Below are 139,449 nucleotides of genomic sequence, written 5' to 3'. Positions count from 1 at the left end.
AGCACCAAGTCCCAGCTCCTCTTTCCCAGATGTCTCTAGAGTCGTCCCTCCTTTTACATTCCCATCGCCCTGGTCAGTCTTCTGTCTGGCACATGCTTCCTGGGCACGGTCTCCCAGGGAGGGTGTTAGCCGCTGGGGCTTCATCAAGACAAACCCAATCTCTGCCTTCAGGGAGCTAACATCCCGAGCCTGAAGGCAGCCACGGAGGACGGGGGCGTGATGTCGTTACAGGACCATACGTGGTGCCTCGGGGCAGAGGACGACGCACCCCCAGCCTGAGGGCACCTCTAACTAGGGGTATAGACGCTGCCACCTAAGTCACAGGAGCGGTGAACCGTGGTGGTGGTGGGGGGGGGGGCAGTCCCGGCAGAGGCACCCCGGCACCGTGTTCAAGGGAGAGGAGGGAGCCCGGGCCCGGAGCCCCCGCAGGTGGAGTAACTCAGAAGGTCCAAGTGTGAGCCTGTGGGCACTGGTGGGGGCGAGGACGGAGAGGGTATTCTGCAGCCAAGAAGGACGCGCCTGCCATCCCGGGGGCAGAGGGGGCTGCCGAGGGCCTTGAGGACTGCCACCATCCAACACTAGCCCCTCAAGGCCGCTGGGCTTTGGCTCCACTGGATGTATCCAGTCTCAGGTTCCCAGTAGTAACCCTTAGCCCACACCTTCCGCACCAGGTGGGTGAGGTGCTTCCTGTGCCCTGTATGTGCAACCAAGGATCACGTACCAAATGCCTGCTATGTGCCAGACACTAGCGCTGGCTCAGAGGGTCCCCAGCGAGTCGGACAAAGACCCCTCCCCCCAGTGGGCACTGCGGGGGACAAGAGCGCCAACGGAGGAGGGAGCAAGAAACATGCAAGGAGCAACGGAGGGCAGATGACGGGCTCCCCAACCCTGCCCTTGAGGAGCCCGTCACAAGAGGGGCCATTTGAGATGCTCCTCAAAAGATGGAGAGGACTCCCCAACAGGGCACTCTGGGCAGGAGAGCGAGTGTAAGGAGAGCGAGGCATGCAAAATAGGCTCAGTAAGAACCCTCCGGAAGGTCAGTGTGTCGGGGAGCATGAAGAGAGCGGCCAGAGCTGGAGAGGGAGGTGGGGGGTTGTGGGGAAATAGGTTTTACTCACATAAATGGGTTCGAAAAAAGCTTCGGGCAGAACGCCACCCCTGCGGGGCCAAAGCGCCTGACGTTAGCTGGCGGGATATTGTACTGGGACTGTGAGAAACGTTATTTCACCTGCAGGAAATTACTTTCCTTCTGGAGCCAATATACTATTGTACTTTGATCACAAAATCCACTCACCCCCCCCCAGACCATTTGCTTCTTACACACACAAGTTAATGATTACTGTCTGATTGTTCTCTCCACGTTCATGTGTGTAAGATCTTCTTTTCTTCACACTCACCCTGCGTGTAAGATCTTGAAAGCCCAATAAATACGGAGAGGAAGCCCCTGTTCGGGGCTCTTGTCTCCTCCCGGACATTAGCCTCTCGTATTCAACTCCGCATCTGTTCTCTTGCTGGACAAACAAGAACTCCAGAGTCAAAGTCTGCGACAGGGGGTCTGGATCACAGCTGGTGGGCAGTGAGCGCCATTACGTATTCTAAGTCTTAGTATTACCCTCGGACCTCCTTCCACCTGCCTGTCCCAGTCTCCAGCTGCCGTTTCTAAATCCAGAGGACGACCGGTGACTCCGCAAAGCCCCGTCTTTACCAGCCCACGCTGGCTGTCACCTTTGAACTAGCAGGTGATAGCACAGGACTTCACACTTAACTGCTCTCGTTTCCCAGATGCTGGTTTTGTCTTTCCACCTGAACCTGGGAGCCTCTGAGGGGCAGGGACAATGCCTCACATGAGCAGGTCCCACAGAGCAGAGCTCACAGGGGTTGGGATGCAAAGCCAGCACTGGGAATCACCCTAACAGGAGGCCGTATGGAAGTCTGGATCTGCGGGCTGTCCACAAAACTAAGAGTGAAACACACATCCGGACCCAGTCACTGCACATCCCGGGGTTTTGTGCTGAGTCTGTGGGCAAGCAGAAGCACCCCAACAGGCCTATTCTGATTTCAACAGTCAGCAAACTGGAAGGCAAACCGACAAAGGAGGTCTCTGTGAGGCTGGACACAACTTCCCGAGAAGTCTTCCGAGAAGACAAAGCCAAAAACGAGCAGGGTCAGTTTTGCATTCAGAACATGCAATCAGTTTCTGCTTCTCTCAGTGCTGAGCCGCCAAGTGGGTGACCCAGTGACACCACTTAGGGTGGAAGGACCACTGAGGGTGACGTCCCCAGGGCACTGTGAAACAAGCGAGTGACCCTGTGACACCACCCGACCTCCACACAGGGCGTCCTATGGATTATTGCGTCCTTGCCCAGGAACAGTGTCTAGGGTGCCGTTCACGGGTCACCTGGCGCGGGGCAGATGCGCTCAGAGCTGACCCACGGGAAGGAGCAAGCCCCTCGCCATGGTCCCGGCAGCCTGGCTTCCTGCGGCCGCGCACCCCTCACCCCGAGATGAGCCACACCGCCCTGCGAGGCTGTGCCGGCGGCGGTTTTCCAGGCGCCCTGCCTCTGCGTCCGCGTCTTCACACGCGGATTGTTTACGACGTGAAGGCCGGCGGTGTAAACCGTGCCGCCTCCGCCGGGCCGCCTCGCCTTTTCCAGGGCCGGGAGGCCACCTGCCCTCTCCCAGGTGGGGACGAAAGGGAAAGTGAGAAAGCGACAGCTCTCCAAAGGTGGGGGCGCCCCGGCTTCCCCGTGTCCCGCCCCCAGGGCACCAGCCGGCCACGCGCCCAGTCCCCGTCCAGGGAGCAGAGCCGGAAGCCGCCCGGGACACCCCCAGGGGGTGGGCGCCTGACCGCGCCAGCAGCCCGGGGTGGGACTGGGGTCCTCGTCAGCGGCGGGGCGCTTACCTCCGGGAAGGGCTCCCCAAGCCGCCCGCAGCTCCGCGCGCTTCTCCGCCCGCTCCTCCGCCCGGGTCCCGCCCCTCCCAGTGCCCCGCCCACATGCCCCCGCCCCGCGATGCCCCCGCCCGCATGCTCCGCCCTCCACCCTCCCCGCCTGGCCCCTCCCGGGCCCCTCCCACCTGCCAGATCAAGCCCCGCCCACGTGTCCCGGGCAGGCCCCGCCCCACTCACACGCCCCGCCCTCCACCCACGCACCGCCCACCTGCCCAGCCGCTCTCCGTCCGGGCCCCGCCCACCTGCCTGACGCTGCCCCCGCCGGTCCTCCTTCACAGAACAGGCCCCGCCCACCTTCTAGCCCCGCCCCCCGACAGGCCCCGCCCCGAGGCTCGGGTCATCTCTTTAAGCTCTGTGACCAGTGGTACGACCTCCTGTTCCAACCTCGGGGGGGGGGGCCCCCCACACATCCCCCAAGACCCTGCGGCTGCAGGGATGAGGAAACATGTAGGGACACCTGTGCACTTCGGGGCGGGTGGCTGGGACGCGGTTGCTCAGTGCTTGGGGCGCCCTGGACTGGATCCGAGGGGAAGGGGCCGCCCCCGACTGTCCTTGGGGTCATCCAGGCCAGCGCGGCCCCTCCTCCCCACGCCGTGCAGAGGAGACCTTGGAGTAACTGTCCAGAGGCACAGCCGAGCCAGCAAAGAGGGGCCTGCGCCCCTGGACCCCCACCCCCCCCCGTGCAGGGTTCCTTACCCCCAGACCCTCACCTCGGACCCCCACCCCCACACCCCCAGGCAGGGCTCCTTGCTCCCCGGACCGCCACCCCCGGATCCCCCAACCCCACCCCCCATGCAGGGCTCCTTGCCCCCGCAAGCCCACGCCTCAGGTCATGATTTCATGTTTCAGGGCCCACATGGGGGTCTGCACTGAGCCTGCTTGGGATCCTCTCTCTCTCTCTGTCTCTCTCTGTCTCTGCCCCTCCTCCATTCATGCTCCCTCTCTCTCAAAATGAATAATGTTCTTAAAAACCCTCACCCTCCATTCAGCAGCTGTAATAAGCTTCCACTACAGACCCAGTGCTTCCTCCAGGAATACAAATCCTGAGCTGACTTCCAGGGACAACTCAGAGCCCAGCGGGGAAGGTGCACGTGGACACAGATGGGTATAAATTTGATGAAGTGCAAGTCCCTGCATCCAGGGTCTGACGTCCTTGCCGCAACTAAGAAAATAGAGGCAACCTTGTCAGCTGGGCAGAGTGGCTGTGGGGAGGGCAGCGGTGGGGAGGAGGAGGGCAGAGTGGGCAGGGCAGCACCAGGGCAGGGGAGGGCGTTCCATTCAGGCAAGACAGCAGAGGGGAGGCCGCTGGCTCTGGGCTGGGGAACGGCAGAGGTACTGGGGACAGAAGGGAGGTGGCTCATTTGGAAAACTGCCTGGTTGTGTGAATGGAATGCACTTTGTGTGTGGTGGGGGCAGGAATCAGGGCGCAGGAGCCCACGCCCGCAGGAGTGTGGATGGTGCTCTGTCGGCCAGTGGGCACTGGAGACCCCCCAGATGGGGCAGGTGATGAGGGACAGCCCACCCCAGTCTGCACGTCACATTTACCCCTGACAGCAACGTGTGGAGTCAATGGGTGAGGGACAGGTGCTCAGTCAGGAGGCTCCTGCGATGGTCCAAGCAAAGATAACGATTGCAAATTAGAGCAGTGACATTCATTCATTTTAGCTAATGAGTGTCACTGTGCTTTCATGCGGCAAGCACCAGGCAGGTGGCAGGACCCTAACCACGCCGACCTTTATCAGCGCTCACCAGGTGTTCTGCTCTGTTCCCAGCACCAGGCCCGCGCGGGGACTGATCTAATCCTCACACGGCCTGTGAGTCAGCACCGTCGTCATCCCCTTCTACAAACGAGGAAACTCAAGGAGAGGAGGTTACGTTACTCCCAGGCGCTTACACAGCTGGTCAGTGACAAAGCCAGGTTGGAACTCGGTAATTGGGCTCGAGGATCCTTAACCGTGACCCTGTACTGGGTATCACGGTAACAAGGTCGCCACCTCGTAGAACTCACACTCTGGTGCCAGAAGACAGACGGGGGCAAGGCTCAGGTTGTAGGATCAGAAAAACACGGTCCTCGCCGAGGAAAGAGCTGTCAACGCAATTCCACCCGGGCTCTGTGATGGGCGGTGTGCCAGCCGCGGAATGAGGAAACGCGGGGTCCCAGCAGAGGGCGGACTTGGAGGGGAGGCTGAGGTCAGTTTGGGGTACACTGGTGTGTGCGGCCTGTGGGACGTGCAGGGGGTGTCACCCAGCAGGCAGCCGAACCCATGCATCCACATACAAGACACCTGCCTGGAGACCGGTCGGGAGGCGTCAGGACAGAGGCGACAGCTGGGGACAGGGGTGAAGCACGGAGTCTGGACACCGACAGGGGAGGCCAAGGCCCAGGAAAGGATAGGAGTTTGTAACGGAAAAGACTTAAATTTAGTTATGATCAAATACCTCTGCTCATCCAAAGAGACCATTTAAGGAGCGAAAAGGCAAGAAAGAAAAACTGGGGAAGACGTTTGCGATTTGGAGCAAGAATCCAGATCGTACGAAGAAGTCACACGATCGGTAAGAAAAGAGGAAGACAGAGGAAAGACTCAGGCGGTTGCTCAAAGAGAGGAAGTCGAAGACAACCAATAAACAAATGAGCGAAAAGGTGCCAAACGTCCTTAGTGTTCTGAGAAACGCCAATCAGAACCCTGACACATCACATACTCCACATGCACGGAGCCACAATAAAGACTCTGACAATAACAAGTGTCAGTGGTACTGCGCAGTGACCCAAATCTGCCCATGTCGCCAGCGGAAATGCGAACGGCCGGGGGCGCTTGGGGAAGTGGGGCATGATCTTGGACGGCTGAAGAGCCACACGCCCTGAGACCCCGGCCTCCACGCCTGATCCTCGCGCGCCCCGGAGGCACACGTGGAGGTGACTACGAAAGCACTGTTGGACTATCCCTGGGACAGACGATGCCTGCAGTGGCTCCCAGGGACTCCCACCTCCCGCACTCCCGCCTCCTCGTTACCCCTCCTCTGGATGTGCACCGGACCCAGTGACTTGCTTCTAGGTTACAAAATAACGTGATTTCCATCTGTCCACACCTGCTCTCTGGCCCTGTCGCCTCCTCTCCCAGGAAGCCGACTGCAGTGCACCCGCTGCCCCGTGACCAGGCCCACGTGGCAGGGGTGCAGGAGGCCTCTTGCCACCAGCCAGAGAGGATCCGAAGTCCTAGTCCAACAGCCTGTGAGAAAGGAGTTTTGCCAACAACCCCTGAGTAAACGTGGAGGTGGATTTGGTCCAGTCGAACCTGGAGACGAGACCACAGCCCCGGTCAGCGTCTGGCCTGCAGCCTGTGAGCAGCCGGAGCCAGGGGACCCGGGCGGGCCATGCCCAGAGTCCGTGACACAATACGTGTTGTTGTTTCGAGACGCTACATTTGGGGATAAGTTGTTACACAGAATAAATAACCAGTACAGTCACCAAATTGGAAATAACCCTAACGTCCATCAACAGTAGAATGGACAAGTAAACTGGACATCGATGATGTCACGAAACGGAGCGTCCAACGTCGTCAAACAGGAATGGACTGGAATTATATCCCACAACATGGCTAAAACGCAAAAACATACGTGAGCGGAAATAACATATAATGTAGACAGATCACGACCCAAGAGAGGAGATCGATGTTATTCCTTTTATATACAATTCAGAATTGGCGAGGCCACCTTGTGCTGTTTAGGTGGACATAGACAGGTGACAGGTAACCTACTTCGTAAGGTCAGACAGCATCTCTGTGGCAATTGGTGGCCCCGCTGGGGAGGAACGCCCCGGTCTTGTGGGCGGTGGGGGGAGGCGCTCTGCCCTCATCTGGGCCTGGGTGCTGGTCACAGAGGGTTCGTGGGCGATTGGTGGTTACAACCCGCTGTTTCATGCGTGTGTCCTACACCTCACATAAGGGCATGTAAAGGGGAAGAATCAAAGAGACCGGACAGAAAATAGGAAAACCAAGCCTTGGCCTGGATCTCAGAAGGTGGAGGGGCTCTGGGAGTGAACGCCACGGCGAGTAACGTCTTCCGAGTGGATGCGTGTGGCGGACATGCTAGTGGGCGTCCGGCGAGGCCTGTATGGGGTCCACGCCTGGCGCACCGCCCCCTGCAGTGGGGGGACCCGTGACGACCTCGGGGTTCTCTCCCTCGGCCCGGTCATGTTCCCCACGCTTTGTCTTTGCGGACGGTGCAGGGCCTCACCTGCTGACCCCAAAGGGGCGAACACCGTCCTCCCGCGCCCCCCCGCCCCCCACACAGAGGCTGTCCTGTGTCCTCTGGGGCATCGTCCCTGCTGCCAGTCCCAGTCTCTGGCCCATCAGCGCTGCCGGGGCCTAGGCCCCCCTCTCCTCCGTCACCCGTGAACAGGCGGTCATGAATCTCTGCTTGGCAGTGACGTGGTCTCCAGAGCCGGCCGGCCCCACGGGCAAAGCCCAGCTCTGGGACCTGGGATGAATTGCTGTCTTTCTAAACCTCGGTTGCTGGTCTGTAAATGGGGAGAATAGGAGCCACCTTACCGGGAACAAAATAGCAGGTGGCCTGAAACCGCCCAGCCTGGCAGGTGGTAGCCCCCCACCCCCGTTGCCGTGGCGACAAGCCAGCGGCTCCACCAAAGACTCCTAGGGCACGTGGGGACACAGCTGGACGGGTTCTTGAGAAGTCAGGCCGTCACCGTCACCTCCCTCCGTCATAGTCACCTCCGGCAGCAGCTGACCCCTCCCCACTCCACTCAGGTCACGCTCCAGGGTCTTTCCACTACTGAGGTCTTCCCATGGCTTCTCCCTGTACCTGGAACACAGTGAAAACCCCTTTGTGAGACCAACAAACTCCTGTCCCCTGCCCTTCCCACTGCCTTCTTGCCCTTCCCCCCCAGCCCTTGTCCTCAGGGCACCCCCTCCTGGACCGCCTTCCCCTTCAGACCAGCCTCTGCTCGGCTCAGAGGCCCCCCCACCGCCTCTCCCAGGCCTCCCGGTCAGACGTTACTCCCTCACTCACCCCGTCCCGTCTGAAGTCAGCTGTGTGTTCCCCGTGGGCTTGTTTAGTGCTCGAGCTCCCGGCTCACTCTAACCCCAGCCCACGGGTCGGTCGGCCGTGGCTGGTGTGAACATACCAGTAAGGGGAGGGGTCTCTCTGCGGCCTGACCCTCCCGACCTCCGCCCTGGCCTCTTGCCTCCAGCCCCGGTCAGACCCCAACCTGCTGTCTCCACGCCCCTCCTCTCCAATAGCGGCCCATGGCTCGTTGCACCTAAAATTATTCTTGATTTCATTTAAAACGATCTTTTCCATTTCAAAAGTGATTGTGGTTCGTCATCCGTCTAGTTATAATCGCTGCTAACACTCAGATGAGTTTCTTTCCAAGCTATTTGCTATGCAGTCATCACACGGCAACTACAGAATTGTATGAATTTATTTTTAAGAAATAGTCTTTTTTCCTGATTGTAAAAGTGTAAGCATTCACTGTAGAATATTACCAAAAATGAGCATGTAAAGACGAAAAATTACCCGGATTCTTGGACATTCTTACATTCTCTCTGGGCACACGCATGTATGTGCACACATAAGCACGCACATGCACGCATGCACACACATGCACACGTGCTCATGCACGTGCACGCACACACAAGCACGTGCACACAAACACACCCATGCCATACGTGCCATTTCATTGTAACCACAAGACAACTTCACCAGGAGAACTATTTTATGAAACACTTAGTTGGAAGATGGGAAGGAGAAGGCCACTGTTAGAAACGTGTCCACATTCCCATCCGCGGCCTCTCTGCCCGGCCCAGGACGTGGCATCCGGAGGGGACAGCAGTGACAGCTATGGGGACAGACCCTGATGCCGGCCCTGCCTGGATTGAGCCCCACGTTCTGCGGCTTCCTGGGTGCAGAGCCTTGGATGAGTTATTTAACGTCTCTGTGCCTCACTCTTCCTCATCTGTAAAGTGGGGATAATAATAGAACGGCACACAGGTGTTAGCTAATACCAGACTCATAGAGCCCCCCGCCCCCAATTCTTTCTGTGTTTTGCAACAATTCAGTTACCACCTCCTTTTGCATTCCCCACTCAGCAAAACAAAAGCCACATGGGTGGGAAATTTACAACTACCACCTGTGTGCACGTGTGTGGTGTGTGTGCACGTGTGTGGTGTGTGTGCACTTGGTGTGCCTGTGTGCGAGCATGTAGAAAGCAAACTTTCCACACAAGCAAATATCCCCCTGGAGGGGATCTCTGCTGCCCAGGAAATAAAGTTCATCTTTGTCTCATCTCCTCACTCTAGTCTCCTGAGCTCTCTTTATGTGTGTGCATATGTGTGTGCGTGTGTGCGTGTGTACACAACATAATCAGGGCCACACTGCTTATAATCTTTTAAGGAATCATTGACATAAAAGAATATTCTCAGATGGAAGATGATATGAACAGAGGTGAGTAACATAACCTCTGCTTCCTGGTATTATTTTTAAAAACAAAAACAAAAATACTGTAGCACTCCAGATGTGGAAAAACCACTCTGAAAGTTCCTGGTATCGCGCAGCTGTATCTGCAAAGCGAAAAGATTCTCAAAGATTCTCAGTCGGGTAATTCTCCCCGCGAGCCCTGCAGGGTGTTCATCACTCACTGCTGTGGGCAGCCAGCCGCCAGAGCAGAACAGCAACATTGTTCTTTCAGGGCTGGTGAGCGTGGGAGAGGCACCGTAGCAAGCAGGGGTGATGTGGGGCGGGCGGCACTGGGAACCATGCAGACGCAGGGGAGGAGAGGGTGCGGGGACTCAGCGTGGGCACGCTTTGCTCTGGGAAGCTATAATCCGACCGCGTTACTAAAATTGGGATCCGGATCCACCAAGAGAGGACCCACAAATACACTTGTGTGATTTCATCCGTCTCCTGCTCCCAATTTAGCTCTGGGTTGAATGGAACATATGCTTATGTAATTTTTTCCCATAAAAGTTATATTTTGCATGCCCATACATAAGAATATTTTTATACAGCTTCTTCATATCACAAGTGATTCGGCTGGGAATAACATTCTTGCATTCTTACTTTCTTCACTCAAAGTGCTCTGGATGTAACTTAAGAAAAACAAAAACAAAAACAGTTAACATTGCCAAGAAGTCTGTAACTTCAAATCCATTCCTTTGCTGAAAATGCAAATTAAAAATTTCCCTTTTCTGGGAAGGGTGAGAGTTCTTTCTTGCACTTCCTTACAGTTGAAAACCACTTCCAGAAGATTCCTAGAAATGGGTCGAGTCATTGCTTTTGCCTGGAATCCAGACCGTGCTTTTATACTTCCCACCCGGGCTGTGTTCTGTAACGATGGCCTCGATGTTTTCTTCTGTTTGCTGTTTTCTTCTGTTTTCTTCTCTGGGAACGGCCCCCTCCCCATGCTGGGGTTCCGTTCTCTTTTGTACCTGCTCCTCGGGAAGGGAGACTCCGGACTGTCCCGTCAGGCTCTGCCTCCTTCTCCTGGCTTTTGCGTCTTCGCTCCTTGCTTCTGCTTCCTGGGAGAGCTTCTCGCAGGGTCCTCATGCTGCTCAGTAGATCACAGTTACTTCTGTTCTTTTTTTATGAATTTTATGAAAATTCCCCATTACCAAGTGGGAGAGCTGCAGGTATCATCACTTAGATTCGATAGCTGTCAGTATTTTATTTGTCTGTAATATATACATAATTAAAATGCTGACCCGTCAGAAAATAAATTGTGAATATTATAACACGCCGCTTGAGGGACTTCGGGGACTCAGCGTGCATCTCGTAAAAGCAAGACTTCTTCCTTCTGATCTCAATACTGGATCACACCTGAAAAACCCAACAATAGTTCCCTAATATCTAAGAGGCAGTCCGTGTTCAGACTTCCTCGATGTCCCCCAAAGGCTTTTCCCCCCGGTTCAGCATATGATCAGAGCAGCAACCTACCCCCCCACACTTCCTGGATGTTTCCGTGTTCGCTCTGTGCATTCAGGATCTGTCTGATTGTTTCCTCTTGGTGTATTTAGTTTCTTCCCTTGTCCCGAATTTGCTGCAAAGTGGAGCCAGGTTCGCAGGTGAACGTCTGTTGTCCACGATGCCAAGTGTGATCACCGTGTCAGGGCAGGAAGAATGGGGCCCTGTGTCGTGAGAATGAACCTCCCCCCTGCGATTAGCAGGTGATCGTGGGGTGACGCTTGACACCAATTTTTCTCACCGTGCCTACAAGACCTGTTGTAGACCCTTCTCCCTCTGGGAGGGCCGCATCCTTCTGTATCCTTTATAGAATGCCAGGTACCGTTTCTCAGCTTTGCTTTAGGCTTCGCAGAAAACCGCCTGCAGAGATGGGGACCTTGTGCAAGTCCTTGGGGTGATGGCTGTCTCCCTGACCCTCCTGGAGGCGGCGGGGATCCACACAGATGCGTGTGTGTCCACAGAGGGGCGTACGGCTCGTCAGGCCCCTCCCACTGTTCACTTACCTACCTGTCAAATTCCCTCCCCAGATTCTTCTCTGGGCACCAGATCCTGGGAGGAGCTCCGGCCCGATTCCCGCGTCTACCGGCTGTATACCTCTGTTCCCCTGGATGATGCGCGTCTTCTCCAGCCTGTTCTCTGATGTACAAAATACGGTGCTCGGAGCCACCGCTCCCAGGCGCTTCCTGACCTGTGTGCCTCCTTTCCCCCACCTCTCATGCCTGCCCCGTCGGCTTTGGAAGCAGAGTCTGTGAACAGGTGCATGAAGAGAGGGCTGGTGAGGGGTGGAGGGCTGGCCAGAGGGGCCGCGGCTCCTTCCTGCTTCTAGTGCAGCTTCCGGGGGTCTGACCGCCCGGTTTTCCAGCTGATGCAGGTTTTGTGCTTTGGAATCCAAGCCCAGCAGTGGGGGGAGCGACGGGGCCCCTGTATCTGTGTCGAGACGGACAGTCTGTACCTGCCTCTGGACTCCTCAGTCCAGGCTTATAAACCTTGTGGTTAGTAAGGGCGACAGATTGACTATTAGACCTAATTTTTAGTGAGGGCTCACCCCCATCTCCGTCGCTATTTTAGTGGGAAGAGGGGAGAGTTATGTTAGTGGCTGACGTCCAGGCTACCCCGTCCGGCTGGCTGCAAGGGCCTTTGGAGTTAAGGCCCCTCCTGTTCCCATTGGGACAAATCTGGCTCATTCCTGCCTTCATCTAGAACTCCCTCTCCCAGAACCCCTTCCTCCATCACTCTAACCCTTCAGGTGTCCTTAACTCCTCCGTACGTGCTTTCTTGACGGTTCAGTCCCCCACACGTCCCTTTTCCTGGGTCCCTGTAGCACGTGGTGTCTGAGCCCTCATTCCACTCGACGTCCACACTGGCTTTTGCTTCGTGTCCGCCAGCTTAGTCTGCGGAGCAGCCCGAAGCCCTGATTTCTTCCCGTCTCAAAACATTAAGATGCGCCGATTCCAGCAGGAATCCCGACTGGAGGGCGGGGAATTCTCCTTCGGAAGAGGCTCCCCGACACGAGGACGCTGACGCACACTCGTCTCCTGCTTTGCTCCTGCCCCGCGGTGACGGAGGCCGTGCCCTACTTGGCCGTCAGCGCCCAGTCGCTGCAAAGAGGGACGAGCAGCCTCGTCAGAGCCCGAGACACCTGCCGGGCCGTGCCTGCCGCGGGGGGCTGTGGGAGCCGCCACGGCTGGGTCGCCCGGGGCGAGAGGAGGGTTCAGTACCCGGTGCTGAGCGTTTGCCCCTCGGACTTGTGTGTCAGTGGCCCGGGAGGGGAAACGGCAAACGATGAGCCACCTTAAAAATGGGGTGGGGTGGGGCTCCTGCCACTAGTGGTGTTCCTCCTGTGACCCGCACGCTGTGTCCCCGCAGCTGCCACGGAAACCATGTCCCCATCCGCCCCCGCACAGCCTCCCCAGGCACGCAGCTGGGAGACCTGGCAAGTCTCCGTTTCTGGAAGCATTGATTTAATTATCCGGAAAGTACAAAGAATAATGCCTTCCTGCCAAGATTGATGTGTTAGTCAGGGGGCGTGTGCAGAAGTGAGTGGGATCTGCTCCGGGAACACCCTGGGCCCTGGATCTGTGGGATTCACACTGGGGACGCCCCAGGCGCTGGGATATGTGGGATTTGCTCCAGGGAGCTAGTCCGCTGGGTCAGGAAAACCATAGAGGGAAAACTCCGGTCCTGGCGGTGCAAGTCTGGTGGTGGGGGGGGGGTGTTCCCCTTGTGTGGAGACACGGCCCGGGACATGCTGGACCTCACCATAGGCACTTGGGGAGCGCGCAGAAGTGAGGATTTGGAGGAAACAGCCCCCAGACGGAAGCTCAGCTCCATATTCCGGGACACAGCTCATCAGCTCTTCATTCACAAAGCCTCCCAGGACCCCTCGGCCTCCTCTTGCCTGGATGGACACAGGGTCCCCTCCCCAGACCTCAAAGGGACAAGCCAGTTCCCAGCGTGGGTGGGACAGACTCCTTCAGCAGAGAAGGGCATCCTGGGCAAGACTCAGCGTTGCCTCCACACGTCCAGACCCCTGTGGTCCCCGGCGGTCCCCACCGTACAGCGTGTGGACCTCAGGCTTTCTGTCTCCGGTCGCCCCGGCCGACCTGGCCCGTCGGCCGCTGTGGCCTGAGGCGCTGACCCTCAGGCCTCGCCCGGCGGGGAGGCTGGCTGGGCTCTCCGTCTCTCCTCCACACTGACCTTCACTTGGCGGGTCTCAGCGCTTCTGCTCGGAGCACCTCAGCCATACACACCCCAGACTCCGGCTGAAAGAGCCCATAAAGGGAAGCTAAGGATTTCTTAACTGAGGTATCAAACCCATGCATCTTTAAGAGAAGAACAGATAAGGGATTTGACCCCACACAGACAAAAATCTTCAGTTTTCATGTACTCCCACGTCGTCGTAGGTAAGTGACCCCACAAGGAACGGCCGCGGTGATGCGCTAACGGTGCGCGCTCCTGGGCAAAAGCCTGGTGTTCAGAACACGTAAGCAATGCCCACAGACCCGTAGATAGAGACAGATGGCACCTTAGAGAAACGGGCAGATTCCCAGGACGGGAAGCTTCGACGGCCAGTACACTGATGCAAACGAACCCAGCCCCGGCAGCGATCGGGGGTCCCGCTAAAGCCATTGCGTCCTGGCTGGAAGAAAAGTCTCTTTCCCACCCTGACGTTTTCTTCAAGAAGGAAGAGTCCCCCCGATATTTAATATTTAATATCCGCAGCCCCTCGTGCTGCCCGGCTTCCTCTCTGTGGAAGCGGCCTGAGTGACCTGGTTGGCCCTTTGGCTCTGGTTTCTCCCCTGGGTGGAAGTCACGTACACAGGCCCCTGAGTACAAGGGGTCCACCCGGACCACACGATCCAGCCCCCCAGGCAGGTGTGGTTACGCCGGAGAGCGGGCCGTTCCGAGGCCAAGCACGCTCTTTCTGGCTCCCACACTATCGCGACTGCACTGCTGGTGACGGCAATGTTGGCCGTCCATCTGCTGAACGTTCTGTCCTATTTCCCGACTTGCTCACACCGGGCAAGCCGCGTAGTCCTACGGCCTACCCACCAACTGGCAAAAATGAAAACCAAAAAGCCCCCAAACCCAGCAGTTCCAGTGCAATGAGACCTCCAGGTTGGCCGATGGCCTGGGAGCCCAGTGGTTAGTCACTTGAGGGGGTGCAGGGCACAAACCCCCGACCTGGACCAGCACGCGGTGCAGGAATGGGGCCTCGCCGCTTTGCGCCCGAGTCTGCGTGACAGCACGGGACGTTTACGTTCTTAAAGGGCCCAGATGCCGACTGACCCAAGACCCGCTCCCTCAGACCCTCCCGTGAGCGTGTAAATTCTTAGTCTTTTCTGACAAATTTCACACTAGTTTGGGTTAGTGCTTCAAATCGACCACAGCATTTCCGTGTGGATGGGTCCCCTGCAGCCTTACAATTCTCGAAGGATGGGAGGAGGTGAGCCACAGAACAAAGGGATGTTGGTTAGGTTAATTACGGCACGTGGACAGCCTGGGGTGCATGTGGACTTCAAGGATGCTCGCGGAGAATATTCGAGTTCCCGAGATACAGATCTACGTCTGTACGTGGAGGAAAATAAATTAGTGTACTAAATATGTATAATTAGGATCAAACAATCAGTATTTCTACCCTTTAGAGCTGTCCTTGAGAAAACAGAACTACTCAGAAGCGGAAATGAATGTGCTCGACAGAGGGCGTTTTCTGTGGGTGGTTGACTTCCATCAGCATCAGTATGAGGACGGTACAGCCGTCCCCGTGAGGGGACCTCGTGTGGGTACGGCCCCGACTCCCGCGTCCACAGCAAGCGGCAAGTCACCGATGGCTTGGAAAACCTTCAACCCCGAGGCGCCTGGGGGGCTCAGGCGTGTGAGCGTCCAACTCTCAATTTCGGCTCAAGCCACGATCTCGAGGTCATGGGATCGAGCCCCACGTCGGGCTCCAGGCTCAGCTTGAGATTCTCTCTCTCTCTGTCCCTCTCCCCTGCTTTCACTCTCTCTCCTTCTACCTCTCTAAAATAAAAAAGAAAAATGACAAAAAAAGAAAACCTTAAACCTCATCTCCCTCCCTGCTCTGAAATTTCAATGAACCAATGACTCAAGGAGTTGAGATGTTAACTTATGAAACATTATTAAATGGAAAAAACACTCGTGTTACAGCGTGTATATTAAGATCCCAATTTTACAAAACTAACAACACAGAACACCGCACCCTGCGCGTGAAGACACTGGATGTGGGAAGCCCGGAGAGGCTCACCCCGCCGTGCCCGCCGCTTCTGTCCTCGGGGCCGAGAGACACTGTGGGGTGGGAGACACCGAACCAGAGGCCAGCGGAGCAGAGCACGGGTGCTGTGAGCGTGAAAGAGGCCTCGCTTCGAACTCAGATGGTGTCGGTTCCCAGCGGGACCCAGGGCTCTCTCGGAGCCACCGGTAACAGTAACATCTAGCAGTGACATCTGAGCATAAGAGTGTTCACGCCGGAAAGAGCTTAGCAAAATGGCGGGCCCGGAGCAAGGGCTTGGTGCGTGGGGTGTTTCATCTACTCTAGTTAGTTATTTGAATAATTTCTTGTCAGGCTGGCTGACCTACAGGTGGTCTCAGCTTCAGGAGTGGAACCCAGTGACTCATCTCTTACCTACAGCACCCAGTGCTCGTCCCAGCAAGCGCCCTCCTCATGCCCATCCCTCACTTTCCCAACCCCCCCACCACCACACCACACCAAACCCCAGTTTGGTCTCTGTATTTAAGAATCTCCTGTGGTTTGCCTCCCTCTCCCTCTCCCGGTTTGCAGCTTATTTTTCCTTCCCTTCCCCTGTGTCCATCTAAGTTTCTCAAATTCCACCTATGAGTGAAATCACACGATATCTGTCTTTCTCTGAGTGACTTCACTGAACATAATGCCCTCCAGTCCCGTCCACGTTGTGGCAAACGGCAGGACGTCGAATAGTCCAGGGCACGCAAACCACATCTCTTTTTCTGTTCGTCAGTCGACGGGCACTCGGGCTCTTTTGGTACTTTGGATATCGCCCACAGTGCCGCCTAAACATTGGGGTGCGCGGGCCCCTCCGAATCAGCATGTTCGCGCCTCTGGATGAACCCTAGCAGTGCGGTTGCTGGGCCGTGGGTACTTCTTTTCTGACTGTCCTCAGGAACCTCCAGCCCGTTCTCAAGAGCGGCTGCGCCGGTGTGTATTCGGGGCGGGGTGTTTCAAACTCGGCCTTATCGAGGCGTCATCCCCCCACAGGAAGGCGCGCCGGGCCTCCCCTCCACCACCGTAGATGAGACGCGCCTTTTCTGTAGCTCCCTGTGCGCGGAATCCCGAGTACGCGCCTCTTTTGCTCGGCCCCGCGCTTCCGGAGGCACCTGGGTCGTGGCCGCATCACGGCTCGGTTCCTAAAGCCCGAGACCCACGGCACCCCGAGTGTCCCTTGGTGGGCGGGTGGCGAAGAGAAGAGCCGTCCTGCCGCATAGGACTGCTTTCGTCTGCCCGGGGGCTTGGCCGCCCCGGAGCCACAGTGCGATCGGCGGTGGATGTCTGGGGCCCCCAGCATCCGCTCCAGCCTCGGGGAGGGGGCGCAGGCCGAAGGTCAGCCACGCGGACTGTCTGCGGTCAAGGCCCGGGAAGAAGTCCGGACACGGAAGCTTGCGTGAGCCTCCGGGGAGGGCGATGTGGGGGCTCCGGGAAACTGAGTCTACAGGTTTGCAGGGATGAAGCCGTTGATGAGACCGCCTTTGCCTTGTAATTTACTGAGATGGGTAAACGGAGGGAGAGTCGCGTCTTCTGTCGTGTCCCCAGTCCTCGGGCAGCCGGAGGGCCCGAGGAACGGCACACACACCCTTCCTGGGTGCGGGGGGTGGGGTGCTAGCCTGCGCTGGGCCCTCGGCTGCGTTTCGCTCCCTCATCGGCAGTGCTCTGTGCATTTGCTGCACACTGATGCCAGAGGGTAGCACATCCCCGAGGACGCCGAGACCTCGCGTCCGAACGCCCCGAGGCCCTCCGGCGCCGTGGGTGGAACCTTACGCTGGCTCTAATCTGGCCTCACACAGATGGAGTTCTGAGTGCGGGCGTTCCTCGCTTCTGTGGGCTATGCCAGCGGACCGCTGAGCCTGAGGACGGTCGCGGGGACCCCGAGATCCGCAGCCAGACTGTCCGAGGCGTGGGCGGCCCTGGGGGCCCCCAGGCGCGGTGGGGGCGGGCTCCTGGGGAGTGTTCCCCCCGACTTGGCGGTTTGGCAAACTGGTTGCGAAAGGGGCACACGTTGTGGTGCAAAGGGTGTTCAGTGACGAAAGCAGGAACCAGCTGCCCAAGGGTGGTCACAGCACTGAGCTCAGGACTGCGGTTTTTAAATGCAGCCATTCGGCAAATGCCCGGGGGCACGTGACCAGGCCAGGGGCTCCTGCACAGGAAACGCTGTGCTGAGACGGCAGGGAGGGAAGGAAGCCCGGCCTGGAGGGGAGAGGCGCGCGCAGGGGAGGGGCCGGAGGACTGCACTGGTGGGTAGAGCCAGCGGGAACTTGGACTCGGCCGTGAGTCCAGAGGCCGAAGAGTTTTCAGAGCTGGAGGGAGGTGGCCGCAGATCTGGAAGGATTTACTGTCGCTCCAGAACGGGCCGGTTCCCAACAGAGAATAAGTAGGGTGGTTGGGAAAGTGTGTCTGCTCTTACAGAGCGGTCAGCGGTCAGTATAGACTGCAGGATGCAATGAAGTGGTTTTCTTTTCTTTTTTTATTTTTTTTATTTTTTTTTAAACGTTTATTTATTTTTGAAACAGAGAGAGACACGGCATGAATGGGGGAGGGGCAGAGAGAGAGGGAGACACAGAATCGGAAACAGGCTCCAGGCTCTGAGCCATCAGCCCAGAGCCTGACGCGGGGCTCGAACTCACGGACCGCGAGATCGTGACCTGGCTGAAGTCGGACGCTTAACCGACTGAGCCACCCAGGCGCCCCATGAAGTGGTTTTCAAACCTCCGTGACGGTGACCCGTCTAAACACACCGCTCGCACCCACGCTTGTAAGCACACAGATGACACAGCTCCTCCTCTTACTATGTGCAAACTTTCTATTCGATTCTGCTGTGTTCCGTTCTTCCTTTACTAAAAATTATGGGTCATTAAGCAGTAAATGTATTCCCTGGCTCAAGGCCGTGTCCTCTGACCCCGTGTCCTCTGACCCCTGTGTCCTCTGATCCCCGTGCATCGCTGTGAGGTGGCCGAGCTGGGGGGGACACAAGAGCAAGGAGGGGCCTCTCAGGACGTGGCCTCAGGCAATCCCGTTACCTCCCGCCCCTGTTCACATGGGCTGACCCCTCTCACCTCCTCGAGGCCTTCCAGGGTGAGGTCAAGATCGCGAAAGTCCCCGGAGCTGCCATGGGCTATTGGGGGAACAAGACCTCATCCCTGCTTTTGCCCCTCTCCCCTCACCCCTTCCCACAGAGGATTATCACTGACGGAGCGTGTGGGGGTCACGGTAGAGATAAAGCACTGAGCGCCCCGCCCCCCCCCCGCCCCAGGCCTGGCAGGTGCTGCACATCTTAGATGTGTGGCCTCGAAACCTTACCAAATTGTCCTTAGCTGGAAATCATCATCCCCATCTTACGGCTGAGGAAACAGAGGTCCAAAGTGGGCAGAAACTTGCCCATGGCCACGGGATGGGACGAGGGTCAAAGCCCAGATTGACTGCTCACTGGCCAGCTCCCCCTGCCCCTCCTACCCCTCCTGCCCCCACAGTGGGTCCTCCAGTTCCCAGGACCTTAGCCACAGATGTCCCTGTGGTGACGTTCTGGGCCCTTCGTGTCGCACAAGGCTGTAGGGGTCAATGCCTGCCATCCAAACCTTGTTTTCCAAAATTGTAATCATGGTAATTGCCAGCGCCCGGGCACCGGCTAAGCTTTGCACGTTCACCTTCCTTTGCAGGTGCTGACCTTACACCTCCTAACGAGGAGGGAAGTGAAAATCATGAGGCGGGGACAGAAAGGAGCCTGTCCGAGGTCACACAGCCCACATCCCCAGAGCTAAACCTTAAGCTGCTGAACACCGTGTGTTCAGGATTTGAGAAACAAGAAATTGGAAAGTGGAAGAGACCAGTGTTCACACCCAAGGGCATCCCAGATGCTCTCGAGGAAGCCCCAAGACCAGGGGAGAAGCGTGGACAGAGTGGGGCATCAGCGAAGCCGAGGGGGCACCAGGACCAAGGCCCCAGTCCCCAGATAGGTACATTGTTCTCAAAATGGCCAGCGTAGGGACGGCCTCACCGGCAGGAAGACGGGAAGGTGGGGGGCTCTCGCTCAGGCAGGTGGGTTTTCCACAAGGACTTTGTCTTAATGCAGAGAAGCGTGTGGGGGGCTCTGGCAGCTCGGTGGGCCGGCAGTGCATCTCGGGGCCACGGAGACCAGGGCTGAGCTGGACGGATGGGAGATGCTTGGTGACTAGCTCCGTCCTCCACATGATGAAGCCCTCACCTCCAGCGCGATGGTGCACGGACACGGGCCTGGGGAGGTGTCTAGGAGTAGATGAGGTCGCGGAGGTAGGTCCTCGTGAGGGATTTGTGGCTTTGTAAGAAGAGGAAGAGACGCAGAGAGCTCCCTGCCCGCCGGGGGGGGGGGGGGCACGGGGAGGGGCGGCCGTCTGAAAGCCAGGAAGTGGCTCTGCCTGAGACCGGGCGATCTGGGGCGTCCAGCCTCCAGAACTGGGGGACACCAAGCGGACTAGACCAGGCTGTAGGTGACTCTCAGGCCGCCCCAGCTCATGCAGCCGGGTCCCAGAGGACGCCAGACGCCTGAGACGCTGCAGCACAAGACTCGCCGTGAGGCAAAGAGAGACACGTAGGTACGAAGGTCCCTGAGTGGGAACAAGTCTGCACACACATTCGGCTCGAGGGCGCCCGTCCCCAGCACGCAGGCTCCCCCCACGTACACACCCCTCTTCCTCAAGAAGAGGGGCCACATCGGGATGGAGTAGAAGGAGTCTGCAGCCCGGGCAGGCTTCTCCAAGAGAGAAGTGACTGTGCCAAGTGGCATCATGTGAGTTGAGCTCCCAAATGAATCGTCTTGCCCCCTGGCCACGGCAGCCACGTGGGTAAGACACACCCAGCGCCGGGTCCCTTCTATCACTTGGACTCCCGCTGAGTGCAGCTTCTTACTCTGGATGGTTCTGAAGCCACGCTTGGTTGGTGTCATCTGACCCAGCGCCTTCTCTCGCTTGTGCAAATATTTACCTTACATTCTCCCCCGCTGGCCGGGGGAAAGGTTTTACTAACGTGCGTGTTCCCCACGGCCCCTCTGCAGATGCACGTTTCCTCCGAAGCCCTGGGATTCCTGTACAGACACAGACACGGTGACCAGCCCAGCTCTCCCTCACACCAGGAGCCCGTCGTTAAAGGAGCACAGCTTTTCCAGAGAACGTGCTTCCCACCCCTCGACACCTGCCTGAGCTGCCCAGATCCAGCCAGAGCCCTTTCATATAACGTGAAGTGAGAGTTCCCCCCACACGGAGAACTTTAACATCCCCCGATGTACAGCCTTGCGAGGAGACGGTGCAAATTGCGACTTAGAGTCGGTCCTGTTTCTGCACGGTGCATGCCGATGTAGATTACCCTTCGGCGAGGGCAGCGTAGCGATTCTTTCCTGCAGATTAATGCCCTGCGTGAATGTGTTTCCCGGGAATGTTAGACAAATAGAGACCATTAGCTACGTGGTTTCCCTTTCAGAGACCCAGCAGGCAAGACGTGGTCAGATGCCAGGTATCCAAGCACCAGCATGTCTGTGGGTCCCTGACAGCTGGTAGCCCGGCCTGACCCCACATATATGCGTCTGGGAGGTGAGAACGCGAGATGTGTGGCAGAGTTTGGTGGGGTTTAAATAGGTGCCTAAAGGTTCTGCTAAAGGACTGAATGAATGCTGTGTGTGCGCAAGCGTGAACGTGTGTGTGCATGCGCATGAGTGTATGTGTGTGAGCTGTGTGTGCATGAGCATGTGTGCATGTGAGCGCGTGAGCGTGTGTATGCATGTGTGTGAATGTGTGTACGCAAGAGCGTGTGAGTGAGCGTGTGTGCATGTGTGAGCGTGTGTGTGCGTGTCTGCACCAGCATGTGCGTCAGCATGTATGTGCATGTGTGCATGTGAACACGTGTGTGTGAGTGTGTGTGCGCATAAGCGTGTGCGTGAGTGTGTGCTTCTGTTTCTGGGGAGACGGAACAGATATACCCTTTGCTTCTTCTCCTTCCAAGGACAACAAGAAACTCTGGACAGTTTATATGAACACGCAAGAGAAGGTTCTGGAAGGTGTGGGGCCTGGGCACGTGGTGGGGAGGCTCCTGGGACTCTGATTCGCATCTGTCCAGTATCCCAGGCCTGGATCGACAGAAAAGCAACAGGTGCACAGAGCAAACCCCCAGGAGAGCCTCCCTCTGGGCAAAGGATGGGGGAAGATGCAGCCCAGCAGGACAGAGCCCTTGGACAAGAATCCTTCTCCTCCGAACACTCAGAAAAGGCCGTGGGTCCACCTCAACCCAGCAAAGGGGTCGTGGGGAGCATATGAGGCAGAGGCCCCACCAGCCCTGCCGCAATGGTGTCAGACCGAGACTTTCATCACTGCAGCCCCTTCCCTCGGGGTCGGGGGGCCTTGACTCCTACGTCCCCTGGCAGGACCACCTTCCCTCTGCCCCTCCAGCTAAAACACAGGGTTTTAAGATTCAGGGTCTAACAATTAAAAAACGTTCAGGTTTCCATCAAGAATCACTTGTCATGCCAAGAACCCAGAAGATCTCGGAATGAATGAAACAAGATTGTTAGAGCAATGGGCAGGGAGGGGGTTGGGGCAGTCCCAGCTCCAGCGTGGTGCAGGCCCCCGACCACAGTCAGAGACCACCCCCGCTCTGTCCAAGGACCACACCGGGTCCCCGATCACAGTCGGAGACCACCCTCGCTCTGTCCTGAGACCCAGGCAAGCAGGGAAGGAAAACAGCCCCTGCCCCAGTGCCATGGCACCTTTGGGCCCCTGGCTCTCCTGCCTGGAGAGCCTACGCTGGCTTCGGTAAGGTGACTTCACCATGTTCTTTTTCGGCTGCTGGGTCCTGTGGGCTGGAGACCACAGGTGCGGAGGTCCCCTGGGAGGCAGTGGGAGTGGGGTTTCCAAAACACGGTTTTCTGTTGTTTTAAATTTCCTAACCACAAAAAATGTATGAGTTTCATACTGTTGCAGAGAAAATGGAGATATGATTTACGCTCACAACTTATGGACCCAGTTTCATAGATATTTGGTGCTTCTATCATGAACTTGACAGGTTCGTATTGTTTTCTCCCCTAAGAAGTTGTTGAGCGTGGATAGAAACTACTTAAACATGATAAAGACTCATTGCTAAAACCCCAGATCAAACATTTTACTAAATGGAAAAATGCTGGAGTCATTTCTATTATTTCGGGAACAGGACCCAGGGCCTGCCACGGATCGACGCGGGGCCGGAGGCATTAACGGATCCTGTGAGACAGGAAAGTGAGCCCAGGGCAGTAACTGTGGAAAAGAAGAGAAAAATCTCTTTATGCACAGACGACTGTGAGCGTGCCTACACAGTGTATTAGATTTTAGTAAAATCGTAGAATTTAGCCAGGTAGGGGGGCACACACGCGGTTCCCATTCGCAACACAACAAAACCACACGGGGTCTCTGGCCACATTTGACAAGAAAGATGTGCTGCACGGGCTCCTGCGGGTCCCACGGCAGCTCCCGGCCTACTCACTACTACTCACCTAGCGGGTGGGTTCTGCTCGCACAGCCCCCTGAGGTCGCAGCCGGCGGCCGGGAGAGGGGGGAGGCCACCATGTGACTGCGAAAACCGTCCAGCTGAGCCCGGCCGACCCCCAGCACTGCCAGAGGGGACAGTGAAGATACTGTCAGTGTTCGGAGCCGCGGAGCTCAGGGCTGATCCTAGTTGGGGCCTCGGCTCCGGCCGCTGAGCGCTCCGGCCAAGCCCCGAAATTCTGTCCGCGTCATCTCCCGGGGCAGGGGGGGCCCACAACCACCTCTGTGCCCAGCTCGGGGGTGGGGGGCCCGGCTGGGGGTGGCCCCCATCCTCCTTCCTGACAAGGCAGAGGGGCTCTGGTCCCGATGGTTCCCTCAACTCTGGGGACGCCTGGAAGAGGACGCTTGGGGACAAGGTCTGATGAACAGACTCCGATAAAGTGGCGACAGAGCTGAGGTGGCGAGGGCGGGTGGGGGGGCGGCGAGGAGAGGGCTGCTCTCCAGGGGCCCCACCAGGACGGGGGTTTGAACACTGTGAGCGTCAGCACATCCCCGCGATTCAACACCCAGTCAGTAACTAGAGGTGAGGGGGGGTTTTGCAGATTTTTCTTTTGAGGTAAATGTACTTACAATGAAATCGAGTTTTGCAAAAGGAAAACAGCGGTGTAAGCCAAACCCCGTGAAGCGGGAGGACGTTGCCACCAGCCCGGAACGTTCCTGCTGCCCGTCCTCGGTCGAACCTACCACCCCCACCCCCGGAGGAACCCCTGTCCGGCTTCTCCACCGAAGGTTAGTTTTGTCCGTCCCGGAACTTCTAAGCGGAGTCGTGCATTTAAGGCTCCTTCCCCCGAGCACGTTTTCAAGATTCGTGCATGTGGAATGAATGATGGTGTAGGAGTAGTTCCTTCCTTTTCAGGGCTGAGGAGCCCCCACTATGTGGACGTCCTGTCTTCCTCTTGACAGCGGCCGGACCGCTTCCCAAATGTGTGTATGTGGCCCGCGGAAGGTCACACTGTGGTGAGGGCAGGGCCACGACCTGAACTCAGCGTGTCGGTCTGATGCCAGAGCCCAGATGTCTTGGCCTACCTGGCCGGGGGCTTCTGTGGCGCGTGCTCTGTGTGCTCTGAGCGGGTGTGCATCGGGGGTGGGGGGGTCTGCACTGGGGCTCTGAGCCCTGCTTGCTGTAGACCAGCGGGGTGACCTTGGGCACACAGCTGACCCTGCGTCAGCCTCCACTCCTGGGATCCGCCTGCTCCTCCGGCCGCTGCTGAGGCCGGTACCGTCGGCACCTGCCTCGCCGCGTCGTCCCCCGTCTCCGGTAGGAACTGCCAGGTGCTCACACGACCTCCAAGAGCGAGGGCATCAGCCCTGGGGCCACGCTGGACCCGCGGCGACAGAGGCCAACACGGGGGTGGGGGGGTGGGGGTGGGGACTCCCAGGCAGTGGGACTGAGCTCCCGGCGCTCCAGCGGTGACATCTCCAGAACAAACCCACGTGTCACCTCTGCTCAGTCTCTCTTCTGCTTCGTTCTTCCCAAGCCGCCATTCCCGCGTCCTGGCGTCACCTGCCCGCACCGACCGCTGGCAAACAAGCCTTGTTTTGGGCCAAGGAGGCACGTGCTGTGCACAGGCTGGCAGGGACGGCAAACGGAGAGCCAGTGCCGGGCTGGCACTCGCGAGCTGGCATCTGTGAGCCCGGGTCAGTCGCTGTGCGGCCAGAAAGCACCAGACACAACAGGGGGCAGATGACGGGCCGGCATGACCCATGAGGCTTCAGGGCATTCGTGGCCCTTCGGGCGTCCCCTCGGGGGCACTGCCCACACCCTGCCCAGTCCCGCCTCGGGGGCGATGCCCGCACCCCCACCACCCAGTCCACCTCGGGCGTCCCCTCGGGGGTGATGCCTGCCCCCCCCACCGCCCCCACAGCAGCACCTGTCACAGCAGCCGCATCCGTTGACGGATAAACACAGTGTGGTGCAAACAGGCGACAGGGGATTACGTGGCTTACAGAGGGATTTCTGCCACTCGCTGCCACGCGGACGAACGCGAAGGATGCCACGGGCAGCGTCAGAGGACTTCCCGGGAGAGAGCACGTCTTCCATCTCTGCCTGGGGTCTACCAGGCCCTGGGAGCGGGAACGCCACCCTTCGAGCTCCTGAGAAAGCCGGTGAGGAGGGGGCCTGCCAGGTGCCCCCGACCCGACACCCGCTGTCTGTCAGGGGACGACCGGAGACGCTCAGCTGTTTGGGTCCGAGTCACGCGGGCGCTGCGGTCCTTGGATCACAGCGTGCAGGCTTCCCACTCCGGGGTGGGGACACGGCCCCTTCTGGGGGGGACAGGCTGACCTTGGGCATGTCTGACTTGCTGACAGAAACCAGAGTCGGTCCCCAAACACTGTCTGCGGCGGTGCAGACGGACGCGGGCCACAAGCAGCAGTTCCCAGAAGCAGGTGCTCAGACAGCGTCCACCGTTGCCAGGTGGGAGACCCAGGGCTGGCACCAGGGCACAGCTGGGACGGACGCAGAACTGCCAGTCCAGGGTCCGGAGCGCGGGGCCGGGAGGGCGCGGAGCTGGGAGAGGTCTCTGCAGGGGAGGGGGCTCAGCCACAGAGGACAGGAAGACCTCTGGTGACGTTTAAAGATGGGAGTCATGGGGCGCCTGGGTGGCGCAGTCGGTTAAGCATCCGACTTCAGCCAGGTCACGATCTCGCGGTCCGTGAGTTCAAGCCCCGAGTCAGGCTCTGGGCTGATGGCTCAGAGCCTGGAGCCTGTTTCCGATTCTGTGTCTCCCTCTCTCTCTGCCCCTCCCCCGTTCATGCTCTGTCTCTCTCTGTCCCAAAAATAAATAAACGTTGAAAAAAATAAAAAATAAAAATATAGACGGGAGTCAGCCCGGTGGAGGGGGAGGGGCACGAGCGATGCCCTCGGGCCCAGGAGGGGGTTCAAGGGCCCAAGACACGAGGGTCTGGGAGCTGCTGGGTGAGGGGAGGGGCCAGAGCTGGGTCTGGCGGGGAGGGCCCCGTTGGAGTGTGGAGGAGACGGGCCATGTCCCGATCCACGGGTGCCCGAGCCCCGGAGGGTGTGAGGCTGGGAACCGGAGGCGGGGGTTGGGGGGGGAGGGGTGGGGGGGTGGGGGGGGAGGGATGTGGGGAGGCGTTCCTGCCACCGGCCAGGAGCTTCCGCTCCTTGGAGGACGCCAACACTTGTCTGACCCGGACGCCTGGGGGTGTCTCTGCTGGGCACCCGTCCGGCCCCACTGGCTTCCAGCGCTGGCTCCCCCCACCCCCCTCCCCCACCCTGCCGGCCCGGGGGGCGGAGCCTGTTGGACTGTGTTCCGGGGCCTCCCCGGGGCCCAGAGCCAGACGGAGGCTCAGCCCCTGTAATGCGGATTCTGGGGGGGGGGGGGGGTTCCGACCGGCCCGCACCTGACGAGCAGCCCTGCCTGGGGCAGCGTCCCTGTGACCCCACGTCTTCCTGGGCTTTGGGCTCGGACTGAGGGCTGGCGGGGTCAGGACGTCAGCTCACTGTGCCGGCCCCTCCTCCCCCTGCGGGCAGCAAATGGCTCTTTTATAGGAACTGCGGAGAACGCGTTTTTATTATACACGTGGAAGGCTGCACGAAGCCCTAAACATCTGGAGACGGCCGTCCACATGCCATTTAAAATCGTCTGTGTCCCCAACAGGCAGGTGCTCCCCACCGGGGGATTTGGCTTGGATCTGGGGCATCGGGGGGAGCCCGGGGGGCACGAGAGCCCACAGCCGGGAGGCTGGGCCCCGGGTCCCCCTCGTGCAGCAGGACGGGCGCTGGCCTGAAGATGGGGACGTCCGTGAGGGGGGCTAAGAGGACGGGGTCAGCCAAGGGGCAGGAGGGGCTGGTCCAGGAAGGGTTCTGGGGTGCAAGGCTCCCGATGCCTCCCAACCAGAGGACATGGGGTGCTGCGCTGAGGGCATTCCTTCCTGAGGCAGGAGCCCAGGGGTCCGTGTCATCGAGGGGCTGGCAAGGACCCACGAGTCCCCAGAGGATGGCCTTTGTCCCGGGAGATGGGACTTCTTGCGGGGGGGGGGAGGGGGTTGTTTTGTTTGCATCTTAGAAGGAGCTCCCGACAGGGTTGGAAGTAGGACAAAGGGACGCTGGGCAAGAGGCAGTCCTTCTGATCTGGACCCACCCGAGGACCCAGAGGGGAGCAGCTGGGTGCAGGCCTCCTGGGGGTAAGTGGCCGAGGAGGGACAGAACCTGGGTGTCCTCATTCCCACCCAGATGGCGGGGCTCGGCCTCGGCGCCCCACACGCGGGGACGCCCCCGGCGCTGCATCTGTGGCCTTGGCCCGGCAGCGCCAGCCCCCCAACTCTCTGAGTGCACCCCCCCCCGCCCCCCGCCGCCCGGCGCCGGGATATAAGTTCAGGTTTTCTTGTTTCAAACCCCCTGCTTTCTTCACTTGACCACAGGGCTTCTCTGGGGCTCACAAGACCCCCTGGGATCCTCTCCGGATCTCGAGCTCACACCTGTCTCGGGCTTTAATCCCAGTCGGAGGGCAGCATCGTGGGCTCCGCCCCATTCTTTCTAACCTCTCACCGAATCTGGTGCCTCCCCACTCACCGCCTGGGCCTCGAGCCACGTTATAGCCGAGCCTGTGGCCGTGTCACCGAAGAAATACAGAGATTCTCACATCATGTTACAGCGTTTACAGAAATCTCAGAATATTGTTCACGCAGCCCTCCGCCGCTTCGCGTTATGGTCGCGAAGACACCTGCCCTTATGCCTCGTTATTTAACTGCTGACCCAGAGAAACACGCAGCTGTTATACGTTAGTTCTAAAAATGTTTCGATGATTGTGCTCCCACACAATTCACCGGCTTAGTTTACGTTATGCATTTAAATATTCCCAGGGAGGCTCCCCGATCCTCAGATGAGGGCAGGCGTCCGGGCGCGGATGGCCCCGATGCCCAGAGCAGGAGTGGCGAGTCGGAGCTCGCCTGGGTCAGCTTGGTGGGCCCCGTGGCGTCACGGAACGTATCCAAACCAGGGTTTCTCGCCTGGGCACTGCTGGTATTTGGGGCGACTCTGTGCGAGGGCCCCGTCCTGTGCATGTAGGGTGTCGGCTGCATCCCTGGCCTCCCCCTGCCCTGGATGCGAGTGGTGCCCCACCCCGGGGACACCCCAGGAGGTCTCCGGACGCTGCCAAACATCCCTGGGGTGCAAGACTCCCGGCTGAGGCCACCTGCTAGGTGCCCCGTGTGACCCCCGAGGGCTCCTTGAGGGCTCCCCGCAGTGACGCCTCTGCTCCGAGCTCTCAAGCAGTGAGACTGTTTGCAAAATCCTGTCTTCCTGTTAGTAAGTTCAGGGTTGAGAGGGGCTGGCGGCCTTCACCGTGGTAGGTGCAGGTGCAGGTGCAGAACAGGCAGGGGCCAGGACCGAGGGGAACCCGAAAGGTCAGGATGCTGGACCCCGCAGGGCAGGTGCTGTGGCTTCACCGACCTCAGAGGATCTCTAGTTTCTGTAAAAGCCGGAGGGTGGGTGTCAGGGCCACACTGCTATCCTGGGTGTTTGGTTCAGGGGGGACAGGAGACCAAGGGAGAACAGGAAACCGGGGGTGGACAGGAGACCGGGGGGGACAGGAGACCGGGGGTGGACAGGAGACCGGGGGAGACAGGAGACTGGGGGGACAGGAGACAGGGGGGCAGGAGACCAGGGGGACAGGAGACCGGGGAGGGACAGGAGACCAGGGGGGAGCAGGATACTGAGGGGGACAGGAGACCAGGAGGGACAGGAGACCGGGGGGGAACAGGAGACGGGGGTGACAGGAGACCGGGGAGACAGGAGACCAGGGGGGACAGGAGACTGGGGGGACAGGAGACAGGGGGGACAGGAGACCAGGGAGGGACAGGAGACGGGGGTGACAGGAGACCGGGGAGACAGGAGACCAGGGGGGACAGGAGACCAGGGGGGACAGGAGACGGGGGGAGCAGGATACCGAGGGGGACAGGAGACCAGGAGGGACAGGAGACCGGGGGCGGGGGGACAGGAGACCAGGGGGGACAGGAGACCAGGGGGAAGCAGGATACCGAGGGGGACAGGAGACCAGGAGGGACAGGATACCAGAGGGGAGCAGGAAACCAGGGGGATAGGAAACCAGGAGAAAGGGTGCATTTCTCAGCTCGTTGGGAGCACAGAGGAGGAAGGATGCTTGACCGAGTGCAGCTACCACGTTGGAGCGTCTACTCTGGGCCAGGCACTGTGCTGTCGCTGGATTCGGTCCTGACAGGACACTGGGAGGCAGGTGCCATTCACAGCATCCCCTGACCGGTGAGGGACGTGAGGCTGAATGCCCGTGTTCCTGTTGCCTCCTGTGAGCGACTGGCCCCGGAAAACCCGAAGCTGACATTGGTACGTGCAGCTAGGGTCCTCGAGGACCGCGGGACGGAGCGCACGGCCAGAGTGGAGAAGGGGGTGTGGCCTGTGCGCGTGGGGGCAGAGCGCTGGGCTCCCCCCCTGGGCTCCCCCCCTGGGCTCCCCACCCCCCCAGCACCGGCTCAGCTACTGAACAGATGGCCCGTGAGCCCTGCACTCCTAGTGGTGGGAGACACAAACCAGTAAGTTCTTAAGTCAACAAAAAACAAGTCAGGCCGGACTCACTTCATTCTTTTCTGTGGCTTCGCCCTTTGGAGGGTTTGGGGGAGGGGCGGGGATCTCGGGGTGAACAGGAGGGGCTCAGTGACCACAGAGGACGTCACCATGACGTGCTGTGGGGAAAACAAGCAGCCTCCCATCCCGGATCTCGGGGAGGAAGCCAATAGCCCGGAGCTGGCCGAGTTCAGTGACGAGGCCCACGGCCGACACATTCCTAGACGTCCACGCCAGGCCGGGCCCAGCCTGTCTACACGGACTCAATACCTCCAGAACCAGGCCTGACGTTCTCCAGACTCTACAGCTGCGGGGACACTAGCAAGGACGGGGTCCCGTTTGGTGCCGGGAGTCCCCCTGCCATGGGGAAAGGCAGCTGCTGGTGTGTGCGTGCAGGAGACGACCCCACTGTGCCCGCAGGCGCCCATCTGTCCACCACGCTTGGGACACGGAGTCTGTCAGACCCCAAATGGGATGTTGAGAGAGCCCGTGGGATGTTCCATCCCGGCTGGGTTCGGGTGGCCGGGGAGGCGATGCTGGTCACAGCCTCGCTGGCCTCTCGCGTTCTCCAGCCCCAAGCGCCAAGAAGTGCGTGAAGTCTTTTCAAGTTTCTAGTTGTGCACGTGGGCCGCTCTCTTGTCCCGTGGAAGCACAGCCTTTCGTGCTTGCTGCTGAGTGAAAGGCCACATCCCGTGTGACTCCAGCCAGGTGACTGTCCCAGAAGCAAAGCCACGGGACAGTAAAAGGGCAGTGGCAGCCACGGGTTGGAGGGGACGAGGGACGAGCAGGTGAGCACTCTGTGTGATGCCGTCACCTCACCGTACGGTTGTCCACACCCGGGGAATGCGCGTCTCCGACAGTAAGCTCGGCACTCCAGGTAATAATCCGGGAACCCCCGCTTTCTGGAAGCTCACGCTCTGCATTAGCACCGACCGCTTTTTTCATAAAAGCAAAACCCCCTTTGGATTCCCTTCAGTTAGTGAAACGGCGGGAGCAGGTCCTTCGTGAAAGTCAAGCGGCCGAACGTGAACTTTTGGAAAGCAGGGGACACTCTTCGACTGTTGCCACTTCGGCTCAAGAAAGTTTCAGATGGGGGGGGTACCTACAACGCATCAACGTGGGCTCGTCCATTGTCACAAGCAAACTCCGGGTAAAAATAACGGGAGGAGGGGTGTGGGGTGTGGGGCTCTGTACTTTCCGCTTGATTCTCCCGTAACTCAAGCTCTTCTGAAGAATACGGTCTGTTGAGAAACTAGAAAGGTCCGTACGCACGAGCCTAACCAGGGAGCGGGGCTGCCGTGCGCCTGACACCGCGGCTTCCTCCCGGTGTGGAGACGGTGCCCTGCTGGCCACAGCTGTTAAACATTGCTGTGCTGATGCCGCTCATTCTAAGTCAAGTTTTATGATTTCAAGGCCACTGTGCCCGGGACCCACCCTCCTCAACAATGGACCGCTCTCTCCAGGGCCCTGTTCTGTCTGCCAGACCAGGCCTCTTTATTGTGGGGTCTCTCCCCTTTATCACCCAGGAACATACGGGCATTAACTTTTATGCTTTCAATCCAAGACAGGCTATAAAATTAGGGAAGCAGGGCTGCTGTGTAGCTGATCTGGGTCCTTCAGAGTCCCCGGGAGACTCCTGAGGTCATCCTGCCCTCTGTGAGCAGAAGCTTCTGGAACATTCAGAGGATGGGACACGTTCCTCTGCACAGAGAGCTCAGGGAGGGAAGAGGCCAGGGGAATGGACCTCACGCTCCCGCCCATCTGCTGGGGGCGGCCTCCAGCAAGCACCCCCCAGGCGGCAGGGGCCCAAGGCAGGTGGAAGGTGCCCGGAAATCATCCACATGACCCCTCGCACACGCTCGGCCACAGGGGAGAACAGCCACCGTTTGTCAACGCCTACTGGGCGCTGCGTGTGTGTCTGCGTTTGCTATCCTGCCCACCACAGGCCAGCGAGGAAGGCCAAGGGGGCCGGCTCTCATTTCTCCATGAGGAGACGGACGCTCCAGGCGCAACCCCTCGTCCAAAGACACAGACCGTTAGTGGCGGAGGCAGGATCTGAGGCCAGGTGGTGGCTGTGGCAAAGCCGTGCTCTCCCGTGTCACTGCGCTGTCCCCGCAGGGACACCAGGCACCAGGCCCTGGGGCACGAAGAGGGGAGGCACGGGGACAGGAGGTGCATCCGGACCCAGCAGAAGCCTGCGGCCTGAGAGCCTCGGACTCCTCCTGGGCCTGCAGTCTTGTGCGGCTACTGGGACTGGGGCAGGGAGGTGGAGAGGGCTCTGAAGCACCTCAGGGCACCGGCCTGACTGCTGACCACTGCCCAGGGCAGCACCAGGACCCAGAGGGGCTGCCGGGACCTTCGAACGGAGAGAGAATAGGATTGAGATGTGCTGGGGCCATCACGAGCATCCTTTTCTGCCATACAGGCTCACTATAGAAACAATCACGGGGAAGAGCATTTGTGGGTGAGACGCTGACGTGACCAGAAACCAGAGGGACCAAGGGGGTCCAGGGGACTCATTTAGACTCTAATGCGGAGAAGCAGCACCTCCTTCCAAGAGGCCGCGATGCTGAGAACACTGCTGCCGCTAACACCTGGGTGTCCATGGCACCTGCGGGACCAGCCTCCCAGGTGCAGGGCTGGAGCGGCACCCCTGCACATGGCTCACCAGTGAGAGGGCTGCTCTCTACTTTGGGAGGGAGAACACTTTCCGGGGCCCTTCCCAGCTGTCCCGCAGGAAAGGAGGCACTTAGCCAGAGGTCTCTAACATGCTCTCTGCTTGGGGCCTGGGAGGGAGGACAGGTGCAGGCCTGGGGAACACCTGGGGAGCACCTGGCCTGACCGGGCTCTTGGGATGGCTGCCCGGAGGAGGCGGCCCATGCTGGATCCTCAGCGGCCCCTCAGCCGCCCCTGCCCCGTGCCTCTTGGCAGGCCAGGTGGCATTTAAGCAGAAACCCTGATGAAAATTCAGCTCCTTCCCTGCGGCTCGTGATACAAAGTTGTGCCAAACGAGGTCTAGCGAGTCAACACTGCTCCCCACATGCCCAGCGCTCACTGTCCCGGGGGCTCTCGGGCCCCTCCCAGCTGCCGCCCTCAGCCCCGTCCCTGAGGTCACTGATCCTCCCCTGCCCGCCCGGCCCCACCCCGATATTAAAGTCACACTTCAAACTGTCACTTTGCTTTTAATTTTTACTCAGTCTGCGTCCGGATAAACCAGGATTTGACCAAGCTCCCAGCTCTCTCCGCTCCAACCACGTAGCAATTTTATGGATCAGAGTTTTGTTTCTATTTGTCTAAAGCCCAGAGGAAGAAAGAAATCAAGTCCACAGATGAACATGTATTTGAAAAGACATTTCAGGACTTGGGAGACTTTTTCATCCATCAGTTTCTTAGGAACAGCACCCAACGGGCCCGGGGAGGCCTCTGCACAGCAGGTGCACAGGTAGGTGGGCGGCCGCAGGCCCCTGGAGGGAGGGGACAGCCGTCTGGGCTGGGCGGCCCGTCTGCTTTGCAGACAAAATAGAAAGAAAAACTCCAACTTCATTCATACTTTATTTGGAGGAAGAACACGTGTACAGAAAATCTCTGTTTTGGAAAATAAACTGTATGGCTGTTGGGGGCGACGCTGTAACGGGTAATGAGGGGGCTCGCGGCTCTTGAGACACATGGTCACGCGAATCCTTAAACCGCCGAATGAAACGTTACCTTGTAACGTTTCCTGCCAGGCCCCGCGTCTGAGCACATCCGGCCATCCCCAAAGTCACCAGGCTCACCCGACGCACCGTCTGCGCGCCAGTCCGTGGACAGACGCTCATCACGCTTCACCAAAGGACGGCAGCTTCTGGACAGGCTTCCAGAAAGCAGAGTCCGCCCTCGTCTTTTCCTTCCTCCCTCGCTGGGATTGCTGCGCCCGCTCTGAGTACAGTGTCGGGTCAAGGAGGTTGCCCCAACCCCCCCGGGAGCCTTCCCCAGGGGCCTCCCGCAGGAAGCACAGCCCCCAGACGGAGCCTGCGTCGAGCATGGCAGACCTCGGGGCGAATCGGTGAGGGACATGCTGACAGAGGAGGCAGGCAGCGCCCACAGCACAAGTCACGGGATTGCTCCGCAGCAGGGACACATTGGACACCTTCTCCAGGACCGCCCGGGCCCCCTGGTACCCTCCACTGTCGTGAAAACCGCCGCCAGCCTACCAGCCGCAGAGTCGAGTCCGCGATGGATGATGTGAGTCACAGCCCCCAAAGCTGGAACCCCCCAGCGCCCCGGAGCTCTGTCCCCCTGAGGCCTCACCCCAGGGCGCACAGTTCACATCCCCGAGGGGCAGGAAGATGGTCGGACCTCTGCTGGTCAGGCATCTTCTTCCATCAGAGGGATCTCTGTAAAAGGAGAGCCCGTTACCAGCTTAGCTGCAGGGATCTGGGAACAAAAACTTTGTTAAAGTATCTGTAATTCCCGGTGTCAGAGGAAAACGCCAAGTTCCATGTAAACTGACCACATAAAGCACTCATTACAGCATCTTTGCTGGAAAATCCCACACCAGTTCACGCAAAATAAAGTGCTGAGACCTTAACCCCATGTCCTAGCGGTCAGACCCGCCAGAGGGCGAGATGCTGTGCAGAGGCAGTGGGCAGGCAGGAAGGAGGCCCGTCTCTGGGCCACCTCGGCCATCACGGCCACCACACGCCCGGACTGGGGCCCTCGCGTGCCCCGCAGTGCTGTGCGTCCCCCGGGAGACCCTGGTTGCCCCCACTTCTCTGGGAGCTACACTGGCCTTTCTTTGTGCTGGGCACGTGTGCCCGTTTCTTCGTCCCGGCGAGAGGCCTGCGTGCACACGGCTTCTTGGGGCCGCCCCACAGGCGCCCTGGTCTCCCGTGTGCGTGCGTGCATGCTGACCCTGGCACCAAGCTCTTCCAAGCCCTGCCTAGCAGACGGAGCGGGCAGAGAGCTCCCTGGCTCACCCAGACGCCATGAAACCACGCACGTCCACCGCGGGCTTCCTGCTCCAATGGCTTGGAGCACCCATCACGTGGGAGAGGACGGCCTCCCTCCAGGCCTCACGCAGGGAGAACAATGAGCGGCAGGAGAGGCCAGGGGTGGGCGCGGGGTGGACACTCACCGTCGGCGATGTCGATGCCTGGGCTGCTGGACGCCGTCTCCCGCGCCGAGCCGGCCCCCGTGTCAGCGCTGTCGGGGCGGGGGCCCCCCGGGCACGCGGAAGGTGAATACAGACTCTGGAGCGGCTCGGAGGAGCCTGAGACGCCGTCACAGGGCTCTGAGCCCCCTGGGCCCGTGTCCGTGTCCCCTGAGCCGGGGTATGCCGGGGGGCTCTGGTCGTCTACAGGCAAGGGGCAGCCTGGGCCCACGGAGCCCAGGTACCCAGGGCCTGAGGCCCTCAAGCTGCCGCTCACGGCCTCGTCATAGGACGGAAGCATGACGGGAACCCCGTCCACCACCACGAAGTCCGGGTCGCTGCTGGAGCTCCGGGGAGGCCCCCTGTGCCGAGGAGAGTGGCGCCGACAGGTCAGAGTGGCGTGCCCCCCAGGACGGAGGCCCCCAGCACCCCCCAGGATGGAGGCCCCCCCACCCTGTGCAGCGGAGGCCCCCCAAGACCGAGGCCCCCCACCCTGTGCAGCGGAGGCCCCCCCAAGACCGAGACCCCCCACCCTGTGCAGCGGAGGCCCCCCAAGACCGAGGATGCCCACCTGGTGCAGCGGAGGCCCCCCAAGACCGAGGACCCCCACCCTGTGCAGTGGAGCCCCCCCAGGACTGAGTCCCCCCCGTGCAGCGGAGGCCTCCCCAAGACCGATGACCCCCACCCAGTGCAGCAGAGGCCCCCCAAAACCGAGGACCCCCCAAGACTGAGGCCCCCCCAGGACTGAAGGCCCCCCAAGGCTCGTGATGGCAGCGGAGCCCGTGTTGAGCCTCTTCCGGGGCCCCGTCTGGCAGATGGTGGCACTGAGGGCCACGGCCACACTGGGACAGCAGCGTCCCCCTTTGTCTGGGCCCCACTGGCCCCTCAGGCTTCCTCCTCCCCATCCTCCAGCCCTGAGCAGGGGACCACGTGGCCCATCCCGCTGTGCCTCCTCAGGGTCGCCCAGGAAGCCCTCTGAAAATGGAGGAGCTCCACGAGCCAACGGGAAGCCAGGGCCCTCAGTGCGCGAGGAAACGTTAGACCCTGCGCTTCTTAGACTCCGTTTTTGTTTCCGCTCCAGCGTGAAAGTCACCGATTCCCATCAAGGTAGAAAAGGGAAAACCCACGTCGCCACCTTAGTCATTACGCGGCCCCTCCACCCCCCACCCAGCAGCCACCAAGGGTGGCCGCTGTCTCTGCGGGCCTCGCCCCTATGCGGCCCGTCGCCCTGACAGGGGTCTGACCACCGCGCTGCGTCTGTCCCCTAGAGGGCCCGAGTGGCTGGTTGACTCGGCTTCCTAGTTCCCCGCTGGGCCCTGGTGCTGAGTGACGCAGCCGGAGGATAAATGTCCAGAGGGGAAGACCCAGCCGGCGGGCAGACCTGAGTGCTGACTGCCGCGGCCCGGCTCCAAAACCCCGGGAAATGCCACGTGTGGATGCGGGCGCTGGGTGGAGGGGCACAATCCTGGAGACGGAGGGAGGCGGGCAGGGAGGGAAGGCGAGCTGGCCAGGAACGCTCCCCGCTCCCCCCGCGAGAGGCTGTGTGTCCCCGCCCCCAGCCTGTGCCCATCCGTCCTCTGGTCTCACCCGCCGACGCTGGGCTGCAGCTCAGCCCCCATGTGCTGCCATCGAGCCCCTAGCTCTCTGGTGTTCCCCACCCCCGCGTGGCCCGAGAAAAGTCCACTGTGGGCTTGTCCCGAGAAAGCTGTCGTCTGTGTGGCTGAGAATACTCGAGGGTAGAAAAACACCACATGAATGAGTTCGGGGCACATTTTAAAAACTCCTCGTGCAGTGGATGTTCTGGAAGCTTCTCTCCCAATCAGACGTGGGGAAATGGCCCCAAGCACCCAACGTGCCACAAATCACGTGTGGGTCAGCCCCCCTCTGCAACCTTAAGTCTTCTGTAGATGCTAGGACTGCTCACGATAGATCCCAGTCCCTTGATTAGTAAGTCAGATGTGAGGCCACAGAGCACAGAAGGTGCCGGCATCTCAGCAGGGGCGTGGCTGGGGCAGGTGCATGGCTCAGCGACACGGGGCCAGCCTGGGGGCCTGAGGGCCGACCAAGCAGCTCCCCGGCCTCCCTCAGTCCTCACCTGGCCGGGAGCTTGAGAGACTGGACCTTCCTGGAGGCAAGAGGGGGAAGGGATTCATTCCAGGAGCCTCCCCCGCTGTCAACCCGCCTTTCCAGGAAGGCGCGCACAACTCTGGGGGCCACACCGGCCCTGCGGGTGAAGACAAAGCTTCTTCTGGAAGCACGGGGTCCCAAAGGGACTGACACGGGCACGCAAGCCTGAGGACACTCGAGATCCCTCCGGGTGAGGTGGCTGGTGTCGGGGAGGCCTGGCCGGTGATCTGGCCTCTGTTTCCTGAAGGTCACAAACTCGTCCCCCGACAACATCAGCAACGCCTCCCTCCGGGAACGGTGGTCAGCCAGCAGCAGGGGTCAAGGGTCACGCCTAGGTTGTCGGAGAGGCCGGGGCACCGTGTTCCCAGCAAGCTCCTCTTCTGGGATGACCGCCGTGTGGGTGGGGGCACCAGTGTGAGCCCGTGTGTGCACCGGCCAGGGGAGGGCCAGCGGGTCCTTCCCAACCCCCCATGTCCCATCCAGAGCCCTGTCTGCTTCCGGAGGCTTCCCTGGCACGTTGGTTTGGAACCTCTGCTGGGTCTCACACCTTTGCCCGCATCTCCTACTTAGTTCCGCCCAGGGGTGATGGGAACGGGCCCCGGGGGCCCTGCACGGCCACAGCCCCGACTCTGTGGGTCCATCTCCACACCCCCCGCGCCCGCCAGGAGCCGTCCACCAGGGGCGCACGTGGCACGGTGGGGAGGAAGGAGTTGAGCCCTACCCAGCTCCGTGCTCCTAACGCAGACACCCCCTCCCCCCTCCTGCGTCCCTCTGGAGCCGTCCACCAGGGGCGCAAGAGGACATGGTGGGGGGGTGGTGGGAAGAGTTGAGCCCTGCCCAGCTCGGTGCTCTGACCCCAGACACCCCCCAACCTGCGCGCCCATCTGCCAGGCCTGACCCAGTGCTCCCACCACCTTCTTTCTCCTGGCTGCTCGAAGGCCACGGCACTGACCTGACGGGGAAATGGGCCTTGAACTTGGTCTGAAACATCCTGGCCAGGATGACGAGCAGCAGCACCAGCAGCACGCTGGTTGCCGTGAACGCCACGACCTTCCACGTGGTCAGGAGGGTCTCGTGAGTGCTGGGCCACGTTTGCTCTGCGGGGAGAGAACAGAGCGGCGCCAGAGGCCGAGCGGGCACGAGTGTGTTTGTTGGATGGATCTGACCTGGGGGGGCTCCGCAGGCAGGCTGGTACTGCCCCAGGTCAGACCCCCCGCACCCCAAAGTCTGTCCCCAGTGTGGCCTCTGTGCGGCTGCCGGCAGGTACGGAGGGCGGACAGCCTGGTGTGCAGTGAGAAACACACCTGCTTCTCTGGCAGAGAACAGGGGTCACTCTCCCTGGGCACCTGGGGCAGGGGGGTGGGCTGGGACTGTCGGCCGTGCTGAAGAAAGGGACGGGGGGTAAAGGGATGTGTCCTCCGCGGCCTCTCATCCACCTCTGACCGTCAACACGTCTGCCAGGAGGAGAAGGCAGGAGCGGCCCTTCCAGGGGAGTCCCCATCCCAGGCCCCCCCATGTGCACCCACCATCCTCCCTTGGAGCCGCCCCCTCCCCGTGTAACGGGTTCCCATCCAAGGGTCACCAGATGTCCCAGGTTAATAAGCGCTTCCCCCACATACAGCGGCCAGGGGACAGGTGCTCTGGCAGGAAACCCCAGGGCGAGTGGGTGGGACCAGATGTGCGAGAGACCAGATTGTGGTCACTACCCTGGGCTCCTGGGACCGGTGGTGGGTTTGCTAGCATCTTGCTAGTAACTAGGAGGCCCCCAGGTTTGCAAACGGCCTGTGGTTTTCCAAGTGGGCGCAGGTCTTACCTGCAATTACACCTTCTGTGTTCTACACGCATCAACTGGAAGACAAAGGCCGGGCTGGTGCCCAAGGGCCGGGGGCCTCCTCAGAGGGAGGGACGGGGCTGGGGGAGACCTCGTGCGCAGAGGACCGCCCTGCCCCGGGGCGGGGAAGCATCTGGAGCCCCAGCGAGGAGTTTCCGCATCACGTGTGTCCCTCACGCCGGGGTAGGGAGGGGGCTGTGACCTCACGCTGCTCACCTGACTTGATGCAGTAAACCTGGTGGGAGGGGAACCACTCCCCGTACTGGCAGGTGATGTACTTGTAGTCGCTGGTGAGGCTGTAGCCGGGGTCGCAGTAGAACTCCACCACGGTCCCGTGGTTGTAGCGCTCACAAGGCCTCGGGTGGCAGACGAAGTCACCGTGACTCACGGTGGGAGGCAACGGACACACTGGGGCAGCGGGGAGAAAAACAGCTTCAAGACTGGCTCGGGGATGGCGCCTGGGGCCCGCGGAGCCCCTGCCGCGTCCTGGGCACGTGTGGGAGCCCCTGCCGCATCCTGGGCGCGTGCGGGCCGCAGGGGCCGTGAGAACCTCGTCAAAGACACGTTCATCCTACGCGGCAGCGTGTGTCTCTTTATCACACAGTACTGACCGCGAGTGTTATAACGCACCCGACAACCCAGTACCTGCAATTAAGATACTTACAGAGAAACACTCTAGCGACAGGAGCCGCCACCCCAAACCTGTTTCTGCCCGGGGCAGGCGCCTGGCAGGGGAGCACGGCGGGCACAGGGGGGCCACTGAACGCTGTGACCTCACGCACGCCACACGGCCTCTCCAGGCCCTGCTGTTCTCCCCTGCATAATGGAAGCCTACCCCACCCACTGTGATTTGGTTTTTCTGACCCTAATACTCTTTGATTCCAGGGGAAGAAAAAAGGCATTTTCAGTTTCCTCTCTGGACAGAACCGCTGGTGCCCCGTAACCGGTCGCTGCACACAGTCCAGGCACAAACTACCAAGGCAGCTCACGGCCACACGTGGGGGAGCCCCGGACCACTGGTGCAGACCCCGCACGTGCGGGCCACGTGAGAGCAAGAGGGACCACTGCGCACAGTGTCCCGAGGTGGGGGGAGGGGGCAAGAGGCCCTCTACACTCACTCCTCCGGCCCTGCGAACACCCACTGCGGGGTCCTGTGGGCTCCTCGTGGATGGGGAACGGGAGCTCAGAGCTCAGACTCTCCGGCAGCCTCCAGCCCCGGTCTGAGCTCGGGCCCGGCGCCTGGCCAGCCGAGTGACCCCGGCCGGCCGCTTCTCACCTCTGGGCCTCAGTGTCCTCACCTGTGAAACGGGAGAGTCCGAGGGCTATTCCGACAGAATGTAGGTGGACGGCCAGGAAGGCCAGGGCCTGAGCGTCTGAAGCCAGAGACCCCAGTGGCACTTGGGGACGTGGCGGGGTAGGGGCCAGTGGGACTCCAGCCTTCCCCAGGCTGAACGATGCTGTGTGCACCAGTGGGACGGCAGAGGCCAGTGGCGGGGGGGGGGGGGGGGGTCCATGTCTGACGGTGACCTCTGCCCACTCAGGCAGCTGCCTGGGTCCCCCTCCACCACCCCGGAGCCCCCTCAGTCCTGCAGTGCAGAAGGCCCTTTCTGCACTCAGGGGCACACAGGACAGAGAGGCTCTGCGTCAGTCCCAGGGCCACAGGGATCGGGAAACTACGAGAACGTTTCCAAGGCCCAGCGAACAAATGCGTCTCAGCAGCACCCCCTCACTTGCCCTGAAGGACAAAGGACCGGTCACACTGGGGCATCGACCCTGTGGCAAACGGTCCCATATTCTGCTGAGAATGTCAAACTGGACGCCGGACAGATCAATCATCTAGGAGGGAATTGGGGGGGCCGCGCGGAACAGAGGGGCAGGGCTCGGATGCCCCCAGATCTGCACGCGACCCCCACTCTGTGCTGATGAGCCAGAGTGCGGGGCTGTTTCCCTTCTGGGGTTTCGCCATCCGAACACTGGGGGACACTGTCCCTAACTTCCGTGCCCTGGGGGACGCTCTCCCTAACTTCGGGGCCTTGTGGGGGTGGGAGCCACAGAACACGAAGGCGTGCTGCAGCCCTGACTATCTCTGCCACCCCGTGCAGCCAGGACCCCACACGCGCATGTCAAGGCCGCATCTTCTCGATGCCACACGCAAACCACCCACTGCAGAGACTTTGATCCCGTGGCTGCCGCTGCCGCTGGTGAGACACACAAGCCACGAAGTGGGGACGTTTATCTGCACATCTCGTGGTGTTTCTACTGACTGAGCCTGGCCCACCATCGGCGTTGCTGGGAGGGGACCGCCTACCTCGTGTCCTGCTGGCAGCCGGGGTGGGGTGGTCTTTCACTTGCAAGAGACGACGACGGAGACCATAATCATGATCCCGGCAAGCGGCTTTCCAGTAACAACGTGGGAGCCCTCGGGGCTCGGGGGGCGCCCACCCCCAGCCCCTCTCGGTGCCTGGACAGAGTCCGCGGCCCCCTCCCCTGCACCCCTCTCAGAGGGACAGACAGATCTACACAGACAGATGGCACCCCTCACCGGAGGCCCCACACAGGCAAAAATCCGCTCGTGGTTGTGACTCTGACACCGGTAGCTGACGCGTCCACACAACACAAAACGAGCCCGGGAAAGCCCGCGGGCGGCAGGAACAGACCCCTGGACGCGGGTTTCCTCGTCTCTTACAACTCAGAAAATATTAGGTCCAGTCGGGGCTTCTGTGGGCCTTGGGGTCCCCAGGGTGTGCTGGGACTCAGCCAGGACCGGCCCGTAATCCCTGTCCCCTTGTCACTGCCCCGTGTCCTGTCACTGCTCTGTCCCCTGTATCACTTTGTCCCATGTCACCACTCCGTGTCCTGTGTCACCGCTCTGTGCCCTGTGTCAACACTCTGTCCCCTTGTCACTGCTCTGTGCCCTGCATCACTGATCTGTCCCCTTGTCATCACTCCATCCTGTGTCAGCGCTCTGTGCCCTGCTGTATGACACAGGGTCACGGCTCCTTCCTGCTTAGCAGTAAGATCTCTACCAACCAAATGTCTGCAAGGCGCACTATTCACGAGAGCTCGTCTCCTGTGGGCTGAGGAAGGGGAGTGGGAGACGGGTGCAAAGACACGGGAGCCCCACCTGCTCTCTGCTTCCCCTCTGTCCCCCTCCCCTCCCACGGCCTGCGGCTCCCCTCCCACGGCCCCGGGCTCCTCTCCCACGGCCCCGGGCTCCTCTCCCACGGCCCGCGGCACTGCTCGTGATGAGTGTCCACAGTCGGAGTGAAGGAACCTTGCAAACCTTCACAAGGAGCTGGAGGGCCCGTCTCCCTCCCAGGGGAAACCCTCAAGCGTTTCTGGTCCCGTGGAAGAGGAACTTCAGGCGTGATCGTAGTTTTATCGAAGCTTCTCCACCACGTCGACACTGACACCTGCGTGCATTTTAGGGGCCTCAGTGAAGGGGGCCCGGGCCAGCCGGTGCCGCTCTGGGAAACACAGAAACGCAGAGGCCACGTTCCCAATCCGCTTAAAGCAATGCCCTCTGCCCCTTCCCACCATGCACCTTCTGCCACACACTTCCCGCGTGTGCAGCTCCCAGGGCAACAGGGTGCTAGATACAAATGCAGGGTTCGGTGTGGACATGGCGTGTGGCCCGGGGCCAACATCTGCCACAGAGACGCAGCTGCGCCCGCACTGGGTGGGAGAGGCCGGAACTCAACTCCAGCAGCACAGCCACTCCAAGCTGAGCTGTGACAACGGCCCCCTGCCGAGCGAGGCAGAGGATGAAAACACACACAGACCCTACTCTTCTGGGTGGAAAAACCCCAAAAGGTTGCCAAGGGGCTGGTGCAGGGGGGCCCCTCCGTATGGGACACGGGGTAGCTGCTGTCCAGTGTCGGATAGATGGGGGCCTCGAGGGGCCCGGACACACACCCTTCGGTCCCATCAGGGAAGAAGCCAGGAGAAATCAGGCCCCTTGCTGGGTCTCACACAGCCGCTCCGCGGGCTCTAACCTGCCCGAGAGACCTCTCCAGCCTCTGCCCGGGCCCACCAGCAGCATCGCCCAGGGTCTGGAAAAACCCCAAGTCCCCCGCGCTTCCAACGCCCGTAGAATCACCCCTTGGGTCTCCCCTTCCCTCACCTGCAGTCCTGGCCCAGGACCGGCCCCCTCCAGGCAGCTGGCAGGTGCCTGGGGGCCTGGAGGCAGGTGGTCTGTCTGGGCCGAGCTCGGGGAAGCCTCCCTCACTGCAGGGTGGCCACGAGCCATGGGCTAAAGGGCCCGAATCGGGTACGGGTGCTGCTCTGTTGGGTCTTCCAGGGCGCGGGGCGCTCTCAACCACAGTGTGGGGGGAGGAAAGCATTTGCCAGGGCCCGGAGTCCCCCATATTCCTCACGGTCCACCCTGGGCCCTGGCGAGAAGCATCCTCCCACTGACCCCGCCTCGTGGGGGGTGAGCCCACAGCGGACTCTCTCCATTCCTCCTCCAGGGAGGAGCCCCCTGGACGCGGAGGTTGTCCTGCTCTGTGGGGTCTGCGACGCTCACATGCCTGATGGACCTTGGCTCGGCAATCCTGGCTGGCTTCTTGTGGGAGGCAGACCACACCAGCCTCTCCATAGACGGGGCTTCCCTACAACACAGCTGACCCGCCTCCCTCGGTCGTGACGGGGCCACGGAGCCTCACCCCGCACACCTGAGTCTGGGCTCCTAACTCTCCAGCCTCTGAGCATCTCGTGGGGACCCCCGGCTGCTCTTGTGCAGGTTGCTCACTACGTGGGGTGGGGGGGGGGGGCGGGGGGCGGCCGGACGGGCCCCAGGGTCGGGCAGCAAATGCTGCTTGTGTTTGGGGTGCTAGAAATGGACCCACAGGCTCTCTCCTGCCGGCGTGGGGGACACCGTCATTTGCCAACGGGCAGGCACATCTCCGACGGCCTCTCCCCTGTCCTTTTGTGTGCCTGGGCCCCTTGCCCACCGCGTGGGCTCAGGGAGGCCCAGCTCGTCCTACTGCCCGAAGCAAAATGAAGCTGGAAAGAAAGCCTGATGCATATCTAAGTGGCAAAAGTGATTTCTCACCTGTCTTCCTGTTTTGCGTGCTCAGCACACGGCGCCCGCTCTGGCACAGAGACATGGGACTGATTACCCCGGACAGGCCACGTCTCAGGCCTTCTGGAAGGGCCTTCCCACCTCCCATCTTATGTACTGACTGTGTTCTTTCACCCTCTTTTTAGAGAGAGAAAGAGTGAGCAGAGCAGGGACACAGAGAGACAGAGAGAGAGGGAGGGAGAGGGGGAGAGAGAGGCTCACACAGTCAGCAAGGAGCCGGACGCGGGGCTCAATCCCATGAACCGTGAGATCATGAGCTGAGCTGAAATCAAGAGTCGGACGCTCAACTGACCGAGCTCCCCAGGCGCCCCATCTTTCACCCATTTCTTAATTCATTTAACAGACGTGTTTTGAATCGGCACTGGAACCTGGCACTACGCTGGTCCCCGTCCTCCCAGGCTGACTAAAGACGAGGACAACTAAGTAGACGATGAATATTCACGTGGCTGGTAAGCCCTGTCCGCAGTCCACAGAAGGAAGCATCAGTGCCACCCTCGCACGCACACACGCACTCACACACACTCACACATGAGGTGGGTGAGGTGCCAGGCACCCCGCCTCCCGAGGGGCGGAAGGTGCTGGAAACTCCGGGCACAGATGTTGTTTTATAAACAGTAAGATGTGTGCTGGCCCTTGTGGGGGATTCAGGAATGGGGGTGGGGGGAGGCTTAAAACATGCAGGCCAGGCCAGCTGGCTTCCCCCCACGGGACGGGCCAGAGAACAGCCGCTGTGCACCCCACGATGGAGACACAGAAGACCCCCAGAGAGCAGGTGAGGTCATGGGCCATGGGCTAAGACCATGGAAGAGGCAGGCTCCAGCGGGATGGCGTTAACCGGGTCAGTGCCGGTGGGGAGCCAGGGACAAGAAAGGAACAGGACACGCTGTGTGTGGCCCGACCCCATCAGGAGGGCAGGTCCACGTGGTCCCAGCCCCTGGTGTGGGTGATGCAGGGACCCTGTGATAGTGACACTTCTGGATCACCTTGACTGGGCTGCGGGCGCCCAGACCGCTGGTTAGCCATCACTTCTGGCCTGTCTGTGAGGGTGTCTCTTGTCCAGCATTTGAGTCACAGATGGGGCAGATGGTACTTCCCCCTGTGGTGGGCACCATCCAGTCTGCTGAGGACCTGACACAACAGAAACGCAGAGGAGGGGCGAGACTCTCGCTTTGCACAAGCTGGGACTCTCCTCTCCTACCTCCTGGGAACCCAGCACTGGTGCTCGGCCCTCCTGACTCGGGCTGAGTCACACTGCTGGCTCTCCCGGACCTCCAGCTCAGAGACGGCACGCTGCACATCCCGGGGCCTTCCAGCCTCCATGAGCACGCACGCGCACACACACACGGTACCTGTATGTACACTGTGATTATGTACACACAGAGTATATGCCCTGTGATTATGTGTATATAGTATACACACACACACTGTGATTACATGTGTATATAGCACATGTAAACTGTGATGAAATATGTATATAGAGAATATTATATGCACTGTGATTGTGTGTATATGTATATATATAGTATGTATTTACACAGTGACTACATATATACACGGTGTACGTATACACACATACATAAATATATATACACATATACATATAAGTATATATACACACACTGTGTATATTACATACACATACAGCGTGGCATACGTACTGTGATTACATATGTGTACATAGCATATACACACACTGTAATGAAATATGTAAATACGTTACGTATATATTCACTGTGATTGTGTATATGCGTGTGTGTATACATATATATATATATATATGTATACACACACATATGTGCGCGTGTGTGTGTGTATATACATATATAGTATGTATATATCACAACACTGGCGTAGATATATGCAGTGACTATGTATATACAGAGTGTGTATATATATACTGATTATGTATACACACACACACACACACAGCATAACATATACATTGTGATTATGTATATATACATAGTATATACATATATACTGCGGTTATTATACACACACAGTGTGACGTATATACATTGTAATTATATATACGGTATGTGCACTGTGATCATGTTCATAGATGATATGCTGTGATTCTGTATACATACACACTATGACATATACACTGTGATTTTAAACATACAGAATTACCTGGGCGTGTGATTGTGTGTAGGACACATATAAACATGATCACGTGGACATACACACAGTAGAGTGTATACACATGCACACTACTGTCTCTGGTTCTCTCTGGAACCCTGACTGCACGGCTCCCTCACCTGGGCCCTCAACCCCACCCCATCTACAGATTCAACTCACTACTGGAAACGGAGACTCGGGTGTTGTCTCCTGGCAGAGGGCAGAAACGAGGTGCTCCCTCTTGCTCCCCCAAATCACGGGCAGGCCCTGCAGCACCTCCAACAGGGCACACAGGCAGTCAGAGGGCGGGGACGAGTGCCCATCAGCTACAGAACAGACAGCTTCAAGGCAGGAGTCCCACACCACCACCACCACCGTTGTCTCTGGCACAGTGTTGGTGCCACGAAGGAGCCCAGAGGAGAGGTGCTGACAGTGCGGGGACGGGGGGCCTGGGTGAGGGCAGTGGCAGGCGAGCAGTTCAGGGACGGTCCCCACGGGGGCGGCGTGGCACTTAACTGAGCCCAGAGCCGCCTGGCTCACAGCGGGTCCACGCTGATGCTGGCGCACCGGCCGTGTGGGGCGAGTCCCCCGCCAAACAGAAAAATCCAGCGTAGCCAGTTAGAAACTTTTGTAGCAATCCGACCTTCAACTTGACCTTGCTGCAACATCCATGAGTGTTCTCCATTTCTATCTATTAAAACGCAATTTTAGTACTGTTGTGTCTCATAATCTACGGTGGGACTTCTATGTCTTTGTCTTTTTGGTTTTTTTCTAGAATCCAGTTTTACCATTATACGATTATTGGTCTGTAACGTATTAGAAGACAAACACCAAACAAACCACTGTATCTTCCGGTGCAGGGCGGTGGGGCAGGGGGGCACAATCCGGGTACGCTGGACCCCGTGGGGGGCACAGCCCGGGTGTGCTGGACGCCGTCGGGGGGAAGGCATGGATGCCGCTACGTGAGACCATCTTTGGGGGGCGGGTGGCCTGGCCCAGTACAGGGGCAGGGACAGCAAGGAACAGATTATGGGACAGACTTGAGTCTGTTTCTCCAACAGGGCTGGTGAGGGTGGCGTTTGGGGGCTGAGAGTGTCTCCCAGATTCCGGATGCTGGCATCTGAGCAGACGGTGGGGCTCCTCCCAGGAAGGGTTCTTGTTGGTTTGCTGGTTTGGGTAGGGCGGCACCGCTGAGCCTGGAGGCGTCTCCACGTTGGATGCAGTAGCTGTGGTGGGCATCCGGGGCTTGCCTGGGACTCCAGAGTCATGAGCACAGAGAGAAAATTAGGAACCACAGGGTGGGGGGAACTCACCTGTGGAGGGAAGGTAGACAGAAAAGAGGAGGGGCCCAGTCCAGACACTGGGATCAGTCAGGGCACAAGAGCGGCCGGGCAGATGGCTTTCAGGAGGAGGGGTGGTTCCTAGCAGGCGAGAAAGGCAGGAGCAGAGAAGGGACACTCAATTTGGCCGCAGAAAACCTCAGTGACTTGGGCAGAAGGGAGGCCAGTTAGGAGTGAGCTGAGGAGGGGAGGGGCTGGGAGCACACGATGGTCGGAGAGGTCTACTGGAGCCTCAGAGATGCCTCGACCGGGGCTCCGACGCTGTCCCCTATGTGGCAGGAAGCCCAGCAAGGGAGGAGGTGGGGGCAGGGTGGGAATGCACCAGAGCCGAGTCCAGGCTGGTGGCCGAGGCTGAGTCCCTGCAGCCAAGTGAGGGGGAGGCCACGTCAGGGACGGTGGCTGGGATGAGAATCTAACTAGCCTCTGTCCTCAGCCACTGACACGTTTCTCCACATGCAACAGAGGAAAAGGAGTCCACAAACAGCCTGCGCCTCAAGAACGCTCCGAACTCTCTGTGGGGCACTGTGTCGGGAATCCCCAGGGCTGTGACGGGTCGTGTTTTGGTGCCTGTCCTTTGGGAGGGAAGAGCTGGCCCCCGTCTGTGCACCTGGACCACCTGCTGACTCTGTCGCAGGCTCAGAGCCGCCCTGCACCCGGGTCCCTCATCCCCCTGAGTTCCAGTCAGCAGACCGTGAGCTGAAGTGACGGACGCCACGTCCAGGCTGACGCCCAAAACGCTCCGGGTCTCAGGCCGACCACGACAGAGACGACCCCCGGGGGTCCCAGGAGCCGCACCCCGAGGACGGCAGAACCCCCACGGCCCCTGAGTGACAGGTGCAGAAGAACGCCGGCCGGCCCACGCACACAAACACCGCTGCATGGAGACGAGCTGCTATCCTGTTGAGCCACGATATGTTTCTGGGCACCTGTCACAGCAGCGCCCACCCGCCCCGGTGTCAGTGCCGCGTCTCGACAGTGTCTCGGGGATGTACATCAGCGGCTCCCCAACCCTGGCCGCCTGGCTGTTCCGGGTCGGTCCTGGGCACGGCGAGGTCTTCGGGGCCCCAGGTGAGTCTAACGGGGGGTCCAGTTGAGGGCACGGCCTCAGCGGCTGTGACAGCATGCGGGGCAAAGGCCTCCCTGCCGGGTCACCAGCTCACAACGTCCAGGGAGCCAGTGTGAGAAGCCGGAGGTACCTTCCACCAGGCCCTTGCTTTCGATCCGCAGTCCCTGACCGTCAGCTTTGGGCTCAGCCGCAACTCTCAGAAATGCACGTGTCAGCGCCAGCCCAGACCTCCTGAGTCGAGCCTTCGTTTGCGCAGAACTCCCGCGTGAGTCAGACAGTCCGGGAAGCGCCACCCCGGGCCGAGTGTGGTGACACGAGGGAAGGGCTGGCTCCTGGGGTGCAGGGGGCAGGGAGGACGGCCGGCGGCTCTGTGGATCGACGAGGCCCCCTCGTCTCCAGACAACCCGGTGTGTTGTCTGAGTGGCTCCCAGAGGAGCCGGGGACACGGGCCTCGCTCCGCACAAGTACACCGTCCCCAAGCCTCTGCCGTCAGCGGGCCTGCTGGCCGCTAATAATCAAAATGGCCAGTGCGCCAACTGTCCCCAGTCAGGTCCGCGCCTGGGTAATGATTCCAGGAAGCGGGACAAAGCCCCTCTAGGCCAAAGTCACAGCTGTTTCCAAGGTGACGCCCAAAACTTTGCTTTTAGCTCAGGGAAAATCAATCAACGTTACCCGGCACGTTAGATTTTCCACTTTTGCTCGTGCTAACAACACGGAAGGCCGATAAATGTGTCCAGTTCAGGAAGCAAAGGACGATGAGGCCGGAGGGAGCCTGGTGTCTCTGTGCTCAGAGATGTGTGGACAGATCAGCATTAGGATCAATCCTGCTTGGCTCCCCAAGGGGGGCCCTGGTCTGCTCTGCACCTCAGAGCCGCCCGGTCGGGATGTCCCTCAAGGGACACGGGATGCATCGGAAGACAGCATGCAGATTCGGGGCACAGAAACACGACTCCACAGCAGGAGTCAGGCGGGCCGGGCCTGCAGACACGGAGAAGCCACGGGGTAGCACGAGAGCACAGCCGCGCTCCCACAGCCCCCGTGCCAGGCACGGCCCGACAGGTGTCTCGGGCTCTGACGAGGCTGCTCATCCCTCTTCGCAGCGACTGGGCGCTGATGGCCAAGTAGGGCACAGCCTCCGTCACCGCGGGGCAGGAGCAAAGCAGGAGACGAGTGTGCGTCAGCGTCCTCGTGTCGGGGAGCCTCTTCCGAAGGAGAATTCCCCGCCCTCCAGTCGGGCTTCCTGCTGGAATCGGCGCATCTTAATGTTTTGAGAGGGGAAGAAATCCAAGGCGCGAGACAAAAAAAGAGACGGCGTGTCACAGTGTCTGCGCAGGAAGCCCTGGGGTCTGGGAGCTCGGGAGCGGGCTCTCTCCACGTCTCTCTCCTGCCACCGGGTCCCGCCTGCGTCCGAGGCTCCGCGGCATCACCGCACGTCTTAATTCTGCTTCCACACTCTGGACACAGCGCTGCAGGGACAGAGCCCGTGTACCGAATTTCTGACTTCAAGGTTCTCTCCCATCAGTTTCGCCTTGGGTTTCTGGTGCTCTCCCACTCTCGTCTGTGAGCAAATGCTGGCGGCTAAGAAGTAGGTCCTGAATAGTCCGTTTGTGACAGCGGGAAGTAACGGTCGTGCTCCGTGCCAAGCTGTGTGCATGCCTGTGTGTGAGCGTGTGTGCACGTGTGAGCGCGTGTGCGTGCACGTGCTTGTGTGAGCACATGTGCAAGTGCGTGTGTGTGCCAAGTGTGCGTGCATATGTGCAAGCGTGTGTGAGTGTGCATGTGTGTGAGCGTGTGTGTGTCCATGTGCTTGTGTGAGTGCATGTGCGAGGGTTTGCATGTGTGTGAGCACATGCACGTGTGCACACACTGGGCATGGCTCTACGTCACACAGAGAAAATAAACAGCCACGTTTTCCGCCAACAAGACCGCTTCTAAGGTTTGCACAGTGTTTCCTAGTGTTATGGAAAAACAAACTGCTGTTCCGTGAACCAATCTGAGAACGGGCTTAGAAGCTGCGGGTGTGAGGAAAGAAGAAAGGGGAGGCTGGGGGGCGGGCAGATGAGCAGAGCACAAGCTGGGGGCTGAGAGGGCATGACCGCCGGGGGTCTCCGGGTGACCCCACAGCAGCTCTACAAAGTGCAAAGCACTCTCTCCTGGGTTCGAATCCCGCTCAGCAGATGCACGGCATTTACGTGGCCTGGTTCTGAGCCTAGGCTCCCGTGGCTTGTGAAACAGAAGCCGTAACCCTGTGCAGGCTTCTCCAAATGAGGGATGAGGCCTCCAACCCTGATGAGCAGTCAAGGTCATGCTCAGCTATGCTGTGGGCAGGGAGGTGATTACAGCCACAGCCCACGGGGCACCACCGTGGGGGCCACCCACGCGCTGCACACCTGACCCTAACAACCACTTTGCAAAGCAGGGGTCCCCGTGCAAGTAAGGGAATCCAGCTCAGAGGGGCGAAGTCACTCGCCCAAGGTCACCCAGCGAATAAACTGCCCGGCTGGGGTCTGACCTTAAGTGAGGTCACCCTGAAGCCACACTCCCTCCTGAGTTCTCAGTGGGATCTTGACTGAGTGGGGAAGTGGGGTGCAGACCACCCCAGGGCAGATGTACAAGCAGTGACTTATCTGTTGGGCTGTGTGCGGGCAGGTCGGAGGTCGATAGAGGCAGAGGGACAGAAGGTGGGGAGCCCCCTGGGCTCAGGGGGCATGGTGGGTGCCGTGCGCTGGCCAGAGGGGACACTAGCCTGGGACACGGCTATGGACAGAGTCTAGAGGAGGCCGGCCAGCCGGGGCCGGGACGCCTTAAGGAGAGTGAGCCCTTCCAAATCAGAAGCAGGCGGAGGGAAGGCCGAGGGCGTCTGCCTCTTCCTCAGCCAAGGGGAGAGCTTGGGGTGTGGGCCGGACTGTGACACTGGGGTCCTAATGCCGGCTACCCATGAACGTGACCTCACTCGGAAACTGAGTGTGCGGCAGGTGAAATCAAGTTGAGACGAGGTCCTGCTGCTGGGGAGTCGGCCCTTAATCCACGGGGCTGGTGTCCCTGCAGGAGAGGCACAGAGGGGACACAGCTACGTGTGACAATGAGCAAGGGACGTGGCGGCCTCCCTGGAAGCCAGACCAGGCAAGGAAGGACCGCAGAAGGAAAATGGCCCTGTGGACCCTTGGGTCCTGGGCTTCCAGCCCCCAGAACGGCGAGAAAATCTGATCCTGCTGTTGTAATTCACCCTGTATATGGTACCTTGTAGACGGCGGCTCCGGGCCAGGACACAAGCCTGGAGGCGAGGCTGAGCCCCTGGGTCCCCGGCGAAGCAGCCCACCGGACCCAGAGGGTTTCCTGGGTCAGCTGGACCCCGAGATTCCCTCACAGGGACAGTCAACCAGCCACGAGCGTCCCTGTGGGCAGGCTGAGACAGGCTGCAGCGGGCAGGGGGACAGTGACACAGACCTGAGCCCTGGGAGCCCTGGCGGACATCACCGTCATGCCTCTCCGGGCGGTGCCCACACAGCCAGGCTGGGGACAGTACAGGGTCGCCCGCGGTTAACCAAAGGGCCGGGGTCCCGAAATGTCAGGCGGAGGTGGAGTGAGATCCCACTCATGCTCCTCGCCCGGTGGCCTATGGAATGCCACAGAATTCCCGACTGCCGGGCTATCTACCATGCACCTTTCTTCCCAGTTCCACTCCCGGTATGAAAACACAGACGGACAAAGGCTCACTCGTGACCGCCTGCACGGGGGACTAGTTTAAGATCCGTGTTCCGATTTAACCGCCTTCTCAGCTACAATTGGGGTGATGGTCCTACCTTCCCGACACCTGCACCTGTCACATCCCTTCCCGCGAGTGGAAGAGACGTTGGGAACTGCATTCGGTTCCAGCCATCAGAACGAGCTGGCCGGCACATGCCGAGTCCTGCGGTGTTTTCAGGGGCCACAGAAGGGGAGCTGTCACTCTGATGGAAATCCAGGCACAATTCATCTTTTTGTAAAAACAAAACCAAGAACAACAAAAACGCTTCCTCCTGCACCGAGAGAGGAAATGGTTATGAACACAGGAACCACGGTTTCAGGTTCTCCAAAACAAACAATTCGAGACACCAAAACAGGCGTGGAAACGTGTGCAAGGCTTACCTGCCTGTCACGCAAATGTCTAGTTCCTGTGGGAAAGAGGCAATTCTGGAGACCACCTGTGAAGACAGGCGGGGGTGGGGACCGGAGCTGGGAAGAGTGACCCCAAGCCACCCCGCTGAACGCTCCCGGTGACGTCCCGCCTGGAAGAGGCTGGGACTGACCCGAGGGACCTGTCCCTGTCTGTGGTGCACCTGACTGACTGCAAGAGGCTATGTGACCATGGAGTACAAGTTGCCTGACTTCCCAGAGAGGAAGGAAAGACAGAAATTCTGCCCGGAGCAGTGACGGAGAGGATACTGTGGAGTTTAGGGACAAACAGCGGGATTTTCCCACTTGTCCCGGCCACCTATTTTCCAAGCACGACAAAGTTGCTCCCGAGGCACGAGCTCGTGGCTCAAACCATGGACCACCACTGTGCTACTGCTCAGTTCCACATCCCTTCAGTGACCAACACCTGAACACAAGATGAAAACCTCGGCTGGCTCATCCCTGAGCTTTTCAAAACCAAGAGGAGGCTGGAGGGCAGAGCAAGACGCCATTGGTGGGAGCCACGGACGGCGAAAGAGAGAGACTGGTCCCCACTCACATCCTAACAACACACCGGGCCTGGGTCGCGCGATCTCCCGTGTCCTGGAAGTAGTGGGGGTCAGGCCAGCTCAGAAGAGCGAGCCCCAGGGGACGCTTGTGTGTGGGGTTCCCACCGTGGACACATGGCCTTGCTGCAGAGAGCTGGCCTCCGGTCACAGCCTCACACGGGCTTCATCAGACCCACAGTGCCGGCTGACCCGGCACTCACCCTCGTCCCGGGCCCTGCATCTGACCACTTCCCATGCAGACGTGACAGCGTGTGGCCCCAGGGCCCCAGGCCCACCACACCCGGTGCCGCAGCCCTGGGGCCAGGATGCCTGCGGGTAGGGCCGAGGGGTGCAGGGCTGGAGTCTAGGGGACCCCCTCTCTGGAGAGGAGTCTGCAGGGGCGGGGGGGGGTGTGGCCCTCGTTCCCTGACTTGGTGGGAGAAACCAGTCCAGAGCTGGCCAGCTCCCATCCTCCGCCAGTCCCTCTGCCTTTGGTGGAAATCCCTCCATTTGAAAGGGGTGGGGAACCAAGGGAGCCCGGGGGCTGATGGCCACGTGTGTCCACGGAGGGAACAGGCAGCAAGGCGCCCAGACAGGGCTGCGAGGGCTCCGGCCACCAACAGGGACCTGGACAGGAGAAGGAAGCTCCGGGCCACCAGCCCGTGAAGTAGCAGCAGGGGGCCTGAGGGCCCCTTTCTGCTCAAGAGACAGGAACAAGGCCTTTTGGTTTCTGGGGACAGAAAGTTCGGTGTTTCTGGATTCCATACAACAAAAAAGAGGATTAGAAGGATGAAGTTTCTGGATGCCAGAGCACAGCCAGCTCTTGAGCGCGCGAGATGGGGGTGGGGAGGGCTACGGTGGCAAAATTGCCGCGAGAGGCAGACACGTGAGCGCAGCGATGGCGGGAGATGCCAGTGTTCCTGCGATCGTGCCGCGGCGACACGGAGCCCTGCGTGGGGACGGTGTGCGGTCGCCTTCCCTCGCGCGTGAACAACGCATTAGGAAGTCTGCCCCGTCTAACACAAACCCTGCCGGGTCACGTATAGGTAGCGCCAGCAGAGCTCACAGCCAGGCGTGCGCCCGCGGGAGGGGGGGGGGGGGCAGGGCGCGTTCTCGACCCCAAGCCGCCTCTGCGCCGTTTCCCAGGGGCTCCTGGCCAACGTCACTAACACGGGAGAGGGCGGGGCCCAGGCCAGGACACATGCTTGTCCTCACAGAGCACTGACGACTGTCTTGCTTCCCAGAATAAGATCTAATCTTAGCTGGGCTCCTCACTAAGGCTCGAAATCAGCCGTTTCGCGCAGACCAGAAGGCTGGGGGCCTGAGGAGGCGGGAGTTTGCATGTGACCCGCAGGCCATTTCACTCCCCGGTCTCCAGGTCCTCAGAGGCAGAGCTACAGGAACGGTTTTCATGCTTCACGCTGACATGCTCACCCTCCGGTGGAAACACAGGATGTAAACACGTAAAACAGGGTGCCGGTGGGAGTTCAGGAACAGCTAGCTCCAGCCTCCCTGCTCCTCGGGGAGCCCCGCCTCTGGGCCTCCGGGCAGGGGTTCAGGGCCCTCTGACCAGGTAGTCCTGGCCCCGGTAAACCTTTTACATTAGGGAGGGGGGTGGGGTGCGGGTGGATAAACAGCCTCCCTCCGTCTTCCCTGAATAGGAGCCCCAGGGCTACACCGAGTTAGAAGAGGGCATTCGTTGCTCTTCGTGTTCTGATTCAATCTCATACTGAACCCTGAGCGGCAGGGTCGGACGCGCGTCTGCAGGGGGCTTGAGAGCCCAGGCCCGGCCGAGGTGGGGGGGTCCGGTGGGTGAGGGTGGCCAGCTGGTCACTGCTCTTCCCACCACCGCAGGCAGGTGCATGTCCGGCCGGGAAGGAGGGGGGAGGAAGGAACGCCCACGTTGACCCCCTGCATTTGCAGCGCGGCTCGGGCCCAACAAAGAGCGTGTCCTCCCTCCTCGACAAAGTCGTCCGATCACGGAGCGTGTCCTCCCTCCTCGATAAGAGAACGTCTTGCGTAGTACGTCGTATGTGACACGTGACGGAAAGCCGGGTGCCCCGAGCACCAGGGGGCGGAGAAGCCGGCACGAGGCACAGAAGGGGCACCGCCAGGGGAGCTCCGGCCGCCCCGCAGGGCCTGCTCCTTCCGCAAAGGGTGAGCGGCAGGGCCCAGAGCAGTTCCGAGGCTACAGGGGGTGCCTGGTGCAGGACCACCCTGCGCAGCCACGGCTCCCTCCGCGGGGATGGGGCCCTGGGTCCTGCAGGCGGTTGCCGGGGCCTCTCCTCGTGCCCCCTCCCCTCTGCAGCCTCTCTGGGAGCAGAGCGTTCTGGGCAGGAGCAGAGTCGCGGATGTGGCTCCGGGAGGAGCGGGGGGCCCGCATCGAAAAGACGGACCCGCGGAGCCAGGCTTAGAACCCAGACCCTGGCTTCCAGCAGGTGCGCTGGGCCCCGGGAGCCGGGAAGGGCTGCGGGCTCACTCCCCCGGGAGCAGGCAACCTTGGGAGAGGGTACACGCCATCCGAGCCTCAGTTTCCTCATCTGCCGGATGGCAGCACATGTATCGTGACACTCGTCAGGGTGAGGCGCCTGGGGGGGGGGGGGGCGGTGTCCAGGCCCGTGGAATAAATCAAAGGGAGGTTCCGCCGGTGGCCGTTCACCGTGTCGTCCCCACGCTGCTCGTAGGAAGGCCAAGTCTGAGTTCTCCCTGTTGGAGAGGGCGGGTGAAGAGGGGGCACAGAGAGGCAGGGAGGGGGTGGGTGCGGGTGCAGACCCAGGAGCTGGCACGCCCTCCCAGGCGGGGACACACCCAGTCAACCGGTCGGTTGCTACTGCTTCATTTCTGCCAAGGAGGCGCAGGGGGGCATGGGGAGGGGCAGAAAGGGAGGCGGGTGTCTAAGGAATTCCAGACGGATGGTCCAAACTCAGCGCCAGGAAATCCCGCTGGGGGCTCAGTCCCGCCAAGTTACTTAGAATCCGGTGCAGGAGTTTCCAGTTAACCCAGGGATCCGATTCTTCAGTGTCTTTCCAGGGACCCAGGGCAGGAAGTCCCTGGAGGCACCCCTCCCCCTGGTTGTCTGGTCTGGTGACACGGAAGGTCCCGCCTGGTTTGGGGCGGACCCAGCGACAGGTGACCTCACAGCCAAGAGAGCGCATGGCACCTTCTTCACAACGACTCCTGGGGTGCTCCAGCGCTCCTTTAAGACTGGACAGCGCTGGCACGGGGTGGGCGCCCTTGGGTGCATCCTGGACCCCGAGGGGCTCCGGCGGGTCGCATCGAGGAGCCCACACTCCCTGCTGCGTGTCTGCTGTTCCCGGCACAGGGTCGCCTCGGCGGTGCCACTGCGCGAGGCCCAGGTTCCTGCAGGGAAATCGCACTGGGGGCTCTGGGACCCCCCAGGTCCTGACTCCACTCCACCTTCACATCCACACTGGCTCTCGGTTTTGATCCTAAACTGGAACCTTTCCAGTTATTTCACATTTGGCCAAACAGGGTTCTTCAGGTTCTTATTTTTTGCTCTTTCTCTTGCAGAAGGACGTGGACCTGAGCGGACCCCTGGGTGCTGGCAGGTTCTCAGGAAATCGAGTGCTGCGTTCCTGTAATTTGAGGCTGAAACCGTGGGTTAAACCTGCATCCCTGAGCCTGTGCGCTCTCAAGTGAGCAGAAGGGAAAAATCACTTCGGGCAATTTGAGTGGTGGGACTGGTCGGATCTAGAAACAAACTTTCCCATGTTCGGCTGCTAATGGGGTCAGCTTTGCTTGTTCCACGGGGGAAATGCCAGCCCGGCGCCTGTTGAAAAGTTCTGCACTGGCGAAGCCACGGCCCGAGTCACCACAAATGGCACCTTCGTGCCCGCGGATCCTGGGGTGCTTTAGTCCCTGTTTGGAAAAACAAACACAGGCACGACCCCCGGGGCCAGGCTCCCCACCTTCCCGGATGCCCCTGCTCCCCACCTTCTTCTTCCTCACCGAGGTCCCAGTGACACACAGTATTATATTACCTGTGCAACACACTGATTTGACATTTGCAAACACAGCGAAACGGCCACCGCAGCAAGTCTGGTGACCCGTGTCACCACACACCGTTAATACAACATCGCTGGGTATGTTCCCCACGCTGTTTATAGCTGGGAGTTTGTATTTCCTGACCCCTCCCCCCATTGCACCCACCCCACCCCTACCAACCACCAAATATGTTCTCTCAATCTAGGAGTCTGGGTTTTGTTTTGTTTTTTAGATTCCACACGAGAGTGAAACCATGCAGTATTTGTCTGACATTTTAACATAAAACTCGTCCCTGCCATTGCAAATGGCAAGGTCTGATTGCTGATTTTATGGCTGAGTAATATTCCATTGTGTATAAAAACCACATCTTTCTTACCCATTCATCTACTGATGGACAATTAGGTTGTTTCGATTTCTTGGCTACTGTAAATAATGTTCCAGTAAACACTGGGGTGCATGTATCCCTCTGAATTAGTGTTCTTGTGTTCCTTGGGTAAATACCCAGAAGTGGAATTGCTGGGTCATAGGGTAGACCTATTTCTAATTTTTTTGAGGAAACTCCGTACTGTTCTCCATGGTGGCTGCACCAGTTTGCATTCCCACCAACAGTGCCACGAGGGTTCCCCTCTCTCCGCATCCTCGCCGACACCTGTTGTTTCTTGTGTTGTTGGTTCTGGCCATCCTGACAGGTGTGAGGCGACATCTCATCATGGTTTTGATTTGTATTTCCCTGATGAGAAGTGACATTGAGCATCTTTTCATGGGTCTGTTTGCCATCTGGATGTCTTCTTTGGGAAAATATCTGTTCAGATCTTTTACCCATTTTTAACTCAATGGTTTGGGGGTGTTTGTTGTTATTGAGTTGCATGAGTTCTTTATATATTTTGGATATTAACCTCTCATCGGTCGTATGATTAGCAAACATCTTCTCCCATTCAGTAGGCTACCTCTTCATTTTCTCAGTGGTTTCCTTCATGGCAGCATTTTATTTTGATGTAATCCCACTTGCTTAGTTTTGCTTTGGCTTCCTTTATCTTTGGAGTCAGGGCCAAGAAAACCTCACTGAGGCAGATGTCAAGGAGCTTACCACCTCTGTTTTCTCCTAGGATTTTTATGGTTTCAGATCTCACACTCAGGTCTTTCATCCATGTTGAGTTTATTTTTGTATATGATGTAAGAAAGTGGTCCAGTTTCATTCTTTTGCATGTAGCTGTCAGGTTCTCCCAGCGCCATTTGTTGAAGAGATTTTCTTTTCCCCATCGCGTATTCTTGCCTTCTTTGTCGTAAGGTAATTGGCCATATAATTGTGGGTTTATTTCTGGGATCTCTATTCTGTTCTATCCATCTACATGTCTGTTTTTGTGCCAGGACCACACCGCTCTAATTGCTACAGCTTTGTAATACAGTTTGAAATCAGGGAGTGGGATACCTTTGGCTTTACTCTTCTTTTTCAAGACTGTTTTGGCTATCTAGGGTCTTTTATGGTTCCACACAAATTTTAGGATGATTTGTTCTATTTCCGTGAAGAAACGCCATTGGAATTTTGACAGCTTTGAATCCGTAGATTGCCTTGGCTAGCATGGACACTGTTAACAAACCTGTTCTTCTAACCCATGAGTATGGAATATCTTTCCATTTGTTCGTGTCACCTTCAGTTTCTTTCATCAAAGTCTTACAGTTTTCAGTGTACCAGTCTTTCACCTCCTTGGTTAGATTTACTCCTACGTATTTTACTCTTCCTTCATTTCTAATTTTACAGAAAGGCAGACCGCCACATGCAGCGCCTCACTTGAACGTGTTGAGTCTTGGAAGCTTGACTGCCCTACATTCTCCCACAAATGGCCTTGAGAGCTTGTTTGGAGGTTCTTGGAGGTGAACACAGCCACCTGTATGCCTTTGACCGTCCTCCTCTGTTAGGGAAGGTCGTCTGCTTCTACTAAGTGTGCAGCTTCGGGAGGGACGCGTGTGGAGAGCTGAGGGAGGAAGGGGACACCTGCCCAGCCAGCCAGACCAGCCAAATCAACCTTGGTGATCAATGGGTGGCAAATGTCATAGCCAGATCACCCTCTCATCCTATTTGATTCTTTCTGATGTGATTGTAAATGACACTGTTTTCTTGATTTCTCTGACGGTTTGCTATTCGTGTATAGAAAAGCAGCAGATATTTGTATATTAATGTTGTGTCCAGCAACTTCTACTAAGTTCATTTATTCTAACAGTTTTTTGGTGGAGTCTTCAGAGTTTTCTATATATAGTGTCATGTCATCTACACATAGTAGCAGTTTTACTTTTTCTTTATGTGCCTTTATGTTTTTTCCTTGCCTAATTGCTCTTACTAACACTTCCAGTACTATGTTGAATGAAAGACGGAGAAGGGGCATCCTTGTCTTGTCCCTGACGTTAGAGGAAAAGTTTTCAGCTTTTCATTGTTGAGTATATTAGCTTTGAGTTTGTCATATCACGACTTTCATTACCTTGAGGTACATTCCTTCTACACACACTTTGTGGAGAGTTTTTATCATAAAAGGATGTTGAATATTGACAAATGCTTTTCCTGCATCTATTGAAATGACCGCTTGATTTTTACCTTCTGTTTTGTTAATGTGGCGTACCACGATGACTGACTTACAAATGTTGACCACTCTTGCACCCCTGGAATAAATCCCACTTGATCATTGTATGTGATCTTCTAAATATATTGTTGAATTCATTTTGCTAATACCTTGTTGATGATTTTTACATGACTGTTCATCGGGGATACTGGCTTATGATTTTCTTGTGTTGTCATTATCTGGTTTTAGTATCAGGGTAATGCTGGCCTTGTAAAATGACTTTGGAAGCATTTTCTCCTCTTCAGTGTTTTGGAAGAGTTTGAGAAGGATTGCCATTAAATCTTTGAATGTTTGGTAGAATTCACCACTGAAACTAACTGGTACTGGACTTTGGTTTCTTGGGAGGTTTTAGATCACTGACTCAATCTTCTTACTAGTAATCAGTCTATTCAGATTTTCTTCATGATTCAGTCTGGGAAGATCTTAAGTTTCTAGGAATTTATCCATTTTTTTCTATGCTGTCCAATTTTGTTGGTATAGAATTGTTCTAGTAGCCCCTTTTATCCTCTGTATTTGTGTGCTGTTGGCTGTAACTTCTCCTCTTTCATTTCTGATTTTATTTGAGGCCTTTCTCCTTTTTACTGGTGAATCCAGCTAAAAGTTTGTCAATTTTGTTTATTTTTTCAAAAAACTAGCTCTTAGTTTCATTGATCTTTCTATTATCATTTGAGTCTCTATTTCATTTATTTCCTTCCTGATCTTTATTATATCCTTCTTTCTGCTAACTTTGGGTTTTGCTGGTTCTTCTTCTAGTTCCTTTAGGCGTAAATTGTTTATTTGAGATTTTTCTGGTTTCTTTGGGTAGGCTTGTATTGTTATGAACTTTTCCCTTAGAACCATTGTTGCTGTATCCTGTAGATTTCACTATGTCACATTTCTTTTTTCATTTGTGTCTACGTATTTTTTTTTTTACTTCTCCTTTGATTTCTTCTATGACCCAGCACTTGTTCAGTAACATGTTATTTCATCTCTATGTATTTGTTTTCCCAGTTTTTCTTCTTGTAATTGATTTCTAGTTTTATACCATTGTGGTCAGAAAAGATACTTGATAGGATGTCAGTCTTCTTGCGTTTATTACGACTTGCTTTGTGGCTTAACACGTGATGTGTCCTGGACACAGAGTTCCACGTATATTTGAGAAGAATGTGTATTCTGCTGGTTTGGGGTGGAGTACCGTGTATACGTCTGTTAAGCCCATCTGGTATAATGTGTCATTTGAGGTTGATGTTTCCTGATTGATTTTCTGTGTGATGATCTGTCCATTGATGTAAGCGGGTGTTAAAGTCCCCTGGTATCATTGTATTGCTATAAATTTCTTCTTGTAGGTTTGCTAATATCTGCTTTAACTACTTAGGGGCTCCTATGTTGGGTACATATGTATTTATAAATGCTGTACCTTCTTGGTGGATTGACACCTGTATCATCATATAGTGTCGTTCATTGTCCTTTATTATAACCTTTGTTTTAAAGCCTCACGTCTATTTTTCAACGATGGAGCGACGTTGTGGTTCAAGACTATGATTTCAGGTGCTTTGTCCCCTGCCCCCAGCGCAGCTACAGGGAACGCGTGCTCCAGGACCTTCCGCTCTCAGTGCGGCAAGTGTCCTGACCTTGGACACATGACCTGGGCCTTTAGCGAAGCTGTTGGAGCTTCTCCTTCCTAAATGTGAGCCCCTCATGAGGCCAGGTATCCATCCTGGGGTCACGGACACCTTGGGGCGGCCATCGGAGCTGGAGAAGCCTGACCTCACCAGGTGCCCTCCAGCCGAGTGAGTCCAAGAGGCACCATGTGGCAGAAGAGCCAGGACCCAGGGGTGGAGGGTCTGGACAGGTCAGGTTGTCCTTCAAGGTGTCAGACCTGGTCTGTGACAGGAGACACTACCCTGGTGGGCTCTCCACCGTGACGGGGAGATGGCGGGTCCTGGGGACAACAGCGAGCGGCCTCCATCTGGCCTCACGTGCCCTGCAGCTAGGATTCCCACAGGACAAACAACGACATAGGAGTCCTTTCCTATGTGTTTTTTCAAAATTTTTTCACTCTTTACAAAATGGCTATAAAAACATCCCGTTGTTTCCCTGTTGGACGTAAAGCAATCAGAATTTAATTGGATAAAGTGCCCCGGTGATTAGGAACATGAGCTCTGAGGTGACAGAGACCCATGTCTGAGTCCCAGCTCGCCCACTTACTGGTGGTGTGAACTGGTGAGTTTCTGGAACTTTACAAGCCTGGGTCTGCCCATCAGTGAAGTGGATTAAAACAGCACCTGTCTCACTAGGAAGACTGAGTTACTGTGTCCAACACTGTGACACATAGTAAGCTCTCAAAATTAATGCAAATTGCTGTGGTTCAGGGTTTCTGTCATCTGGGATTCGTCTTATCTGCAAACACCAGAGCAGCGAGAACAGTCACAACGTACGAGCAGAAAAGCTCGGTCCTCTGTTCGCACAGCCATGTCCAGACCGGCCTACGTATCTAAATTCTGAGCACAGTGATAACGGCGGCCACTTGGAGGACCACTCACTGACTCCGAACTCGTTACCACGTGAAGCCTCGCAGTCTCGGGAGGAACATAACCATCTGCCCCATTTGGCAGGTGCGGAAATGGGGACGGACAAGCCAAGTGACCCACCCTGGGACAAAGCGATGAAGGGGGAGACCCAGGACGGGAGCCCGCCCGGCGGGTCTGATGGCGGTCCACTCCCTTGCTCAGTGTGCCACCTGCCCCCTGGCCCTCTGTGTGACCCTTCTCCTGGCCCTTGGCAGGTTTGGAAAAGCTGGGGCTGGGGGAGCTGCAGGACAGGCACACGGACAGCCAATGGGCTGGGGGTCACCGTGAGCCCGGAAAGCGCCACGGCACAGCCGTCCAGACCCGGGCACTCGGGGGCCAGATCGCCCCATATTTAGAAGCCCCTGAGAGCTTCCTGCTTCCCCAGCACTGTGCACAGATTTCCACTGGGCCATCAAGAAAAATCAGATTGTGAGCTCGGAAAGATGGACACTGAGGGGGAAACAGTGGCACATGCAAGGGGCAGAGCCCTTCAGGATGGTTCACCGACCACGCACGCCCAGTGACTATGTTGTAGAAATAGGGTCCTACCCCCCACAAACATGGCACACGATCCTGGCGGAGCTGAAGAAACACCGACGCCGGGGCCCCGCTGGATAACCTGTCGTAAAGTCGCACTTGTTACTTTGACCCATCGTTTAATTCAGCCCCGTTTCTATCAAGTCTTGAGACAAAAAGCCCTCAGGCTGCACCGTGGCTCTGGGTCCAGGATCGTGGCTCTGGGGTCTCCAGCTGGTTAGCAGTGCAAGGTCCCGCACCTGGGTCTGGCAGGTGTTTTATGGCACCGTGTGGGGGAATAAAGGTGATCTAAACGCACAGAACAAAACTCCAGGAAGGACTCGGCATTTGCGACGCAGGCGGCCCCCTGGGCCACGGCCCTCGCTGGCGGGGGCCACGGCCCACCTCCCCATTCAGACCTCCAAGTTTGCCGTACCTGTTCACACCGTGTTCTCCAGGCTCCACAAAAACAAGCGTTCAAAGTTTCAAAACGGAGCTGATCAGAACGCGACCGACTTGAAGAGGTGTGAAAACCGGCATTTTGAACTGACGGGATCCCGCCAACGACTCCCTCCACCGAGTCTCTGTTTCTGGTTGTCTGCGCAGGGAGACGCTTCCGGACCTCAGAGTCCCCTCTCTTGGACCCAGGCTCACCTCAGCCTGCGGTCCAGATGGGGGGAGGGACACAGGACGCCCCACCCTGAGGTTAGGGTCGCCGGTTTAACGAGTGAGAACACCGCACACTGGGTTATATCAACTTCAAATTTAACAAAGTAATTTTCCACCATGAGTTAAGTCCCATGCCAACGTTCAGGGCACGTTCACAGTAAGAAATAGTTTGCTGTTGGGGCGCCTGGGGGGCTCAGTCGGTTGAGCGTCCGACCTCAGCTCAGTCAGGATCTCACGGTGCGTGGGTTTGAGCCCCGGGTTGGGCTCTGTGCTGACAGCTCAGAGCCTGAAGGCTGCTTCGGATTCTTGTCTCCCTCTCTCTCTGCTGCTCCCCTGCTCTGCTCTGTCTCTCTCTCTCTCTTTCTCAAAAATAAATACACATTAAAAACATTTTTTAAAGAAATCATTTGCTGTTTATCTAAAACTCAGATTTAACTGTGCACCCACATCTCTTCTGACATGTCCCCTGGAGGTTGACCCCGGGGGATTTGGGATGGGTGGGCAGTAGGGGCTGGGCTCTGAGGACACCCCTGCCGCTGGTGGTCTGGCAGCCCCTCTCCCCCGCTCCCTGCCGACGCTCCACCCCCCCTCCCCTAATCCAAGTCCAAATCCCTGGGGGAGGCGCTTCCCGGAACCCCCAGCCTCTTCCCGCGCCGCACGCACACCCTGGAGAGAACGCCATGTTGTTGTGTCTTGCTTCCCACAAGAGGCCACACGAGCTGTGGACGGGCTCCTGGTGGAGCTCTTGTTTTCTTCTCCCCACCGGGCTCAGACGCCCAGAAGAAAACTGCTGTTTGTTTGATCATAATTTCAAGACCCGCATTAAAGCCAGGGCCGAGCCAGCACGCCCACCTTTCCTGGCAGAAGTCTGTACGGCTCTACCCCCCAGACACGGGCTGATCCTGTCACCGGGCGCCCCGTCCCCTCACTGACCAGTGCCCCTTCGTGAACCACACTCTAGAATCATCACAGACATTTAGGGAGGCCACGGAGGAAGGAGCTCTTGGTTTCAGGCTTCCAAGTGTGTGTGCTCCCAGCAAAGCATTTACAGCTAAGCCGTAAAATGCTCAGAAATAGGAAGAAACATCGACACGACGACAAAATGAGGGTTGAGATTAACGAGGCCGTAATACAATCTGTTTTCATTTAGTGCAGAGAAAATTAATTTTTGAGGACATTTCATTTAACTCTGCAATATTTTGCAGTTTAACCTTTGGTGCTTGAAACTTTTCTCTTTTATTCCCTTTAAGCCTAGGACGGGCAGGGGAGGGGAGCCGGTTTTACGATGGTTCTAAGTCCTGCTTCCCGGCCGATGGCCAGGCTCGCTGCCTCAGCTCGGGGCCCCGTGTGCTCAGGAAACAGAATACCGTGACCGTAACGCTCAGCTCTCCTAGCGACACGTCCGCTTCAATAACCCAAGATCCAGCCGCGAAACAGGGAGACACGTTACCTTCCAGAGCGAGGCACCGGGGCGGGCTGGACGACCAGATGAGGTTGTGCAAGCATTCAAGATACTCCGACCCCTCCAGCTTAAAGCCAGGAAAGCAGTGATAGGAGATGACGGTCCCCACGGGGAAGGACGTCTGGAACTCGGAGATGTTCACGTAGCCGTTAGAGGAGGAGAGAGGTCTCAGGCAGCCTGTGAGGGGACAGAAGGGGACAGTCTGGCTTGATCGCCTCTGTGCACCTTCAGACCCGCCCCCGCCCCGGTGGATTCACTCGCTGGAAGCGTGACCTGGCCTCTGGGGACTGAGCGCCTTGGCCAGACCCCTTCATCTGCTCGACTGTCCCATTCGTGACTCAGATGTTAGGTTTTACGGCTGCACACGGCGGGTGGGGGGGGGTGGGGAGGGGGGTTAGCTGCAGGGCCCTGGCCGGTGGTCGTAGCCCTGACTGCACCTGAGAATCACCTGAGGAACACTGGTCCCGTGCCCCAGGTCCACAGGCAGCCTGGACACTCTCCAAGTAAGCCGAATGTGCTGCCGGGCTGAGGACCACCGTGGAGGGACCAACACCCTGTTTCAACGGTGGGGGGGTGGGGTTGGGGGGGGGCCTGGGGGGTTCGAGAAGGCTATCACGCAAACCCCCTGCTGCTGTGCGGATTACAGAGTGGGTGCCCGCCTGACCCGGTGTGATTCCGCCCAAAGACCCAGTTGTGTTTTATGTGCAGTGGATAAGGGACCCCGTGGCTCTCAGCCTTGAGAATGACCTGGACAGAGGGCGTCGCAGACTGCTGGGTCCTCCCCTGAGCCTCTGGTTCGGGTCTGTGTGGAGCCCAAGGACGGACACTAAGGCTCCGGGTGCTGGTGCAGCTGTGGGGCCCTCTCGGAGGCCCAGTTCTGTGTGCTTTCCGAGTGCAAGTGGGGCTGACACAGGAGCCCGTGCAGCCAAGGGGACACTTCCAGTGGGATCTGTGCAGCCCAGTGGGGCATTCCCAGCACACAGACCCACCCGGTGTGGCATCCACTGCAACCATGGGGTCTCTTACTGCCTTCAGTGGTTCCACTGGCAGGAATAATGGCCCTGCCGAGCCGTGCTCTTCCTGGGGAGAACTAACTGTGTGTGAAATAAATAACGTATAATGGAAATCCCTCCTTTCCCTTCCAATCACCGAGTACAAATTACATCACACCCCCCGCAGCAGGTGACCGGGCCCTCCTTCTAGGTGGCTGTGTTACGTATCAGAAGTATCAGAGGGCTTTGTCTTCGGGAAACTGCTTTGGTCAGCAAACCGGCAGGTGATGTCCGTGTACGAGGGTGAGACCAGGGTGCGGCCAGAGAGGCCCCCCAGCATGCAGAACTTCGGCAGACACTGACTCTGGGCGGACCCCACACGGCCGTGTGCTGGAGCCACAGAGATCTGCGGACCCAAGAGACCACCCCCCGCACCAGCCAACACTCGGGGTGGACCGTATCTGAGACGCAGCCACATCACCTCTCCACGGCCTTCGATGATTTAACGACGGAGCTGAATGTGGACGGTGTTCGTAACAAAAGTGAAATGTGGGGGGCAGGGGGAGGCTGGGGGTCAGGAACGAACAGAATCAGTAACTGAGAAAACAGAACAAGGGTATCGGCACGAACACGTGATGCATCAGAACCGAGCAAATTCAGAGGCGCTGACACAGGGGACCCTCGCCTCCTGCCGGGGAAGAGTGCAGTTCTGAGCCACCCACACAGGTGAGCTGGCTTCCTCCAAGGAGCAACCAGCTGGCCCACGGCCCACAGCGGGCACCACGCGCTGCTCTCTAATACCCGAAGTTCCCCCGGAAAAGGGGCCTTGGGACAGGGCTCCCTGACTGCCCAAAAGCAGACAGAAGGGGTTATGACTCAAGCAGTAAATCAAAGAAAGAAAGAGACGCTGTGTGCCTGGGGACAGCCTGTCCCGTCCTAAACACAACAGTAGAAACCAGACTTTGAGTCAGTAATGTGATTCCTACCTGCACCTCTAGATAATAGAGTGGCTCCTCCTTGGGCTTCAGCCCCCCGGTTCTACAGTGAAAGCCTCAGGGTTATGTCATTCTAAGGGCCAATTATATCCCCCCCAGGGCTCTGAGGAGTCAGGCTGCCTCAGGCAGGGCACAGACAGGGCCCCAGTGGAGAGGCGCCCATTGGGGGGGCGGTACAGGCAGGGGCTCCAGTGGAGAGGAGGGGAGGGCGGGGGTCCCATGGGGGGGCACAGGCGGGGGCTCCAGTGGAGGGGAGGGGAGGGCAGGGGTCCCATGGGGGGGGCACAGGCGGGGGCTCCAGTGGAGGGGAGGGGAGGGCGGGGGTCCCATGGGGGGGCACAGGCGGGGGCTCCAGTTGAGGGGAGGGGAGGGCAGGGGTCCCATGGGGGGGGGCACAGGCGGGGGCTCCAGTGGAGGGGAGGGGAGGGCGGGGGTCCCATGGGGGGGCACAGGCGGGGGCTCCAGTGGAGGGGAGGGGAGGGCAGGGGTCCCATGGCGGGGGCACAGGTGGGGGCTCCAGTGGAGGGGAGGGGAGGGCAGGGGTCCCATGGCGGGGGCACAGGTGGGGGCTCCAGTGGAGGGCCGGTGGGTGCAGACCAGGCCACTGGAGGAATGAGGCTGGCCTGCAGGGCTGACTGATGAAGCACCAGTCTCCAGCCCGGTGGGCCTGCTCCCTCCTGCCGCGCTGAGACCTGAGTGTGGGGCAGTGGACGGAGGGGCTGGGTGAGCATGGGGAGAGCCACACCTGAGCCCCCGACAAGGACCCTGCCATTGGGCATTTAAAAAAAATAACTGTGACCGAAAGAGCTGGTGAAGGGGCACGTGGTCCTCACATGGTGTGAAAGGGAACCTTTGGAAAGTGGGGGAGCAGCCATGGGGTGAGGGGAGTTTCCACGGAGAGCCCCGCCGTGTGGTGGGGGGCGTGTCCCGTCCTCCAGTCCTGCACCCATGTTCTCCTGAGGGGCCCCGACTCCAGCCCCCACGGAAGGAAACCACTTATCTGCAACCACGGCTCGCAGAGCGTCAGAGCCTGCCAGCCGGACTCCCACGTGCGGGGCCCACGTTGGTCGTCACTGGACCCGGCCCGCCCTCCCCCCAAATGATGAATTATGCATGGGCCTCTTGGGCCCTCGGTCCAGGTCACATGTCAAAAAATAAAATCAGAACTGATGTGAATGAGGGGACTTATTTTCACAAACAGGGTCGACGTCGGCCCAGGCAAATTTTAAAAGTGCAAGGAATACTCACTGTGCGGTTTGGATAAATCTGAATTTGATTATTTTTCTGATCCTTGTGCATTATAAAAAGGGATCGCATTATGAAGATCCTCTGTAATCTTACAGAGGCCTCTGTGAGATTAGCCATAAGTATGTTCTCACCACCACTGAAATGAGTGTAAATACTGTTTTCATTGAATATACAAGAATTCATCACTGAGCTCACGCCCGGCCGCCAGCCTCCTTCCTATCTCCTGAACAATGAGGTATTTCCGCGAATGCTTTTGCAGGGAGGGGGCAGGGACTCCGATCCCAGTGCAGGGGGCGCAGGCCGAGCACGGTCCCCGCGACCTGTTAGGGACACGTGCTCTGCACCCACCTTGACAGAGGGGCAGATTGTCCCAAGTCCCATCATCGCGACACAGCGAAACCATGTTGTGGAGGTCAGGGTAACGGATCTTGAACCCTTCGTGACAGGTGACGATCAGCTTATCTCCGTGTCTGTAGGTCTTGTTACGGATCTCAGCATCTTCCACCTGAGGGACGCGGCAATCTGCAATTGCGTGAACAGGACACGTTATCGACCTGACTGACACCACTCGTGGCTCCCAGCTTCACTCCTCTTCCCAGACCCGGCCTCAGGCTCCACTTGGGGCTCAGGTGTGCCCACGAGCGGCACAGCCTGCTTCTCAGGGACACAGGAGGGACACGGGAGGGGACACAGGGAGGGGCACGGGAGGGCATGAGAGGGACACAGGGTGGGACACGGGGAAGGACACAGGGAGGGACACAGGGAGGGGCACAGGAGGGACACGGGAGGGACACGGGAGGGGCACGGGAGGGGCAGGGGGAGGGACACGAGAGGGACACGGGGAGGGACATAGGAAGAGGGATCCAGCCACGAAAGCAACTTCATCTCCTGCCTGTGACACTCGATACCACACAGTGAGCTCTCGGTGATTGTGGAAATGAGGGAAGAAACAAAAGAGTTGGGGGTTCACGCCGCCGCCCACGTGGTGGTCCCCCCACGGCCCGCAGCCTCGGCCTGTGGGGCACAGAAGATACGCCTGGTGGAAAAGAGGGGCCGAGGCAGGACTGCACCTGCTAGGACTTCCCACCGACCTTCCCCACATGTGCGGCCGCCAGCACTGCCTCCCAAGGGGGCAGCTGGAGCGGTGTGGAGGTCGGGAGGGGACGGGCCGCCCGAACGAGGGCCCGAGGAACAAGGAGTGCACACAGCAGATGATCAAGAGATAAAATAAAGCGAGTGACGTCTAACCCTGGGCCTCCAGCGCCGTCTCCTCCCAGCTCAGCGCACAGCCGCCAGCCGGGCCGTGCCTCCGACTCACACGCGCCCGAGCGAGAGGTTTATCCCACCGTCAAGAGTCAGGAGGCCCTGCCTTACGGGGGGTTGCGCTCCAAGCTTCGGAATTTGTTATGACGGTTCTTATTGGACCGCCACACGGCTGGAACAGCGTCAACAGAAACCCGGGTCTTCCAGGCCCGCGAAGCTCCGAACTGTCAGCTCTGAGGCCTGAGGCGGCGGAAGACGGCCCAGAGCTTTGGTGTGGGGCTGGGTGCACAGGGAGCACCGGGAATCTGACTGCAGAAAGTCAGCGCCGGAGAGCCTTGGCCGAGAAGGGCCAGAGGCTCCGAGGGCCGGGGGCTCCCAGAGACGGGGGTTCGAGGGCCCGGGGTTCCGAGGGACGGCCGCCAAAGTCAAGGCTCACCAGCCGGCCCTGCCCTCTTCTCGAGAGCAGGGACTGTGCCACCGGCCTCCTCCCACATCCACTCTGCTCTTCTAGACTCCCCCCACATCTGGCAGAGAAGAAACGCCCTGGGAAACAGGACCCTGAAGCCCCCGGGGTCCCGCCCACCAGGCCTTCCCTGGGCCTGGGGATCTCAGCAGAGCCCATCTGGCTGGAAACGCTGTCCTGCCTCCAATCTGACCTCTTGGCTTTGAGCTTTGGATGGTGGCAAGGGGTTTCAGCTGCTCACGTTTAACCAACAGTCTCCCACCAGAACAGCCGAGTCCCCCGGAATCAGTGCCGGAAGAACCCTGGTCGGCATCACGCAGTCAGACCACTGCTGCCTTCTGAATGGAAAACGTGCATCAGTCCTCAGTATCACGATGCCGGAATCATTCACAGCAGATACAAACACATTCATCAAGGCACCCGCCTATAAAACCTCGCCGTAAATCGACCCCATGGCAGGAATCTACGTGACGGAACAGCCATTTCCACAACTGACTTGGAATCTGTGCTCAGCAGGCAGCCAGCTGCAGGGAGTAAAGTCCGCGGGCACCAAGGGCACGCGGACACTGGCCGACTGGGGACAGGAGCCTCACGGTTTCCCGGCGAAGTGGTCGGTAACACAGAGGGCTCTGAACTCCCGACTACAGGCCCGTGTCCACAGGCAGGGGCCGGGGCACAGACAGGGCATGTGACACACAGGTCACAGGGAACCACAGCCTCCCAGCCTCTGCTCAGAGAGGGGTCACCATGGGGCGCGGTGGAGGACCAACTGCTGGGGGACGGGGCGCCCACCGACCGGAGGGCTGGAGGCTGCAGTCTGAGCTCCCGTAAGCAGGGCTGTGCTGGGACAAAGGACAGAAGTGAAACAGACAAGCTGTAATAAACCCTAAACCACACCTCGACAGGAGCGAATGGCACACAGAGCCATCCTGAATTTTTACCCACAGCGTCTGGCGCCCAGCGTCCCCGCTGAAGAAGTGTGTGTGCCCCAACCAGCCAACGGTACCCGTAAATGGCTACGGACAGTATTTCTGTGGAAACAGATAAGCCAGGATCTTTAGTCTCTGAAAATAATGTAATCTTCATCAATGCTGGCTTCAAATGGAAAAAGCACAGGTTTTCTATAGCACAAATGCATCCAGCAGGCAGCAAGGATTTTTAAAAGCCGCTATAAAAACACCACTGCCAAGGACTGCGAACACAGGTCCATCAGTATTGATTCTGTCGTGCAGAATGGGGTCAACGATCAAACCCTCCGTAGACAGCACTCAAATGGACACTTCGGGGACGTAACCAAGAGATTATCAAAGGCTTCCCTCCCAGACCCGCCTGCTGTCACCGAGAGTGAGTCCTGCTTTGGGGCAAAGGATTTAATACCGTAAGCAGATGAAGGAGGGGATATTAAGGCGGTGTTTCGCATTTATACCGAAGAACAGGTTAACTGGTCCTAAAGAAGTCAGCACACGGGGGTCCTAAAGAACGGAGCAGAAAAGGAAAAAAGTCTTAAGAATGCGCACCACACGCTAGACTTACTCCCTTTTCCAGTGTTAGTTCCGTGTGAACTAACTGATTTGATTCCCTAAAACGCCAACTTCAGACACCAATGCTCGCCAAAAAGTGCTTCCGGGAACTGAGTTGGTAGCACGCACTCGAGATCCCCAGTTCACGGCCGCGTAGCACAGCCTCTGGGAGTCCTGCTGTGCAGGGCTCTGGGTTTGTTTACACCGGCATCTGTACCGTTTATTTACTCGCCCGTCTGTCCCATTCGCTGGCTCGCTCACGCACTCAGCAGCGGGCTGCTGAGTCCCGCTCCGGGTGCCGGGCACAGAGAGACAGTCGGGAATAGCACCTCGTGGCAGCTGTGTGCAGAGCGACCGCTAACAAACGAGCAGATGTGTGAGCTAGAGCGCGACGGGCACGATGGTGGCTCTGACGAGCAGGTGCCAAGGTCACACAGACACTGACCAAGGGCCCCCCGGATTTGGGAAGACAGGACGGACGCCCTGAGGAGATGACATCTGTTAAGTACAGCCCGGCGGCAAGAAGGACTCAGTTGTGCGGATCCGAGAGACGGAGGTTTTGGGCACAGGGAACAGCCGGGTGTCGGCGTGTCTGAAACACAGGCAGGCCAGACCACACGGCACCTTGCAGATCAGGGCGGGGATCTGGGGTTGGCTTCGTGCGACGTGCAGCTCCCAGAGCTTCTGAAGCACGGCTGTGGCCCGCACACCGAGGGATTACCCGACCCAAAGAGAGGCTCGGTCTTTGCCCTCGGGTCCTGGGTCATGACCTCCCTAGTGCCCTCCCTGAGCCGAGCGTGTCCACCGGGAGCCTCTAGGCCACAGCAGACGCTCTGTGCTGACGGTGTGACTGAGGCTGGGGAGCCTGGGTCCCTGTGGATCCACTCGGCCTCTGGGGAGCTGGAGGCCGAGCCCCGTGAGTGGTCAACCAAGCCTGCGTGGCCGAGCCCCAGGGACAACACTGGGCACCAAGGCTCAGGTGAGCTTCCCTGGTGTTAGCATTCACGCATGTTGTCACACGACACTGCGGGGAGAAACGGGCACCGTCCACACCACACCACCGCCACGGGACAGCCAGGGAACAGCCGCCAGAGGTGAGGTCAAGAGCATTCGCAGCAGCACGGCGGCGCTCCCCTTGGTGTCCACGTCGGCAAGCAGATGGTCCTCCACTGACCACACGCTGCGCCACCTGCCCGTGTCGCTCACGTCACGTGGTCTCCCCACGTGGGCATCTCATCGTCACTGTCCTCACAGAATAAGGTGAAGGCAGGACAGTAAGACGTTTAGAGACAGAGACCATGTTCACATACTGTTATTATGGTGTGGTGTTATAATTATTCTATTTTTTTAAACGTTTATTTATTTTTGAGACAGAGAGAGACAAAGCATGAGCAGGGGAGGGGCAGAGAGAGAGGGAGGCACAGAATTGGAATCAGGCTCCAGGCTCTGAGCCGTCCGCACAGAGGCCGACGCAGGGCTCGAACTCATGGACCGCGAGATCGTGACCTGAGCCGAAGTTGGACGCTCAACCGACTGAGCCACCCAGGCACCCCGCATAATTATTCCATTTTATAATTAATTATTATGTTTATCTCCACCTGTATCTAATTTATAAGTTACACTTTACCATAGGTGTGTATGTGTAGGAAAAAACACAGTTACACAGCGTTTGGTATCATCCACAGTTTCAGGTGTCCATTGGGGTCTTGGAATACGTCCTCCACGGATAAGGGCGGACAACTTACTTGTAACAGACCCAGTGAGAAAAATCCTGAAGGTCCATCAACATCAGAATGTTCAAATTCTGGTCTATTTGTAACAGAACACCCTGCAAATGTACCAACCACAGCTGCACGGAAAATAGCGTAATTTCACAACCAAGTAGAAAAGTCTAACGTAAAATACCTAATGTGTAATTCCACGTATATGAATTCAAAAATAAGGCAAAAGTAAATCAAAGTGGTGCCGTGTCTGGGAATGCGCACGCCTGGGCTGAGTGATAACCAGGACACGAGCTCCTGACCCAGGAGAGGGGCAGCCTAGGGGGGCCGGGGGGCCGTCCACTGTGTGCTAATTCTGTGGGCTGTGGGGTTTCGTGTGCTTTCCTGTAAAGGTTATGTTCTATGAGTTTACACAAACAACTACGCAATCCAGAGAGAACAAGAAGTTCGCTGGGAATGAGTCCCCCCAGCTGAACTGGGGCCTCCGGCCGGGCAAGCAGGGAGTGCTGGCAGAACTTGGGGACAACTGACTGACTAGGGTGGCATCTGGATTTCCAAACCCATGAACCCTCACCATCTCCCGAAGGCAGAGGTTGCCCCACCCAGAACACAGACCTGCTTTTCTCCGATCGACAGTCTCAACCATTTCATGGGTGAAGGAACTTGACGTCTCTTCCCACCTTCTGGAATGTCGCCTTCACTCTCAGTGACGAGGAGGTGACAGTAAACACCTGTTTCCCAGAGCTGAGCTCGCAGGGACGTGAAAGCAGATGGTCCCCATACCCTCTACCCACCGGCTGCGCCTGGAGTGTCTCCTGAGAACCTGCTGAGTCCAGACGCCTAGGGCACCGCGTGGGGCAGAGGCGCTCCCCGCACGCCCCCAGGGCAGTGCTGTGAACCCCGGCGAAGGCGGCATCAGCACAGCCTCCCCGCGTGGGTTCCGCACCGGAGGCCCAGGTGGGTCCCCAGCACACGTGGGCTCGGGTGGGACTATGGACGTGGCCCAGCCCTGGAGCCAGGAGAATCAGTCCCCCTGCGGTGGGTGTGGAAGGGTGCAGCTGGGAAGCACTCCATTCTTCACAAGCAGCCAACCTAATCTGGGTAGTTTCACCTTCGAGCCCGTGAAAACCTGCTTTCTGGGGAATCCACACCATCTGCCTGGTGCTGGGGGCTCCTGACAATCATGCGCCCTTTGCACTCGGTCTGACCGGGGTACTCTGTGTGAGCAGAGGGACACTGACACTCCCACAAGCCCACCTCCACGGCCCTTGCTCAGACCGGGCAGAACCCCGGCGCCCCCGGGACACGGGGACACTTGGGGCAGCTGGTAAGGGCTGTGCTGCTGAGCGAACCTGTCTGTGGTGTCCCGCCATCACCCTGTAGGGATGATATCGGTCATTTAGGTCACTCATCCCCTCTGTCTCCCCACCGTGACCTTATTTGCTCTGGATTTGTTTTTGCTCTCACGTCATGACCACGTTAAGTTGAAATCTTTTTAAGAAAGTAAACCAAACTCACACTGAAGCCACAAGAGACGGGGGAGGGGAGGGGAGGGGATGGGGACAGCACAAATGAGAAGGGGCAGTGCTCCTGGGGACGGGGGTCCTGGGGGCGGGGACGGGGGTCCCGGGATGGGATGGGGACGGGGATGGGGGTCCCGGGGGCGGGGACGGGCACCACTCTGCTTTCCCGCCTGAGGAGACGGCAGTGAGGACGCAGCAACCTGGGGACAAGCAGGTGCCCGTCCCTGTGGACACAGCTGCTGTCGGATGCCCACGCCCAAAGCAACGAGACATTTCCGGTGATGGAAGATACACACGTGGAGAAAAGGACTGTAAATAAACATTCTTAGAGCGTCTCTGTCTTGGTGAAGCCCCTGGAGCCGGGGGACATTCACCCTGACCCGGGGGTGACCGCAGAAGGTGACCCAGAAGGAGCGGGACGCGCTGCTGTTGAACAACGGCTGTGCCCCTGCGTTCAAGGGCACGGGGCTTACCCGCCACCCTCACCGGCCACGAGTGAGGCCGCATCTGCTCACTTAAAATTCCTAACGTGATGATACTACGTAAACGCACTCTGCACTTGCCCCTGGGAGGCTCGGAGAACCTTGTACCAAACTGTTTGTCTTTTACAGGAGCCCCGGTCAGGTCTCCAGGCGCCAAAGCCCCTTAGCAAGAACTTACACATAATGCTTGCTGCAGGGATGGCCTGTCCCCCATTCGGTCTGCAGGGAGGGGACACGTGGAGACCCGTGCTCCAGGCCACGTCAGCCACAACCAGAAGATGAGGACAGTGGAGGTGGAAAATGCTGGCGGCAAGTGGGATCCAGCCCCGTGAGCTCCCATCTTCGCCGCCCAGAACAACTGACAGCCTCCTGGAGGACGTTCCAGACCCCGCTCTTTCTCAGGCTCCCCGGGGGCTCTGCAGGAAGAGCACTGAACGAGGAGTCCGGACACTGGTCCCAGCCCCAGTGTGTCTGCCACGTGACCCGTACTCCCGGGCTGTAGTGTCTCTGTCCACAAATGCCAGCACGGGCGCTCTCTGACCGTACGAGTTCATCTCCCAGGATCTGCTTCACACCAGAGAACGTCGTGTCCTCCCCCCAGGAAAACACTCTGGCACGTCCCGGCGTGTGTGGGCCTCAAGCTGTTTTCAGGAGTTTAAAAAAATATGCAGAGAGCTGCTCTCACTCCTAACCTTCCAAGTCCGGAGGCCTGAAGACGTATTCTTAGCAAGTTCTTGAGACGAGGAGCCCACGGCACACACTTTGGGAACCAGGGGCCTGAACGAACAGACACGACGCCTCCCCCGAGGGGCGTGGGTCTGGGGTCAGGAGGACACATGTCACCCGCTCCCGCCTCCCCTGGAGGTCATCATCTCGGGGGGCAACGCCTGGATCTGAATCCCGCTCTTGGACTCGCTTCCTGGGAGGCCCCTCTCACCTGCACTTTCTCGTCTGGAAAGTAAGGTCGTGACACCTGCTTCGTGGGGCTGGGTGGGAACCTCAGGAGGCCGTGCACGGTCCCCGGTGCACACGCCGACCCTCCTTAAAACACAGCGCTCTTGGTGGGGAAGGGACGCCCAGGTAACGCGCAGACGTCCAGGTAACACGAAGATGCCCAGGTGAGGGGCAGACGCCCAGATGCACAGGTAACACGCAGACGCCCAGGTGTGCACTGGGGGTGGCCGGATGTGTGCACCTGAGTGATGGGCGTGGGGAAGGTTCCGGTGCTGATAAAAAGCACACCAAGCCAATAGGAAAAACGGGAGGGTTTACACGTGCTTTCCAGGGGGTGAATGAGTCAGAATGGCTTCAGCCAAACACACCTAGAGCTGAAATGTCAGGAAAAGCCACAGAAAGACCCAGAAACCCGAAGTTGCTCAGCGTGAGTACTCTCAGCAAACGCCCACCTGAGAGATGCAAACCTTACCCACATGGCCTAAGGCTGCGGGGGCCCCGCAGACGAGCAGACAAAGCGCACTGAGAGCCCGGCCAGCGTGCAGAGGGTGGGCCCGGGCCTCCCGCCTACAAGGGCCACGAGGCTCCCCTCCCCCCTGGCCATTCCAGGAGTCGTACTCATGGCCAGAAAGGCCCTGGGGGTCTCCGGACAGGGGCGGCACTTTCGGGGCACGTGCACGTGCAGCTCGAACAACCCTTTGTCCCCCAAGCACCCCCCGCTCCTCCTGGGGCAGAAGGAACCACCCGGCTGGCCACAGGCAGGGTCCCCCCCACGGTCCGGGTCACAGCGCCTCCGCTGGCTGCACCCTTGTCGGGAAGGCGCCCCAGAGGTGCGGTCTGGGAACCTGCTCGGGACGAGCCCCGTGTGAATCTGTCTGAGACCTGTGACGCCCCATTTGCCGGACGCCCATCCGGTTTGCTCACTGTGCGTCTGCCTGAGACCGACGTTGGCATGACCGTGACCATCCACGGAGCCGCTACGGGGACAAGAGAACCGTGTCCAGCCGCACGCAGATCACAGCTCCTTTAGCATCTAAACCCCGCTGCATAAACACGCACGGGTCCGTCTGCCTCCAAAGCTTCCAGCAGAGAAGCCGCAGGCGGAAAAGAGAAGGTTGTGGTTTTGCACGAGGACCAGCTTGTCTGAACACAGAGCTGCGTCCACCTGAAGCTACAAGCTGCCGTCTGACTCTCGTGAATGTCCCAAACGCCCTCCCGGATGAGGGTCCTAAGGGTGGGGGGGGGGGTCTGGGCAGAAGGTTGTAGATCGCGGCCTGGTAACCTGGGTTCCCCCAGCCGGGACCTGTGGGCCATTCTCCATCTGAAAATGCACAGCCGGTGTAGCAATGCCAGGGCGTGGAGAGGACTCTGCCCGGCCGTTGTTTCCACGAATGCCAGTGGCACGTCCGTTTGGGCAAGACGCAGGCAGATCCCCCCCCCAGCCCCCATGTGCTATTTTCTCATAACCTAAGTAGATTCGAATTACTCTTATTGTAGTCTCATTTGCGTACTGATTTTCTAAACACACCCCTTCCTTACGTGTGCAACACTGACCCTGACCCTGTCAGGGGAGGGACGGCCTCTCCGCGTCCTGGTTTGACACGAGTCCAGTAAGTGTTCGTCAGGTGGCTGCAGGCAAAGTCAGCCTTCACCCACAGCGAGAACTGGGCGAGGGGTGTTTACCCGCGGGCAGGTGTCCCCCAGCAGACCTGAGCAGAGGCCCAACGGTGGCTCTCACCCTGTCCCCTGGGCTCTGGACTTGCCACATCACCGCCCTGCACCCGTGGGGTGTGTTTTCAGTCCCCTCCACCACACCGCTGCCTCCCCTGCTCCCTGAACAGTGACCGTCCTCAGCTCTGCTTCGGGCCGTGGGGGCTCCGGTCTCTCCAGCCTGGAGAGGACGTCTCTGCATCTGTAGGGTGGAAGGTCTCAGTGCCGTAAAACTCCACCGCCTACGTGATCAGTCCCATGAGTCCAAACCTGAAACTCGGTCGTTTTCTTGGAGGGAACGATTAAGACTGGAATCGGGGCTGAGGTGGAGCATGGTGAAGAGTCAGAGGGCATCCGGGCGAGCCAGAGAGGTGCCACCTCGCTTCTGTAGGGCGCCTGTAGCAGGATAACAACGCATTTTCCTGCATCTAAACCTACTTTTCAAAAATCCGCATCTCAGGCAGGACTAGCCGACAGCGTGACAGCCCAGGAGGGGTCCAGGTGACAGCGACAAGACCAGGGGCTGGACCAGGTCTGTCCCTAAATCGCCATTTAACTCTGGAAAGGCTCTCGGTTTCTCTTTGGGTCCGACAAAAACCAGATCAGAAGGGAGGTTTGGGCCCCACGTTCCTCTGAGTCCCTCCGCCCTGAGCACCAACACTGCCATCTGTAGTAACCACGCGTCCTTGGTAGTGGCCTCCGTGACACGACCTCGCAGGGGAAAACCCACGGCTCCAAGCCTACTGCCTGCACGTCTGCTATGTGACCGGGACAAAGCCAGCGAACCTCTCTGAGCCTCACCTTCCTAACCGGGGAGGCTGCCCCCTCAAGCAGGGGATGGACGAAAGTGCTTCTCAGCGTTGAGGGCTTATCTGAACGCGGTGACTGACCCGTTACTACTACCGCCCAAAATTCAGCACCTTGATGCCCAGACGGAGGGAACCAAGGAATTCAGCAGCCCGGCATCCGCATGGCACAGTCCTGGCCAGGGCGGGAGGCCACACACACCTCAGCAGAGAATGATTCCACGTTCTCGCCTCTGTGGGACACCCACGGTGCCCCCGCCCCCGCGGTCCACGAACAGTGGCGCACGTCTCCACCATCGCAGCAGCACAGGACGCCCCTTCCCGCACGTCTCCCAAAGCCCACCAAGGTTACCGTTGTTATTGAGAAACGGCTGCTACTTAGAAAGGTGGTTTCTGTTCTTCTGAACTCTCTGAAACGATCCTGAGAGCACAACACGATGTCTGGACCCTCTGTGGAAAGGGTGGTCTTATTTTCGGCTGTGGAAGGAAGGGCTGGCAGTCCCCGGGGCACCCCAGGAGCACGGCCCTCCCCGTACACCTGGGGCTGTCCACAGCAGACGCTCCTTCCCTTTCCGGAATTACTACAGACTACGTGCTTATGGAGGCCTGGAAAGGGGCCATCTTTTTTTCTCCCCCAGGACGGAAATACGGAAAGGTCTCCCCATCTCCGGGCAATAACCACGAAGCCCACGTGTCCTCTTTGCCCTCAGATGTTCCTGAGCTTGTCCAGATTTTAAACACTGAGACCGTAGAGCACAGATTCTGGCAGGAAAGTCAGGATTTGCAAACCAAACACACTTTTAATCAATAGAACCTTATGGAAACCGTAGCCTGCACGGGCTGCAAGGGAGCAGAAAATCTGAATGTACAGGGTGCCTGGGTGGCTCAAGGAGGTGTCTGACTCTTCGTTTCGGCTCAGCTCATGATCTCAGGGTTCAGAGCCTGCTTGGGATTCTATTGGGGGGTCTGCTTCTCTTCTGTTCCGTTTATTCGCCAGCTTTGCTCTTTAGAATCCACACGGAGGTGAAATCACGCGGTATTCGTCTTTCTCTTATTTCACGCTAATTCTTTGTGCTAATTTTCTCTTTAAAAAAAAAAAAAAAAAAAAAAAAAAAAAACCTTGAAATTCAAAGCCAGGGCAGGGCGAACTCTGGGGGCAGGCCGCAGTCCCCAGGAGGGCTGAGCCAGTACCCCGTCAAGGCCTCCCCAAGTCAGCTACAGAGAGATGTTCACAAGAAGGATCTCGGCTACTTCAGAGTAACAGCCCACATGCTGCGGTGACAGCTCCGTGATAAACCAAAATCAACGACGGACACTGAACCGAGAGACCCAGGCTCTGCTGGCCTCAGACACACAACCCGCATCGCACCTCCCCAACCAGCTGCACCCAGGGCTCCCTTCCGGACCCTACGCACCTACAAGCAAAGCCGTCTCGACCAGCAGGCGTGGGCTGGCGCGAACGGTAAGTGACTGCCGTGTCTCAAGCAGGATACTTGCCAGAAACAAACACCCACCAGGTCGGCTGGCCCTGCGGTGCTCCCTCCTTACGTGGCTCATGTCCAAAACGTGCGTCTCCGTATGGACCGAGGCTGCGCACAGTGAGCGGCTCTAACATTCTCCCAGCCGCTCGCTCACACAGACAAAAACGGTGACGAGTGGGGTTGGAACTGGGGCGGAGGAGGAACACGGTCCCTCCTGCCACGGGGGCGAATTCATCCCGGGCCCCAGCCCTGGCCACACCGCCTTCCCATCTGCATGCAGGCTGGGCCGGATGGCGCGGCCCGGGGTATTGGCCTGCCCGGACGGGGCGGGCAGGGCGCGCACTTTACCTTCTCGCGCACAGACAGGCTTATCGCTGGGGATCCAGCCGAGGGTGCCGTTAGGGTGTCGCACACACAGTCTCTTTGTGGAGCCCTTCAGCTTGAACCCGTCTTCACAGTGAAACTGGGTGACAGAGCTCTCAGGGAACACCCCTCCGCTGGGCGTCCTGAAGCCGTTCTCGGGGACGCCTGGGTCCGTGCACGCCTGAAGGCCATCGAACCCTACATTGACAGAGAGAAGAAAAGGTGCCTCTGAATGCATCCCCCGGACGCCGAGGGCCTGCCCACGTCAGGGACAGACACTGTCATTCCACACGCCATGGCCACACGGCCACACAGCACGAGAGACGAGAACAGAAGCCCTCTCTGTGACTCGGGCGGTGCTGGCGGGAGTCCTCCTGACCGACCCCACCCTTTGTGGAGGCTAGAGGAGCTGAAGCCACAGAACAAAGACGGGAAGGAGGTGGTGGAACCTGAGCCAGGCCCTGCAGGACATACTGACGACACTCCAGGGACAGAACAACGCTGTCGGGGAGGCCGGGATGGCGTCCTGGCAGGGTTGGCCTGAGCAGTGAACGCCCCTTCCCCTCCCCTCCCCGCCCCTTGCCCTTTGCTCCTTCCCTTGTGCCAGGCCTCCTGGAGGCTCCCCGAGGTCCTGGTGGCTTCCTAACCCATGAGACCAGCCCTGCAGGGAACAGTGTGGGGAACAGCACGGTCCGGGCTGAGCTGTGAGCCCTTCATCTTTGCGGCCCACAGTCCATCCCGGTACTACACAGAAAGAGCTCCCCAGACGTTTGAGGAATGAATGAACCGTCCTGGGGAAGGGAAGCATACTGAGGTGACCCTGGAGGGCCGGGTCAAGCGAGAAGGCAGTGGGCGGGTGTCCGGGGGTCTGCAGACATTATAGCTGGAGGGAGAGCCTGTGCAGGTGTCAGAGCAGAGGGGAAACCTGGCAGGTGCCCGCGGGGAGGGCAGCACAGTGTCCTTAAGTGATGGGGTCGTGTCTTCACTTGGAAGGAAAGACACAGTCGGGCGCCTCAAAGTATTGCTCAGATCGACTGCCTGCAGCCCAACAGCCCCAGGCGACCAGGGAGGGGTGGCGAGGGGCAGGCGAGGGCCCGGTGAGCAGCTGCCCACCAGCCAGGGGGGATGGGCCTCTGGGTCACTATGGGGTGGGAGTGTCCTGTCCAGGGGGACCTTCGGAGCAAGAAAGAAGCAGAGAGCAGGAGGCAGAGCGCGAGCCGAGGGCGGGGCGGGAGGCGGAGCCACAGTGGGAGGTGGAGTTGGGGGCGGAGTCAGGAGCGGAGCAGGAGGCGGAATGGAAAGGCAGGCAGGCGGGAGAGGCAGAGTCGTGGGGCGGGGTGGGAGGTGGAGCTGGGAGGGGCGGGAGGAGGAGGAGCCAGAGCAGGGGGCGGAGCTGGAAGGAAGAGCTGGAATGGGAGGCGGAGCCAGGGGCGGGCCAAGGGGGAGGAGCCAGAGCCGAGGTGCAGGGGGTGGGGTGGAGGGAGGAGAGGCGGAGCCGGAAGGCAGAGCCGGAGTGGGAGTCGGAGCCAGAGCTGGGTGGGGGGCGGGAGGAGGAGCTGGAGCAGGGGGCGTGGCGGAAGGTGGAGCCAGGAGGGGCGGGGCGGGAGGTGGAGCCAGGGGCGGGGCAGGAGGCAGAGAGGACAGCTGAGGGAGCCCAGGGCTTGGTTGCCGGGGGAGGGGGGGGGGGGGGGCAGCGGGGTGTCACGGCAGGAACGAAGTCCTGTGCTGTTAGCTGCAGCTAGCACACGACGTCACATTAGTGTTGGGTGCACAACACGGTGAGCCCGCAGTGTGCATGTGACGCTGTGGTCACATGAGCGGAGCTGCCGTCGTCACCACACATCTTCACCACACATCACTGTGACAGCACAGCTGACCGTACTCACAGTGCTGTGACTGTTCTCCCCGGACCCGCTCTCCCCGCACCCCTCTCCTCCGGCAACCACATGTGTGCTCTGGACCGTTTGTGTTTTAGATGCCACGAAATCCTAGAGTATTTGTTGCTCTTTGTGATTTATTCACTGAGCATAACACCCTCAAGGTCCATTTATGTTGTCACAAATGGCAAGATTTCATTCTTTTTGTGGCTGTGTAATATTCCGTTGTATGTATACCACTTCTTTGTCCATTCATCGGTCAGTGGACACGGGCTGTTGGTAGCTTGACGATCGTAAATAACCCTGCAATAAACACAAGGGTGCGAGTGTCCTTCTGAATTAGTGTTTTCATCTTCTATGGGTAAATCCTTGGTAGTAGAGTTACCGGATTACATGGCATTTCTATTTTTAATTTCTTGAGGCACCTCCATCCACACTGCTCTCCAGAGTGGCTGCACCAGTTTGCATTCCCACCACCAGTGCACGAGGGGTCCCCTTTCTCCACATCCTCGCCGACACCTGTCGTTTCTTGTGTTGTTGATTTGAGCCATTCTGACAGGTGTGAGGTGGCAGCTCATTGCGATTTGACTTGCATTTCCCTGATGATGAGTGATGTTGAGCATCTTTTCATCCATCTGTTGGTCATCTGGATGTCTCCTTTGGAGAAATATCTGTTCATGTCCTCTGCTCATTTTTTAATTGGATTGTTTGGGGTCTTTTTTTTTTTTTTTTTTTTTTTTTTTTTTTTTTTTTTTTTTTTTTTTTTTGGTGTTATGTGAGTTCCTCATATACTTTGGATATTAACCCCAGGGATTGAGAGCTTGAACAAAGGGATAATGGGGACCAGACACGTGTCTCTGAATGACTTCTCCTCACCCAGGCAGAGGACAGGCTTGCACAGACTAGGCAGGAGGCAGGAAGACCATCAGAAATAACTCCCAGGTACCAGGTTATGTCAGGATCCAGGGACAGTTTGTGAAAGGCAGACTCATGGATCCCGGTGCTCTCAGGGTGGGGGGCAAAGGGCTATGCTTCTGGAAAGCTCTCCAAATGGCTCTGAGGCAGCCAGTCCAGCTCCTGGGAGGGCCAGCAATTGAGGCATGTGGAGTCTCAAGCTACTGCAGCAGTCGTGGGGAGAAATGACAGGCCAGAAGAGGCAGGAGTGGCGCAGAGAGGCCGCAGGAGATACTACGGATGCAAAAGCGCAAATTCAGGTACAGAAGGGATGGCAGCAGGGGTGAGGGGAATGAGTTAAGGGAGCCATCTAGGATGGTCCCAGGTTCTGGCACTGAGCCTGCATGCAGGGGGACGGGACGCGGTGAAAACCACCTGGGGCCAAAGGGGGGTGCAGGGAGTCTGGGTCTGGAGACACCCAGGCAAGGTGGGGGTGACCAGCCAGAGGAGCAAGTCTGAGCCGCATGTCTGCGCACAGACGGCAGCTGGAAGCACAGCTGGGTGGCCTCCTGGGAACAGACGGTGAGAGGAAGCCACGTGACACATGGCTGAGACAGCGGCACCCACGAAGGCAGGCAGGCGGCTGGGCAAGGGCAAGAGACACACTGGGCACGGGGGCGCGGCCAGGCTGGAAGGGACTGCAGAAAGGAGGGGACTGCTGGAAGGGTGCAGACAGCCCAGGCTTGTCCTCCAAGGCACTCAGTGTACATGGAAGAACGCGGCTGAAGCCATCGCGGGTCATCCCGCGGCTGAAGCATTAGGGTCACGGGAGGGGCTTTCCTGTTATTGTATTAAGATCTTAAAATTAAAGAGATCTGAGCCTGTCTCCACGCAGCAGGGAGAAAGAAAGTCCGCAGATGAGGGACGGGGAGGCGCAGGGGAGGGGGTCCAGCCCTGTGCGGGGGAGGGGGGCTCACCTTCCACTGAGGCAGGAAGGGGGTCTCCCAGAAAACGCACTGAGGGAAGGATGGCCCCCAAAACGTGTCCACCCTCCAGGACTGGCTTCAGGGGTGCCTCCCCGGGAACCATCCCTCCGCCTTCAGAGTCTGACCAGGAGCCTCTCTTCCCATCAGGGAACCTGTGCCCACCTCTCCTAGAGTCCTCCTCACCCGGCAGCGTTGTGGTCTACCTCACGTCCTCCCCCGCTGCGCTGTGAACTTCTGGGTCGGGGGGGCGGGGAGGGGAGGCTGTGTCTTATTCTTCACCTCCTCAGCCCCCGGCATGTTGTGTAGTAAGGGGGCATTCCACAGGTGCTGCTAATGGAGGAGGGAGAGAGGGAGGGAGGGAGGGAGGGAGGGGAGATGGATGGGTGGGAAGACGGGTGATGGGTGGGTGGATGATGGATGGATGGATGGCTGGATGAGGTATTCCACGGGTGAAGTGGGTGTGAAGGGCTCTCCCCCAGCACAGACCTGTTCTCTCCTAACACCCTCCCGGCCCCTCCTTTCTCCCAACCCGCGTGGACCAAATTCCTTACTTCCTGACGACCTTCCTCCCACCTGCACCTGCACACACCTCCCCCTTCGTGCCTCTGCAGTGTAGGGCCAGAGCGGGTGGGGATGTGGCTGAGCTACATGCTTCCCTCACACCCACTAACCAGGGAGCCACACCGACTGCCCGTCATAGGCACCGACCCCTCGGCCCGGCACACCTCCCTGCCCCAGCCAGGAAGCCGCTGTCTCTGAGAAAAGGACAGATCCCCCAGGGGAGAGCTGAGTATCCGTGATCCGTCAGAAGGACTCCTGCTCTCGTAATTAACGAGAGAACCATGCTGCGAGGACGCAGTTTCCTCACGGGCCCGGTTCTGTGCTCTCCTTACTAATCCTTCCCTTCAAAAACCGCCGCCCTGTCTGCTGCCTCCCAGGGACCAGCCGCTGCGTCGCCCCGTTTCCAACGGTCTGAGGATCAGGACGCCACTGGCTGGGCCCAGCCGCCGACACAGAGGAGGGAGTGAGAACAGGTGAAGGGACCGAGGTCAGAGGACGGGATGGCGTAAGAGGCCATTCTTCATCCGGACCACTGACCCCACCGAGCCAGACGGTCGCTTCCCACGGCCTGCCAGACCTCGAGATGCCGCTTTCCAAAGTACCCCCGGCGGGTCGGTCCCCAGCCAGGGCTGCTTCTCCACAGAGCTGTCCTCTGCAATGTGGGGGTCAGCCCACCGGACGCACACCCAGTGGGGATGGGGGGCCTGCCCGGAGGGTCCTGGCAGCCTGCCATCCGGGCTCCAAATCCTGCGGATGCTTTGGAAGTGAGCGGCCACAGCTTAGGCGGGAGAAGAGAGTTCCCGGGTGATTTCTGATATGTTTCTTTTGGGGGAAACAGACAGAAAAGGGTACTTTCCTTTTTAACAAGCCCTGGGAGGTGGTACCTCCTGGCCATTCCTCCTAAATCCAATTCAGAACGCGGCGTATACGCACAAGGGACAGTCCGTGTGACGGTCCACCTTATGGGTCAATGTGACCGGGCCATGGCACCCAGACATCTGGTCACACGGTCCTCTGGATGAGATCACCACGTGAGTGGGTAGACTGAGTACAGCAGACGGCCCTCCCTGACGTGGGTGGGTCTCATCCAATCTATTGACGGCCCGAACAGAACAAAAGGTTGAGTAAGAGAGAACTCTCTCTGCCGGACATCGTCAGGCTGGCGCGTTGACCTCCTCCTGCTGTCAGACTCATCCTCAGACCAGAGCTCACGCCATCGGCCCCCACTGGGTGACCAGGTTGCCAGGTAGATCTTGGACCTCCCAGCCCGCACACCTGCGTGAACCAGTTCCTTATAGAGTGTGTGCATGTGTGCGTGTGAGTGCGCGTGTGTGCGTGCACGCACATGTGTGAGAGAGCAGGGGGGAGTAGGGAGAGCCCTCTCCTCCTGGCCCCGTTCCCTCCCGGGGTCCCAGGCTCGTGCCATCTTCCTAAAGGACTCGGACACTTTAAGAACGTGAATGACAGGAGAGCCAGTCGACCCCTCGTCCCAGGGGACACTGTTTCTCTCCAGAGCCGAGTCCCAGGAAGCAGCCTGGTGGGCAGTCCCGGCCTGTGACAGCCCCCGGTCCAGCGTCCCCTCCACTGGCACTGATGTCCCTGCCCAGCACTGTGGCCCCAGGAAATGTCCAGAAAGCTCTGTACTTGGTGCTCTGGCCCTCGGGGGAACAGGAGGAAAGATCTCCTCCTTCCCTTTTCTTCCAGCCACAAGTTAGCAGCAGGCCCCAAGGGTCCTTCACATACAAAGAAATGCATCAAAACCCCGGGCTCACGGGGGTCCTGACTTCCCATCTGGCTACTTTGGAGTCAACCCACCAGGCAGTTTAGCCGTGAGCACCCTAACAAGTCCAGAAAGAACCCTAAAACCGAAAGAGGCGTGAAAAGCAATCTTTGGGCTTTATCATAACTGAAAAGTCATGTTGGAGGAAGGAGGACTGTATCCAATGCGGCCAAATCAATTTAGAACCGGGGCTGGCTCTATCCCTCTGTAAACTGCTGTGTGAGTCTTTGCAGGAAGATACAGAATACAGACACAAAAATTGATTTTTTATGCATTCGCTTAGTGAGAGGGTCTGGGGCCAGTGAGGAAAGGGCGTCCCCGCCGAAGTTTAAACAGACGCGTCTGTACGTTTGCAGTTGAATCCAGAGCAGCACCGAGCCCAGCCCCCAGCACCCCCGTCAGTGCCACTGGCGGGCACGAGACCCCCCAGGGGTCGGGGTCAGAGCCCTGGTGTCTGGGGTGGGGGGGATGCCGGGCTGGGAGCAGAGGCTGGAACCACACCCGGGCTCGGGATCCCGGCCCCCATGCGCCCCCCCCACACCCCCCCCCATGCCAGCCACCCCCACAGCCGCCCACGGGGCCTCTCCTGGCTCACGTCTTCACGACTCTGCAAAGTCTTTGAGGGAAAGGACGTTTGTGAATGTGTTTGGTCTCCATAGCTGTCCAGACAGAACGGAGCAAACAGCAGTGGTGAACTGTTAGTGCCTCCACGGGACACAACCCTCATGGTCCCGCAGCACAGACACGTCCCGGTGCACGGTGTGGGCGAGATGCGTCACCCAGAACACCCGGACCCCGGCGAGCCGGTCACCGAGCTCCCAATGACCACAGCGTGGCGGGTGCCACACTCGGGCGCCGAAGCCTTCTCCCGGGGAGGCCGTGGCCGGGGCCCAGCGAGTGGCTCCTGAGGCGGAACCGGCCCTGGACAGCACGGGGACACTTGTCCTCAGAGACGAGAGTAAAGGCAGGAAGGTCGCGGGCCCCGGGAGTCCTTCTCCACACACCATGAGGACGTTCCTCCGTCGGTCTAAACAGACCCGGCTTCACCTGGGCCGAATCCGCTTTCTCTGCGGACAGGGTTTCTCTGAGAGCGTCTCACAGGAGAACGAACGCCTCTTCACCAGAAGGGAAAACCTTCACCCCTGTCCTACTCTGAAGACCCTGGAGGTCGGGTGGCCCGGCCTGTGGAGCCAGAAGCTGGCTAGGCCCTGAGACCGCGGCAAGGCCCGTCTGACTGCCTGCTCACTGCGCCTTACGCCCCCTGGAGCTCTGCTGCCTCTGAGATCCTTTGCCCTCAGAGTGACCTTCACTTACCTTTTTATTTTATTTTTATTTACTTGAGAGGGAGAGGGAGGGAGGGAGAGAGGGAGCGAGTGGGAAGTGGCAGAGAGAGAGGGAGACGGAGTCCCAGGAAGGCTCCGCTCTGAGCGCCAAGCCTGTCGCCCGGCTCCACCTCACACCCCTGAGCTCACGGCCTGAGCCGAGATCAGGAGTCAGGCGTTTCACGGACTGAGCCCCCCGGGTGCCCCTTAGCTCATCTCCTAAGCGAGCACGTGGACCAACAGCCTGTCGGATCCCGGAAGCACAGGAACTGGTGGTGTGTGTGCAGCAACACAAGAGCAACACAGAAGAAACTACACGAAACAAAACCAGCCAGCAGACGGACCAACCCTCCGACACCAGCGTCCGAGCACTCGGCGCTCCAGGTTGATCACACGGAGCCGCCTGGCACGCCGGAAGCTTCCGGCCACCGCACAGCCACCCGGACATCGTCTTCACATCCCAGCGGCCCGTCCTGGGCAAGGTCAGGCTCGAACACGCACAGGATCCCGTCCCCGACGACAGACGGTCCGGGGGACGCCGGACACATGCCAGGAAAGGCTGGAAGGACCGAGCAAGGTGGCCCCCGGCTGCCACGGATGCCTCCGCTCACCGGGAGGGAGGAGGCCGGCCCGTCCCAGGCCCGCCGTCCCCTGCAGAAGCCAGGGTGGGCCACGGAAGGCCCTCGCAGGACTTAGAGGAGGTCTCAGAGTCAGAACTCGGTAGAAATAGCAACCTAACACCGTTACAGTTACAATTAAAGTCTACGGGAAAACGTAATTTGCTTTATAAAAGTTGATTCGTGACCCGCATTTCCCTCACAAGATCGTTATTAAGTGGTTCTTGACCCTCTCTGTTCCAGTCGAAATAATCTCCGTGTTTGACGGCATTTCAGCTCTTTGTTTTTAAAAAGAAAAGGGAAGAAGGAGAAAAGGGGATTGCTATAATCTATTTATATGCTGAACCATCACACAGCGCTGGGCACTGGGAGAAATTCACTCCACAAACCACCGAGCCCAGGCCCCCTGAAGAGTGAGCTTACATCCAGGACTGTCAGAAGCGGTTGATCCGCATGTTGTGGCCTTACGGTATGACGAGACCTATTTGAAGGGTCACAACGGGCACTTTTTGGAAATGAAATAGAAAGGAAAAGTCAGAGTGGCTCTCACAGGGTAAAGGGGAGGACCGTTTCGTGTGGTTTCATTAGCTGTTAGTCTGCAATGTAAAATACATCTGTTTCAGCGGTTCACAGTCAAACAGGTTTAAAAAACACTGCTCTAAATACACCCTGCCCTGTCATTCTATTGAAAACATACAGTTGCTTCAAATAACGTAGTTGATGCCTAAGGGCACAGGTTGTGGGGTGAGACTGTGTGCTTTGAATCCTGACTTTGCCATTTTCTAGCTGTGTGATCTTGGCCAAGTTACCTAACCTCTCTGTGTTTCTTCATATGTAACGTGGCTATTATAAGTGCCTACTACTAGGGCTATTGTGTAATTTAGATGAGGCATAAATAGACATAAAGCAATGACTAGCACACGGCAAGTGCATAATAAGTGAAGGTAAGCTGTTACATTAATATTCAACCAGTTCCCTAAAGAACAAAAACATAGAACTTCATAAAATGGTAACCTCCTGATTTCCTAGAACCACCTTAATTTCCAAAAACACTCAAGATTGTTTCCTATGATGCTCTAGGATTAAGAGTCTTTGCAAATGACTGTTGGGCATGAGCACAACAGTCCTGCCCTTGGCCCAACGGGTGAGCCTTAAACAGGCAGACTCTGACTTCTGTAAATTAGGAGCTGAGCCTGGAGGGGAGAGCTGTGGCCGGCGCTCTGGGCACTGACCTCTGTTCTGGAGCCAGCAGCCAGCTCCTGGGGAGGCCCGTCCGGTGCTGTCCCCTCTGCCCAGTGCTGTCCCCTCCCCCTGGCATAAGGACAGCCACATTCCTAGGGACCTGAGAGTCCAACCAAAACCACACAGAAAACACGGAGAAAGCACTCAGAGCAAACGAACAGGTTTAAGACAAATTTTCAGACACGACACACAACCAACAATTCAACAAAGCAAACCAAAGGCTTCTAAGTTAATTGTGTTTGTGAATGTGGGGCTGTGTCACTCCATAATTCAGCATGTTATCACTTTACAGATTTAAGAGGTATCCGGAAAAAACCATTACTAATTAGGCTAAACAGATTTCTCACTGGAGAGGCAGGATCCCCACCCACCCCCACCGCACCCCAGGAAACACAGCGAAGACACCAGAAAGCAAGACCCGGCACGTTGCTGTGGCCTGGTGTCTGCGTCCCAACTGCCCACACGCTATTGTTACAGCGGAGTGACATCAAGCAGACCCCACCGACACCGACTTTCCTGGGGCCACGCGATGACGTCCACACAGCACCCACCCACACTGGGGCCACGGCCTGCACCCCACACCCGGTGGGAACCTAACGGCAGCTCCGAGCAGCTGGGTGGCCACCACGTCAGGTGGCTCTTCCCTGGAAATCGTGGGAATGCGTCAATGTTTCCAGAATTATCCAGAGATGAATACAAAGTCTGCTGCGTCTGAGCAAGGAAATGCAGCAAAAATAAGTCTTAATAGCATAATTTAGACTTGATTAAAATGCATAAAGGCCACAGATGTGGAAGTGTAGCGCTTCCCCGTTTGATGCCAGACTGACATTTTCCCCCTCTTGATTTAATTCACTTTGATTACCCAATTATTCCTAAACTCATTCTCTCGGTTTCAGCTCCAATGAAACGGATAACGGTACTAACTCATAATGTGGTTTCCACCCCAGTCTCAATACCGCTCCACAAACGCTCGCCCAACAACATGACACAATTATCCCAGGCTGCGATATTACAACACGGCAAAACAGAATAAGCCTTTAAACGTTTGAAGTAAAGCAGCACAGAAAACCACCCCCAGAAGACTCTGAGGGTCTCTCTCCGCGACAGGAGACAGGGCACGGAAATTCTGTAGTTGCCGTAAACCCAGGATTATTACTTGACAACGTCTGACAAAGACGTGGTAACATTGTGAAACTGATCAGTAAGTTACAAACGTGACTCTTTTCTAAAGCGAGTCCTGACCAACATAAGGAGGCTGTCTGTGTGACCAGCTGTGTCCCCGACAGGCAGCTCGGTCTTGTCACTAAGTGAGGCACGCGGACGGCCTCTCCCTCCACTTGTAAATTCCAGGATGTCTAGTCTCTTTCTCATAAAAACTGGTGACGACCCCCCGAAGCACAAGCCCTCGGATGGAAGCCCAAGAGACGAGTCAAGGTTTAGAAAAAGAAGAAATTTCTAGAACACATTCTCAAAGTGCCCGTGGCCCTTTTTGTTTCTGAAACTTCAAATGTCCTTTCGTTTCTGTGAGCGATGGCTGTAGGGCAACACTAAAGCCATTTTCCATGTGCTCAGGACTTCAGTTTCCAAAGTGCACACACGACCTCGTTTCATCCACGTCACCCCCCGTGGGATCGATACAACAGTTGGCGGTATCGGCTGTCATAGTCACTTCATGAAAATCCAGCTGCTAATAAACAGCCCTAGCCTCACACGGTCCTTCTGGAAATACCACGTGTCGGCACCCCTTCCCCGCCGAAGGCTCATGGCAAGCTGGGGTCCGGGTCACCTGTGAGTTTCCTAACCTCTGTGTACATTCCCAAGGGCCGCCCAGACTTTTCAGGGCTCGGGGACAGCGAGGAAGGGCAAGACACTGTGAAATAAGGTGGAAACACAGCGCTGGCTGACTTGGGGCCACGCTCTCCCCGACGAGTCTGCAGGTGAACCCCACCGCACGCTTCGTCAAGCAGCAAAGAGCTCAGGGCTCCGTCTCGGTTTGCTCATCTCTCTGTGCTCAAGACGATTAGCTGGAGGGAACTCTCGCCTGCCACCGCCTACCAGAGTCTCCACGGCAAAGCTGCCCACGTTTCCACTCCGTCCCCTGGGAGTCAGCGGTCTCGTGGGTCAAAGCCACCACGCTGCTCACTGACCCTTCGTCTGACGGAGGGCCGGGCACGTAGCAATAACGAGCGCTACATGCCACATCTGTCGCACATCTCCTTCACAAGCTTATTTAAGTCAAACGGATCTTTACAAAAATACATTGAAAACTATAAAATACTATGCACGTATGTATCAGCTGAAACTGCTCAGCCATGCACAAATTATAGAAGGTTTCTGCTGGAAGGAATCTTAGAAGTCACCCAAAATAGTTGGGAAATGTGAGACCCAAAAGTTTAACCAACTGCATAAACTGGGACAGCTCCGAATGAGGGGGTCCCAGAGCCCCTCCCCGCCCCCCTGCCCAGGTCTCTGCCTGCTCGGGGAGGCCATGCCACGTGCCCCACGATGGGCACCCTGACCCAACCCACCCGTGCCTCGGACCGCTGCCAAGCTGACCTCCAGTGAAACACGTGGGGGGGCGGGGGCAGGTCATTAAATATGGAGGGTTTCCTCCAAGTCACGATGCCAACACGAATTTGTTCCAAGCTACTTGGGCAGAGCCTGTCATTCTCCTCTTCTTTCCTGACCATAAAACGTGGGAACATCCTCCTCCTGATGCTCGACGCCCTCTGCCAACCACCTGAGCCCGGCAGGCTGAGGCACCGAGCAGCTTCCTGCGCCAGGCCAGCAGGGCTTCAAAGCGAATCAGAATCATGAGGACGCACGGTGCACACGTGCTCCAACACCTCACAGATGATGGCACAGCCCGCGGGTGCACTGGCCTCCCCCCTCCACGCGCTCCTCGCGGTGTATCTATTTGCCATCGGCTCCCTGTGTCCCTGGGGCTTCTCGCTGGGCAGCAGCGGGGCAGAGGCCACTGCAGGGCCAGGGAGGCGGGCCTGGCGTGCTCTGGGGAGGGGGGCGGGGTGGGCCCCTGAGCCGCCCGGAGGAGCAGGGCCCCAGACGCTGGCTGTAGAACCAGCAGCTGGAGAGGCAGCCTGGCAGCCGCCAAGGCCTAATGACCCAGCGCCCTCCCTGCCTGGCGCCCAGGACCGGATGACCCTGGAAGGACCGGGAGAAGGAGCGGTCCCACCCCCCACGACAGACACACACACACTCCTGAACTTCTGATCGAACTGCTCATCAGCCAGGCCGGTAGGGCTCCAAGGACATCGCACTTAATTTAGAAGAATCCAGGATGTGCCCCTCCTGCCTCTCGGTCTCCTCCGCACGGAGCCTCGTCCCTGCTGTGGGTCTGGCGTGAGCATGGAGGGGGGACCCTGGGAGCCGCTACTCCAGAGCGAATGAGGCCCCAGGGGGAGGCGTCCCCACGGAGGAGACGCACTCTGCCCAAGGACCGGCCTTCTCCCACGACCGGACTCTAGCGCCCACGAAGCACAGGCATTTGGTTTCCCTGCGCCAACTATGTTGCTCACGAACTCAGATCCACAGCGTCTCGCTGAGCGCCAGCACCGGTCCATTCGGGAGCCGGGACGGACAGGCCAGCCTCACTGTGGCCTCGGGCACAGGGACGAAGGAAGGTTCTCGAGCATAGGCATAAAAAGGCTGCGCATTTTATTTCACGGAGGCCCGCGGGCCGGTGCCTCGGACCAGGCCGGGAGGGCCGAGCGCGGCAGCAAACTGGGACTGTCGTGCAGACACAGCACGGCTCTGGCCGGCGGCTGTGGCAAGCGCGTGCACCCCGACGCTCTCCTACCGGGGCCTCATGCACGACCTCAGAGACCCCTACTTGCACGGTGGGTCACGCGGCACTTTCTCAGGAGCACCTGTTCGTGGGGCACCTGAGCCAAGATGATCGCGTGCGATCCATTCCTATGATAAAACCATTAAAGTCAGGCTTTCAAGATTTTCCAATCATTAAATGTTAATGGTTATGGGCCAACTCCGCACATATGCGGTTGATTAAGAAGACAAAACACAAAACAGCGTGCACGTCGTGGTCCTTGTCTTTAATACACAAAAGGGATGCACGTTTGTAGAAAAAAAGGGAGACGCCCGAACGTTACCTGTGTTACTTGGGATTGAGGGTTGACGTTTTGTTCTTCATACACGTCTGTATTTTCCAAGTTCTCTGCAATGAATATTCATAATCGAGAAACACGTTATTTTTTTATGATCCCTGGTGGCAAGGGGGTGTTAAGCTGGGGTGGGTGAGAGACAGCTCGCGGGGCTGTCCACAGACACGCAGCGTCAGAGACTGCAAACGGCACAACGGGAGGTTCCGCCAGGGGGACGCCGGGCTGAGGACAGCCGTGTGTCGCTGGGTATTAAATTCCACAGAGCCGCCTGCCAATCACATACCACCCCTTTAGCGCTGTCCCTAAAACACCTCCCTGCCAGAGGGTCCCGCGGGTCTGGCTGCCAGCCCCGAGATGCCGTGGGTGAGGCTGGCGGCTCTCCCCCCGGGGGGGTCCCCTGCACGTGGAAAATAAACGTGTGCACTCGGGCCAGACACGGTGCGACCAGGAGAGCAAAACAGATGGATGCCGGGGACAAAACCGCTGTCTGGTCGGGATCGATAATGAACCGTTACATCCTAGCTGCAATTACCTAATTTCTGAAACTGTGTTATAAATACGCCGTCAGTGGAGTTTGCTGGCGAAGAAAGGACGTGGACCAGAAACGGCTGGACGAAACACCACCAGTTCCCAAAACGAGCATGCTTCTCCCTCACCTTAGCTGAACGCTACATGGAGGATGAAGGGACACGTTCCCTGGGCAGCCTGGGGGAGCTAATGAGCAGCTCTGCTTCATAAACAAAATCACAGTCACCAAAGGGCATCGAAAGATGCCCCTTCCATCACAGATTTCCACCCTCACTCACGTCACAGAATTGCAGCGGCGACGGGGGGGGGGGGGGGGGGGGGGCTTTGTGAGCAGTGCTTGTGGGAATAAGTTAATTTAAGATGAATGCAAAGGAAAAATGCAAGCAGGCATCTGCTCGTTCAGAAACAGGCTCCGGGGTTTTACTGTTACTATTTTTCTTGCAAAATTTTATAAAATCCCCAAAGCTCTGTAACATAGAAGCAAATGAGTCTTCCTCCCTCTAGCGCCAAGTGCAGCCTGGACCAGCGTGAACCGGCCAGAAAACAGGACGCGGGTCAACCCCAGGCTGGCACCGCACCTCTGTGCTAGTTGCTAACAGAGCAGCATTGGGGGTGGGGCTGAGCTGCCTGCTAGTTTTCTCCCAACTCAAATCATCTGCTAATGTCATCTCTACACTTATTCCAGCCAGGAGCTGTGGTGGCGCCTCCCCCCCGCCCCAGAAGGTATTACGAATTCGAGCCAACAGGGTGAGCAGGGATTCTGTGCTTCGTTTGCATGGCTAATGGTTCGGTCCTGAATGGTGGTGCTCAAAATACTGCACACGAGCCAGCGCGAAAAAAACCGCACGATTCTGGCTGCATTTAAGGGCTCCTGGATCCCACAGGCCCAGACAGCGTACCTGGAGCTGCCGTGCAGATGTGCCCGTCACAATTTCAAAGTCGGACAGGAAGAAAATGGAGCAGCTGCTGCTTAATCTTTCATGGAGCCCAGTTTGCCTCATTAGCTGGCAAATAGGACAGGCTGGGCCGGGAGCAGATCTGGCCTCCGCTCTGCACGAGAAAAAGGCGATCTGTGTCAAATCGCTCTCTCTGCTTGGGGGTGGGGGCACGGTGGCCGCTGGCCCGCTCTAGCGCCTCAGTGACACGTGGCCCTCGGCAAACTGCAGAAGCTTCCATAGAGCCTCGTGACCGTGCCTGAAAAAGAGGGACTGGGAATCACCTTGTCCATCTCAGACCTGCGGGGCGCCCAGAGAAGGAAGGACCCCGACGCTTTGAAAACACTGAAGGGCTAACCCAAATGCAATTTGAGAGGCCCTGAATTGGTAAACTGAGTCCCAAGGGCAGAGGATTGGACTGGAGGCACAGAGGTGCGGCTAGGACCCTCAGCCCTCACCCGAGATCCAAGGAAAATCCCTATCTTCCCGTCTGCTTGATGTCCCCTCCCCCTGCAGCCAGGCAGTTGGAAAGAGAAGTAGATCTGGTTTCCTGGGTCATTTCAACTCAGAAACGGGGTGGTGTTACCAGGAGGCAAGTGGTGGTGACCTGCTGAGGGGGGAGGTGGGGGGTGGAGGGAGGTAAGCCACTGGGGAGGGGGAAGGAGGGAGGGAGGGAAGCCGGGGGGAGGGAGGGAAGCCAAGGGGGAGGAGAGAGCTGGGAAGTGTGGGGCAGCCAAGAGGGAGGGGGGGCTGGGAAGTGGGGGGGCCAGCCAAGGGGGAGGCCAGCTGAGGCAGTGGGGGGGGGGGAAGGGGGGGAATCCGGCTGGCCCGGCCCCAGCTCCTAGGCACGCCTTCCAGCTGGGACTTCCCAAGTGATGTGTGTCCTTATCCGTCCGTGGTCCCAGGAGAGCTGACAAGATGACCCAGGATGGAGCAGGCCAAGCCCAAACACCAACAGTGTGGTCAGAGGTGGGCTGTGAGGCACGTGGCGTCAGCCTGCCCTGGGGGGGGTGGGGCACAGGGCGGTGAAGATGCAGTTTAATCACGTGGCCAGGCTGCTGGCAGGTGGGGGGGGGGGGGGTGGTCGGCTCCAGACACGAGTGCAGGGTGTGCCTTGCAGGCCGCGGCCCCACACCACCCCATGGGGGCCTTGAACCCTGGAACCTGCTAGGGCTCCGAGGGCAAGGGGGAGCTGAGGCCAGCGGCCTGGGAGCCGGGAGGCGGCCTGGTGGGCAGCAGGTACGCCCCTGGGCCGTGTCAGACCTCAGCCTGGTTCCGGAGAGATTGTGCTCTGAAATCCACTCACTCCCTCTGGAAGCCTGGGGACAGGGACTCAGCCGATGGCACACTTTTCTCCCGCCCACCCAGGACGCTGCTCACTTACTTCTCTAGAACTCGAGTCCGGTTCTCACGAGGCCAAGCAGCCCGTTCGCACCCGGAGTCTGCTCGGCTGCAGCCGGCCTGGGGCTGCCCTGACCCCCGAGCCCCCAATGCTCAGCCTCTGGGCCCGAAAGCAAGATTCCTAAACTGGCAGGCTCTGCCTTCACCAGATGAGGCAGCAACCTCCCCTGGGGGACATCGTCTTCGGCAAGCCCGGAACACGCACGCGGAGAGTTCACAAGGAGCCAGCGCATGAGGCAGCAGCGGCCGGCATGGTCCACCTGTCGCCGGCACTGGGAAAGCTGGCCTTTCCGCAGCATCAATGTCCTTCCCAGGGGCAAGCTTCCTCCCGCTGAATTTTAATCCCCAGTTCTTCACGGTTTTCAATAAAGTCAGGAGCTTGGCTGGCACATTTCCAACTAGCAAAGAAAATAAGGTATAAATACGCTTAGTGCTGGAGGCAGGCAGCGGGGCGGGCGGCGGGATGGGCAGGGGCTCCAGTCCCTGCATCGGGCGCGAGTCCTGCTCTGCCAGCCCCGGTGACGGCGGACAGGCCCGTCCTGTGGGCGCTAGCACGGCCTCCAGGCACCGCCAGCCCGATGAGCTCCCTCCTGACTCCGTGTGAAACTTCTGGCAGGAGTTCAATTTTGTCCTTGAAAAATGCTGGTGGGATTCCGCAGGAGTCCTTTCTGTCTCCTCTCTGCGTCTGTCCCTTGTCAGCAGGTCTCGTGGCTCCGGAAGAGAGAGGTTCCCACAAGAGCCTGCCCAGCTCTCCCGTGTCAGGGGCAGGACGGGACAGGGCACGACCTTCTGATCCGGGAGCACCCCACACCTCACCTCTGCAGACTGAGCCAGCGGCTGCTCTCCCACTGAAAAGCAGGGACAAAGGGACGGCGATGACAGAGCCCCCCCGCCCCCACCAGGTCCCCGGCCCAGCCTTCCTCCAGTGTCCTGGGGGCGGCGCACACATGGCCAAGGGAAGCAGAACCTGCCAGAACCCGCTGTCAACCCCGAATCAGCCCATCTCCAGCTGTTTGAGGCAGGGCAAGTCAATGAACCTCTCTGGGCCTCAGTTTCCTGCTCTGTCAAAGTGTGAGTGTGCACACGTGTGGGTGGCATGCAAGGCTGCAATGGCAGCTGTGCATCGATCACACGATTTGAATCCGTGGTTGTGAATCTGTCTCCTTGACTGAAGCAATATTGTCACGGACACAGACCACGTTTTATTTGTTTGTGCAACACGAATGGTATCTTGAAAATACTCATCGGGCATATTTTCATTCCCTTATAGTCACGCTCCCGGCAACCACGAGGCCCGTCCCCGTGGTGTGGAGCACGGCACCAGGAGAGGGAACGAGGCCTCAGGACAAAGGCTGGGGAGTAGACAGCCGTCCACGCTGGGGAAGAGCAGGGGTGTCCAAGGCAGCACCAAGGTCCTGAGGGCTCGTATTTCCTGCATCCCCCGAGACTGTGGGGAAGGAGACCCCTGCAGGTGTCTCGACATCGCCAGATGTCCGCCACGGAAGGGAAACGCCGTGATAGTGGCTAGGTTCTCGGCTCCCATGTGGCAGGAAGGGACCTGCTGGGGCCACATAAGGTGTGCAGGGGCTGCCGTGGAGAGAATACGAGCTGGGGACAGGACTCAGGACAGACCAGCAGCAGGTAGCTGTACCGAGGAACCTCCCGGGCGTGAGGTCCCCAGCCACAGACTCGGGCGTGGACACCAGCAGGATGCCCGGTGACCGCAGGACAAGGACCCCGGGAAGAACAGCTGGAAGCCAGCATCCCGCTCCCCCCACCGCAAGGACACCTGGGCTTCCCCTCCCTCCACCAGACGCCGGTCAGCACTGGGGACACAAGGCTGAAGCGAGCGTGGCCTCACGTGACCAAGGAGGAGGCTCCTGGGCCTCAGCACAGCCCCGCGGTCCGGGCTGCGCACACCGACCCCACACCACCCCAAGGTCGGCACAGCGTCCAGCCCGGGCTCTTCCTCGACGCGGCGGCGGGCCTGTGAATCCTCGGTCTTCGTTTTGCCACGGGGGAGGGAGCCATGGCAGCTGGAATTGTGAGTGCCACCGGATGGGGCTGGAAGCCGGCTCCCGCCACGTGGCGCCAGTGCCCCCCCCCACCCCCCGTCTTCCTCGCAAGTCAGGAGAAACCCTCCCACGGGCTGAGATCTTCATTTAAAAAAAAAAATCAATAAGCAAATTTAAACAGAAGGGAATTCCCAAATGATACTATCATTTCATCAAATTTAGCCATAAGACAAAATTCAAGAGAAGACAAGACTCTGACAGAAACATACTGAGAGGTGACGGGGAGATACGGTGGTTTTACAGAATTCTGAGGAAAACAGCTCGAAACTCATACCAATCTTCATCAACGTGCACAATTTCCCGTAAACTCGACGCTGGGCTCGTCCTATGATTTCACCAAGAAAGTGGCTTTGCTGGAACGTGGTTAACCCGGAGAGGGTTAACGCAGGAGAGGGCCGAGGGGGTTCCAGGCCAGAGTCCGGACATGATGGGGGCGCCTTCTCCTGGCCTGGCACCCGGGACGGGGGACCCGAACAGCCATCCCCGGATGCCAGGGTTCAGTGAGACAACAGGTTACACAGGGCCTCCGTGGCCAGACCTTCCAGGCACCAGAGAGCGGGTTCTCAGCGCTGCCTCCCGGCTCTCTGGCCTCAGCAGCCACCCTCCCCTCTGAACTGAAGACAGGATGGGGACGGGACACTGCAGGCCGAATGTCACCTGTTGTCAGTAATTGGAGTTCTCCCAAAATCTTTGACGAAATCTGTCATTCTCACCTGCTACTGGACGTGAGGATGTCCAAGTACGACTCTTACCAAACACCCACGGCCGCTGGACCGTTCGGACTTCACGAAGGCTTCTCAGGCACCGCGTCGCACGCGGTCCTTCGTAGGGGCCCGGACACCCTCCACTTCGGGGGTGAGGCCACTGGGCCCTGAGATGCTCAGTGATCTGCTTGTGGTCTTGGGGCAGAGCCAGGACCAAGGTCACCACCAGCCCCTCCGGCCCACTAGCCACTCAGTCCTCAGTCCAGATGCCTCCGAGAGAATCCACCCGCTTGCTCTTAGAAAGTTCCAGGTCCCTCTGGTGGAATCTATCAGGACCTCCTCTCTGCCCAGCTCATACCTCTGTGCCTGCTGTTGGCACCTACTGCCCACATCGCCCAGACGGTCAGCGCACCCGTCAGGGACAGGGGCCCGACGATGCCGCCTCTGCATCCGCCAGCCCCATCCTAGGTGAGCCCGACAGGCCAGCAGCCGCGCCTCAGGGGCCTGCCCTGCCTCCCTCGCTGGTCCACCGGGGATCCTGCCATTCGGACAGATTCGGCAAGTCCTGCCCCTCCCACCCCTCCACGGACTCCTATGTTGGCCTGAAGTTTGGTGATACTGAGAACGATGCTTCGTGCCCCCGGGTTCCAAATCCCCACATCACTGGGCTGTGCCCAGAAAGCAGAAACCAGGGGCTGAGCTCAGCTCTGACCACCAGCTCCTAGCCTGGCACCCAGGGCCTCCCTCCATGTACGCCTGCTCTGTGCACTCAGCCCACTGTGCCCTCTGGGGCAGGTATTGCTTCTGACAGAAGCTTCGTCCGTGGCTATGGGGTAGGGGGGTAGGTCCGGCTTTCTGCTCCTGATCAGGGAGCCTCACCCCCAGCTCTCCCAGTCTCGATCAAGAAACGCACAGGAATAACTATGGGTTGTCTGCTCCAACTTCATGGTTTATGTAGTCTCATTCCCCAAACCTGGAAACACCTTTTCCCAGAGCAGTAACACCCGACCTCTCCCCCTCCCACATTCTCCGCTCTGCGGCCTTGTGTGCTGTGCCCCCGCCCAGACCCAAGTTCTCCCGTCAGGCCTTTCATGCCGGAGGGGCCAGCAGAAGCTGACTCAGTGATGGGCCGACAGATGTGGTAGATGGACGATGGACAGATGGATGGTCAGTGGACAGATGGAAAGATGGATGGATGGATGGAAGGACAGACAGATGGGCATAGACAGGTGGACAGTTGATGGACAGGTGGATGGACAATCGGTGGATGGATGGATGGACAGACAGGCATGGACGAACGGATGGATAGATGGATCGACAAGTGGGCACAGACGGGTGGACGGACAGACAGATGGTCAGTAGGTGCGTGGAGGGATGGGCGGAGGGAAGGCACAGAAGAGGGACTCCTCCTCCGTGGAGGCCACCATGTCTTTCTGAATTTCTTGGACAAGCAGTCCACACCCACCCTCATAATCATGCCCTCTGGATGCCAAGCACGTTCTCAGTCGGGAGGTTATGCGGTTTGGCCGCCGCAACCACTGGACGGCAGGTGCACCGGCAGCTCAGGGAAGGCGTGAAAGTCCCCAGACGGGAGGGGCTACATTTCTGACAGAAGCACGAGAGCAGACGGCTGCTCTCACAGGCCTGCCCTCTCCCATCTGCTCCTATGCGTCCCAAGAGCCCCCGAAGCATCTTGATCCCTCCCTGAGACTCTCATTGGCGGTCTTCAGCAGGCTTTACGTTTAAACGGGGAGATTCAGAGAGCAACAAAGGAGAAAATAAAGTCCCCGCTACGAAAAACAAAACAGGTCAGCCGACAGCAAGGGGCGTGTCTGCCAGCATTTGTCGCGGTTACTGCTTCTGCTCTCCAGAAGCAGCACCAACAGAAGCGCACGTCCCCCGCCTGCACAGCCACCCAGCCACCGCGCAGCCGGCACCAGGAGCCACAGAGCCGCACGCGGGGCACCGGCCCAGGTGGGCAGACTGCACGCACAATCGGGCGGGGCAGGCGGGTCTCACAGGCGACAGCCACGCAGCAGCCACGGCTCCCCGTCACGAATGTACTTGCCCGTCAGCAGTAAAAGATGTAGCAGTGCAGACGGGAAGGAGCCAGGGGCCCCGCCCACAGGGGGTGCTGGGTCTCGTCCCAATAAACACGTCTGTGCCCGCACGCCGGTGCGTCCCACGGCACGGTCACCACGAGAGGCACCACAGGTCTCTACCCGTGGCTCACCCGCTGAGGGGAGGGCGTTCTCACGGCAATTCCACGGAGCCTCCGACGGCCCGGCCCACAGGCCACCTGCTAGGACTTCACCGGTTGCCCGCTCCCCTCCCACGGCACCCCAAACCATGGCCCCTCACAGGGGTGACCACTGCCCACCACCCAAAGGGTAACAGTAACGACTCCCATCCAGCTCTGACTCCTAGGGGCTTCCCAGAGCCACAGGGGAGATCTGCTCCTTCCCACGTACCCGTCACCCGGGGCCCCAAATGCAAGTTTTCCCCTTTTTCTTTAGTCTCGGCTTTCCAAGCCAACCTGTGTGCCCGCCAAGGTCTGCCGTTGCTGCAGACACACAGCTGGACCTGTGTCCCCAGGGGCTGGGACCCAGCACAAATGCACACAGGGCCTGGCAACCGCAGTCATCCATGCTGGCTGCCGGAAGCCCTCGCTGACCTCCAGGGCCCTTGTGCTGTCACTGGGCACGGGTGGAGATGAGGTTCTCCGTGGAGACTCTCCGACACAACGCGCCCCACTCACTCCCCCCAGACCCGCCGCTCGCCACCCGGGCAGCTACCCAGCCTGGCTCTGCCTGCATCTCCACCACCGCACGCGGGGTATCGGTACCTCCCTCCAGGGCAGGGGTGAGGCCTCAGCGGGATGACAACCACGAGCCACTCAGAACAGCATCTCATACAGTTACCCGTGCAAAAAAATTATTCTGAAATAAGTTAAGGTGAAATTAGGGCTTCGTGAACGTGTCAGACTTAACACGTGCATAATTTTTCTCTTTCCCAAGACTCCACTAAACGACAACAAAGGATTCAGAGAGGGCATAAACCCCCAACAACACAGAAAACAGGGGAAGTGAAAATGCAGAAAGTGTCTCTTTTTTAAAAAACGGAAGGTGGACTGAGGAGTCGGCAGAGTCGTGAAGAGTAACGTGAGGGCGCCCCGGGGCCAAGGAGCCCCCAAAGGTCCTGCAGACGGTGGGGCGGGCGCGGGGAGGCAATGCGTGCGGAAACAGTTCAACCCAGGTGCCCTCCTCCAGGGCAGGTGCGGAGGCTCGTTCTCGGGACGCCCCACTTCAGAGATTTGGGGGCACCAGCAGAGAGCAGGGAAAAGGCACCGTTACCCAAAGCAGGAGCTTGAGGGAAAGCGTAAATCTGGACCAGCACCGCCGCCCGCTGCTCTCCCGCCTGTACAAGAACAGCGGCTCCAGGCCGCTGGCTTCATCCCCACCCGGAGAGAACTCGGAGGCTCCGCCCGGAGAGGAAGCAGCAGACCTGCCCCATGTGTGTAGCCGGGGACCCCCTGCCTCCAGGAGGTGGCTGAATTCCAGCCCAGCAGGTCCAGAAGGGACCCGTGGCACCTGTGCACACACGGCCCCTGTCGTCATCACGGACGGTCATAAGCCGCCACTTCGAGAAACACTAGGTCACACCACAGAGAAAAAACTACGACAGCATCATCCTCAAAGATACAAGACAAGAAACGAGACCAGAGTGCCGTTAGATAAAAAGGAAGGGTTCCTAGTAATTAAAATATGGCAGCTGAAACACCTTGACAAAGAAATATGGGAAAAAGTTGTGGAAATCTCTCAGGAAAGGAGACAGACGGAAGGAGGAGCAGGAACATTCCGGGGGAGTCTGGGAGGGCCAGCGTCCTGCAGACAGGAGCCCGGAAAAAAGGGAAGGACAAGAAGTCATCACAGCAGCGATACCAGAAAAGGCCGCGTCAGGGCGCCGTGCCGGGACGCCAGGGGCTGGGCGGGCCCTTGAGCAAAAGGGCCACGGGGCCACGGGAAGCACAGCGTGGAACCCACCAGCTGAGGTCCTTCCGCCACGGCCTCCCTCACGCGGGGCATGTCCCCCACACTGCCGTCCACAGCCCCCAACCCTCCTGCGGGAGTCACGCTCCCTGGGGATGATCCGCGGCCCGGTCTTTGGGACAGTGTCTGGCAGTGGCACGGCGTCTGCTTGAGGCCAGTCCCAAGGACGAGCCCGCTGTCTGAGAGCCTGGGAGCCGTCGGCCCCGCCCTTCCCGCTGCAGCCCGGCCCCGCCCACCACCACCCTTCCCGCGGCAGCCCGCGGCAGCCCGGCTCCAGGTAACCAGCAGGAGTTTAGGCTCCAGAAGCTTCCGGGTCCTTCTGAGCCTCAGCATACAGGCGAGGCCCCCCACGGGGTGCGGAACCGGGTGGGGTGCCGGCTGCCGCCCGGATTGAGAACCGCATCAATCCTGCGTAGGAGCAGAGGTGGGAAAGCCCCCGGGCGCAGAGTAGGCCTTCAGAAGTTAGCGGGAAGGGGCTGGGACGCTCCTTCATACCAAGGCCGTAAGGTCCGCCCTGCTTTGCCCTCCGAGGAGCCCTCCTAGGAGGCGAGCCCCACAGGGGTGAGCCGTGGGCCCGTCCGTCTGTCTGTCCAGGAGCTGCTGGAGCTCAAGGAGGGAGAGCCCGAGCGGGCAGGCCTGCGGCCGGACGGGTTCAACGCTGCCCAGCTCCCGCAGGAACCTGCCCCCTTCGGGACAGGAGACCGTGCTGCGGAGCCCTGGGAGGACCAGGCGAGCTCCGGACCCCTCTCCTGACTTGGCACGAACCAGCCGCCTGCTCTAAGGGAGGAATGACCGCGACTTTGGCTCCTGACATACACGTTTGACCTGCCAAGTCCTCCTCGTGAGGCCGCGGGCTGCCATCTCCTGCTGGGGTGGGGGGGTGGGGCGCCGCCGTCCTCGTAAATGCAGGAGACCCTCCGGGCCTACGAGAACCAGGGCAGCACGCGCCTGCTGGCACCCTGACTCGGGGGTCGTCTGCCCCCCACTACCTCACGGAACCCTGAACGCAGAGCTAGATGCCCATCGGGTGCCCGGCAGGCCACAGGCGCGGCCACAGTGAGCAGGCGGGATCTGGATTCAGCACCAGGAGCGTCGGCCTCCACGGGCGAGGAACACAACGCCCCGGATGCAGGGAGACCGGGCAGCTGACCCCGCGGATCCCACACTCCAGGGCCACCCTGCACGGGGGTGGGGACTCCCCACAAGCCGCCCTCCACAGATCACCCAGCACACAGCTGCTCCTGGTCCCGGAGCCACGGACGCGGGTCTCAGGTTGAAGTATGAAACCAAATGGCAGGAACATGGAGAAAAGTTGATTAGGTTTTTCTTAAGTGCAGTTAACTGTAACTGCAAAAACAGTGCTTGTAATATACATGGACAGGCAGATATATGAAGTTTTCACAAATGAATGAGAAAAATATAAAAATCACCAACAGAAAAACTGAAGAACAACATGAACCAACAATTCGAGCGGTTCAATGCAAATGGCGCATAAAAATACCGGGGTGTCCTCGCTTCCAGGTTGTTGCAAACCCCGCCCCCTGGCGACAGTACTCCCGCGCAGGCTGCTCCTCCTCCAGGAAACCCGCGGTACCTGCACACAGATGAACCCTCCCCTCTGCTCAGCGCCAAGCTCCCCAGGAACGCGTGCCTGACACGCTCCAACCCGAGCTCCCGAGTTCCCTGCCAATGAGCACATTCAACACCAACCGGATCCCCTCGGGCACTTTTTACAGCGAGTAATTACAGCTTCGTGTTCAGGATCATCAGGCCATTTGCCCCCTCCCCCCCCCCCCCGAAAAACCGCCCCTGTTTTTCAAGCACCAGATATGCAGCACATCAGTTAAATAAATTCTACAATATGCATAATGTAGAACACTACAAAGTGAGTTAAAATTATTTATAAGAGATTAATTTTTAAGAGACGACAAAAGACACCATGATTTACCGTTAAGCAACAAATGCAGGTCACAAAATCATGTATACAGTCCCGTTTGGGGGGGAAACGTGCACATGTAGAAAAGATGCCCGCATCTCACTTTCAGCAGAGTTCATGTGACATTTACTTCCTTAGTTTTGTTCTCTAAATTACCTTTAAAGTCTCAACAACAAATACACACACACACAACCCCTTCGCTATGGGGGAAAGATTAAAATCTCTAACCCAAGGGGTCCCCGGTGATCCCTGCACATTGTCTCCCGGACGCTCCTTGTCCACCTGCCAGCTTTGATCCCTCGGCAGAAAGAAAAAGCCCAGCCCCCGGGCTCTGTGCAGAACCCTCTCCATCCAGCCGCCTCCAGGCCCCAGATGACCCATCTTCAGAAAAAAAACTAAATAAGGGCACACTGCACTTGAAGAAAACCTCAGATTTCCACTAAGCAGCCAGACCCCCCGCTGTGCAGACCTCAGCAGTCCTGTGACCTGACAGATGCTGCTGGTGGTCCAGGAGGAGTCGCACGCGCCCTCAGACGTGGGAGGATGGCTTCCTTGTGTCCGTCTGGCCGGTTTTCCTGAGTTTCCAACGTTTAGTGCCATTCGCTGTGTTCAAGGCTGGGCATCTGGAGTCAGAAGCAAAGCGGGTTCCACAGAAACTCCCACAAAGTCCCCCCTGGACCGCCCCCCCCCCTTTTATAAACTCCTCCCGGACTCACCTTCTCGTGCTCCCCCTGCGGCCGCTGCCTCCTACTCAAGGAGAAAGGACGAGGCTGCACCGGGAACCCGCTGTTCCCCCCACACACTCGCAGCCCCCTCGGCCGCCGTCAGAGAAAGAGCTGCGTGCTGAGGTCTCACCAGGAACGCCAACCACCAGAGGGGCGCTGGAACCCCCCCGTGACCACGAGCTAACACAGGCTCTGTGCCCTCGCCCGCACCCTTCCACCCCTGGGGAGTTCCACCAGCCCTCCCCCAGCACCCCTGCACCTCCCTGGCGCCTCACCGGCTTCTCCAAATGCCCCCGGGCACTGTGACCAGACTGAGGCACAGAGACGCTCAAGGACGTGCCCAAGGTCATGGGCTGTGCAGCTGGGATTCAAATGCAGGCCCCCGGCTCTCCCTGCACCCTAGCCTCTGTCTGGGGAGCCCCTGGCGGACCTCCAGCCTGCAGGCTCCTCTCTGGACCACGAACGCTGATCTCAATGACTGCTTCCCAGAGGAGGACTCTAAATCTGCTTCCAGAACCCCGACTGCACCCGCCATCCTGATGCCTGTGGGGCAACTCCACCTGCACATCAAACTCTAAGTGTTTTCAGACCAAAGTCATCTTCCCACAATGAGCTCTTCCCCCTGACATCTCCATGACGCTCACGGACTCCACACTCCTCCCCGGCGCCTGGACCAGAAACTCCACTGCTGTTCCTCTCCTTCCCCTCCGTTCTCTTGACCTCACCCTTCCCTACATGTCCCCAGCCTTCCTTACCCCCCATTCCCGCCCCCTCTCCTGGACCTTACTGCCCCCACATGGAGCACCTGCCCGGTCTCGCCGCGGCTGGACCCGTCCCTGGAGCGGCGCTTCCCGGCCTCAGGCCCAGGGCCAAGCTGGGCCACGCGCGAACCCCTAAAGCGGGGCCCAGACACACTGCTCCTTTCTTGGCCCCCAGGGCCTCCCCAATGACCTCCTGACGAGTTCCTGGGAAGGAAACAGTTTGCAAGAGATTAGGAAATTATGCTTCCTGTTGGAAGAGGTTTTGTTCGAGGGGAAAGCGGGCAGGGCGCTGGGAGATCCATCCCAGTCTGACATCTGAGGGGCCAGGGCCGAGTGCCCCCAGCCTGCAGGCGGTGGGGCCGGGGGCTTGCATGGGACCCCAGCCCCGGTACTGCTGGTTTGCTTGTCTGAAAACAGGCATGAACACAGGACCTAAGCCATACGGCTGAACGAGTTCATACATGGAAAGAAAACACTCGAAACGTGAGAGGCACGAAGCATGTGGGTGATGAACACCGGCCATTGTTAGGGCCGTCATAGTCATGTTATCATGACCACACGTCCGGCCTCACTGACCGAGTGTCCCCACAACACAGTCTCAGTTCAGACCAGAGTGAGTCCTCACCGGGCAGCAAGCGAGCCACACACCGGCCCATGGGCGGCCCTGCCCGCGTCCCTACACGTCACCCGATACAGACGCCTCCCTCTTCAAACAAGTCTGAACCCGTGTCTCTGCGCCCAGACCCCATGGCACTGCTTCTGCATCGGCTTTGCTGATCTCAGCACGGTGAGGCTCCGTGAAGCCCCACGGTTTGTGCTCATGAGCGTGAAGTTCTCGGCGTGACAAGTCCTGGGCGACGCCTGCTCCCGGCTCAGGAACCAGCGCACACGGCACGGCGTTCACAGGAGCCAGGGCTTCCGCAGCACATGGGGCCTCTGTTCCCAAGGGACACATCCCCCCCGTGTGCTCGGGAAAGACAACAGCCCAGCCAGCCGTATTCCTCAGAGAGGGACCCGTCACACCAACCTCGGGCGGTGCACGCACTGGGCAGCTGACCGCCGGTGCCGCCTGTCCAAGCCGCAGGGGGCTGGGCCCCCAGGTCCCAGGAGAGGGGATGCATCACATGAGGAGACAGAGACACAGACAGACATCTCCCAGGAGGCAAAGTCTAGCAGCTGCATAGCGAAGTCTGCAGACCGTCCCCCGTGGCTGTAAATGTTTCAGGGAAATACAGAGAAGGATGTGATAGCTCGTGAGCATGTGACATTTATCACCCAGGACACAGGGGGCAGGGCGGGAAGCACCTGTTTAAGAAGGCCTGAAGCGGGTTTGTGGAGGAGGCTCACAAGGACTAATGGAGGCAAGGAACCCTTGTGTTCACCGAGCCATGATCTGGGCCAGACCTTGCTGTGTGTGTGTTTCCTCCTATTATCTCATTTAACCCAAAAGATGCCTGAAAGGCGGGCACTGCTGTTACAACCCCAACTGTCTGCAGGGGTGTGAGTGACATCAGAGAGAGGAAACTGGGGTCCCTGGCCGGCTCTGCCGCTCACCAGCTGTGAGAGCCCAGGGCCCGTTTCTGCACGAGTAATGCCTGCCACCTCCAAGGTCCCTCCAGCACGGACGCGGGCCGACCACAGATCTGCACGACAGGGACATTGATCATGTTTCCAGTATTCATCACGGAAAACACTGTTTCTCATATGCAACGAAACCATCGGTTTGTAACACAGGAAACGGTACCATAATCACAATTACGAAGCCTGTAATGCCTCGGTTTGTCGTAACGACGGGCTGAATTACAGAGACAACTAAGACAGAGGCATCGCTTTTGCAGGTTTATTGGACTATTTCTCATTCTGTCTGCATTTTCATGGGAAAAAATAAAGATGGATATTTTTTCCACAACGGCAGAGCTCCTGGGTCCCGCCCGTCATTCGTGTGAGCGGTGCACACACGAGTCTTCACGCACACGCGGGGGCAGGTGGGGCACTCACAGACCGTGGGAAGCTGGTCCTCGGGCTGGAGGCTGAGGGCTCCCAGGAGGCAGTGAGCAGACAGGGTGACCGTGGGGAGCCCGGCCACCGCCCGCCTGGATGAGGCCACCGAGGACCCGGGGCCCCACAGCCACACCAGGCACGCAGATGAGTTGGACACTTAGAACATCGGAAGGACAGGAAAAAGGAACAGAGCAAATGTTTGGGGGAGAAGAAACCCAGAAAAGATAAATGCAAATGACTAAACCTGTGATCAGAGCTACCCTCCCGTTACTGTAGACATCAGCCGCCACGTCTCCGCAGGCCGGCTCCAGGCAGTAATTCAATATTTACCTGACCTAACCCAGACGCGGCCCACGGGGTGGCCTGGGAGCCACAAGCGATTGATTTTGGAGTGGCCAGCGGCTGTAATCGAGTCACAGGAGTGTCTAGCAGCCGGCTGATTAGGTTAGAGCAAACACCGTGGCCTATGATTCGGGGAACTCCGCACATTTGAACTTTCAGATGATCCCGGGGCCCCGGTGTCTGCACGTTAGTCTGTGTAGCTTGACCTCAGCCAACGCCTGGTGACTGACTCACCGACTGGAGAAAACACACGAGTAGGAAAGCAATGGTTTGCTGACCCCCATCTCTCTCTCTCTCTCTCTCTCACACACACACACACACACACACACACACACACACACACACTCAAGCGCATACACACACGGGCACAAACGTGTACACACCCAAGCGTGTGCACACAGGGGCAAGGCCACGTGGCCACGCCAGTGTTCGTGCTGCTGCTGCGTCCGTCTCGCTGCCACCCTTCCTCAGAACTCGGCTCTGGTATCACCTCCTCCTGGAAGCCTGCCTGGTCTCCCCCGGCTGGGATAAGAACTCTGTGTCCTCACGGTATCTTTTTGTCAGAATTCACATTGGTCTTCCTTGGGTATCCGCTGAGGACTGACCGGTGTCCCCCTCAATTCACATGCTGAAGCTGAAGCCCCAGTGTGAGTGGGGAGGTCGCAAGGGTGGGGCCCTGAGCCCGTATGACTGGTGTCCCGATGAGAAGAGACACCGAGGGCCCCTCTCCCTGCCTCCCCTTCCATGCCCGTGCACACCAGGGAAAGGCCTTGCGAGGCCCTGGCAAGCAGGCACCGGGGAGCCCAACGCACAGCCCCCAGAACTTGTCGTGGCCGCCCGGGGTGGCCTGTGACAGAGCCCACACGTGGGTGCTATGTCCTCGCTCCCATTTCCGGTCTGAGCTCCTGGAGCAGGGCTTGCACACAGCAAGCACTTAATAAGTTCCTACTGAGTAAACGTGACGGGAGGGGGGGGGTGGGGAGGACAGAGGCTGGAGCTCAAAGCCCTGCTTGAACCCGTCAGGCCAGAGTGAGGGAACCTCGGGCCCTCGCGGCCGTCGCTCGCCGAGGGCAGGACAGGGTTCAGGATGTCCTTCCGGCCAGTGACCCAGGCGTCAAAAGCAAAAGGGAAGAGAGTCAGAAGTAACAAGATGCTCAATTCAATAACACCCCGGCTGCAGAGCCCACCGGCCTGCCGGCCAAGCCGAGGGGCCAGGCCGGGCTGCCTACGTCCATCTGTGCTTCCGGAGATCTGGATGGAGCGCAAGCCTGGAGCCCAGCCTGGAGGAGGAGCCAGCCGTCCACCATGGAGGCCCGACTGCTCAGGAGACCCGGTTACGAAGCATCTAGATGGCGGTCAGGTAAAGAGTCGGCGGGGCCCCTGCCTTCTGACAGTGAAGACAAGTAACGATGGAGATGGCCCCGCCAGACATGCCCCTGTGACGGCTGTTCGAGCCTCATGGCACCCCACCCCCATCACACAGACGTGGACGACGAGGCACAGACACATCAAGTAGTTCCCCCGACATCTGAAGACAGCAGCGGGTCCAGGATTCGCTTTGTTCTCAGTGACGACGGCACAAGCCACACAGGAGTCTTGACCTCGTCTCCCTCATCTGCAGACAGCGGCCCCAGCTGCGGGGAGGGCGTGAGCGAGCCCAGCACATAAAGCAGGTGCAGTCAAGCAGAGCGGGTGAGGCCCGGGCGACTTGCCCAGGGGGCCCCGAGGCCACACACCATCCAGCAGACCCTGCGGGGGAGCCAGGGGCTCCGTGTAATGTCCCGGACCAGGCGGCCTCCGTGGCGCCCGGCTCAGGCCAGGATTCTGGTGCTCCCAGGGCTCTGAGGACACGGCGACTTCTTGGACAGGGGCGGGGGTGGGGGGGGTGGGGAGGGGAAGGGCTGGGGCCGTCCAAGAGGTCACGGGAGGGGTGGGGCGAGGGGTGAGCCGTCTCTGAAGGGACAGGAAGACTGTGCCCAGGTAGGAAAGGGACGGAGGGCCGTCCAGGCCCGAGGGAGTTGCTGGCAGCTCAGGGCGGCGTGAACAAGTAGATTCCTCAGGCCTCATCCGGGTCTTGCTCCTTGCCTTCCCGGGCCAAGGGGGCACCCCTGGTGCAACATCTTCCGGAAAGACGGGTATCAAGGAACACGCGGCCACTTGCTCTGCACCTGGGGGCGGCAACTTTACGTGTGGGCCTGAATCCAGGAGAGCAGGGGAAAGACAGGCTTTCAGCGTAAACCGAAGGCCCGAGGAGACTCAGGCTTGCTGCAATCTGCCACTTTTCTGCTACGTCACTGAGAACATGACCCAGTTAGCGGCAACATCCACCCAGCAGGTACGAGAGAAGAGCCAAGTGCTAGAGGCCGAGGTGCGTAGGAGAGAGCGGCCAAGTGAGGGGAGGCCCGGCAGCCACTCCACACAGAGCCACACAGTGAGGTGAGGTGAGGCGAGGCGAGGCGGGGGGAAGAGTTTCAGCCGCCACCCCAGCTGGCGGGGACCCGCCCGCGAGCGTGGTGGCCACGGACACAGGGCAGGCTCACCCCCACTCCCAGCCCCCAGAGAGCAGGGTCTCCCTGCATCCGGAGGGGACACAGGCCCAGTGGTCTGTGTGCTCACTTCCACGGAAATGAAAACCTCGTGCAGACTTCCCACAAAGCCGCTCTCTAGGGACACGTGCCCACGACCCTACAAAGCCACACAAGGCCCTCTGCCACTGATGCAAGGCACACTGAGCAGGCTGCACGTAAGGACCCTTCCCCAGGTAAGACCCTGGCACTGCACAGCCCTGAGGACAGGCTGGGCCCACAGGTGGCACCGATACTGGAGGGCAGACAGAGGACCCCAGGCCTCCGGCCCACAGACGCCCGAAAGCAGCTGCAAAGGGGTCTCAGGAAAGACCACACGCAGCTGGCACTCAACACAACAAAGCGTTTGGTGATTCCCTGGATCCAAACGCAGCTCCCGATTCTGGGGTCCAGCACTCCCAGCACCAAGGTAGTGTGCAGGATGGGGGGGGCAAAGAGAGGGACACGAGGACCCCCAGCCACCATGGGCCCTGGGCACGAGGGTGAATCATGTCCAGTTTCTCCTCCCCAAGGCTTCCGTGAGCACAGAAAAGGCCGCCGGGCCTTCCTCTGGCCACACAGGACCTTCTCTGCCTGCAGACGCGACTCCCCCTGAGCACACTCACAGCTGCCCCCTGAGCTCTCACGTTCGTCCCCGTTGGGGAGGTGTTTCCGTGGAGCCGTGGAAGGAGGTCTCCTTCCAAGCTGCGATCCTGACTCCGGTCCTGCCGCCTCCACGCACACAGCCCGCCCCCGTGAACCCCGTCAAGTGCAGGGGACGCCCCTCTGCCCCGATCGCAGACGAGGAAAACAAAGCGGGGTGAGGTCAAGTGACCCGCCCAGAGAGGACAGCGCTGGCCACAGGGGTGGGCGTCACAGGGGTCGCTCCTTCGAAGGTTAAGTGGCAGCAGAAGGGCAAAGGGGGCATGCAGCCCCCCGGAGCGCAGAGAAGCCCCGCCCATCACCATGCACACATGGCCCCCCGACCAGTGACCCCGGGAGGGAGGACCTTCCGGCCTCGGGCTCTGCCCTCCCAGCCCCCACACCTGTGCACAGGTGCACGGCCAGGTGCGGACGTGCAGAGTCCCAGGTGCTTGAACACCATCTCGAGAACAGCGTGGGAACAAATCTCGGGCCCACATCTGGAGGAGCAACCAGCCCAGGGCCAAGTCCCGCCGTGGTTTTACTATTACTGTGGCCGATACCGTGGGCACGACTGCCTTCTCCTCTTGACACCTGAGTGTGGGTGTTTCCCAGGCTTCACCCTCCAGCCCTCCTCATGGCTCCCCCCGCACGCCCCTCCCCAGAGGGCCCCTCCCTCCGTGCGGCTCCGCTCCGCTCCCCCTCCCCAGAACCAGACCCGGTCTCAGCTGTACAGATCGCGACCGAGTGGACGTCTTGAAGGCCACACAAGCCTGCTGGTCACGGGAGCCCCGCCCGCCAGCAGCCCTCCTCTGCCCACACCCGCCAGCTGTCGGCCCCATTCCCGACTCCTACAGGCACCTGCTCCTCTCTGCTCAAAGCCCTCGTGGGATCGGCCTCGGCCGGGGGAGAGCTTTTGACCGGCGGCCCTGGAGTTCGGGCCGAGGGCAGCGCCCCGTTCTGTCCCGACTGTGCCCTCTGCAGAGCCACCGGCAGAAACACAATAAAAACGGTGAGCAGCTGGGGCGCATGGCGGCTGAGTTGGGTCACGATCCCAGCCAGCATCGTGGGATCGAGCCCCGTGTCAGGCTCCGTGCCGACATCGTGGAGCCTGCTTGGGATTCTCTCTCTGCCCCTCCCCTGCTTGTGCACATGCACCCCCCCCAAAGAATAAATAAATAAAGGCTTATACCTTAAAAATAACTAAAGACAACGAGCAGAGATGGCTCTCCCTCTCCCCCATCTCCATGTTGCTAAAAACTCCCTTCCTAAAACGAAGATCCAGGCACATCACGTCCCTGAAGACACAGGTTGTCGGCTCTGACTGCCTCCAGTGGTGGTTCAAGTTCCTGATCCCTGCGGTTAGCGCGGCCGTGGGTCCGGCCTGCCTGCCCTCTGCTAAGGCTGCCCTCTGGACAACGGTCTCTGGTTAGCCTTCCCCGTGGACCCACCACACCATGTCCCGACCACGGGGGCCACGGACCAGCACCACCGGGTGTGCTTGTTACCTACTCAGGTACTTGTTAGGCGACAGCTTTTCAGGACAAAGGAGCCTCCCGGTAACTGCACCACCCACGGTGAACGGAACAAGCACTCACTGCTGGTCCGTCGGTGAGGGTTCTGACCCCTCGAACACTCATCGTCCCTCTGTTGGTGCATCCGGCCCTCACGACAACCATGGCAGGCAGACGGTGTGCTCTTCCCATTTCACAGGTAGTCACAAGGAGGCTAAGGCAGCAACTAGGTTACCAGCCCTTAGCCAGCCAGTGACCGCGCCAAGGAACCCCGGCATGTGAACTTTGTCTCAAGACACCAAGTCGTACCCCCCACGCCGTCACGACAGGCAGATGAGGACCTCTTGTCTACAAACACTGGTGTCAGTGTAAGGGAGGCAGGAAAATACGGAGTCCCCCAGGTACCATCCAAAGAGAAAGAGCTGGCGAGGCTTTGAAGTCGACACAGCAGGGGCGCCCGGCGGCTCAGTCGGACGAGCGGCCGACTCTTGATCTCAGCTCGGGTCACGAGCCCAGGGTCACAGGATGGAGCCCCACATCGCGCTCTGGGCTGACACCGTGGAGCCTGCTTGGGATTCTCTCTCTCTCTGTCCCTCCCCCACGCTCTCCCTCTCTCTCTCTCAAAATACATAAATAAACATTAAAGTAAAATTTAAAAGTCCACACAGCAGTTCACAGCCAGGTTGTTTCACAGCAGAGGAAGCGCAAACGTGACTTAAACAGAAACAGAGGTGGCCCCAGCCAGCCACGGAGCGCATTCTGTCACACCGTCCTCAATGTGCACGTGTCCCCAAAAGAAACGATTACAACGCACTGTTGGCTGGGGTTCTGACACTGAGACTCTGAAGGGCCTGGTTCCAAGAGCCCCCCTCAGGATGAGCCCCCTAAATCCATCACACTTCTGCAAAGCAAGACTACTTCTCGCCGGGACAGAATCAGCTGCTTGTGAGTTTGCAGGATGAGGGGGCCCAGGGTTCCTCCGCGTACTGAGAATCTGAACGCGGGAGGCCAGATCCAGAACGCTGCCTTACATGAACATACCCGAGGAGAACGTCTCTCAGGAGAACGTCCTTCTGCCGGGCTCACCGCTCAATCACACACATCTTTCACAAACGCAACCAGACCGAAGAAAATAAGATCTGTTTGTGTTCGGTTACTCTGAGGAAAAGGAACAGAGCCCACGAATGACCTTCCCAGTCACTCCGTTCCCAAGCTGCTAGCTCCGCGAGATAAGCCACCACTTTCGAACAGAAACCTCGGATAACCAGGTCGAGTCTCCATTTCCAAAAACCCTTACTCATCCTCCCTCTTGAAAAGTTCAATTTACTGGGATGATGACAAATGATCACTGGTCAAGCTTATCAGGCTCCCCAACTCCCCTCCCTTCTCAGAATAAAATTCCGTTCCCAGGGCCTGGGCCTGCCTGTTGCAGGTACGTACCTGTGTCTGCCCCCCCACCCCCACCCCCCGGGGCCCTCAGGACCTTCGCTCTAGAGTGGAGTCATGGTGGCTCATCCACTAGCACGCTCTCAGGTGCCCTGTCATTTCCAAGTAACTTCCAGAATTATTTTGTTTTCCTTCTCTGACGTTCCCAGCTTACCTCGTTTAAGATTAATAAAGCAATTACGATACTCTCAATTAAGAAGCCATCTAAAAATGCACTCTTAATTTGTGCACAACTCCATGATTTGTTTGTTTTTCCTCTTGAGTGGATAATTCCTTCTGTCTTAGAGTAGTACAGCAGTCTCTTCCTCAAAGAAGAAGAAATATCGGACCAAATCCTTCCCTAAAACTCAGCACCTTAAGCTCAGTCCGTGAAACGCACCTTCCTGGACAGCAGACTGAGCAATTTCAGATTTTGCCAACTACCAAATCCTATTCTTACCTCAAAGTTAACCTTCCAGAAGGAGCAGTTACTCACGCTCATGACCCTCAGATACAACTGTCTTCTTCCGCTTGGAAATGCACTAACTACGCTGTCCTGTACCTCACACGACTCGAAGACAGGTGTACCAGTCGGGCCCGCGGGACGTGGAGGGGAGCCTTGACCCACCCGGCTGGCTCCCAACCTGCTTTGTCTATTTTGAGACACTAGGAGATCCACCTCACTGAAAATATTTCTTCAAATTGAAAAAAAAAAAAAAAAAAAAAAAACGGATGGGGGAAGGAAAAAATCAAAACCTTCTCCTCATCCTCCTGGGTTGCCAAGAAAATCAAAGGCAGTGATAAAGTCCATGTGAAAACAGCCGTCAAACAGCACGTAAGCACATATTAACTAAAATTAATCGCAGGAGAAAGGGCCTCGCAGATGAAGGCCATCACGCCGAAGCCACAGGCAGAAGGTGGGGACAGTGTCCCAGATCCCATGTGCCCACCCTGTGCCCCTCACCACAGTGGAGGGGTCCCTGGCCTTGTGGGTTCCTCACGGGTTCCTGGCCACTTCCTCCCTCCCTTCAGGGCTCAAGGCGCCGGCACTCAGGCCTTCACTTTCTCCTGAGTTGTGGGGTTTCATATTGTTGATTTGCTTGTGTGTTTTCCCCTTTACGGTCATAACACAAGACTTCACTTATATCAGTTCCTAAATATTTGGTAACTGTGGCTTAAAAAGCGATGCTCGCCTTGAAATACAATTTAAAAAAAAAAACAAAAACGCATGTAGTGATTGGGATTTCCACACCTACAGAAAAAACTCGTGATAAAAAAGATAATCTGGGTCGCCATGCCTCACTAACAAGCTGGGTGACCCTGAGCAAGTTGCTGAATCTTCTGAGCCTCAGTTTCCTCGTCTGTAAAATACGAACCAGGAACAGCGCCAGCCTCAGACAGGTGTGGTGGGGATCCCGTGAGCTAACAGGTGTAATCGCTGAGCGCAGCCCCGACACATAGTAAACGGTCTCTAAAGGTTCACAATCGGTAGCACTGTTACTAGTGACTTGCAGACCGGTCGGTCACTCACTCAGACGGTGGCCAGCCGGAAACTCTGTTTCTCCTTTTCCCATTCGTCCATGTTGGCAACAGGTGCACAGCTCATTCTTGTGAGAATGGACCAATACATCGATAAAATGGCAAATCTGACCCACGAGAATATGTATCTGGTCCTAAAAGTTGTGCTTGGTTTTGGTGAAATGTGACTGAAAACACATTAGCAAAAAATATTTTTCTGCCCCTTCTTTCCCTCAGTTCAGAGCCAAGGATCCCAACGGTCTCTTCAGACACGCTGCTGCTGTGTGTGGTTATTTCACCGTGAGACACAAAACAAACTTGCCAAGAAGGCAAGGATAAGGAAAAGTAGCCTGGGGAAACCAACCTTCTTGTCCGTATCAGTGAACAAGACTAAGTTTTAAACTGAATAAAAACGTACACGAGGGGCGCGTGGGGAGCTCAGTCGGTTGAGCTACCGGCTCTTGATTTTGGCTCATGGTTCGTGAGTTCAAGCCCCACGTGGGGCTCTGCACTGACAGAGCCTGCTTGGGATCCTCTCTCCTGCTCTCTCTGCCCCTCCCCTGCTGGCTCACACACTCTCTCTCTGTCTCTTGTTCAAAATATAAATAAACTTTTTAAAACAGCGTATGTGAAAAAAATAATTGTACGCAAGCATTTCACATCTAAGCTTCTGAGAAGAAACCGGCCCAGACTCGGGTGTTTCCCTGGGAGCAAGACTGCGCCCCTCGCTGTGGGTGCCCAGGGCACAGAGCGGACACTCGGAAAAGACCAACATGTGGGTGCAAGACAGAGAATCAGCTTTACAGAGAGGTCGGCACCCATCAGATGCCTGTCATCACGGAATCAAAGAACATCAGCGACATGGAAAGAACTGAGCCCGGGAGAAGCCGCACCCCTGCCCGAAGCCACGTAGCTATTCAACGGCAGAGACTGAACGTGATCTGTCAGCCCGGGAAGATGCCAGGCTCTCGCGCTGCCGCAGGGCTCCCCGCGGAGGGCAAGTCTCCTGGCCTCTGGGAGCTTTTGAAATATACGTCGGATGCCAGGAGAGATATTGTGGGTGCTTCTCTCCACATGTCCAACCGGTATTTACTGCAGGGAGATCGTCACCTCCCCCTTCATTACCGCGGGAATTACGGAACCACGGACTCTCTCCACCTCGCCACTCAGGCCTCAGAGACGACGGATCTGCTGGCTGCCGCAGGAAACCCTTCCCGTGTCTGCGACAGCCCTCAGATTCCACCTCGCGGGTACATCGACAGAGCTTCCAGGCTGCTCACGTGTATGAAGGCCTTTTGTTGAAGAAACGCACTTTGTAGTTTTGAGGAGCTGGGACCTCAGTTTAGAGACTGAGGTAAATGCAGTTTGAAATCGTGACTTTTAGACACAGCGTTGCATGAAAAGCTCCCACTCTACCAGGTAACAAAACCTTCTCGATAAGATGCCAAGGGCCCGGCACCTCCAAAGGAGTGAGCCAGTCAGAGCATTTGTGTCTCAGTGCGGGCATAGGCCTGGATGCCATGGCCACGTGGCCTCAACGAGACCCCAAGGAGCTTGATTCAACCCCACTGGTGTCACAACTCTGACGCACAGAGAGGGCAATCAAGTCGGGGGTCCCAGGTCAGCAATTTGCAAGCAGAGAGAGGAAACCAAGCACAGCTTGGATGGTATCGTGCACCTGCCCCAAACCCCTCAGCAGGTCCCCACAGCCTGCGGTGAGACATTCAGAATCCTCACCAGGCCTCCCAAGACCCTTACAACAGGGTTCCAACCTGTCTGCCCTCCTTACTCTCTGGCTCCCTGCAGATACTCTGTTCTAGACCATCCCTACTCTCTGGCTCCCTACGGATGTGCTGTTCTAGATTAACCGGACTGTTTGCTCTCCCTGAGTAAGACAACCCCTGATCGCCTCCACACTTTTGCACAAGGTGTCTCTCCCCCTCCCTCGCTGCTCCAACTACCCCTCCCACAGACACCAGCTGAAGGGCCACCTCTGCTCTAGGGCCTTTGAGAATTGCCCCTCCAGCCTCCGAGACCACCTCCAAATGGAAGTGGCCTCAACTACCCTGAGACCCTTGCACTGTGGTGAGCACCTGCGGTAATTATTTTCTAAACAGTGGGGCAGGGATCTGGGACTCCTTTCCTGCTGTCGGTCAACATCGGCAGAGCCTCTCCTGTATGTCAGATGCTGTCCTGAGTGCCTGAGACACAGAAGTGAATGAAGTCCAGGTTCTTGCCTACAGGGGGCTGACGGCCCAGTGGATGAGACAGCGCTAGCAGGGAGGGTCATACGTGGCACAGTGGCAGCCCATGTGAGCGCCCAGTGGCCAGGGAAAAACGAATGACAGCGCTTTGAGTTTGGAAGTGAAATTTGTTCACTGGGCAGAAAACCAGAGAGTAAGAGAGGGTCCTTCTAGGCAGAGGAACATTATACACAGCAGTGCCTAGCACAGGGTGTGGACGGGCACACGGTATCTATTGAACGAATAAAGCAAAGGCCTGGAAGGTTCTGGCACTGTCCCAGCCCCCGCCTCATTACCACCTGCACTGACTCAGTGCCTACGTGGCTTCCATCCAGCACAACAAGCCCTGACGTCAGGTCCTCGGTTTACCCAGGACACTGAGGCTTCCAAGGCCCCAGGCGCCGAAGCTGTGCAGTGTAGAGCCCCGCCTGCGATTCAGGGGGGACGTGCTAACGAATCTGGCCTCAGGGACTGACTTACAGGGCAAACCCTTAGCCCTCTTCCTGTGCGGTGCCAACCCTGCAGGCAAACCCCCAGCAAGCGCACTGGGAGGGAGACTCTGGGGACAGTGGGGCTCGTGTCTCTCTATAAACCTGGTGTTAGTCCCCTCGGGGATTTGGTCTTAGTGGCCCCAAATGAGGGCCCTTTGTCCTCATTTCCAAAAAACAGCCTGGAAAGAGCCACGGAGAAGTCACTTCGGGCCAACTCGGGCCCACGGATGCTCTCCAAGGTCTTAAAGAATTGAAGCGAGTTTGCCTTTGCAGGACGAAGCGTTTCTCTTCTGACAAAGTTCTTTCCCCCCTTCGTCTGGTCGTCTTCTCAGTTCCTCCCCTTTCTAGCTCAGGCTTTTTCTGTAATACTTGCATTGGGTGCGTGCTTTTTCCTCCTAGCTGAGACTACAAAATCTTGCTATTGTTCTGTTTCTTTTCCCCTTGGAAACAATCAAAAATGAAAATCCACATTTCAGAACAGTGTCTATTAAAATATACACCTTTTTTGTGGACAAAAGCAAAAACAAAAAAGAAAGCCCTCTGTGAGGGCTGGTTTTCAGCTCTGTGGATCACAGGAACGTCGGGAGACCTCTCCTCCCGCCCCCTCCCCACCCCCGGCCCTTTCACTTGGTGACTGGGAGTGAGTCTGGGGTCAGAAGCAACTTGTTGAAGGAATGCCTTCGTCTAAAGCACTGCTAATCAGTGTGGCCCTCCAACCGTTAGCAAGGCATCAGCTGGGAGCGTGTTGGAAACGTGGAATCTTCCGGACCGACCCCCCAGACCAACCAGAATCTGCCTTTCGGTAAGATCCCAGGGAATGGGTCTGCCTGTCAAATCTCAGAAGCACGGGTGCGGAATCAAGGGATTTGCTTCTGTGACCACCCTGGAGCCTGCGCGTGGGTCTCTGCCCCGAGGAAGAAGTCTCTGTGTGGCGTCCTCCGTAGGACAGCCCCACCACCCTTTGCACCCAAACTGTTTACTCGTGGAGGAATTATGAAAAGACGATCCTCTCCCAGAAGCCACACGGGCAGCCCGAGGGAGTTCAAGATGAAACCGAGGTGGGGGCTAGCCCTTCCGCGGTGCGTGAGCGCCTGAAAAGGCCCAGCTCTGAACTCAGACGGGACAGGCGACGCTCACCCCGTCCTCCCTCAAGGCTCTGGACGCCGAGCGCGACGGCTTCTCCCTCCAAAGACGCGGTAACGGACGTGTGGTGTGACCGGACGGTGACTAACCTGAGCCCGAGGGGCCGTGCTGAGCACTGAGCTGAGATTCTTGAGGAGAATCTCTGTGAGCACGAACAGTAGCATCAGGGGCACAGCCACCACGCTGCAACCAGGCCGCCCTCCGAGCTCACGCTTCCAAGGACAGCGGTCGGGCACTACGCAGATAAACCCCGATATCCCTTGCTCCGAGGGAGAAATGGGCCCAGGGGATGGAAAGAACTCATGGACCTGGTTTGAGAGATCAAAGCTTGAATGGAGGGGGGAGGGGGGAAACAACAGGGAAGGAAAAGGCCCAGCCCCACGCGTGCCCTCCTGGCCCCCAGAAGCTATGGCCACAGCCCCAGCAGGCGGCACAGCTCCTGGCCAGCGGCCCCTTTGCCCACATCCTCTCTGAAGAGAAAACCTGCCTGGGAGACTTTTCTATAAATACAAGAGCACCAAAAACGTCCCCCCTTGTTAGAAAATCAAACAGCCCAAACCCCGTCCCCAGGGTAAGGCGAGCATCTCGTCACTAATTCTGAGACCAGCACGTCCCAGAAAGTCCTTGATGCTCCAGAAGTCTTTCCGACAGCTCAGCAACATGCCCCAGCTAGGGAGGACTCTGCCATAGAGCCCACCTGTTACCCCTCCCCCACTTTTGCTAATTTGTTACCCATGCCTTCCCTCTCCGCCTTCATTCTCTGAAACAGCAATATTTGAAAACAGGAAATGGCTTGCGTATATCAATCAATACCTGCTTTTCCACCAATTATCGTTTATTTATATACGAACAGCAGTTCAGCTCCGGAAACACGAGCCTGCCCGTCTCACAGGTGCGCAAGCGCTCCCAGAAATGCGGAGCGGGCAGCGATGACCCATAGCGATGAGGTCGCAAATGCAGACGAGGGTCCCCATCTGTCCTCCTCCTCCCCTCCCCCATGAACCCCAACAGCTGGAGATGCGCCACTGAATAGGAGACTACGATTTTTACTTCGGCCAGCTTCTGCTGCACACGGCGCCCTAGACCTCACTCCCCGTGACAGACCCCGAGGAGCAGAGCGCGCCCCAGCGACACACCTCCGGGAAGCCCTGCACCCCACCCCGCCCCTACTTCATGCAAACGGAACACCCCCCCCCCCCCCCCCCCGGCCCAGGAGAGAGAAAGTTAACTTTCCCACAACCCGGTCCCTCCGCCGGCCTGGCCCGTCCGCAGGCCCCACACGCTCACAAAGGGGGTGCCCCCAACTCTCGCCTAAACCCAGGGGCTGAAACCTGGGGCACAGACAAGGGGCAAAGGGCCACAAACACGCGCTAAGCACGAGGCACCCCACTCCCCTCTCTCGCTCTCTCCTGGCCGAGGGGGTAATAATGGGCCAGGTTTATGGTCGTCGTCCCCTCCCCCACCCCAGAACCAGGGGCCAGGCCCGCGGTGGGGGAAGCCCCACACAGATCGCGGGGCGCCTCCGGTCGAGTTGGGGAGCTCCGGGGGTCGCGATCTGAGGGTGGTCTCAGGCCGGCGGCGGGCCCTGGCGCGCGCCCCGCAAGTCCCGCCCGGCGCCCCCGCCCCAACACCCCCCCCCCCCCCCCCGGGCCCTGCGGTCACTCACCGCCCGTGAGCTGCGCGGGGCCGAAGCACAGCGCCAGCTGGAACCACAGGACGGCGGCCAGGAGCCGGCGGGGGGGCGGCGGCTGCGGCGGCGGCGGCTGCTGCCGCTCCAGGCATCCGTCTCCGGGGCTCGGCTTCATTCCATGATGCATCGTTCCTGCACCGCGGGCATCCGGCGGGCGGGCGCCTGCAGCCGGGAGCGGACGCGGCGGTGCCCGGGCCGCGGGGCCGCCCCCTCCTCCGCCGGGACCCCCACCCCGCCCCCCTCCGCCTGGACCTGAGCCCCCCACCCCGCTACCCCCACGGGACCCCCCCACCCCGTCTTCCCTCCGCCGGGACCCCCTCCCCCTGTACCCGAGCCTCCCCCCCACCCCCGCTACCTCCCACGGGACCCCCCCCCACTCCATCTTCCCTCCGCCGGGACCCCCTACCCCGCCCCCTCTGTCCGGACCCGAGGTCCCCACCACGACTCCCCACCCCGCCCCCCTTCACTGGGATCCGAGCCCCCTCCCCCGCACGCCCCCGCCACAGGACCCCCTACCCCGCCCCCCCCGCGACCCCCCACAGGACCCCCTACCCCGGCCCCTCGGCGGGGATCCGAGCGCCCCTCCTACAACGTCCCATTGGACCCCCCCACCCTGCCCCCCTCCACCGGGACCCGAACACCCCCACGACCCCCCACGGGACCCCCTACCCCGCCACCCTCATCCGCCGGGACCCCCCACCCCGCCCCCCTCCGCCGGGACCCGAGCCCCCACCCCACGACCCCCTACGGGACCCCCTACCCCGCAGTCCTCCGCCGGGACGAGCCCCCGCCCCACGACTCTCCACGGGACCCCCCACCCCGTCTCCCCTCCGCCGGGACACCCCTACCCCGCCCCCTTCTGCCAGGACAGAAGCCCCCCCAACAAGACCCCCTATCCCGCCCCCCTCCTCCGGGACCCGAGCCCCCCCAACCACTCCGCACGGCACCCCCAGACCCCGTCTCCCCCCCCCCCCCCCCCCCCCCCCGGCCAGGACCCCCATACCCCGCCCCCTTCTGCCGGGACCGAGCCCTCCCCCCAACCGGTCCCCAGGCGCGCGCAGCGGGAGGCAGCGCCACGGGGCGCCGCGCGTGCGGACCGCGGGGGAGGGGTGGCCAGGCGGGGGTCGCGCCGGGACCGCGGCCGCCAAGTCCGCAGCCTCTCCGCGTCCCCAGGCTACAGGAGCACTTTTCCCGGGCCTATGCGTGTCTCTGTCGGGCATCTCGCGGCGCTGCAGCGGGTCCCCGCAGCGACCCCCACCCCCCACTCCGGCGTCCGGCCCGGGGTCGCGGGGGTCCTCGCGCGCCGCCCCCTCCCCGGCCACGGGCTCCCGCGCTCACCTGCGGGGCTCCTCGGGCAGCCGCCTTCCCGCCTCCGCCTCCGCCCCGCGCCGCTCCGACCCGCATCTGTGCGCGACCTCTGCCGCCGCCGCCGCCGCCGCCGCGCGAGCCAGACGGAAGCCTCGGCGGCGCCCGCCCCCCGCCCGCGCCCCCCCTCCGGCTCCCGGGGCGCTCGGGCGCGGGGGGTGGGGACGCCGGCCCGGCCGCGCGCCCGCCACCTGAGCTCGCGAGAGCGGCGGCGCGGCCGGGGGCGCGCGGCGGGGGCGGGGGCGCGCACGGGCACGCGCACTCGGGGCGGGGCCGCCGCGGCGCCGCGACCAATTGGAAGCCCGCGCGCCTGCACCTGCCAGCCCCGCGGCCTGCGCGCCCCGCCCCCCTTCCGGGCCCTGGGAGTAGGAGGCCTGTCCCCCGGAGGGACGCGCGGCCCCCGAGCCCCTGGCCCCCGCCGAGGCTCCGCGTGTCCCCTTGGGGCCCGCGTGGCGACCCAGGTGGCTGAGACACTCCCCTCCCCGCACCGTGGCGTCTGCCTTTCGTGCAGGGCAGGGGGCGCTGTCCCGCGAGGAAAGTGGGGGCTGGTCCGTGCAGCTGCAGAAGGCTGGATACAGGGAGAGGGGAAGCTTCTCGAGTGGTGGGTCGCAACCCAAGGGGGTCAGGGTGTTTGCTCCCGGCGCTTCAGGGTGCGCCCCGGTGCAGATCTTGGCACACAGCCCCCCACCCGCGATGGTGCGGCCCACCCCCCCCAACCCCACCCCACCCCCCACACTCCCCCCTTTCCCCGTCCCCGTCCCCACTTACCCGCCTCCCCTCACTCCCCACTCTCCCCCCATCCCCGTCCCCACTCTCTCCCACACACTCCCCCCCACTATCCCCCCATCCTCCTCCCCACTGCCCCGCCCCCCACACTCCTCCCCCACTCACCCACCCCAGTGTGCCCGAAGACTCCCGCAGATCCCTCCCCCTCCAGAGGCCTGGCCTCACTCTAGTTGGGTGGACGAAGAAGAAGGTGGTGCCAGCAGGGGGTCACATCAGAACCCGTGACAGACACCCCGTTATTCTCATGCAATTCGCCAACCAAAAACTGTATTTCTTATACTGCCACCAAATCGTCCCTTGCTTCTATCAGCCTTGCCAAAACTCACGTACTGATGGTCCTCAGGAAATTACAGTTTTTACTGTGTCGTCTTTCACTGGGAGTAATTTTAACAAATTCTTCCAGGATAGTTTAACTTTTAGTAGATAAATCAAGCTCGGTGTCTGTATTTGTTTATTTGTTTATGCTTTGTCAAACAGATGACAGTTTTTGGGGTTTTGACTGGCGCACGCTGATTCCTGCGACCCTGTTCTCGGGGGTCTGGAGCCTTAGCTGGGCACCCTTCCCCATTTCTGAGGTCCTATGACCGACCTCCATGATTTGAATGCTGATTTCACTTTTTCCCTCGGTTAATTTCGAAAGCTCTTCTAACAGCCATGGAATCAACAAAGCTGGGGAATATTTGTTGACGGCTGTAGGAGATGTATCTGAACACAACTGAACTGGGTCCTTCAGCCAGAGAACAACCCTTTTGCACAGAGAGTATCAGGGCTGAAAGGAACATCCAAGTTTATCTGGTGGGAACAGGGGGTCTAGCTGAGGTCCCCTCTCTAACTTTTCCAACAAGCGGCCAGCCAGCCAGCCCAGGGGATGCTTCCCGAGGAAGCCAGCAGCTCGTTTAGAAAAGCCTCCTGTGTCCTGAAATGAAACCCACCCACAGCTTCTGGTGCTGCCCTCCCGGCCCAGACAGCTAGATCGAATCCGCCTTCCTGAAGACCGCTGTCGGTGCGGATGCCTTTGTGTGCCCCTGGGCCTCCGTCTCTGGGTGAAACGCCGCCACAGCCCACAAGACCATCGCTGGACTCCTCGCCGGCCACGTGGCCTCTCTCTGGATGCGACCCAGGTTCTGACCAGCCCATGGCAGGGCTGACAAGTCATTTTGACTAATTTGCTTAGGATGCTTTAGTGCATCCTAAGACGACAAACATTTGGGCGGCAGCTGCAGCAGACCGTTTGTAAGTTTTCTACGGTGTCTCGTGTCTGCTGGGGCAGTCGTGACCAAATCCCACCCACAGACGTCCGGTTTCTCACAGTCCTGGCGTCAGGGTTTGGTTTCTTCAGAGGCCTCTCTCCCCAACGAGTAGATGGCCACCTTCCCCCGGGGTCCTTGAGCTGTCCCTCTGTGTCTCTCCCTCCACATCCTCTGCTTGTGAGGACACCCCCCCTAACGACCCGATTTGAACCCTCTCCGAATGTAATCACGTCCTGAGGCGCTGGGGCTGGGGCTTTGAGGGGACACGATCCGCCCGAAACGTGTCGCGGCAAAATAAGTGACAGGTGAGCATGAGGAGGATGAAGGTCGGTCCATTGACTCAGGAGCACCCGGGCGCAGACCGGGGTAAACTCCACGCACACCTTCCACCAAGCAACCGCCCTGGACACATCACGATCTGGACTCCTCCCGAGAAGAGGAGCAGCATGAGGCCAGCCGGCGTGCGGGCCCGGCCAAGTGGGAAAAGACCCCTCTAACCCTCTTCCTCCCTCACGGAGGCGTCTGCCGCAGAACCAGGGCTCCCCTCCCAAACACAACCGTATTTCATTCCAGGTAGATGAACTGGGCACCGACTGTGAACGGAGCACTGGCTGGGCGCTGGGGATGTGATGGTGAACAAGGTCGCAGATCCGCCTCCGAGAACTCGCCGTCTAGTTAAGGACGACGTGCTAAGGGAAAGCGCGTATGCTCCATGGTGTTAGGTGCTGGGCGGAATGATAAACACGTAATGATAAATATTACATAGGTAACATGACGTGCATGGGACAAGTACACATCATTAGGGAGGGAAGAGGGGGGTAGGTCCCCGGACAGGAGGGGTCCTCGTAGCAAAGCATCCAGTACACTCGATGACTCACTATTCCAGGTGGGCGCATCCCTGCTCCACCTTCAGGGACCCTGATTCCCCCAGTCACTGCCCTGCCGCCCCCTAAGATAACGTCTTCGTGTGTAGAGTTGAGGCCAGTCGCGGGCCTGTCCCGGGTCCCGCCTGAGGGAAAGGGGGAAAGACAGCAAACCCACGGCAATCGTCTCCTTTGGGGCAAGCGACAAGTCACACAAGTTTGTTCTCTCGCAAATCTCGCGTGGGTACCGAGTCACGTGGCTGCACCGGGCCACAAGGGGAGCCGGGAAATGTAGTCTTTGTGGGGAGACTAGGTGACCAGAACAAAGAAGAGCGTGGACTGGCGCGGTCGGGGGGAGCCACCAGCCCTCACATGGTCTGTGCGAGGAAACAAGTGGGGATTTCTTAATAAGGTAAGCAGGGGAGCCCTCCTTGGGGGTGACTTCCAAGAAAAGACCCGGACAAGGTGAAGGAGTGAGCCATACAGTTTTCTGGGGGGAAAGCATTTCCAGGCATCAGAGACACAGAGTCCCTGTCACCTGCAGGAAACAGGAGGGACATCTGGGGGGCTGGAGTCGGTGGATGGTAGGGAGACTGGGGGACTGAGGTCGCAGAGGTGGCCTGGCCGAGGTGGCCTTAGAGTCCTTGGCCGTGACCCTGCCTCTCCTCTGAGTGGGCACAGGCCACGGGAGGCTTGTGAGCAGGGAAGGGACGTGATGGGTCTCGCATTGTGCCAATCCTGTGTCCTGCATGTGGTCCCCCCTGCCCCCTCCCGAGCCCTCTCGGGGCCCCCAGGCACCTGCACGGCCCTCACCCCCTAGACATCACCTCCCCCACAGAACCTTCCATCCACCCCGCAAGACTGCACGGTGTTGGGGGGAGGGGGGTTGCCTGCCAGGTGTCGGGGCAAGAACAGGCCTGCCTGCATGGTCCACCTGTGGCTGAGCACACAGTCTGGAGCACAGAGGGGCAATCAGGATGTTTCTCTGAATTAATTAATTCGTATTAGAAGGAGACGCCTCCCCGAGACTGACAACCCGAGACGAGCCAACTGACCTCCTGTCTTCTCTGTGGGTCTCCAGAATCCTGCACATCCAGGAAAACACACAGCCGACCACAGCCTAAGAGCTCAGAACTTGCTAGAACATTGCACAATGGTTGTGTGTGAACGCGGATCTAGAATTCTCAAAGCGTCTGATGCACCTGCCAGCACCCTCAGGGAGGAGACGAGCTGTGGCCTGGGTGGGGACAGTCACCTCGCACACATCCTGCCACCCATGCAAAGTGTCTGGTGGGTACTGCTCGGAACGGAGGCTTCGGGAACGGAGAAGATGCCATCCTCGTCTTCAACGAGTCTGTAGTCTGCGGAGACAGCTGACAAGTCTGCGATTAACGTCACCGGGCAGGTATGGGAAAGCACAGAGGAGGGGGTGTCCTGGCAACGGACCCTGGAGGTGACCCCGTAGGTCATATGAACGTGTGCATGAGGGGAAGGAGGGAAGAGGGGTTCAGGGGTCGTCCCAGGCGCAGGGAGCAGCCCTTGTGAAGACCGGGGGGCCGGTGGGGGTCAGGGTGGGGCAGAGACCAAGGAGAGAACTTAGAAAGCAGGCCGAGAAGCAGCACGGAAAGTTCCATAGTGAGAGGGCTCAGTGAGGCGTGCAGGGGAGCTGGTGTGTAAGACAGAGATGGCTGTGTGTGCGGAAGCGGGAGTGACTGGGGAGGGGCCGCAGAGACGTGGAGACCCCAGCAGCACCATCCATCGCAGCACAGCGACGACCACGGGCGCCGTTTTCACCCGTCAGACCGACTACGGATGCACGTCTGACAACATCAGGTGTTTGGTGACGACGCAGGGAGAGGGGTCCCGGATCCCGCAGGCAGGACTGAGAATCGCTGTGTATTAACCGTGTCTTTGTCTTCTGTGCTGATACATGGACACTGGGCCCTTGCCGGCCCCAAACATTAGGAAGGAGACGATGTCAGTGCCCGCCCCGCAGGACGCAGGACGGACAGATCACACCTGGGAAGTGTCCAGACAAGCAGATCCGGGCACGTTCGCCGCAGGCGCTTTTGCGACGGCGGAAAATCGGGAACAGCCTGGCAAACGGCATGACTGAGGTGTGGGCACCGGGAGGGTCGCTGCAGCCCCGAGGGGGGGGTTCGTCTCCACGTGGGAGCCCGGGGTTGAGTAAGCAACTCGTGGAACCAGGTGTGCGGCGAGATGTGATTTACGGGGAAACAATACCGTACATTTTCTGTGGAAAAACGTGAGCACCGAAGAAGAGAGAGACGTGATGGACGGCAGACGGGGTCGAGTCCAGGCCAGCGAGAGCAGGTGGAGTCAGCGGGGAGAGGTGGTCCGAGGTACTACCGTTGTATTTCTATGACTTTTATTTTGTTTTCATTATTTAATTTAATGTATTTGGATTTTTTTTTTTTTTTTGGTTATTATGGATTGCTTAGGTGATTAAAAATTTATCTGAGATGCAGAAGGTGGGGCGCCTGGGGGGCTCGGTGTGTTAAACCTCCGACTCTCGATTTCAGCTCAAGTCATGATCTCGTGGTTCGTGGGATCGAGCCCCGTGTCAGGCTCTGCCTCGAGCGTGGAGCCTGCTTGGGATTCTCTCCCTTTTTCTCTCAAACAAATTAAATTGAAATGAAAATGCTAACCCGGTTTGCCACTTGGCAAAAAGTCAACCTCTTCGTCGGGCTGTTGGGGTGGCGGCTCCCATCTCTCCAGAAGTTTCCCACCCTGACCACATCCCCAGGAGCTGGTGGTGGTTCTCTCCTGGTAACTAGAGTAGGGTCGCCTGCCCACCGTGGCAGACGGCTGACCCCGTACTGGGCCAGCACCACTCCCGTAGCTCTACCCCCGCCCCCAATGCAGGGCAGGCGCTGACGCGGAGGGAGGTACGGGGACAGCGGGGTGGATCGTCTGCTCCCCGGTGGTCATTCCGGAGCTTGGGCAGAAGGCGACTTTGTTGTCCGCACCACATGGCTTTCCAGAGCCTCTCGTAAGACTCACAGATGGCAGGACCCAACTCCAGTGACGCTCAGATGAAGGGCAGGATTCTTTGCTACTTAGAGCCACAAACGGGAGGTTGTCGGGCAGGGCCCTGGGGGCTGTGCCCAGGGCAGAGTAACAGCAAACAGGGCTCTCGGGTGCAGCTAAGGTGCGTCAGGTGGGACATGCTTAGCTAGGTCCCGTGAGCTCCCGGAGGACTGGATAATTTGCATAATTTTGGAGGGCTCTGGGGTGCAGGGGTTATCCCTGGGACAATTAGGGGGCATGCACAGTGACCCAGAGCGTGAGGGAAGGGGTTGGGGTGTGGACCAAATCCACTGCTCAGGAGAACCGGCCAGCCCTGGGCCAGGGTCTCAAAACTGGGTCAAAACAGCACAATCAGAACAAATGTTTTCACATCCTCCCACAGGGGAGGGAGGACGAGGCTCCGGGGCTGTGCTTAGTGTGACCTCCTCTCTTCTGCCTACTTTCCACTGAGGTCGTGTGGCCAACGAGTCACAGGGTCCCGCATCGATGCAGAGGGGCCTGGAGGAATTTGCGGAAGAGAAGGAAAACTTGGGTTTCAGTGGGCAAAGAGCCTGCTAGGCTGAAAGGCTGTGAATTAACCTGAACTCACTCATCTCTTTGCTTCTCTCCCCCCCCCCCCGCCACCGCTTCCTCTTTGCTTCTCCCCCTTCCTTTGCTTCTCCCCCACCGCTGCCCTCTTCCTCTTTTCCTCTTCCCCCCCACCCCCTTCCTCTTTGCTTCCTCCCCGCCCCCTTCCTCTTTGCTTCTCCCCCCCTCCTCTCTGCTTCTGCCCCCTCCGCCCCCTTCCTCTCTGCTTCTCCCCCCCCCGTCCCCTTCCTCTCTGCTTCTCCCCCCCACCGGCCACCCCTTCCTCTCTGCTTCTCCCCCCCCCACCGCCCCCTTCCTCTCTGCCTCTCCCCCCCACCGGCCGCCTCTTCCTCTCTGCTTCTCCCCCTTCCCCGCCCCCCTTCCTCTCTGCTTCTCCCCCCTCCCTGCCCCCCTTCCTCTCTGCTTCTCCCCCCCCACCACCCCCTTCCTCTCTGCTTCTCCCCCCCACCGGCTGCCCCTTCCTCTCTGCTTCTCCCCCCACCACCGCCCCCTTCCTCTCTGCTTCTCCTCCCCACCGCCCCCTTCCTCTCTGCTTCTCCCCCCCACCGGCCGCCCCTTCCTCTCTGCTTCTCCCCCCCACCGGCCACCCCTTCCTCTCTGCTTCTCCCCCCCCAACTGCCCCCTTCCTCTCTGCCTCTCCCCCCCACCAGCCGCCCCTTCCTCTCTGCTTCTCCCCCCTCCCCGCCCCCCTTCCTCTCTGCTTCTCCCCCCTCCCTGCCCCCCTTCCTCTCTGCTTCTCCCCCCCACCGGCCGCCCCTTCCTCTCTGCTTCTCCCCCCCACCGGCCGCCCCTTCCTCTCTGCTTCTCCCCCCTCCCCGCCCCCCTTCCTCTCTGCTTCTCCCCCCCCCCACCGCCCCCTTCCTCTCTGCCTCTCCCCCCCACCGGCCGCCCCTTCCTCTCTGCTTCTCCCCCCTCCCCGCCCCCCTTCCTCTCTGCTTCTCCCCCCTCCCTGCCCCCCTTCCTCTCTGCTTCTCCCCCCCCACCACTCCCTTCCTCTCTGCTTCTCCCCCCTCCCTGCCCCCCTTCCTCTCTGCTTCTCCCCCCCACCGGCCGCCCCTTCCTCTCTGCTTCTCCCCCCCCCACCGCCCCCTTCCTCTCTGCTTCTCCCCCCCACCGGCCGCCCCTTCCTCTCTGCTTCTCCCCCCTCCCCGCCCCCCTTCCTCTCTGCTTCTCCCCCCTCCCGTCCCCTTCCTCTCTGCTTCTCCCCCCCACCGCCACCCCTGTTCCCCTCTGCTTCTCCCCCCTCCCTGCCCCTCTTCCTCTCTGCTTCTCCCCCCCCACCGCCCCCTTCCTCTCTGCTTCTCCCCCCCCCACCACCCCCTTCCTCTCTGCTTCTCCCCCCCACCGGCCGCCCCTTCCTCTTTGCTTCTCCCCCCCCACCGCCCCCTTCCTCTCTGCTTCTCCTCCCCACCGCCCCCCTTCCTCTCTGCTTCTCCCCCCACCGGCCACCCCTTCCTCTCTGCTTCTCCCCCCTCCCCGCCCCCCTTCCTCTCTGCTTCTCCCCACCCCCACTGCCCCCTTCCTCATCGCTGTCTCACCTGGTCACACTCCAGCCCCTTCTGAGTGAGGCCCATCACACACTCTTCCTCACAGCTCTTTCATTGCAGTATGAAAGATAGCGGCCACTCCAGAGCCCATGAGCGCTGGTAAATATCTGATACGTCGACTGTCATTTCAGTTACATTTAGACCACGGGGTGGGGTGGGGAACAGCAGCAGAAATGCTCTCTGGGCTTTTAGCCTTTCTCTTAATGCTGAATTAGACACATTCGCAGCAACTCTAAGCTTTGACCTGTATCTGGAGAGATTTGGTTCTTGGATTAAATGGATCGGGTGTTGCTAACGAGGTGGTTTAACAACGTCGCGCCCGGTGGTCAACCCGTCCACTCTAGCTGACTACCGGCTAAAGGTACACACGCTTTCAAACACGCTTTCAGCAGGGAATTATGTTAAAAATGCTGTTGGGGCGCCTGGGTGGCTCAGTCGGTTAAGCAGCCAACTTTGGCTCAGGTCATGATCTCACGGTCCATGAGTTCGAGCCCCGCGTCGGGCTCTGTGCTGACAGCTCAGAGCCTGGAGCCTGTTTTGGATTCTGTGTCTCCCTCTCTCTGACCCTCCCCTGTTCATGCTCTGTCTCTCTCTGTCTCAAAAATAAATAAACATTAAACAAATTTTTAAAAAAAAAAAAATGCTGTTTTCCGACCTTCCCCTTGTGTCCCATCTCCTACCACCTGGCCTTTCTTCCTTGGTTTCGCGAAGGCCCTTGCCTTTGAAAGCGCTGTCGGCTCGGCACCCGCGTCTCCTTCAGGAAGCAAACACCTAACGTTCCGTGCAATCGCCGCCTCGACGCTCAGCCAGCACGCGCTGAGCTCGCAGCTGAGAGCCGAACCCCACAGTCTCTCCCTGGCAGACACGCACTCAGTCCCACTACGTGCGAGACGCCGCGGCAGGCACTGGACGCGCGGCACGGAACGGGACCGCGATGCCATCCTCCGGGGCTTACGGTCGGTCATCCCCCCACCCAGCCCTCCGGCCCAGAAGGGTTTCCTTCACCTGAAAGTCCCCTGGGATTTTAGGATCTTTCTTCTGGCCACTGCCACCGTCCACCAGGTGTATCTAAGTTGACAAAGAGCAGGGACCGGGTCTTGATCTCTACATCCACCGTATGCCAAGGACAGGGTTAATGATGCTCTGTGGCTCGGGGTGCCCGGTGAGCCCAGTCGGTCACACGTCCGACTTCGGCTCAGGTCACGATCTCGCGGTGCAGGGGTTCGAGCCCCGCGTCGGGCTCTGGGCTGACAGCACGGAGCCTGCTTCAGATTCTGTGTCTCCCTCTCTCTCTTTTCCTCTCCCCTGCTGGCGCTCGCACTCTGTCTCTCTCTCTAAAATAAATAATAAAACATTAAAAAGGTTAAAAAGTGCTCGATGAACGAAGGAGTGTGTCTTTTCACGGAAGCACAACGCGCGCGGCTAAAGCAGGTGCTGGAGATACTCTGGGGACGGAAGCAAGCGGGTCCGTCCGTTCTCTCTGGGAGCTTCCTGGCAGAGGACTTTGTTGATCAAATACTCACGGGGCCATGCGCGTAGCCCTGCGGTGGACCCGAGCCAGCAAGGAGCGCCCTGACGGGGCCACAAGAGATCACGAGAGGTGCCCACTGGACGCCCAGACCCCGCTGCCCAGCTGCCCTCCCTCTCGCAGAGCTTCTGAAGAACACATTTCCTTTGAAGTTAAAAACTCCAGGCTCCGTTTTAACAAGCCAGGGGGAAGGGCAGACTTTAAAAAACCCACGCTTTTAAGTTTTGACAAAGCACGTTCTTTCCAGAAAACGTTCGGCGGAATGTCTGTTATGTTGAGGATGAAGAAGTGACCCCAAGTTGGGTAAGTCATGACGTGCAGCCTCCCCGCTCCCCCGGTTTCTACTGCAAAAGCCTCTTCCTGTGTCTAGCATTACGAACTCCTTGTCATAAGGTTTCAAAATAAATAACGGAATTGTGCCATCGTGTGCATGTCACTGTTGGTGGGTCCCCCTGACCCACCGTGGGGGTGAGCTCACCGTCTGCCCTGAAAGTACGCGTGACCCCTCCTGTCCTCACGAGAACTGGCTGATTGCCATCTGCCTCTGATTGCACTCAGGTTCATCAGATCCCAACACGCCGAAAACCGCGACTCTCTAGAACCCTCTCCTCCCCCTCATCCACACGTGACTTTCTCTGGCCGAGGCCGCGGGGCCGCCACGCGGAGGCTGGGCTGGCGGCCGGGCCGGGGACACCCTCTCTGTGCCCCAGGAGAGGCCGGGCTGCGCCCCTCGCCGCTGCCGGGAAAGGGTCTGCGCCCGCAGCACGCAGAGCGATGATGCCCTTACACACAGCAGCACACGTGTGGAAAGTGTGCATCGTGGGTAAATGATGGTTTCCACGGAAACGTAACTGTCATAGTTCCAGGCTCTTAGCCCACTTTTTTCTTTTTCTGAAGAAGTTTACAGGCTACAATTTTCATCCCTGGTTCTGCATTAGCGTAAGTTTTCCGTTTCTGCCCTGGGTGTTCACGCAAGACTTTTTCTTTCTCTACAGCTCTGTGAGCCTGGCGATTTTCCTGCGTCCGTTGTCTCCCACACGCATGTCCAGAATGGCCCCTGCTGTATCTGCTGACCCTACTACTTTGGGGCGTCTGTTTTCCTGGGTGAGGTGAGGAAAATTGGGGTGGGCAGGAAGGACCGAGTTCCTGTGAGATTGGACTCCACAGCTGGATTTTGAAAATTAATACTTGACCCTGTCATCCGGCCACGGAGAAGAAACTTTCGCCCCAATTGTCGCCTCCTTAGAAAAGCTGATTTCAAAGTAATCCACAGAAATCTGCCACAATTGACATTACATATACATGTAACTTTAAATTTACTAGGAGATCAAAACAAGCCACGTGTGAAATTAATTTTGATATTTCCTTTAGTCCATTGTGTTCGAAATACCATCCCAAGTAGCCAAGATACAGGTGTTGAGATATTACGCTCTCCCATGTGTGTTTTTGCGATCCATGCGTGTTCTACACTCAGAAGACGAGCCACCCACAACCCAGCTCCGGGACAAGCAGCAAGAAGTCTCCAGAACCTTCTGCCAAGGGCACAGGGCACACCCCGTCTCACAGAGGGATTTGAACGAGGGGGTCATTCTGCCATAGTTGCCAAGATTCCGACAAACGAAACAAAGGAGGCCCAGGTCTTTGGCAGAAGGCCCAAATCCTGGGGCCTCCAGGGAAATGCTTTGAGGATTTTTCTGCCAACTGAAAAGGAGGCCGATTGTTTGCAGTTTATCAAGGGAATGATTGCCTGGCCACTCAGCACTTGCCAAACTTCCCTTCCATCCACACGAATGAGCCGGCCTCTGCCCAGGCTCAGGGGGACCCACCCTCCACCGGTCCGGAGCCCTCGGAGGGAAGGACTCTCTGCCCGGCTTCGTGCAGTCTCTTCCAGGCACTCGGCTGGCTGTTCCATGCTATGGGGCCGCCATGCTATCACAGATCCTGCGACTCATTTCCACGACTGCTGTTCCCAAGGTCACCTCCGTCCACACCCGCCCAGGCTTCTGCAGGCAGAACCCAACCTCAGGTCCCGGTCTCGACCTCTGACCTGCCCCTCCCGTGCCCTGGCCACCCTGGGGTTACCGTCCTGCTGGCTCACCTGGATTCCTGACCAGCCATCCCCCTATGGCCCGTCTCCAAGGGTGAGCTTTAAAATACAGACCCATCATATCTCCTCTTTCTGTTTCAAGACGTGAATGGACTCACTATTGTCTACACAGTGGATTTCAACCCTTTTTAACAAGCAGAACCCCAATTCTCTTCGGCGAGGTGTTACCAAGAGCCCCAGGATATAAAACAGGTTAAGCATGAGCCGTACTGGGGACAGAGGGGCAGGGACCTCAGAGCTGCCCGAAGCCCTCCAGCCCCACCCCTGCCAGGGCCCTGGGGAATCCTGGGGCCTGGTGGGAGGTCTCTGGAACCCGGGCCCAGCCTGCACCGCTGGGGGACCCACCCATCAGGCCCCCCCACCGCACAACATATACGCACACGACCCCTGTGTGCCGGTGTCTCTGCAGCTCCCCCCCGGCCACGTGGCTTCTGCCCGGTGGGAACTCCCACCACACCCATCCCAGTCCGAAGGGATCCTGGTTGCCCCCACGCGGGGGTAGTGCCGACGTCACCCTGCATGAAGCCCTCCTTACAACAACCCTGATGGCCTTCCTCGCCCTGGCCTAGACTGTCCGTGGATATTTGTGTCACGGTAAAGTGGGGACCGTGTCCCGCATTCAGTCATCGGCGGAGGTGAATGAACTACTCTTAACTCCACAAGGAATTCTGGGGGCCCTCGGGGAGGCAAGAGCCCCGGGAGGGAGTTTGAGTCCCTGGGTTCTTTGCGTGGCTCTGTTCCAAACCCGGTCTTTCAATCCAGCCCCACGCAGCTCCGCTTCCACTGCTCTTGGCCTGATGGTCATGATGAGTCTAGTGGCTGATGCTTACGAGGCTGCGAGCACAGGCCGGGCACCACGGTAGGCGCCTTTCATGGGTTAACTCGTGTTTGCTCTACAGAATGAAGGCTGCAGTGGTGGCCAAGCTTGAACTCCCTCTTTCTGGTTACATTTGGGGCCGAAAGAAATCCACAGATTATCTCTTGCAGGGCCGAAGAAACGGAAAACTCAGGGTGTGGGGGGGACGTGACCACTTGAGGGGACTCCACGGGCTGCAGCGCTGGCTGGTGGCAGGTCTCCTGGCCCTTGGGTGGCTGTGTCGTGCCCCATGACACCGCTCTGCCGTGACCAGAAGCGGCCTGGCACCGGCCCGAGCCATGTTCAGGCACGCAGGATGTGTGACAAAGAAGTTAGAGACGTGGGACACTCGGGTATCAGCACCGCTCAGTCCATGCCTAAAAACTTCCTAACTTAAATTATTCCATTTCAAATCTAACTTAATTTTTTAAGAAGTCACCTCTTAGTAAAAATTAGTCACAATGTGATCTCTAATGATGGTATCAGTAGCACCAATAAAAATCTTATCCTCAGCTGCAGATGTGCTAAAATGACAGCACATGAGCCCCCAGCCTGGCAGGACGGCCCTGGGGAGGACAGATCACTCTGGTCAAGACTGCCACCACACGGCCTCAAGGACATGGCCACCATGACCCTCTGGTGGACGCGCAGTCCTCATTTTCTTAAAAGCATCTCATCTTGGGCAGCTCAGGCTGCTACACCCAAACACCATGGGCCAGGAAGCCTGAGGAATATTCCAGTCACAGGTGTGGAGGCCGGGAAGCCAAGATCAAGGCGCCAGCCAGTTCAGTTCTGGTGAGGACCCGCCTCCCGCTTTACAGACGGCCGCCTTCTGCTGCATCCTCACAGGGCACAGAGGAAACTGCTGTCTCTTCCTCTGCCTACAGGGACACCGATGCCATCATGGGGCCCCTGTGACCTCCTCTACTCCTAATTCCCTCCCAAGGCCCACCTCCAAATACCAACACAGTGGGTGTTGGTGGGGGACAGGGGGTCCACAGCACAGGCCTCAACTGAAAATGCATTTCCTGGAGGCAGCATGGCATCATGGGGAAAAAGTGGATCTGAACACCCTGCCATTGACCACGTGACCTGTGGGGAAATGAGTTCACAGGGCCAGGCTGCAGCCTCGTCTCAAGGAAGTGTTACCAGCGTTACTGGCCCTGCCTGTGACATTCAGAGATGTGGGTGCAGCAGCTGGGGTGGGGGGTGGGGTGGGAATCCTCATCTCTCTTCTTTAAGGAGAGACCTATTTGAGAATATTGCCCAGAGCTGTGTCCTCACTGCACCTGGAGAAAGGAGAGGATGTCTCAGATGCAGAGCACAGGACAAACATGACGGGCCTGCTTCAGAATGGTACTAATTCCGTTATTCCATTCTCTTCTTAAGCTAGGAATCTGCCGAAACTTTCCGTAAACCCACAGATGAAGTCTTACAACTTTTAACTGAGGCCTAGCAGGACGTCAAGATAACATTTATTACATGCTAAGCCCTTGACCCTCAGGGGTCCTGCCGCCCAGATGATGTCAGGCCCCTCCTCCACCTTTCCAGAACTTCCGGAGACCACACGGTAGGGTGGGGGAGGGGAGGATTCAGACTCACCTCTGCAGGACCAGATCCAGTGACTCCCCCCCGCAGTCCCAGGTGCCTCCACAAGGAAAAAACGATGCTGTTTTTTCCAGGTGCCTCCACAAGGAAAAAAGTGATGCTGTTTCAGAAGTGTGCACACAACATTCACGTTTTGACAAAAGCAGTAATTGCTGTGCTAGGGAAAAAATAGACTAGTCTTTTTCTGTTCTAAAGTGAAAAAAAAAAAAAAGTAAACAAAACACACTCGGGTTTGCTAACTTAACCGGCAAAGCTTGGGGAGGGGCGTGAGCGCACACGGGCAACCCCGCCAGCCCTCTGCGTTCCATGCTGGGGTGACGCCCTCTCCCGGTTCCGTTAAAATCCCGCCACGTGAAGGTGTACACACGCGAGTTCAGTCCTCTCCTGAGACCCCCGGGGCTCCCCGTGCACCCTCAGCTTCTGGGCCCCCTGATACCTGCGGCCCCAGGCGGTGGGGCTGTCCGAAGGCCCGGCCGGGGAGCATTGTGAAGTAGCCGGGGCGTCACAGGCACGGAGCCGGGGCAGCCCCCCCCCCCAGCGACCCCCCCGCAGCGCCGCTGAGCCAGACACGGGCGCGAGTATGGAGGGCTTAGGCCGCTTTTGCCCGAGCTGCCTCCTGGACCCGGGCTCGGGGGCCACCACCCCGGGCTCGGGGAGCGAGGCCGGGACACCTTCGCCACATGCCCGCTGCGCGCCCACCGCGCGGCCTCGAAGGCGCAGGTGCCCGAACTCGCCCCGAGAGAGCCGCAGCCTGACCGACGTGACCACTGGGCCCCCGGACGGCGCCAGGAGGCCCCGGCCCCACGGACGGCGCCTGGAGGACGCCTGGGGCGAGCCGGGGGCCGGCGCTCAAGGCCCGGCCCGGCGACGGCAGCCCCCAGGGCCCTGGCACTGCCCTCCAGCCCGGGGAGGCTCACCCCCACCTTGCCCCGAGGGAGCGTCCAGCCCCCCGGGCGGGACCTTCGGGGCGCAGAGGGCGCAGAGCAGAGACCAGTGGGCAGTGCCGCCGTGCGGAGGAGCGGGTCGCCGGTCCCTGTCCTCGGCTCTGCCCCAGAGGTCTTCGGGGCGGTCCCAGGAGTGCGGGGCGCCGGCGGCTTGCGCGTGCGCCCACCTGCGGGAAGGCAGTGACCCCGGGGAGTCCGCGGCCCGCCAGCCGTCCCAGCCGTCAGCGTCGCGCGAGGAGCGGCCGAGCCCGCGCGCCCAGCTCCTCAGGACCGAGCTGGAGGAGGCGCTCACGACCTCCAGGGGCCAGAAGATCGTGGCCCTGGTCCTGACCCGG

The 139,449-nt window shown here is 58.8% G+C and overlaps 4 protein-coding genes and 3 long non-coding RNA genes across 18 annotated transcripts in view; 4 read left to right on the top strand and 3 right to left on the bottom strand.

Annotated features, from left to right (window-relative positions):
• Positions 1–2,973, bottom strand: part of TLR5 (toll like receptor 5) — a 16,900-nt gene extending 13,927 nt beyond the window's left edge. For 4 of the 6 annotated variants that reach the window (XM_045453325.1, XM_045453336.1, XM_045453337.1 and 1 more), the window contains exon 1: positions 2,903–2,973. The gene's annotated coding sequence lies outside the window, so the exon portion shown is untranslated. The remainder of the gene's footprint in view (positions 1–2,902) is intronic. The other 2 variants (XM_045453335.1, XM_045453334.1) reach the window with 2 other exon arrangements.
• A 21,948-nt stretch (positions 2,974–24,921) lies between these two features.
• On the top strand, positions 24,922–28,781 carry LOC123586593. Its single transcript, XM_045455817.1, has 5 exons — positions 24,922–25,033; positions 25,134–25,330; positions 25,535–25,640; positions 26,736–26,844; positions 28,049–28,781. Exons 1-5 carry the CDS (start codon positions 24,922–24,924, stop codon positions 28,251–28,253), a joined length of 729 nt encoding a protein of 242 aa, XP_045311773.1. The 3' UTR covers positions 28,254–28,781.
• A 416-nt stretch (positions 28,782–29,197) lies between these two features.
• On the top strand, positions 29,198–34,347 carry LOC123585321. Of its 3 annotated transcripts, none has more exons than XR_006706062.1 (4): positions 29,198–29,465; positions 29,557–32,453; positions 32,981–33,225; positions 33,509–34,347. It is a non-coding gene; the product is annotated as an uncharacterized LOC123585321 (long non-coding RNA). The 3 variants fall into 3 exon arrangements; XR_006706063.1 differs by having other exon boundaries at positions 29,198–30,397; positions 30,439–32,453; XR_006706061.1 differs by having other exon boundaries at positions 29,198–32,453.
• On the bottom strand, positions 33,317–124,179 carry SUSD4 (sushi domain containing 4). Of its 3 annotated transcripts, XM_045453320.1 has the most exons (10): positions 123,960–124,179; positions 122,598–122,783; positions 80,502–80,714; positions 68,579–68,752; positions 64,984–65,172; positions 39,086–39,277; positions 37,991–38,135; positions 37,007–37,036; positions 34,897–35,273; positions 33,317–34,156 (listed from the first exon to the last, which is right to left on the bottom strand). In XM_045453320.1, exons 2-10 carry the CDS (start codon positions 122,746–122,748, stop codon positions 34,128–34,130), a joined length of 1,500 nt encoding a protein of 499 aa, XP_045309276.1. In that variant the 5' UTR covers positions 122,749–122,783; positions 123,960–124,179; the 3' UTR covers positions 33,317–34,127. The 3 variants fall into 3 exon arrangements, with proteins under 3 accessions (XP_045309276.1, XP_045309278.1, XP_045309277.1); XM_045453322.1 differs by lacking the exon at positions 80,502–80,714; XM_045453321.1 differs by lacking the exon at positions 37,007–37,036 and having other exon boundaries at positions 123,960–124,177.
• Positions 105,513–107,023, bottom strand: LOC123585322. Its single transcript, XR_006706064.1, has 2 exons — positions 106,279–107,023; positions 105,513–106,185 (listed from the first exon to the last, which is right to left on the bottom strand). It is a non-coding gene; the product is annotated as an uncharacterized LOC123585322 (long non-coding RNA).
• A 184-nt stretch (positions 124,180–124,363) lies between the features above and the next one.
• Positions 124,364–129,373, top strand: LOC123585318. 3 transcript variants are annotated; one of them, XR_006706060.1, is made up of 3 exons: positions 124,364–124,587; positions 125,737–125,893; positions 126,596–129,373. It is a non-coding gene; the product is annotated as an uncharacterized LOC123585318 (long non-coding RNA). The 3 variants fall into 3 exon arrangements; XR_006706059.1 differs by lacking the exon at positions 124,364–124,587 and having other exon boundaries at positions 124,883–125,893; positions 126,596–128,290; positions 128,650–129,373; XR_006706058.1 differs by lacking the exon at positions 124,364–124,587 and having other exon boundaries at positions 124,883–125,893.
• A 9,321-nt stretch (positions 129,374–138,694) lies between these two features.
• The window catches only part of CCDC185 (coiled-coil domain containing 185), a 1,652-nt gene continuing 897 nt past the window's right edge, over positions 138,695–139,449 (top strand). The window contains exon 1 of the mRNA XM_045455781.1: positions 138,695–139,449. This exon is cut by the window's right edge and continues 897 nt beyond it. Within this exon, the coding sequence (XP_045311737.1) occupies positions 138,751–139,449 (699 nt within the window). The 5' untranslated portion in view covers positions 138,695–138,750.

Source organism: Leopardus geoffroyi, chromosome C3 (assembly GCF_018350155.1).
Source record: "Leopardus geoffroyi isolate Oge1 chromosome C3, O.geoffroyi_Oge1_pat1.0, whole genome shotgun sequence".
Taxonomy (NCBI): Eukaryota; Metazoa; Chordata; class Mammalia; order Carnivora; family Felidae; genus Leopardus; species Leopardus geoffroyi.
This window is presented reverse-complemented; position numbering and strand designations above follow the sequence as displayed.

Excerpts from the sequence above, each read along its gene's own strand:
- LOC123586593 (XM_045455817.1), top strand. The coding sequence starts at position 24,922 with ATGACCCATGAGGCTTCAGGGCATTCGTGGCCCTTCGGGCGTCCCCTC. Across the intron at positions 25,034-25,133 it reads GCCCGCACCCCCACCACCCA|TGTGGTGCAAACAGGCGACA; the intron begins GTCCACCTCGGG and ends GGATAAACACAG. Across the intron at positions 26,845-28,048 it reads ATCGTCTGTGTCCCCAACAG|GGAGGCTCCCCGATCCTCAG; the intron begins GCAGGTGCTCCC and ends AAATATTCCCAG.
- SUSD4 (XM_045453320.1), bottom strand. The coding sequence starts at position 122,748 with ATGCATCATGGAATGAAGCCGAGCCCCGGAGACGGATGCCTGGAGCGG. Across the intron at positions 38,136-39,085 it reads GGTTTACTGCATCAAGTCAG|AGCAAACGTGGCCCAGCACT; the intron begins GTGAGCAGCGTG and ends CTCTCCCCGCAG. Across the intron at positions 35,274-37,006 it reads TCTCTCAAGCTCCCGGCCAG|GGGGCCTCCCCGGAGCTCCA; the intron begins GTGAGGACTGAG and ends TCCTCGGCACAG.